A 134,966-nucleotide genomic window follows, 5' to 3' on the forward strand; every position below is an offset into this window, starting at 1 on the left:
TTTTTTTTAAGATTTTATGTATTTACTCATGAGAAACAGAGAGACAGAGAGGTAGAGACACAGGCAGAGGGAGAAGCAGGCTCCATGTAGGGAGCCCAATGTGGGACTCCATCCTGGGTCTCCAGAATCATGCCCTGGGCTAAAGGCAATGCTAAACTGCTGAGCTACCCAGGCTGCCTATGATTAAAACCTCTTTAGACAAAAACAGACCAGCATGGGCAGTGGGGAGAGGCCAGACCCTGCAGGGCCCATCTGGGCTTGTATTTTGGAAGGATCACTCTGGATGTTGGAAGATGGGTTGGAGAAGGGAGCCAGACTCCTAGGGCTGAGTGTTGTAGGGTTCCGTTTTTGTTGTTGTTGTTTTTAATATTTTTATTATTATTATTTATTTATGAGAGAGAGAGAGAGAGAGAGAGAGGCAGAGACACAGGCAGAGGGAGAAGCAGGCTCCATGCCGGGAGCTCGACGTGGGACTCGATCCTGGGACTCCAGGATTGCGCCCTGGGCCAAAGGCAGGCACGAAACTGCTGAGCCACCCAAGGATCCCCTAGGGTTCCGTTTATATGGCTTTCTGAAGGGAGGAAACTATAGAAGTAGAAAGCAGGAGGGAGTGGGGTTGACAATGGAGGTCATGGGGACCTGGGAGAGGTAGTGGGCTACGTGTCCGGGGATGGTAGATGCATAACAGCATGGTTACAGGACTCATCCCAGCAGTTGGGCCAGGACTTGCAGAAGGCCCCTGCTGTGGAACTCAGCTCCTGCTCCCAGGCCTGTTAGAGTTACCTCCATGGCTTTAGGCCCTGTCAGGAGATCTCATCTGGATGACAATCCCTTAAACATGGCATTCATTAAACAAGAAATTACTGGGCAGTCACTATGGGCCAGGCTCCCTGCTGGACACTGGAGACTCTCAGGTGACCAAGACCACCCTGCCTTCAAGAAACATCCAGGCTGGAGGATACATGGCCCTGACCTACCTGACACATTCACCAAGGCCTGGTGCCCTCATCTCCCACTCCCCTTCTCTACCCCAGCTAGCCAGCTCTTGCCAGACAGAACCCATGGGTGTATCAAAAAATAGTCTTTATTGTAACGAGTATAAAACAGAGCAGATCAACTGGCCTCTCAGTCTGTACAAAGTGTGGGGCTTAAGACCACCTGGGCTGCCCCCATTACTCCCATAATGCCCTGCCCCAGAGCAGTGCCCAGGAGCTCCATGGAGGGGAGGGCCACCCCAAGTACTTTTTCTTAAGGAGAGAGATTGGGGGTGGGGGAGCACTTTCTGCCTGAGGGAGGCAAAGGATTGAGTAGAAAACTCTCTGGAGTAGAGTTGCCCTCCAGTTATTCATGGGCCTGTCCGTACCTTCTGTACCCTCCAAGTCCACTTTATGAGCACAGGGACCAGTGGCCAGCCTGGAACGGGCTGAGACACATGCCGTCAGAGGGCCACACGAGTACAGCAGTGGCGTAGCAAACACGGCAGGATGCCCCGGTTCAGCTGGTGGAACTCCACGAGCTGCAACAGGTCCGTGAAGCGAGTCTGGCCATCATCCATGCTGAAGTACAGGCGGCCCTCCTCCTCACTCTGGGGGGAGCCACAGGGGATGGAAGGTCAGGAAGAGGCCGGAGGACTGAGGTCCCCAATGGTCATGCAGGGACAAAAGAGAGAGCAAGAGACCCCAGACACAGTGGGGGCTGGAGAGCTTCTTGATGAGGAGGACAGGGATTACTCACCGGGAGAATAAGATAATGCTTGACCTTCTGCAGGTGGCACAAAGAGAGGACAAAGCCCTGTGGGTTCCTTTGACTCTCTCGGACCAGGAACAGGCTGCCGGGAGACAGGGCAACATTACCCGAGGACACACAGCTGCCACCTTGACACAGGGTGTCTCCTATCTCTGGATCTGTTGGCCTGCTCAGCCCGGCCCCTTACCCGTCCACCAGGCCCTGCTGCCCGATGAGCCGCTGGCTCTCCTCTCGAGAAATGCGTCCATGGAACCAGGGTTGGGTGCGGTGGATGGCTGGAATTGGGGGAGGCAGAAGGGTGGTCACTCTGGGGAGGAGACCCCCCCCCATACTAGCGACCTCTACCAGGAATGCTCAGAGAAGCCATGGCAGCCCCCACCCCTGGAGATGCTGGGTGCTCACCTACCTGCACTAAGGCTCGTACCAGAGCCTGGGGTGGGCAGGCTGAGACGATGGTTCTTCTGTAGAACAATGGGGAACACAGGGGATCAGGACATGACTGGAGGGCTACCTGGCACCTCAAGAATATAGAGCCCCTTTCCACACCTGGGGAACTGCCTTACTCCTCTCTTTCTCCCATACCATGGAAACCCACATCTTGGAGAGGCACACCTGGGGGGCTCAGCAAGTTAAGCATCTGACTCTTGATTTCGGCTCAGGTCATGATCTCAGGGTCATGAGATCGAGCCCCAGGCTGGGAGCCTAAGATTCTCTCTCTCCCTCTTCCTCAGCCCCCACCCCTTCAAAGCACATGGAGAGGAGTTCCCCCGTACAAACATGCAGATGGGTGCAGGCCCCTCACCCTCCAGGCCTGGGCCTCCTCCAGAGCTGCACTCAGAGCTTCCCGGGGGTTCTCAATGACACGCCCAGCATGGCCAGAGAAGTCCATGGCCACCAGGGTGTTATCAGAGACACTCCTCTGTAGATGGCATAGGATGGGGAGGAGTCAGAACAGGGCCCATGTATCCCCAGGATGGGGCCTGGGTGCCCACTCCCAGCTACTGCCCCTGTGCACTTACCAAAGGTGGAGAGCCCACACAGGATGGACGCAGGTGGCGAGACTGTGCCTGCTGATAATTCTTATACAGCTGCGCCCCATACTGCAGGTGGAGGGAGAAAGAGAGCCTGAGGTCGAGCAACTGCTGTGAAACCCCCATATGCCAGAACTTCCCAAGACCAAGACTGTATCTCTGCCTTGGATAAGGAGCTTTCTGGAGCCAAAGTCAGGACTCTGGCCTTGGACCAGGCATACTGAGAGAGCAAGGCTACAATACCCCCTCATTCCTGAGAGGAGACTTATAATTCCTCCTTCATGCCAGAGGGCCCAGGGGGTGGGGCCAGCCCCCCATGCCCCTCCCAGAGTCCCACCTTGAAGAGGCGGAATGCTGCTAACCAGCAGGTGCGGCTCTGCTCATCCTCGCTGCAGAAGACCCGCAGCCCCTTATGGCCGTTTCGAAGCTTGTTCGGCTGTAGGGAGAGGAAACCGGCTGGTCCCATATCTTCCATTAGGACCAGGTGCCTGCCTCTGTGGGGCAGGGCAAGGTGCAGGGAGAGGAGTCTGGGTATCCCAGATGGAGATCAGAAGCCCTAGGTAGGATCCTGGGCCCTGAGTACCTGCCATTCCCTCCCAGGCCCAGCCATGGTCTTTACCTTGATACAGAAGCCGAAGTCTGTGGGCATCCCATAGAGCTTGCGGCCCTCGGTCACCACATACACATTGGACTCATTCACGTCTGCTACATACTGCAGGTGCCTCGGGTCCTATGTGGCACAAGTAGGCAGGACTTGTTACAGGCAGACCCTATTCCCTTACTATTGTCCCCATAAGCCAGGTGAGGAGATTTCAGAGAGGAGCAGATAAGTGCCCCAGGTCACACAGCAAATAGAAGTAGAGCCAGGACTCAGATTCAGTTCCACCTGCCTTTCCCACTACCTTCCTGGGGTAGGTGAGTCAGGAGGGAAAGAGGAGCAGCTGAGGGTCTCAGGTCCCAAGGGGAGAAAGATCCAGGAGTTCCAACAGGGAAGAGACAACAGATAACTCCTAGAAGGACCGGGAAGGGGATATCCTAGGGGCAGAGGCTGTCAACCCTCAAGACCTCACCTTGGAGGTGCCCTTGGTGGAGTAATAGAGGCCAGACCGGCGCAGGAAGCAGAAGAAGCGTTTCCAAAGCTTCCGTCCTGACCCTCGAAGCTGCAGGAAGCCCTGGATCTCTGGGAAGCTGCCTGCATTCAGGAAGTTCTGAGGCCAGAAGAGAGCAGGAAGAGGGTGAGAGGCCAAGAGGGAGACAAGGGAGACACACACACACACACACACACACACACACACACAGCTTCAGAAGAGAAGGTGCTCCACATGCATTTATTGTTCCATTTCACAGACCAAGAAACTGACACTCAGCCAGGAAGGAGGGACTTGTCCAGTCACCTGGGACTGTGCGAGGCTCCCCACCACATAGAGGGAGGCACAATGCTTGAGGACCAAAAAAGCAATAGGCGATCCTGGGGAATCATGAATATGCCATGGAATGGGGGTGTCCCTTTACCTGGATAAGGTCTTCGTGGGATAGGCCTGTGTGTGCGTCCACACAGCTGGAGACCATCTTTTCTGGGAACAGGGAGTGCTGGGGGGAAGAGTCAGGAATCAGGGACGATGGGCCCAGGCTGGGGGCCCGGGTGTCCCAGTGCCCAGACGCCCTTCACACACACTCACCGGAGAGCTCTTGAACAGTTCGTACTTAGCGAAGTTCTTCCGGAAGACAAAGCGGCTGTCTCCCCCAATGGGCCAGGCAGCCTGCACTTCCACCACGGACTCATGGTCCTCCAAGCCCCGCTCTGGAGTCAAGGGCCGAAAGCAGTGGTCAGCGGACACCAGACAGGCCTCCCAGGGGGGCTACCTGCCTAGCCCAAAGTGTGAAGCATTGCCTCCCTGCCCGAGACAGCCCCTGGCACCCCAACTCACCTAGTGCTAGATGGGGGTGGCACTCCACCAGCCCCCAGTTTTCATCACTCAGGGCATGAGCTCTCTGCACCAGCATTTCACACACGTAGCGGGCTGTAGCACCTGCCGCCACCTCCACAGACCGGCAGGCCCCATCTTCACTGTACACCTTTACTACCTGCACCCCAGGAATTGCAGGTGACTTGAGGAAGGGTGAAGGGGGGTTATTTCCCTTCCCCTGCCTGCTATATCCTCAGGGACTCCTGACTGAATTTCCCTCCCCCCTCCAGGGAGGGGGCACCCTACCCGCCTCAGTCCCATAGCACCCCCATATCCCTGCCTTCTCTCTCCCAAGACAACTCACATGGGGGCAGCTGGCATCTCGAGGGAGCAGCCCCCTTGCACCAGAGGACCCCCCAAGAATGGGGGTCTGTGAAGGAGGACTGCAGAGCTCAGGGAAGGGGTTGGGGATGGAAGGCAGAGAGGTTGACCGCAGCTCTTCCTCTCGAAGAAGATTCCTGTGGCCCGAGGTGGGGGATGGGGAGAGAATTTGTTGACTTACCCAACACTGACTGCCCCCCCCCCCCCACCAGCCCCTTCTCAGCTCCATCACCGCATTGTACCTGCTGGTCGGAATGGGCAGAGGCTGGGACCTCTTCACTTCCCCAGGCAGAGGAGCATCGGGAGGTGGGGGAGTCCCAGGAGGGGTCCCAGGAGCCAAGTACAGGTCTTCTGGGGAGCTGCTGAGATGAGGTGGAGACAGACCCAGCTCCATAACATCTAAGGGAGAAGAGGTGACTGAAAGCAGCTGCTCGTGTGCCCTTGTCCTGCAGAGAAGGGCCAAGTGGACCCAGACCTCCAGACTTCACACCGCTGTCAAGGTACCCCTCCGAGTTGACACGGCACCTTACTGCTCCCCCTCTAACTGGAGTTTCCCTGGAACCTTTGGGGAAGGGTAGCATGAGCCCATTTACAAGAAGGGGACATCAAGTCCCTAAGAAGGAAGCATCCTTGCCCCCATCACAGGTGAGTCAATGAGTGGAACTTTGATGGAACTTTGTTGTTTTGACTCCAAATCTAATGCTCTTCTGTTGGCCCCACATTGCTCAGGGGAAGAGCTAAGAGGGTACCCCCGCACACGCCAGCTGGGCAGCAGCAACAGACTCCATGACCCACATACGGTCGAGGCTGACTCTGTCTCTGAGCTTGCCCCGAGCATGGGACACTCACTCCTCTGGGCTTTGCCCCGGGTTTTTCCAGTGCTTTGTTGCCAGATCTAGTTGCCAGAGCCTGTTGTGGCAACGCCTGCCCAAGTGCTGAGTGATGGCCAGAAGGGGAGAAGGAGGTGGAAAAGGACAGGAACCAGGAGGGCAGGAGGCAGACTCAGACAGGACTAGCCTGGGGACCCTTGCCCCAGCAGCCCCTAAACCTTGCGTGCCCTCTCCAGACTCCTCCTCCTGCCCAACTTTCCTGAAGCCCCAATGCCAAAGTCACCTCCTCTGAGCAGCCTTCCTGGATTTTCCGCCTTCAGACTGAAGGGCTCCCTCTCTGCACTGGCCTCTGTGCCAATGAAGCGCACCTGTTTTGTCCACCCACTGGTCTGGAGCCACCCAGCACTCCCGGGCAGGGCCAGAGTCTCACCCACGTCCTAGCACCCACAGGTGCTGCAGAGGAGGGCAAGTGAGGACAGGAGAGCAGAGGCAAAGATGCCCACTGGGGACAGAGGCAGCACAGACCCCTCTGGCAGGGCTAGAACCTGGGAGGACCTGGGAGAACCTGAGACCTAGGCCAGTGCCTTGAGGCAGCCTGCAGCACCTGGCAATGGAGCAGGCCCCTGACCCTTAAGTGAGGGGATCTGGGGGACAGGTGAGTCAGGGTGGGGCGGGACAGCACTGCCTGGGGCTCTCTATTCAACCTTGACTCATCTGCACGACTTCCTGGCTTAGGAGAAACACAAACAGCCCTGCCTCAACCCACCTCCGGCCCCTCCCGCCCCCAACCTTGACAGCCTGGGAGGAATGGGGGAGGCTCAGGGCAGGGACAGGTGGGGGGGGGGGGGTGGAGATGTGGGGCCCGCAGCTCCTCTGACATCATCTTCTCCTCCCCACCCTTGGCCCGCCTCCAGTCTGGGTGGGACCTGCAACCTGCCCTGGGGTCCCTCAGTCTCCACCCAGCCCAGGAGCCCCCTCTCCCAAGGAGAGAAAAAGGCCTGGCTAGGATTCAAAGGCCCATCTGGATTAGAGCCGACCTCCCAGTGATGCCCTCACTCACCCAAAGAAACCGCGCAGTGCTCCCTATCCCGTCTGGGGCCTACCAGGTTTTCATTCTGCTGCTGCGTTGCCCCACCCCTGGCACCCAGGACTCAGGGGGCCCAGAAGACTCATCTATATCAACCCTGGGGGATGAGGGTCCTAACACACTCTGCGGTGTCCTGGCCAGAGGGGTACTACAGGTACAGGAGGAGCAAGACACCTGAGAGGACAGACACAGACAGGCAGACAAGGAAAGGCCAGGAGGGAGTGGCAGGGAGGGCGCTCAGGGTCCTTTGGGGAAGGGCAAGACACATCCACCAGTGAGCGTCAACAGACACCAGAATATCGACAAGCCACAATGTCCCCACTCCCATCCCATCTCTCCTCTGGCAACTAGTCCTGATGACTTCACTCCAGGAAGACTGGGGGTTGGTGGGGGGAGGCTGCAGGGAAGCCAGAGACCAAAGTAGGGTCCCACTCCATCCCAGAAGGAAGAGGAATCGGGGCAGTGTTTGGGCAGGGTGACCGGAGTAGATTTAAATCAGCATTGGATGGGAGTCTGGCCTTAGAGAGCTGGAGGGCCACTGAAGACTTGGGTTTGGCCTCCTGATCCCTCCACCTTGCCCTCCAGACCCTTCTAAGGCAAGAGAATGGGGCGGTCAGCACCAAATAGATGGGATGGGAAGAGAACCAGATCCTAGCTGTCGGGGTCGGGAACCCCCTCCCAAGAGACCTGAACCATTCAAACTGCGGTCCTAGGCCCAGCGGCTTCTGCTGAAGAAACCGACCCCCCAAATCTATCAGCCCCCCCCACTACAACTCCAAACAGAGGCTTCCCCAACGGCCTCTCCTGCCCCGCGGCTGCGGCCCCACCCTCCGGCCCGCCCTCCCAGCCTGCAGTCTCCTTGTTTACTTCCTGAATCCTGCCCCACCTGGCGGGCCCCAAGGGCGGGTGGCAGGGCCCAGTATTAGGGCCCAGAGAAAACAAGGCCACCAGGAGGGGGAGGGGCCAGCGCGGCCGAGGCCTGGGCTGGGGACCAGCAGGTGGCGGGAAGCCCCCGCGTGGCCCAGCACTCCACGCCCCGCCCCCGGCGGGATGTATATGGGGAGGGAGGGCTCAGCCTTCGGGGTTCTGAGGGTGCCGGAGGGCCCAAGCGAGGAGGCGGGAAACCCCCAGGTGACCCGGAGCCGAGGGGAGGGCCCAGGCCCGAGGCCCCGCCCACTCCCTCACTCTGGGGGGAAAAAACACCCAATGGGAAAAGGAGGGGGGGTGAGCTTTCTTAAAGTTTAATTTGGGAAGAATGCTAGATTGTGTCTGCGGAGTTAATCATTACAGGCGCTTGCCTTCACGGAGGGCTCCCCAGCAGGACCGGGGGCGGGAGAGGGGGAGCAGAGTCCAGGACGCGCCCACCCAGAGGGGCCATTCTTGGCGGGGGGGGGGGAGGCCCGCCAAGGGCGGACAGGTGCATTCTCCATCCCCTTCGGGTGTCGGGGAGACCGAGACTCGGGGCTTTCTCCAAACACTGCCCCCCGCCCCCACACGCGCACACACACCTTCCTAGGCCCCCCGGCGCTGCGGCCCCCCAGCCTCCGAGCCTCCGAGCCTCATCCCGACGCCAGGAGGGACCCCCGGGCCTGCCCCGCCCCCACCTTCCCTTCCTAGGGCGGGACCCGGTGCTTTGAGCCGGCAAACAATCCCGAGGCCGAGCTCTAGCAGTTTAGAGGATGGATGCCTCTCCTCTGCTGCCCTCCTCACTGGGGGCGCCCCCTACCCCCACCCTCCCACCCCCGCGGAGACGGCAGTCTTGGGAGCCTTGGGAAACGGGTAACAGGAGGCTGAGCAAGGAATGACTCGGGGCAGCCCTCGGGCTCCGGCCCCCGCTCCTCGCTCTCCTCCCGGGCAGGTGGGGAGGGGCTAATTTCAGCGGGAAAGCGGCGTCTCCCGGAGGAGAGGATCGGATCTTCCCTCCCCATCCCCATCAGCTGCTTTTTGTCCGGGGTCCAGAGGGAGGCCGGCAAAGGGGAGGAAATGAGAACAGGGAATGAAAACAGGGAGAGACAGGCAGATGGTGAGGTAGGGGCGGGATGTGGGAGACTGGAGAAAGGAAGCGAGGCGGCCAGAGTAACACAGCAGGAGGCGGGATCTTTCCATAGTGACTCCGGGACCTGCCGCTGCCCCCCACCCTCAAGATGAAGTGCCCCTCTTGGGTCCTTACCTGGACCCTGGACGTAGGAACACTTGGCTGGGGCCACTGGTTTAGGGAGGGAGACGCCAGGCCCTTAACTACCTGTCCCCCTCCTGCGCCCGCCCTTGGCCTGACATCACTGGGGGGGGGGGGACAGGAGGGGGAGCCAGGCGGCCGCCCGTCCGCCCACCTGGGCGACCTGCCAGCCCCTGGCCCTGACACGGGCACAGCCTGGGGCCCTGTTGCGGCTGGGGGTGGGGGCAGGCTGTCGGCTGGGACCGATCTTGGTCACCTTACCTGGAGGAGCCCCAGGAGGAGTAGCAGGACACGGGGTCCGAAGTCTGGTTCTGTCTAGGGACCCCAGATACCTGGGCTTGATTTCAAATCCACTCCCTCTTCTCTACAGGTGCTAGGAGGGTGTCCCGACTTTGGAGTAGAAGTGAGGGTTGGGGGAGGGAGAGCCCTGTGTGTCCAGGCTCCTGGCCCAAGGAGACTAAAATTATCTTGGGCAGGTGGGGGCGGGGCCTGGGGGAGAAGCTAGGGAGGAGGAACCCTATGAGGAGGGGCGGGGACTCCCTGACACTCGACGCTGGCTGGGATTGTTTTTGCCCTTCTCAGCCCGGTAGCAGGTGCCAGGGGAGAGGCAGGGAAGACAGCGGAGCTGAGAAGCCTCAAGAGCAAAGATCTAGAGCCCTCGTGACGTGGGAGGGAGGGACTGGGAGCTGAAAGGTGAGGGGATAAGGCGCTCACCCTTCCTCATGCTCCTCACCAAATGGGGTCTGCTCGTAGGCCACACGAGGGGGGCTGCTTGCGACTCTAGATCCCACCTGATGGGGCAAGGAACACTCAGCAAAAGAGGGAAGCCAGCCAGAAGGGTGTCCAGCAACAGGGTCTGCCCCTTGACTGCCAGCCACAGTGCTACCACCCAGCTTGCACCCTGGCCCTCAGAGGCACCCAGAGTATGATTGCTGATCTTTGCAAAGTCCAGGGGTCTCAGCTTCATCTGAAATCGAAGGGGTTCGGCAGAGTCTTATGGTGAGAGGAGTGATCTGGGGAAAGATCTGGCCAGGTGCCAGAAGACTCCCCTTTGAGCGATCACTTTAGCTCTCTGCTTCAACATTAGGCAAACCCAAGGGTCAAGCCTGGAAGGCCAGAGATCCAAGGCAGTGGCCACCTCCCAACCTGAAGTGGGTGACAGGTGGGTAAACAAACAGTCTTCAGGGTGATAAGAGGTCTGGGAGTGGCTTTAGCCTCCACTTTCTCCAAATGGGGTTTTCCTCGAAAAAACAGTATGAGTGGACCAAGCAAAGAAGTGGGAGAGGGGGGACAGCTGGGTGGCTCAGCGGTTCAGTGCCTGCCTTCGGCTCAGGGAGTGATCCTGGAGTCCCTGGATCGAGTCCCACATTGGGCTCCCTGCATGGAGTCTGCTTCTCCCTCTGCCTGTGTCTCTGCCTCTGTGTGTGTATGTGTCTCATAATAAATAAATAAAGGGGATCCCTGGGTGGCGCAGCGGTTTGGCGCCTGCCTTTGGCCCAGGGCGCGATCCTGGAGACCAGGGATCGAATCCCACGTCGGGCTCCCGGTGCATGGAGCCTGCTTCTCCCTCTGCCTATGTCTCTGCCTCTCTCTCTCTCTCTCTCTGTGTGACTATCATAAAAAATAAATAAATAAATAAATAAATAAATAAATAAATAAATAAATAAATAAAATCTTAAAAAAAAAAGTGGGAAGGGGGTGAGGTCACTTGGGCCAAGGAGCAGCTTCTACAAAGCACAGGAGACAATACACTCAATTATTCCTTCTTTCATTCGATAATATTTGTTAAGTACCTACTATATGCCAGCCCCATGCTTGGTACTAGAGAAATAGTGAAGAGCAGGAAAAACCGACCCTGCCATTATCCTCATGCAGCCCTGTTGGGGAGACTGATGTTAATCAAAGAATCCCATGAGGAGCACCTGGGAGACTCACTCAGCTAAGTGATGGACTCTTGATTTTGGCTCAGGTCATGATCTCAGGGTTGTGAGATCAAGCCCCGTGTTGGGCTCCCTGCTGGGTGGTGGAGCCTGCTTCAGATTCTCCCATTCTCTCTCCCCTTCTGCCCTTCCTCTCTCTCAAAAGAAAAAAAAAAAAAATCACACAAAAATAAGAAATGACAGGTGACAAGTATCTGGGAGAATGACTCACCCAGAGAGGTGGGAAAGCTTTCTTGGTAGAAGTGAGGAGCAAGCAGAGGAGAAACTGGAATAGGGAGAAAGTAAAGATGGGTGGGTGGGAATGTGGGGAGGAGGGTACCTTTCATGATGAGGAAACAAGTGCCAAAGCCCTTAGCGGGAGGGGACATGGCATGAGGGAGGCAGAGTGGGGTTGAGGAAGGAGAGGAGGCCACACTGGCAAACTCAAGCAGGTGTGGAGAAAGGCAAGTGCTTCGAACTCAGCCATGTTTCTGAGTGTGGCCTATGACCACCTGCTGCCATATCTCCTTAGGCTTGTAGAAAAAACAGATCCCTGGGCCCCTCCCCACCTACTGAATCTCAAGTCTCTGGGGCCCAGACACAGGAATGTGTGGTATTGACAAGCCCTCAGGTGGTTAAACCAGGTTTGAGAGCCATCCATCCTGTCTGTCCAGACAGGCAGGAACTATGGGCTGAGGCCAGACCCTGTGGTGTCTCTCTGGGCTTAAGTAGAGGCGCAGAGAAGCAGGCAGATTTCTATTTTGAAAAGATCGCTCTAGATGTTAAAGGATAGGGTTAGAGAGGGAAGCCAGATTCAGAAGGCTGAGTGCTATAGGATTCTATTTATATGGCTTTCTAAAAGGGGTGGAACTACCCCCCTGAGTGAGGAGTCTGTTTCTTCCTCTCCCTTTGCCCCTCTCCCACCTCCACTCCCTGCTTGTATTCTCTGCTCTCTCTCAAATAAATAAAATATTTTTTCTTTTTCTTTCTTTCTTTCTTTCTTTCTTTCTTTCTTTCTTTCTTTCTTTCTTTCTTTCTTCTTTCTTTTTTTTTTTTTTTTTTTTAATGAAGGGAGTGGAACTATAAAGACAGAAAGCAGGAGCACCTGTGTGGCTCAGTTCATTAAGTATCTGCCTTGGGCTCAGGTCATGATCCCAGGGTCCTGGGATCTAGCCCTGCATGGGGCTCCCTGTTCAGTGGGGAGCCTTCTTCTCCCTCTCCCTCTGGCCCTCACCCCTGCTCATTCTCTCTCTCTCTCTCTTTCAAATAAATAAAATATTAAAAAAAAAAAACAGATCTAGGGGCAGGGAGGAGTATAGGAATTAACAGCAAAGGGCACAGGGACTTGTGAGACGGTAGTAGAGCTGTTCTGTATCTTTGTCATGGTGGTAGATATACAACAGTGTGTTAAGTAGGACTCACAGAAGGGTACACTGAAGAGGGCCAATTCATTTTTTTTTTTTTTTTAATTTATTTATGATAGGCACACAGTGAGAGAGAGAGGCAGAGACACAGGCAGAGGGAGAAGCAGGCTCCATGCACCGGGAGCCCGACATGGGATTCGATCCCGGGTCTCCAGGATCACGCCCTGGGCCAAAGGCAGGCGCTAAACCGCTGCGCCACCCAGGGATCCCAAGAGGGCCAATTCTATTGTCTGTATGTTATATCTGAAATTTTTAAAGAAAACAACAACAACAACAACAAATAGGTTTATAGATCAATGGAATAGATTCAAAAGTCCAAATATAAACCCTGACATTTCTGGTCAATTGATTTTTGACAGAGATACCAAGACAATTCAGTGGCAGAAAGATTAGTCTTTTCAATAAATGGTTCTGAGACAATCAACTATCCACATTCCAGAAGATGAATTTAGATCCTTATCTCACACAATCTACAAAGATTAACTCAAGATAAATCATAGACTTAAATGTAAAGGCTAAAGTAAAACTTCTGAAGAAACCAAGGGGAAAAAAATCTTTGTGACCTAAGTTAGGCAGAGATCTTGGATACAACAGCAAAAGCACAAGTGACAAAAGAAAAAAATTCAGCAAATTAGATGTCATCAAAATTAAAATTTTTTGCACTTTCAAAAGACATCACTAACTTATTAAAGGGGATCCCTGGGTAGCTCAGCGGTTGAGCATCTGCCTTTGGCCCAGGGCTTGATCCTGGAGTCCTGGGATCCAGTCCCACATCGGGCTCCCTGCAGGGAGCCCGCTTCTCCCTCTGTCTGTGTCTCTGCCTCTCTCTCTCTGTGTCTCTCATGAATAGATAAATAAAATCTTAAAAAAAGAAAAAAAAAAAAACTTGGTAAAGATGGGGAGGAAACATTTGGAAATCATATATCTGCTTAGGGACTTTGTATCCAGAATATATAAAGAACTCTTACAAATCAGTAATAAAGAAACAAACCAATTAAGAATGGGCAAAAATGGGGAGCCTGGGAGGCTCAGTCAGTTGAGCGGCTGAGGCTGACTCTTAGCTTCAGTTCAGGTCATGATCCGGGGACGTACAAAGGTCGTGAGATGGAGTCCCAGGTGGGCTCTGTGCTCCGTGGGGAGTCTGCTTGAGATTCTTTCCCTCATCCTTAGCCCCTCCCCCTGTTCACACTCTCACACGTGCCCACACTCTCCCAAATAAATATATAAATCTTTTTTTAAAAATGGGCGAAGAAAAAAATAAAATAATAAAATAAAATAAAAATGGGCAAAGAGGGGTGCCTGGGTGGTTCATTTGGTTAAGCCTCTGCCCTCGACTCAGGTCATGTTCCCAGAGACCTGGGATCAAGCCCGTAGGTGTTCCAGCTTCCGTGCTCAGCGGGGAACCTGCTTTTCCCTCTCCCTCTGTTGCTCCCCCTGCTTGTGTTCTCTAGCTTTCTGTCAAATGAATAAATAAAATCTCCTTTTAAAAAAGGCAAAAGATTTGAATAGATGTTTTTCTAAACAAGAGAGATGGATGGCTAATAAGCATATGAAAAGGTGCTCAACATCAGTAGTCATTAGAGAAATGCAAATTAAAACTATGGTGATGATATACCACCTCACACCCACCAGATAGCTATAATCAGAGACAGACAGTAAATGTTGATAAGGATATGGGTAAACAAATCCTCATATACTGCTGATGGGAATGTAAAATGGTACGGGCATTTTGGAGTAACAGTTTGGTCAGTTCTCAAAAAGTTAAACATAAACTTACCATGCAACCTAGCAATTCTACTCCTAGAGAAATTACAACACAGGTACATACAAAGACACATGAACATTCATAGCAGCCTTATTCAAAATAGCTAAAAACTGGGATCCCTGGGTGGCGCAGCGGTTTGGCGCTTGCCTTTGGCCCAGGGCGCGATCCTGGAGACCCGGGATCGAATCCCGCGTCGGGCTCTCGGTGCATGGAGCCTGCTTCTCCCTCTGCCTGTGTCTCTGCCTCTCTCTCTCACTGCATGCCTATCATAAATAAATTAAAAAAAAAAATTAAAAAAAAAAAAAAAAACAAAATAGCTAAAAACTGTAAACAAATGACCATCAACTAGTATTGACTAGATTAACAAAATGTGGTATATCTATACAATGGGATACTGCTCAGCAACAAAAAGGAGCAAACTACCAGAACATGCTACAGCATGGACGAACCTCAAAAGCTTTATTCTGAATGAAAAAAGCCAGAAGCAAAAGACCATATATCATTTATAAGAAATGCCCAGAAAAGGCAAATTTATAGACAGAAAGCAGATGGATGGTTGTCTAGGGCTAGAGCTGGGAGCTGGGCTGCAAACAAGCAGGAGAGACCTTTAGAAATTCATGGAAAGGTTCTGTAACTGGATTGTAGTGATGGTGGCACATCAATCACTGAATCTGTTTAAAAATGTACCTTTTGGGTTTGTTTTTTGTTTTTTTTTTTAAGATTTATTTATTGGGATGCCTGGATGGCTCAGTGCATGATCCTGGAGTCCTGGGATCCATGGAATCCTGAGTCCTGCATCATGCTCCCTGCATGGAGTCTGCTTCTCCGTCTGCCTGTGTCTCTGTCTCTCTCTCTGTGTCTCTCATGAATAAATAAATAAATAAATAAATAAATAAATAAATAAATAAATAAATAAAACCTTTAAAAAATAAAAATAAAAAATTATTTACTTAAGGTGGGGAGGGGCAGAGGGAGAAAGAGAGTCTTAAGCAGATGCTTAAGCAGATGGCCACCCCTGCTGCAAATTGCCCCTGGCTGACGACAGCTAGCTCCCCGTGGACGTTACACGCCCTCCAGCCTCATAGCCAATGACTGGCTGCTACGGGTTACAGAAGTCTGGTCTTCTCACCTAAAGGGGACAGCCCAGCAGTGCAGTCAGGTTCTAGAGGCCCCTGGATCAGGCAAAAAAAAAAAAAAAAAAAAAAAAAAAAGCCCTGCATCAGGGCTCAATTTCACGACCCTAAGATCACCACCTGAGATGCAAGCGAAAGTCAGTCGCTGAACTGACTGCGCCCCCAAAAAATGCAGGATTCGAAGAAATGGTAACGCAGATGACCTGTTAGGATATGACGGTGTAACTCCAGGGAGGAAAGAGGTAGCGAGCCTCCTTCAGAGTTGGAAAAGATAATAATGCCAGCGCAGGTCAGGATGAGATAGGGGAGGTGCAGGAACAGTGTGATGGGGGTGTAGAGCCTGAGGAGTGGGAGCCCCAAAGCCTAAGGTTCCTGAATGCAGGGGAGAGACAGTCACTGGCCCGTTATGCCTACAGCTTCGGAACCGAAGAGTCAGAAGTACTTGAGTGTTGACCGACGGGGTGGTTTAAAACGCCATCAGCATGTTAGCGAGAAACGGCGACTATTCCACACCATCAGCCAAGCCCAGGCCCTGGATCCGCTTACCCCATCATTTTCGCTTCCTTTTGTAAACTGGAGGGCGCTTTGCAACCTAAAATATTTCACGAGCGTATATAAGGCCGTGACATCCAGCGGACCCGAGGTGCGAGGCAAGCCCGGCGCTCTGAGAACGCAGTCCAGGTAAGGTGGCCCGGACCGCCCTGCTCAGCCTAGAGCCCTCCAACTGGGTAGAGTAAGAAGTGCAGCGGTAGTCGTGGCCTGCAGGGGGCGCCCGGACGTAACGCTCGGCCCGCCCCCTCCCGCGGCCCCGCCCCGTCACGTGCTCGCGGCGTCGCGTCACACCCGGAAGCAGCGGCTGAAGCGGAGTCCGGAGCAATGAGCGGGGAGCCGGGGCCGACGTCTGAAGCGCCCCCTCCCGGGGAGATTGAGCCGGGTAGTGGGGTGCGCATCGTGGTGGAGTACTGGTGAGCGTCTCCAGCCTGTGGGGTGTCTGGACTGAACCGGGTGGGTCCACGGGAGGCCCCTCCCCCGAAACCCAAGCAGACCCCCAAGCATCTTGTTCCTAGTGAACCCTGCGGATTTGAGGCGACCTACCTGGAGCTGGCGAGTGCCGTGAAGGAGCAGTATCCTGGCATTGAGATCGAGTCGCGCCTGGGGGGCACAGGTGAGGCCCGCAGAACACCTGCTGAGTCAGTGTTCAAAAATCTCAACTCTACCACTTTTCTAGCCCTGGAATTGGCGGTCTTATAGTGTCCGGCACATAGTAAAATGTCCAGCCAACTCGAGGCCCCCTTTCCAAAGGTGGGGGGGACGGGGGGCACAGATGAAGCCTGTAGGGAAAGACGGGTCAGACTGCAGAAATGTAGGGTTGGAGGAGACGGATCCCTTGCCGGAGTTAGGAAGCCTGAGTTCAAAGTACACACAGGTAACGCCTCCCTGGGGTTTCTTTAGCCTCGAGTCAGGGTTGAGAAATGGCTCAGAGAACTAGTCTCTGGTGGGGCCGGTGGGGACACGAAGGAGCCTGCGTGAAGTCTGAAGAATAGGAGAGCCTCTCCTGATTCGCCTGTTCTCAGCATACAGTTCACTCACTGATTTATTTATTTAATACCAGGGGCCTTTGAGATCGAAATCAATGGACAGCTGGTGTTCTCCAAGCTGGAGAACGGGGGCTTTCCTTATGAGAAAGATGTAAGTATGTACAATGTCGGGAGGCCCCCGGTTCACCCGGCCCCTGCCAGGGTTGGATCATGCCATTCCACATTATCTGCCCTCTAGCTCATTGAGGCCATCCGAAGAGCCAGTAACGGAGAACCCCTAGAGAAGATCACAAACAGCCGTCCTCCCTGCGTCATCCTGTAACGACATGGGATTCTGGGTTCCTGCTCTGTTCTGGGGCCCAAGCCTTGGTCTCCCCTTTGGTCCTGCTGAGGGCCCCCCACTGCCTTTTTCCCCTCACTTGGGTCCCAGTAAGCTAAGAGACTCTGGCCTCCACTTTGTCCATTTGGGTACCAGGATGGAATAGAAGCTGCTGTGGTCTTGGGGGTGGGAGAGAGAGACCTCCATGGACATTTCCACAGCCGCCTTATACCCCCTTCCCTGGATCAGTGCCCAAGAAAGTCTGCTCCCCGCTCCAGCTGTACTGATCAGATGCCACCAGGGTTCTAACCTCCCTTCCACTAGCCCTGGACAATGTCAGCAATTGGCAATAAAGTGGCACTACAAACACCTGTGCCAAACTAGTATGTATTTTTATGTTCAGTGTGTGTGTGTGGGGGGGGAAGGGTTGGTTGCACAGAGGCCAGCCCAGCCTTTATACCACCAGGGTGGCTATGCTGGGTGGGTGGGCTTTTTCTGGATAGTTATTCTGGTTCAGTCATCTCTTTCAAAGCCAAGGCAAAGAAAATGAGTCACACAGTAGACACTGCCTCTTCTTTCCCCTCCCCCTAAGAGTGGCCTTAGGAATTCATTTTTTCTTAACTAGAATGATCTGGTTGTCAGAGGGCTCTCAGATCAGAATCCCAACTCAAAGATTTCCCCCACAACCCCAAAGCCAGGAAACTGGGAGAATAGGCTCCTCATTCAAGCTTTCTCTATTCTTAACCATCCCTTCCAGGAAAATTTGACTTGACTGTAAGTTAGGAGGTGAGCGGTAAGGTTGGCACAGAGCCACCCCAGACTTAGGCTGGTACCCAGCTGTTTTCCAAAATATATTTGCAAATGGAGAAAGTGGGTGTGTAGAAAGGACACTCTTCCCCCAACACCGGGAGCCCACCCCCCTCCACAGTACCCACTCTCCCCGAATCCTTATTTCATCTTAAAAAAAAAAAGTAAAAACAAAACCAGAAAAGCACTCTGTACAAGGGCTGGATCTGGGTAGCTTTGCTGCTCCCGTCTTCCTGGGTGCAGAGCTAGGTCTCGGGGCCTCAGGGACAGTCTCTGAATGGGTGATCTTGTTCTAAGGCACTCACTCCCTTGGAGCTTCCTCCCCCCAGGGCCCAGCTCCTCTAAGTCCTTCCGTGTCATAGATCTGGAATAAGAAAACCAGGTACAGCTGCTCCCGCAGGTGAGGAGACTGGCGGTGGCATCCGTGGAACCCTGGAGTTGGCTGGGGCAGGGCTCCAAAGTCAGTCAAGACTCCCCAGTGCTGTCCCTTCTACCAACCAGGCTGGGCCCCTCTCGGCCACCTGGATTTTGGAGGGGGAAGGTAGGTTCCGGTGTGGCAGGATCCCCTGGATGTGGGCCAAGGACCCATTTCCTGCCTCATCCGGATACAGGCCAGTAGTCAGGCCTTCCCCACTCCCCGGAGGTTCAGCAGGGCCTCGGCCGACTTGGCCTCTGGGCTCACACTGGCACGTCCAGCCCCAGGTACTCCGGGTTCTCTGCTGTAGGGGTCCCTTCAAAGGTGCTGGGTGGAGAGCCCCGCTCTGATGGATCCTGGTCCCAGTAATACAGGTTGTCAAAGGCTGGGCTGAAGGCTGGAGGAGGGTGGGGCTGAGGGGCAGCTCTGCCCCGGGGTGCCAGGTACTCCGGATTCTCCACAGCACTCCCAAAGGCAAAAACGTCTTTGACAACCCCATTCTTGCCAGGGGAGAGAGTCTTGGGGGACAGAGTCTTGGGCCTTTCCAGAGTGGCACCAGCCGGTCGGGAAGGAGGCAGAGGGCCTTCTAGGGGCGAGGGGGGCTGCGGCCAAACTTCTGGCTGGTTCACATATTCTGAAAGGGCAAGAAGAGGGGCTTGTTAGGGGAATGAATCCATGTGTCCCAACTACTGTCACTGCCCCCACACGCCCAACTCCCCACCCTCCCAATCTTTCAGCATGGGCCTGAATTCCATACCAGGCTGGGGGCTGCAGGTCAGGGGGGCGACGTAGCCATCAGTCTCAGGGGGCAAGGGTACCGTAGGGTCCTCACTGTACCGCTGGAGAGGGCTGGGGTCCTGTGAGGGAAGGCTCTGCAGCCCCTTGGCTGCCCCCATTCCCAAGTCACCATCAAACACGTCAGAGCCAGCGCCCTCTGAGGGTGCCAGTGGAGACTTGGGGGGCTCCTCCTCGGAGGGCTCCAGTCCTAGAGTCAGCTCACCACCGCCACTCTGGAGATGAGAAAAGGTTGTGATGGGGTCTCTCCTGGATCTGGGATAGACTCCATGGGCTCTCCCATGGGATAAAGACTCAGAGGAGATAAACAGGTCATCATTGGGATTTGACACAGTCACCGTGGAAAGAGGTCAAGGGTGAGAATGCAGTAGGAGTCCTCAGGGATAAAGGGGTCTCCATGAGCCATGAGAGGTGATTGCTGAGGGAGGGATGACACAGGAGAAGGACCCTAGTCCCTGGGGCAGGTAACCACATCCACCCACCTCAGTGTGACAGAGGACACTGACCCTGGTGGATGAGCTGCGGTGCCGTCGGTGGGCAGTGCCCCCAGCCCCTGGGGTAGGTTCTGGGCAGAAGAAACCCTGCTGGGGTACCAGGTACTCCTCAGCATCCACCAGGTCCCCCATGTCATCATCTTCCAGTAGTGAACGGTAGAAGGTGCTGTCCAAGGGGCTGGCGGGGCCCAAGTCTTCATTCTGGGGACGAGGGAGACAGTGTGACAGCCTCGCCCCTACCCAGTGCACAGCCTCCCAAGGAACGTTCAGGGAGGACAAGGGATGGGAGCCCAAGGTCTGGGCTGGGAGGCCTGGGACCTGAGTCCTCTCCCTCCACACCCTCTATGGGAGGATGCTCTCTAGTCACGGGCAGGGATGGGGCAGGGAAGGCCCCGTACCTGAATGACCACAAAGCGCTGGGGGTCCCTGGCCATACGTGAGAATTCGGCCACCAACTCCCGGAACCGGGGTCGGCATTCAGAGTCTATCATCCAGCCTGGGGGCAGGAGGGAATCCCAGTATGTCAGTTCTGGCTGCAGCCCACAGGCAGCCCCACTCCTTCCCTTTCCAGTCTGGTCTAGACAACCCCCGTTATTAGAGTCCAAGCCCTTGCTGGTAGAGAAGAGGTATCAGATTCAGGTCCTGAGCTAGATCCTTTGAGAATCATTACTAGTTTCCCCTTTTTATTTTGCATAGAAGTCTTTTCCTAGCTGGTCTTCTGGAGCTCCTCTGGCCTGGTACAGTAAAAGGGAAGCAAAACCCTTCCAAGGCTCCTTTAACCATAGCAGGGACCCTGGGCCCACATACATCCTGCTCTTGGTCCCCTCCCACACCCCTTAGAGGCCCCACCACCCAGAACCTCCCATCCCTCCTCCAGGCAACCGACACAGCTCAGCCACGCACACTTGACCATGATCATGTAGACATCAATGGTGCAGATGGGGGGCTGGGGCAGCCGTTCCCCCTTCTCCAGCAGGTCAGGGATCTCCCGGGCTGGGATCCCATCATAAGGTTTGGCCCCAAAAGTCATCAGTTCCCACACAGTCACACCTGGGGCAGAGATGAGGTTAAGAGGTTGGGGGACAAGAGGGCGCTTTAGTGCACTGAGCCCTAGAGTCTCTGCCCAAGGGCCTGGCACCACGAGGGAAGGGAGGGGTGTGATGTCACAGGGCAGGAGCTACTACCCAGCCTTTCCATAGTCCCAGGGAAGTGCATGGACCCTGGGAGCCCCTTCCTTCCCTCCCACATTCATGCTAAGATCTCTCCATTCATTCTCCCACTCCTGCTCTCTTCCTTCCACCAACATGCCTCCCAAGGCCATGGCTCTGTGTCCACCCCTCCTCCCAATCCCCCTGCCACACACCATAGCTCCACACATCACTCTGGTGGGTGAACCGCCGGCGGAGAATGGACTCCAGCGCCATCCACTTGATGGGCACCTGGGGAGAGCAAAGAATTCCTCAAACTCAGTGTGGTGGGGAGATGGTTGCCCCTAGTTAGAGCTCTCCCAGGGGCCAGACCCGACCCCATCCCACCTTGCCTCACTCTGCTCCCTCCTCTAACCTTGCCCCCATCCGCATGGTACTCTGTCTCGTCGATGTCCAGCAACCGAGCCAGCCCGAAATCTGTAATCTTGACATGGTTGGGACTCTTGACCAGCACATTCCGGGCAGCCAGGTCCCTGTGCACCAGCCGGACATCCTCCAAGTAGCTCATCCCCTGGGATCAGAGACATCGATGTGGACCTCAGTCTGGCCACATTCCCCCAGGAAACCTCCCCAGCCTAGCCCCATGTGGAGACAGCAGCTTGCCCCCAAGGACACCTGCAGACCCCAGGCCCCCGAAGCGCATACCTTGGCAATCTGCACACACCAGTTCAGCAAGTCCTGGGAGCCCAGGCGCCCACGGTGTTCTCGGACATGGTCTAAGAGGCAGCCGTAGGGCATAAGCTGTGTCACCAGCTGCACCGTGGATGTCAGGCAGATGCCCAGGAGGCGGGACACATACGGGGAGCCCACTCCAGCCATCACATATGCTTCCTGGAGGCAAGGGTAGGCACTGAGAGGGTGTGGGGAACCAGAACCACCACACACCCATCCTGAGGGCTGAGGCGCCACTAGGGACCCTCACTCAATCCAGCCCCATCAGTCACAAACCAGAACCATGGCCCACAGGTAGAAGCTTAAGAGTTGAGGCTTGGGGAATCACCAAGTGTCTCCCAAACCCCAGTGAAGAGAGAGACCAGAGCCCAGACCTGTAGCCCAGAGGTCCCTCCCATACTCCAAGCTGGAGACAGTGGAGGGGCTTACGTCCAAGATTTCTTTGTTGGCTTTGGGAGATGTGTTTTCCCTCAACACTTTGATGGCCACTGGGATTTTCACATTTTCCCCATCAGGGATCCAGATGCCCTGGGCAGAGAAGAGGCCATGAGCAGGAAGAGGGGACACCAGATCCAACCTGTAGTCATCTAGGAGGTCCTTACTTGTGCTTTGAATGCCCTCCCCACCTTGGGGGCAACCCCACTATTTAGCACTGGCCTCACTAGGGAGCGGTGCTCTCCACTCCCTTTCCTCTGGTTCCACTCTCCTACCAAACTGACCAGAACCCAACAGCACTACCCCCCCCCACCCCAACAGTACTACCCCCACCCCCGTTCCAGGCTGCCCTCCCCGCAGAAGGCTTGGCCACACCCCATGCATCCTCTGGGACCGCCCACCCCGGATCTTTGGCCCCACACCTAACCTTGTAGACTGTGCCAAAAGCTCCGGATCCAAGCACCTTCACCTTCCTCAGCTCTGTCTCTTTCAGGATCCGCATCTGAGCCTGGTTGGGCATCGCTCCACTAGGCGTCAGCGGCTCCACCAGCTGTGGTGATGGGGTGGTGCCTCAGTAACAGGCTGGGCCACAGGCACCCCCCCACACCCCACCCCAGGCCAACAGGGAGGCCCTCGGACGGCCTCACCTCGGTTTCCTGCAGCAGCCTCCGCATAGTGTACTTCCGGATCTTCTGCCGCCTTCGCTTGATCAGGATGCCGAGGACCAGCCCCACGACCACAGCCAGCAGAATGCCCACCACAGCGGCAATGATGGATGTCACAGGGCTGGGGGTGGGAGCCAGGATTAGGGAGTGGGGGGACCAGGCTGGGCCATGAAGGGATGGAGGGGCCCCATGGATGGATAGGCAGGTCCCTGATGTTTTGTAATTTTATTTTATTTTTAATTTTTATTTACTCATATGAGACACAGAGACAATGAGCAGCGGGGAGAGGCAGAGGGAAAGGGAGAAGCAGATTCCCCGCTGAGCAGGGAGCCCCACGAGGGGCTTGATCTCAAGATCCAGGGATCACTATCCAAGGCGAAGGCAGATGCTTAACTGACTGAGCCACCCAGATGCCCCACAGGTCACTGGTGTTTAGAAAGAAGTTGGCGGGGCTGGGTTGGGGGAGGCGCCTGGGTCATGATCTCAGGGTCCTGGGATGGAGCCCCCTGTCCTGCTCCAAGCTCAGCAGGGAATCTGCTTGCCCCTCTGCCCCTCCCTTGCTCCTTCTCTCTCTCTCAAATAAAAATCTTTTTTTTTTTTTTTTTAAAGAGGGGAAGTTGGAAGGGTTAACCCCTAAGCTCCATCCTCTTTTCCTTACTCAAAAACCTCCCTTGGCTCCAACCACCTACGTGCCTGCCCATGGCTCTAGCCCAGGACTCTGAAACTTCCTGACAAAAATCACCAGGGAGCTGGTTAATGTACACGGGTCTGGAGCCCCACTCCTGGCAACTCTGACTGTTAAGTAGGTTGGGGCCCAAGAATGTGCCCCCTGATGTTTGAGCCAAATTTTTCACCCATGGGTCATGATTTTCCACACCTCCCAGCCTTGGTGCATTCTGCTACTTCTGCCTGGATTGCCATTTCTCCATGGGGTCATCATTCAAGACTCAGCTCATCCTGGGATAGATGAAGCTCCTGTGTGTTGACCCAACATCTCCGTCCTTGCTTGGTCAAAGCCTGGCCCATCACAGATCTCTCATGAATGCTTGTTTCATGGACAGACAATTGCCTAGGACATACTCCAATCTCTTTTTTCCCCCAGAGTCTTTCCCAAAGTTCCCTACTGCCCAGAAAGCAAGTCTAACCCTGCGGCCCAGTGGCGAGGGAGGGCCTATGCCCTAACCTGACTCAAGACTTCACCCCCTTGCTCCCTTCTCTGTGCTCCCTCAGTGGCCCACCACGCCAGAACCATCGAACAAAAACATCCTAGATTTTCCTGATCCATCCCCCATATTGCCACCTGGTTGCTTTCTCCCTAATGCAAGTGACCTACCTGCCCGTTTCAAGGCCTGGCTCAAATGCCACCTCTTCCTTGAAGCTTCCCACCACCCACTTAAAACTTCATCATTCACTCCACTTCAGTGCTGCCCTCTCTTCTCAATCTACCTTTTGTCCCAGGGGATTGAATGTTATCTGTGTCCCTTATGAGACATCTAGCTACTCAAGGGTGGGGAGGCACTGGGGAGTCTTCTTCACCATCTTTTCCTGTTCCCCACCCCCTAAGCATCCTAAGGAGGTCCTCCATCCACTAGTTGAAGGAAATTGAAAGGTGAATCAATAGTGGAAGACTAGGCTGGGCAGGGAGATATGTCATGTCAGGAGACCATCGTCCAGCCCATCCCACAGCAGTGACCACGCAGGGACTAGTAGGAGACAGTGGGGCAGCATAGCGTATGTCCCAGGAATTGGGCTGACCTGGCTCTCTGCTCGGCGGGACAGCCCTTCTCGTCCAGGTCCGCACAGCTGCAGGAAAGAGAGTCCAGTCAGTGAGACTGGGAACCACCTCCTGGGCTCACTCTAGCCTCACAAGCATCTCGGGGTGGGTGTGGCTGGGTTATCACCCCATTTGACAAAGGCAGAAACTGGATTCCAGGCCACCAGTGCTATTTCTACCACCCCACATGGGGATTCCTTCTCCAGCCTTGAACTCGCATTTCCCACTCCCCTCCACCTCCCTGTGGTAGGTAGGACTTGGGGGCCTCCAAAAGGAACATCATATCCAAAAGCATGGCCACTTCCTCTGTAAAAGATTGCCAGGGTAGTAAACTGGCTCAGCTTCTGCAGAGGACAGTTTGGCAATACCTAGTAAATCATGTCTGTGACCCAGCAGTTCCACCTCTCAGGATATACCCTAAAAGTGCCAACATCTGTACACCAGGGAGCATGTACAGATACTCACTTGTACAGGGTGAGCTCAAGTGCAAAAAGCCACAATAGAAAGAGAGAGGAAGGAAGGAAGGAAGGAAGGAAGGAAGGAAGGAAGGAAGGAAGGAAGGGAGGAAGGGAGGGAGGAAGGGGAAAGAAAAAGAAAGAAAGAAAGAAAGAAAGAAAGAAAGAAAGAAAGAAAGAAAGAAAGAAAGAAAGAAAGAAAGAAAGAAAGAAAGAAGAAAGAAAGAAAGAAAGAAAGAAAGAAAGAAAGAAAGAAAGAAAAGAAAAGAAGAAGAAGAAGAAGAAGAAGAAGAAGAAGAAGAAGAAGAAGAAGAAGAAGAAGAAAGGAAGGAAGGAAGGAAGGAAGGAAGGAAGGAAGGAAGGAAGGAAGGAAAAAAGGAAGGAAAAAAGGAAGGAAAAAAGGAAGGAAAAAAGGAAAGAAAGAAACAAAAGGAAGAAATGAAGGAAGAAGATATCCCTCAAACAGGGACATGGTTTAATAATACCACATCTGTGCTGCAGATTGAGTAGTTAAAAAAAATTAGGAGGTAGATTCATGTGCATTCCCAAGAAAGGACCCCAAGATACATAAAGTGGGGGGTGGGAAGCAAAGTGCAGAACAATATGTAGAGTATGATTCCATTTACATTAAAGAATGCATAGACACAAGTCTGACTACATATGAGGTGAACTTGGGGATTTACCACAAAGATACAGATGCAGTTAAAGGCTGAGACACCTGCACCCCAATGTTTAAAGCAGCAATGTCCACAATAGCCAAACTGTGGAAGCCACAGTTTGGAAGGTGTCCATCAAAAGATGACTGGATAAAGGAGATGTGGTCTATGTATGCAATGCAATATTCCTCAGCCATTAGAAACAACGAATACCCACCATTTGCTTCAACGTGGATGGACCTGGAGGGTATTATGCTGAGTGAAATAAGTGAGTCGGAGAAGGACAAACATTATATGGTCTCATTCATTCAGGGAATATAAAAAATAGTGAAAGGGATTATAGGGGAAAGGAGAGAAAATGAGTGGGAAATATCAGAGAGGGAGACAGAACATGAGAAACTCCAAACTCTGGGAAACGAACAAGAGGTAGTGGAAGGGGAGGTGGGGATGGGGTTGGGGTGACTGGGTGATGGGCACTGAGGGGGGCACTTGGTGAGATGTGCACTGGGTGTTATACTATATGTTGGCAAATTGAACTCCAATAAAAAAATACATGAAAAAAAACCATGAGGTGAACTAAACAAAATTGCTGTTTCTCAACCATTTTTGACCTACAAAAACAGCAATCTTACAGTACTCGACCTAATATAAATGTAATATGTGTTTATGTAAATGTGTGGAAAAAGCCTGGAAGGATGCAAATACCAGAGTGAATCTGATAGTTCTCCCTGGGGAGGTGAAACAAAAGGGCACATTTGTTTTGCAATATTTATACTTTTATACTGCTGAAAATGTTCATCCTAAGGTTGTATTCATGTGTCTCACGTGTAATTAAAGACAACTAAATTAAAAATAATAATAATAAAAAGAATATAGTAGATCACCATGTTAGGACATGGAAAAATGTTGCAAGATTCTGTTAAATGAATAAAAAAGCACTTTGCAAACAATAAATAGTCTATGATCCCATTTTAGTTAAAAAATATATATATATATGTTAGAATGTGCACAGATAAAAACAACTAAGAGTAATTATATATATTTAAACCATTTTACATGTTACAATAATAATTACATGTTAGCATGTGCACAGGTAATATCTGGAAGAAAATATTACAAATTATTAAGTGGGGCTAGAACTACTAACGGCATTTATATTTCATGTTTTCATTAAAAAAATTTTAACCACATGTGTTACTTTTAGGATCAGAAAATAAAATAAAAAAAAAAAACCTAAATCCTTATCTTAGGATAAGCAAAGGCAGAGTTATCCCCTTTTTATAATAAAAGCCCCAGAAAGGGTCCTGCGACAAAGCTCTCCCTCCCACAGAAAAGGCCCTCGGACTCACGAGTGGGTGCAGTTGATGGGGCACGGCTGGCAAGTGCCCTCCTCATCTGCGAACTTCCAGATGGGCATGAAGGACAGGTCAGGTTTCACACCACTGGGGCAGCGAGCCACACAGAAGGGAGGGTCCTTGTAGTGGGCGCAGGCCACACACTGGTCAGCCTCCTGAGAGGGGAGGAAGGGTTTGTAGGGCGCTAGACCAACACCCCCAGGGTAGCAGGATCTGGCTCATGTGTCCCCTTCGTGTTCCCATGGCCACTCAACAGCATGTTCATCCTGCTGCTGGGACAGCCCAGACCTACTGGGTCTGCCGCCCCAGGTGAGGGGCTTCAGGTGAACTGGAAGCCTAGCAGGGGAGTGTATTACTTAAGATATAACAGCAAGTAGTAATAGTAACCAAAATGTAGATTTTTCTTTAAAAAAATTTTTTTTTATTTATTTGAGAGAGAGAGAGAATACCAGCAGTGGCAGGAGGGGCAGAGGGAGAGGAAGAAGCAGACTCCCTGCAGAGCACAATGTGGGGCTCGATCCCAGGACCCTGAGATCATGACCTGAGCCAAAGGCAGACGCCCAAACGATTGAGGCACCCAGGTACCCAGTAGCAAGTCTCTTGTGCTTGGGCATTGTTCCAAACCCCATTTGAAGTTCATTCTTAATACATTCCAATGAGGTAAGTAATATAATATTCATTTTACAAATGAGCAAACCAAGGTTGGAAGCAGGACTTGGATTCGAATCCAGATACCCTGATGCCTAAACCCATTGGTCTAACCGTCTTGGCACAGTCACAGCCAAGAACACAGGCCTCCCCAGGACCTTTGCGTAGTCCAAAGGGTCACAGGGTCTATCACACAACTCTTGCAGACCCCAGCCTTCATCTATCCTCCCGCTTTCACACTCTCCTGCCGTCCAGGTCTGAACTCAGAGCCCTCCCCTGGAATATTCTCGGCCTTGCTTCTGTCCACCCAGCTTGACCCAACCAGCAACTCACCGATCCGAAGCAGGTCACTGAGCCATTCTGGGGCTGACACTCTGAGTGGCACGGCAGACAGTACCTGTCCTTCACATACTCTCGGGGCAGCCTGCCAGAGGGAATGGCTGATGAGGGTCTGGAAGGAGCCCCTGTGCCCTCTCCCTGGCCGCCCCCCTGCTCCGCCCCGCATACCCCTGCAGTACTCGGCATTCTTCCACGCACTCCTGGCCCCGAAGGAATTGGCTGCAGTTGACGCACTGGGTGGGCCCTGGACCCCAGCAGTGCCCATGGGCGCACAGCGGGTAGCAGGCCAGGCCCTCGCCCACTGCAGTGAGGAGGAAGGGGTCAGAGGGGACACTCAAGGGAGGTTCCGGGTCCAAGTGACCCAGGGGAGAAGACTGTGGGGGTGGCTGTGGCCCAGAGTGGTGGGGATACCTGCTGGGCAACGCAGGGATAAAACAGCAGAGAGGAGAGGGGAAAGGCAGGGACGCCAAGGCACTGTGGCAGGACCCAGCTGGAAGCCATGCCAAGAGGCCAAGCCAGCCAGAGCGGTGTCAAGATCGCTGCTGCTAGGGACCCTGGGCACTCCTGGGTGCCGGCAGACGGGGAGCGTGTGGTGCTGGGCTCCCTGTCTTACCGCACTCCTCCTCTGGCCGGTTGGCACTATGGAGCAGGGCCTGGTGGGGGTTCCGGAAGAGCTGGTCCCAGGGCACCGTGTGCACGAAGCAAAGGCGGGCGTTGCGGTGGATGAGGGCCAGCCCACTGCCCAGTTCCCGCAGCGAGCGCAGCCCCAGCCAGCTGATGCCCAGCCCTTGCAGGGTCAGCGAGTAGGCACCACTGTGGGAGGAGTGTTTGGCTGCACCATCGAGCCGCTCCCATGGGCAAGGGCCGCCCTCACCTCCCTCCCATCCCCCGTACACTCTGCAAACTCCCACGGATACATTACTGCTGGAGTCCCCAGGGAGCAGGAGTGCCCACCACACCCAAAGCCTGGGAAGTTCCTCGGGCCCCCCCCTTCTCCGTGCTCACTCATGCAGAACTCGTCCCCGGATTACTCGCAGGTTCTGGAAGACACTGAGGTTAGGCAGGCTGTCTGGCCACGCTGAGATGTACAGGTAACCTGCAGGCACAGGGTGAAGCTAGGGGTGTGGGGACAGGATAAGGACCCCAACCTCATCAGAGCAGGATGCAGAGAGGCAAAGCCCACCTGTGATCTCCTCCAGAGCCTCAAACACTCTGAGCTGCTCAGGCTGTAGGGGGGCAGTGTTGGAGGCTGGGTCCCTAGGAGGAGGATTAGGAGAGGAATCAGCAGGGCCGAGAAGCAGGTGGGCACGACCCCCAGAGCTGGCCCAGCCACCTTCCCCTACCCGCCTCTATTAATGACTTCACTTAAACCCTTTGCCCATCAAGCCTGGCTGTTTTCATCCTGAGTTTCAAAGCCCAGGCCCTAGTTTGGCAGGATCTGTCAAAACAATATTTATATCCTTTGATCTAGAAATCCTACTTCTAGGAATGTGGCCTAGAGAAACTTTGGCTCCTGTTCCCAGAGATGTACAGCACAGAAATGTTTGTAAGAGCAAAAATTGAAAACTACCTAAATAGTCATCAGTAAATAGGAGACCTGTTAAATATAATCCCCATGTATCTTGACTGTAGACAAAAACATTTAAGAGCACTTAAAAACAACAAAAAAAGAGCAATTAGTATCTGCCAGGCACTGTTCCAAGAGCGTATGAATATTATTAACTCATTCAAGTGTTCTAGCCACCTTATGAGGTCGGGGCCGTCTTTGCCCCCATTTTACAGATGAAAAACTTAAGGTACAGTAAGCAGGTCACAGGACTAGAAAATGGGCGAGCTGGGTTTCAAACCCAGGCAGCCTGGCTCCTGAGCCTGGGCTCTTGGCCGCTGCTCCTCGCGGCCACCTGCTCCACAGCTGTTGAAAGGACGAGGCAGCCCCCCAGGAAGCGCCACGACCAGCTCTCCGGGGCAAGAGGCAGACAACGCTCACTTAAGCTCCCACTTCAGGTCAATCTCCTCAACAAAATTACTACGGCCAGGTTTCTCAGCGTTGTGTCCACGTATGTACAAATGGTCTAGGAGAACCCACACAAGCTCTTAGCACGGGTTCCCTCTGGAAAGGGGAAGAGAACTACAGGAAACGTTAAAGGAAATTTTCTCTTTTTTTAACACATACTTTTATTGAAGTATAATTCACATACAACAAAATGCACTTTTAATGTACAGTCTGAGGAGTTGTGACAAATGCATTCACTCATGTATCTGCTACCCCAGCTGAGACACAGAACACTGCCATCACCCCAGAAATTTCTTTCGTGTCCCATTCCAGTCCCCCCACCCCTGGGGACAACCACGGTTCTGAACTCTATTACCACAGATTGGTTTTTGCCTATTCCAGAGCCTCATGTAGAGGGACTCGTACCGTGTGGACTCTCTTGCCTGGCTTATTTCACTGAACGTGGGGATATTCTTGAGGCTCATTCATGCTGTATCTATTAGTGAGCTGTTTGTTTCTTTTTATCCCTGGGAATTCCATCGGGGAGATATACCATCATCTATTTACTCGTTCACCTGCTGATATATATTGGCATTATTCCTAGCTGGGGAATATTGTGAATAAAGCCACTATGAACTCAAGGAGAATTTTGCTTTATCTGGATGTTTTGACTCCCATAAAAACATACATTCAGGGGATCCCTGGGTGGCGCAGCGGTTTGGCGCCTGCCTTTGGTCCAGGGCGCGATCCTGGAGACCCAGGATCGAATCCCATGTTGGGCTCCCGGTGCATGGAGCCTGCTTCTCCCTCTGCTTATGTCTCTGCCTCTCTCTCTCTCTCTCTCTCTCTCTCTCTCTCTCTCTCTCTCTCTCTCTCTGTGTGTGACTATCATAAATAAATAAAAATTAAAAAAAAAACCATACATTCGTGGCCAACATGTGATTTATGAAAACAACCGCCCAGTCCCTGAACCCTCTGGTCTCCCACCTGCTTCTTTTGCATTTCTGGCCTCCCACCTCTGTTTCCCATCATCCTCCAGAGACGCTGGCACTTCTAGGCGCTCAGGATTCAGTGACTGCCCTGACGCTGCTCAGATCACTATGCCCATCCTTAACTCCGCATTTCCTTACCCCTCAAAGCTCTCTGGCAAAAATGCCAGGCTTCCAAAGATCTTCTTGCAGCCGGCAAACTCCTGGATGTTCGCACTGGTGACCGCTCTCACCTCCCGCAGGTGCTCCATGCCCAGACCGTAGCACACTGCGGGGAGGGGCAGGTGTGAAGGGGCTGTCTCAGCCCCCACATGGAGCACCAGGACCTCCAACTTCAGGGCTCCATCCCCTCCTGGGGCCACACGTCCCCTCACACAATTACAGGAGACATGGGGGAACGTGTGGGACTGATCCAGGGAGGGCCAAGCTAGAGACAGTGGAAGAAGACTGGGTCCCAGGCGGGTCTGAAGAAGGACAGGACAGGGAGCTAGGCCAAGCTGGGTGTGCAGCCCAGCTCAGGGCATGGCCAACAGTTACCTCGGGCACAGGGCTTGCTGCATTTCTCGCACCGCTGTGTCCCATCCTCAGCCGTCACCTCTTGGTTGTTCAGGGGACAGACCAGGGTGCAGGATCCCACATCCGTAGACAGGTAGTTGTCTGAGGAGATGAAGACCATGTGTCCATGTGCCCTGGCCCTGCACGTGTGCCCCACCATCACCAATGTGACCAGGCCCACAGGGTACAACATTATCAACCTACCCCAACATTATATGCTACCCCAACTGAGACACAGAACACTGCCATTGCCCCAGAAATTTCTTTTGTGTCCCCTTCCAGTCCCCCCCCCACCCCTGGGGACAACCACAATTCTGAACTTTATTACCACAGAATGGTTTTGCCCTGATTGAAATTGCCCATTTCAATCCTGAAATGCCCTTATGACAAGTCTGTGCACTTGACATTCATTTACGCCTCACAACAACCCTATGTAATGGGCAGTTAAGATTCTCATTTTGCCAAGAGGGAATCAAAGCACTTTTTTTTTTTTTAAGATTGTATTTATTTATTCATGAGAGACACATAGAGAGAGAGAGAGAGAGAGAGAGAGAGAGGCAGAGACACAGGCAGAGGGGGAGGCAGGCTCCACTCAGGGAGCCCGATGTGGGACTCGATCCCGGGTCTCCAGGATCACGTCCTGAGCCAAAGACAGACGCTCAACCACTGAGCCATCCAGGCATCCCGGAATCAAAGCAGTTTTATGTAAATTACTCAGGGTCATTGTGCTGTTGGGTGGAGAAGCCAGGATTTGAGCACAGTCTGGCTCTACAGTTTGTTTGTTTGTTTGTTTGTTTGTTTGTTTTTGGCTCTACAGTTTGAACTCTGATGTGCCATGGGGAGGGTTCCATCAGGACCCGAGAACCCAGTCCTGTCGCACATGACAGGAAGAAAGGGGCCCCAGGTCCAAAGTCAGTCCCTAAATGTACATCAATAAGTAGGGGAGTTGTTAAATAAAACTCTGATCAATCTAGTGCTTAGTATGTGCCAAGCACCGTCATAAGAGCTTTACAAATATTAATTCATTCAGGGGCGCCTGGGTGGCTCAGTTGGTGAAGCATCCGACTCTTGATTTCTGCTCAGGTCGTGAGATCAGCCTACATCGAGCTCCACACACAGCAGGTAGTCTGCTTAAGATTCTCCTCTCTTCCTCTGGGTAACCCTGTTAAGACCCTTCTCACTTCTGAGAGCTTTCTCTGTATCTTTACTTAATAAACTTGTGTCCCTTTACTCAAAAAAAAAAAGGATTCTCTCCCTCTGCCCCTCCCCTTGCTGTCTCTCTCTCTCTCTCTCAAAACACAAAAATAAATCTTCAAAATAAGTCATTCAAACGTTTTATAGCCACCTTATGATGTCAGGGCTGTCTTTGCTCCCATTTTACAGATGAAAAACTTAAGGTACAGTAAGCAGGTCACAGGACTAGAAAATGGGCGAGCTGGGTTTCAAACCCAGGCAGCCTGGCTCCTGAGCCTGGGCTCTTAGCCGCTGCTCCTCGCGGCCACCTGCTCCACAGCTGTTGAAAGGATGAGGCAGCCCCCCAGGAAGTGCCACGACCAGCTCTCCGGGGCAAGAGGCAGACAACGCTCACTTAAGCTCCCACCGACATAAACCAACCCGCCACCACCACTCCAGCAAAATGATTAGAACTACATTTCCCCCTGGCACTCACAGGGACAGGAGGTCACACAGCTGGCCCCGAAGGTATATCGGCCCTCAGGGTTGGGCATGGATTCGAAGGTGTCCGTGTTGTAGGTGACCAGGGCTGGGCAGTGCAGCTCACAGATGCCACTGTGGTTGAAGTGAAGGCAGGCCTGGGGGGAGAAGGGGGCAGGACAGGAAGCTGGTGGTCCCTGGGCCGTTCTTCCCTGGTGTGCCAGGGGCAACAGGGCAGTAGCAGGTGGGATGGCCCTCCTCTTGCGCCCACCCCGTGGGGACATACCAGGCAGTCAGAGTGCTTGGGGCCCGTGCAGCCAGCAGCACACTGCTCGTGGCAGCAGTCGGTGGGTTGTGGGCCCTTGCAGCGGGCACAGCCCCCCGCACAGACAGTCCGCGTCACTGTGAGACAAAGGGCAGGATGAGGGCTGGGCAGTAGTAGCCCAGGCACCAGGCCCTCACCAGCGGCATCACTTTCTGTGACTTCCGGCCCCAAGGAAGACACTGAGGCCTGGTCACACCCGCCCCCGCCCCATGTCTCCTTTACTCCACTCAGCCCTCTGCCCCCCACATTCTGGGCCTCCCTAGGACTCACAGCTCTGACAGTCCCCGGAGCTGGCCCCCCAGCAGTGGGCGTCTTTACAAGCTGGAGAACAGGGTGGGCCTGGGGAGAGAAACAGAGAGACCAGAGACCAAGAGACAGAATGCACAATGAGGGGGAGGCTCGGTGGGAAACAGGGGCCCTAGGCACAATCTAGAGGCAGAGGGAGGCAGGACACAGGACCAGAGATGAAGAGACCCAGAGAGAGGGCAGGAGGAATGGGACAGGAAGAGGAAATGGGTAGTGATAGAGCAGGGGTGGGGGTGGGGGGTGGGGAGTGAGCCAGGAGTGCAGGGTCTCAAGAAAGAGAGGAGGCAGCAGGCAGGGAGGAGCATGGCTTACAGGCCCGAGAGCGGTTGGTGTCTATCAGCGTGAGGGCCAGCTGGTTGTTCTTATGGAAGACGTCCTTCCATAAAATCGTGTCCTGGTGGCAGAGCTGCGGGCTCCGCTGAATCAAGACCCCTCCCTTCAGGATCTCTGTGGGGTGGGCAATAATCAGGGCCTTCCTTTCCCGCCTGTCACCTTCTGCCCTCCCATAGGGCCCTCTTGACTTCTCAGTTTTCCCCGGGGATTAGAGAAGACACCAGCATCTCCTCGCTCTATCAGCACCCCACCCCCCACCCCCACCCCCCCACCACTCCTGCACACACATGAACAATCTGAGATCCAGGGAGGGGTGAGTTGTCCATGACCAGGTCCAGAGGTCCGTGCCACTCTCTCCTGTCCTCCCACCTCTTCATTCTGTACATACTGCTTAGCGGTTAAAAGAGACTCTGGAGTCTGAAAACCAGCCTCACCACTAACTAGCTATGTAACTGTGAGCAAGTCACTCAGCCTCTGTAAACCGTTTACGGTTTTCTCATCTGTAAGAAGCGGCTAACGTTGGTGCTTCCTTGCAAGATAATGGCATGACCAAGATAGGCTCATGCATGCGAAGTAACTGGCCACGGAGTCTGGGCTACTGTCAGCTGCAGGCCTGCCACATACAGTTGTACAGGTTGTTCACTGAACATGTGTTGCCAGCCAAGAAGTGGATAAACCCCAGCCTGTATCCTCATCAAACTCTGCAGGCTCGTGCAAGCCGTGACTTCCTGGGAAGAAGGGAAATCTTGTTCTAATCTTTCCTAGCTCCACCTGCATCCATCCTGAATGGATGCCAGTTCTAATTCACACAAAGCCTCCCATGGCTAGCGGTGGCCCTGATCAGCTCCCAAGAACAAGGAGAAGGTTTCGGTGAGTGATGACCACCTGTGAGGCTTCGAAGCTGCAGCTCCCGCAGCCCTCCTGGGGCCGCCCCTGGTGCAGGGATGCCACCCTCCAGCGGGTCTCCATTGTCCAGCACGGCCAGGGCGTAGTTGTCCTCAAAGAGCTGGGTGCCTCGCACAATTCGTAGCCTCTGCAGTGGGATCTGCCTCACTTGGCTGTGAGCAATGAGCACATAGCCCTGCACCTCCTGGATATCCTGGGAGGGAACAGGGTCAGGTGGGGTTGAGGCAGGCCTGGGCCCTGGACCACTCCCATCCCCCTCAGAGTCACCAAGTGCTTGGGGATCTTGGGCAAAACCCCCATGCCCTGAGAAGTCCAGCTTTCTCACACATCAAGAAGAGATCTCCACCTTCCCAAACCAGATTCCTCTATGATCAAGACAGATAACTGGTGGGGGGAGCACTTTGTGAACCATAAGCAAGTGCCCCACCCTGGCTGCATCTCAGCTCCCTCGTCCATAAAAGGAGAGACCCACATGAGAGCACGGCCGTGACTTGACCAGGCATCAGGCATCATGCACGTGGCTCCACCCCAGAGCAGGGTGGACACCATCCAGCAGGCTGGTACCCACTCTCTCCCCTGCTCCTGACCCTTTCACAGATATTCCCTATTTGATATTTTCCCAGAGGGGAGTCAAAGTGTGCTTGTTGCTTCCAAACACAGACAGGGGAACCAAGGGCTGAGACCACATTCACGTGGTTGTCAGTAGCAGAACTGGACCTAGAACTCACAACTCCCAGCTGCCCGTTCACCACTGCCAGCAGGAAGGGACAGCGAGAGGGGATCATGCTGGCAAGAGAGCGAAAAGAGTTAGCAAAGGAATAGGTGCATTCCACCCAGGGATGTCTGTGGGCCGCCACATTATAGGGAGGGAGTCAACTGGTCTTGCAGTAGAACAGACAGGGAGCAGACATCAGAAAGGACTTCGGAGTTGAGGAACCACAGCAAGTGAGGAAACAGCACCCTCTTTTACCACCCATGTATAAGCATAGGGCTCAGCGCAGCTGGAGGCAGGGCCTGGCTGGGTCACCCATGAGCCTCACCTGCAGGAAGGACAGGCTGGCATTGGCAGGCAGGTAAGTGAGCTCCAGGTTCCCCTGTACCACTTGACAGCCCTGGTACAGGTGGCGGAGCATATCCAGGTGGGTCTCGGGACTGGCCGGGAGCCGGAGCTTCATGTCTGTGCCGGTGCACACTGGTAGGAGGGAGACGTGGGTCAGAGGGCACTGGCCGGTGAGCTTCTCCAACCTGACTCCTGCTCTCCACTCACTCCCTAGAGTCATGCCGTCTCAGACGTCTCGGACGGTGAGAAAGCACAAGTGAAGGACCCCTCTCCCCATGTCCCCTGCACTTACAGAAGGCACAACAGCAAAAGAAAGTGTGCAAGTTTGGGAAGAGGAGGGAAATCCAAGGAGAGGCTCCTTCGAACTTGGCTCATCCTGAGCATCCAGAGGGGACCCTGTTGTGCCACCCCTGGGGAGCTTGCCCACCCGATCCCAGGCTATTGGCTGGCAAAGAAAGCCTCTCTTTGTCCCAAAGGAACGACTCATGGCCAAGGGATAAAAATCCCCCGAGAGAGGCCATGATGAATCATGAATCTTCTGGATACCCCCTGCCCCTCTCCCGAGCAAACAAACTCAGGGCATTCTCTCCACCCCATTCCAATACCACCCACGTGCCAACCTCTTGGCAAGGGATATCCACTCCCACAATGCCACCCAGAAAGTAGGGAAGGAGGGTCAGCTAGAGTCATAGCTGGGGCATGAGGACCACTAGGGGCCTGGTCACTGCAGGGACCTCTGGAATTCCCCCAGGCAGAAAAAAGGAGCATCAGACCCCAACAATGGGCATCCGGACCCAGGCTACAGACCCTAGGCCAGAGTGATGACTACTCTGATGGCTCCTGTGCTGGTGCTTCACCCTTGCCACCTCCTCAGGGCAAGACTCCAGAACCAGCTGGTAGAATCTCTGCCACGAAACTCCTGCCACAAGGGCACTACCTCAGCCCTGTGTACGTGCCGGGTGCCAACCATTGGCCAAGGGGCATCAAGATGAACTGCTTCCCCAGCCCACCTGGACCTCAGCGGGGTGTCCCTGAGACCAGAGGGGCCTACTAAGCCCAGGGATATTGACGGGGTAAGCTACCCCTGGTGAGGGGCTGCTGTGGACAACGGCTGGCACCATGCCTGCCAGTAGGGGGGAGATTAAAGTGCCCAGTTGAACTCGTTTTTCTGCTCTGGTGAGAAGATGAATCACCTGGCGCGTCTTGCCCAGGAGGGTGTGCCGGGGGGGGGGTGCAGTGGGGGGGGCAGAGGGCACCCCCAGAGACACAGGCTCACAGGTGCCTGAGTCGCCCCTATTTCCTTTGGGCCGCCACCCCACCTCCCAGAGCCTACGTGCTAAGATTCAGGGGGACAGGAGTGGCTGACTCCAAGGTCTGAAGTCAAATCCTGGGTGGGGGGGATAAGAGGTACGCTCTGCCTCCAGAAAGCTGGGGAAAGGCTGGGAGGGCCAGCCCCTGGGGTTCCTGCCAGGACCAATGAGCCATGTGCTGGCAGCCTCCCAGTGAAAGCCAGAGTGGTCTCTTTTCCCACCCCTTTGGAGAGACAGGGAAGGAAGCGAAGAAGGAGGAAGGGGAGGGCCCAGAAATAGCACTCAAGGGTCCCTCCCCCCCAGACTCCCAAGAGAAACAGGAGCTGGGGGTGGCAGGCCAGGCCCAAAATAACGCCCGCTGCTAGGACCTCCTGCGGCCTCGGCAGCCTCAGCTGCTTTGTAGGCACAGCTGTCTTTAGGCCCAGACCCCAAAGCTCTGGCCCAAGCCTGGGACAGGGACAAGCAGAGCTGGGGCAGAGGCTGTCTCCACCCCCTGTGGCCTACTGCCACCTCTAAGGGACACCAGCTGTGGCAACCAGGCAATGGCAAAAACATCAACAATGGAAACACCAAGAGCAGCCACATTAACTGAGCACCTACTGTGTGCTCACAGCCAGGCACTCTGGGTGGAGCCTCATAACACCCTCCAGAGGTTGGGACTACAACCCTCTATCTTGCAAAGATAGGAAGCTGAGGCCCACAGGGCTTATTCTCCCGAGCCCATAAAGCTTGTGAGCCATGGAGGAGGCAGGATTTGAACTTGAGTTCAACTTTAGATCCTACATTCTCAACTGGACACATACAGATTCCCCCCACGCCTGGTTCAAAGGGAAATAAATACACACCAACTCTAGTGATGCCACTGATAAACACTGCAAGCTCTGGGCAGGTCAGGGTGGCCGGGCTGAGCTGAGGACCAGATAGAGTGGCAGCCCCACCCCACCAGCGAGTTTGTTTGTGGCTGATTTGAGTCTAAGATTCTTTAAGTGTTTGCAACAGGTGGTAAAATTGGTATCTACTCTCCCAGGGAGCTGGAGGCTGGCGGGCAAATTCCCCCAGCAAGCTGACATGAAGCCAATAAAGGCCTCTTGACACCTCCCCTACCTCCACCTCCGTCCCCTTCACCATGTCCCCTTCACCATGTCCCCTTCACCACGAAGCTGGGCCCCTCCCACCTACTACCCCATCTCCTCACTAACCTCCTCCTCCCCAGTCCTCATCACAATCCCCATATCCACCCAGCCCCCATGGATTTCAGTGGGGGGAAGAGGGCAGGAAGTCCAGTTCTACATGGGGGGGCTCGTGTATCCGGGACACCTGGCCTTTGGGAGGCCCAACCTCCAGCTCTCTGGCACAGTACTATGAGACCAGCCCAATACTAAGTAAGAGTTGGATGGATGGATGGATGGATGGATGGATGGATGGATAGATGGAATCAATAAGAAGAACTTCCCAACCAAAAAGGATAATTGAAGTCATGGTGTCCATTCCTCTGCTCAAAGACTGTTCAGCGTTCTTCAGAGTCAGTGTTCAGTCCCAGTTCTGGGGGTGTTCTCAAGAGGGTTCTTTCCTCCCCACTAGATTTCATCCCCACATGCTTCTCTTGCTCACTAGCAGGAGATAGTTCTTTTGGTTTTGATGAACATGACCTGCACCCCCAAAGTCACCTCCCCCAGATCCATAGGGTAAGAGCCCATGCCCATTCTAGTGATGCCCAGAACTCCCCACCCCACACACCTGGTATATCAAGGCCAGTATCAGACCAGGGACTGGGCTCCAGGTCTTAAACCAGAACCCTAGCTGGGCTGCTCAAGTGTGACCTTGAGCACGACCTTGGACCTCTGGGACAGAAGCCATATCACATTCATCTTTATGCCCAGCAGCACCTAGGACTTTGTAGGCACTTAATGAATATTTAGTGACCTGAACTTGACTGTGAGGATGGGAATAATAAAACAATAAGAACTCTTACTCTCTGCAGAGAAGTTAAATGAGAGTTAAATGAGAGAATGAATCAAAAAGCAGTGTGTAAACACGACAAGGCTTTGTAAACAGAGCTGAGGCAAACAAACATTGGCTATAATAATTCTACTCCTGGAGAGCACACACCCCTCGTCCTACATGGGCTCCCTTCCCAGGGGTGGGGAAGGTGGCCCAGCAAGAGATGGAGGTGTTACCACCACAGGCAGAGGCAGGGTGGGGGATCTCTCCAGAGCATTTCAGTACCCAGGGGCAGGCACAAGTACCTGGGCCCTACTCCAGCGCCCCACCCCAGCCCCCTATTGCTTCCTCATGTTTCCACTCTAGCTGTCTCTCTCACCCACAGCCCTGCACGCCCCCCTGCATTGCCCCCCTGCATTGTCCTCCTGCATCCGCCCTATCCCTGTCTTCAATCCCTTGCCTTGCCTGGAGGGTGCAAGAGGAACTCAGGCATGGGCTGGACAGGGAAGGAGAGGCCCTCAGTGGGCCCCAGATCACTCCCCATTCCATAGCCTAGATAAAGAAGGTCACTCACCTGAATAACAGAGTAGCACCTCTACCCCAGTCTACTTACTCGGCTGCCCCGGAGGCTTTGCTCACCCCATTCCTGTCGAATAGGATAAGACTTTGACTAACTCTTAATGCCTCTTCATTAGACATTATTACTGGGTCTAGACATACATATTTGGGTCACTACGAAGCCTTGGAGAAGTCACTTCGCTTCTTTGAACTGTGTGTACCTACTTCACTGGATTATTGCAGAGATGAAATGAAACCATCCATGGAAAAGAACCTGGCACATAGAAAGCATGTTGCACTTTTTTTTTTAAGTTAAGGCAAGAGAAGTTCATATAGCAGGAGTATGGGTAATTCCAAACCAAGAGAAAATACAAGGTGCCTTCGTATTTGGAACGTGATGTACTTATTTTCTCTTTTTGCATTTCATCCTAGCTTTTCAGTTGGGTTTTCTTTTTTTAACTTGAATATTAAAATGAAGTTCCTTTCCCCAAGTATAGTAAAAAGGAAGTTGTTGGAAGAATCGTTTGGGAATTAAAATATGAGCTCTGCAAGATAAGAAGTATGTGTTTGTTAACACTTGACAAAACTTTGACCTCTAAGAACAGATCCTAGGGGTGCCTGGGCAGCTCAGGTGGCTCTGTCGGTGAAGCATCTGAGTCCTGAATTCGGCTCAGGTCATGATCCTGAGATTGAGCCCCCACATGGGGTTTGGCGCTCAGCGGAGAGTCTGCTTAAGATTCTCTCTCTCCCTCTCCCCAACCTCCCACATCCTTTCTCCCTCCCCCTCTTCCCTCAAATAAAAAAATCTTTCAGAATGCATCCTAGCAAAACCCTGATCCTCTGTGCCTTCTCCATCTCCCCCTTCCCCCAAATTCCTGCCCTAGCCTTCAGCCCTGGGATACAATGGGGGTGCTAGAGACAGCTGGGCGGGGTGCTGCCATTGCAACCATTTTCTGCCAGACACGCCCAACATCTGTCTTTGCACCCAGCAGTGCAGATGGAGGGGTGAGGTAGACCTGAGGAGGCCCCAGTTGTCAGTGGGAGAAATGACCCCTGAGGTCCCAGCCCTGCAGCAACCCAAGCCACCCCCACCTGCTCGCGCAGGCCCAGGTGAGGGAGGCAGCAGCTCATTCTGATGTCGCAGCCTGGCCTCACCCACCTCAGCAGAAGGTCAAGGCTGAAGACACCCGCCTGGGAAACAAGGAGAAGGACGGACTCCCAGGAAAGTGGAGCCTCCTTCCACAGAGAGAAGGGGTGAGGCCACCTCCTGCTGTTTACAGCAGATCTGGCCCAGCACCTTGAGGGAGTTCCTTGAGAGGGCAGAGTTCAGCTAAGTCTCGAGGCCAACAGGGAGACTGCTGTTTGGCAACACAAAGCCCAGACACACAAACACACAGACCACACAACTCAGGAACACCCTGGCGTAGACGCCCCTCAGACAGCACAGGGAAGCTCAGACAGAGGCGCCCTCTGGCAACCCACAGACAAGAGGACACCCACCCTTTCTCCAGACTCCCTGACCAATGGAGACCACCCACTACTCCCAGAACGCGCTCATATTGTCTTCCCCACAACCCAGTGATGCAGGGAGAACAGTGTTGACCACTGTTCAAGGTAGATCGATACAGTGATGCAAATGTATGGTTTGGGGGGAGGGGGTTGCACACCGGCAGGGGTCCAGTCTTGCATCCCCTACTTCCTTGATGCTATTTAACCTCTTTAAGCCTAGGTTTTCACCTGGAAATGGGAATGCCAGTAGGACTTCTCTTGTAGGGCTGGTCTGAGGGTTCAAAAGAGGGAATGCATGCAAACCACCACGCACCATGCCTGGTGCAGAGTGGATTTCCAGCAGACGTTTGCTTTCGTTGTTAGTGCAGCTAGATGGGCAAACGGGGCAAACCCCCACTGCCCCCACCAACCCCCTTCCCCACACACCACCTGACAGAAAAGGTAGGACAACCCAGCCCTCTGCTTATCCGCATCTGGTCTTATTTCTTTAGCTTTTCTTCCCCACCCCCATTTCCCCACAACTGCTCAGGACACCCCCACGCTGGTTTCCCACTCTATGTCCCAGACCAGAACACCCAGCACCACCCCTCCGTGGCCCATGCTCTCCAACAAAAGTCACAAAGCACACAGTCCCTGAGCTGGCCCTAAAGAGACTTGCTCAAAACAAACGTCTCCCCCTCCCCCCACCCCAGGCTCCAGCATGAGGCAACTCTGCAGTCCGACCGGCCACCCTCTCCTGCCTGGCTCTGGCCGGACAGGTTGCTTCCCCCCCCCCCCCCCCACACCCCGATCCTGCCTGAAGCTGGAGGAACTAAACCCTATCGGCTGCGGGGAGGGAGAGCGAGGGGGGGCGCAGGGGGAGGGGCAGCCGAAGGGACCCCCGAGGAATCCAGCCCAGTCCAGTCTGGAGGCGGAGGCTGCCAACTGGAAAGGCTTTGAGAAAGTTTGAAGGGGCTCAAGAAAGGGGGGGAAACACACACACACACACCCCATGCAGTGCACCCTTTGAGGGTAAACTTTCTGAGCAATCTCAGAGAACTTTTTCTGACAAGTTCCCAGCGCCGTCGCGGAGTCTGGGAAGCGCCAGCCTCTGGCCGGGGACCCGGAGAGGCGCTCGGGCGTCATCGCCCCTCGGCCCCGGCCCCCGCCCCCGGCCCGCGGCCCCCGCTCCCTCCGGCCCCCTCCCCGCCCAGGCCGGCTGCTCGCGGCGCCGGGACCGTCCGAAACCCCCGATCCCGCGGCTCGTGCGGCCCCCCCCGCCCCCGCCTGCCCCCGGGACCTCGGCGGCGGCCCCAGGCTGCAGGGGCGCGTCCCGCCCGGCGCCCTCCCCGCCCCGGACCCACCTTGGGTGCCCGCGGCTCCGGAGGGCAGGAGGGCGAGAAGGAGCCCCCAGCGGCACCAGGCCGCCAGCTCCATGGTGCTCACTGCGGCTCCGGCCCCATGGCTCGGGCTGGACCCGGCGGCTGCCTGGTGGTGGCGGGGGTGGGGGTGGGGGCTCCGCTCGGCTCTCGGGCGCGACGCAGGGGGACTCTCAGCTCCACAACTTCATTCTTGGACTTCCTCAAGGCAGCCCTCCTCCTCCACCTCCTCCTCCTCCCGTGATTGGGAGCAGCGCGCTCCCGGCTCGCCCCCCCACCCCCTCCACCGCATTCCAGCGAGTCCCTGGGAGTGGCAACTCCCAGCTTCACTTTCTCCCTCGGCGCGCAGGCCTGGGGTGCGCCCCTCCCGGCGCCCGGACGCCGGGCTTGCCTGCGCACTTCTCACGCCTTCCCACGGAGAACCCCTGAAGCCGCGACGGCGATCGCCAGACCCCCTCCCCCAGACACACGCACACACCGGGGGGAGTCTGGGGAGAATGCTTCAGGCTACCGTCCTTAACTTTCCTTTAAGTCACAGGTTCTGCCGTAGAGATTCCCGACAAGTTTGCATCCTACTCCATCCATCCCATAGCTATTTTTAAAAATATCAACCAATGGCTCTCCCACCACATCCTCAAGTCAAACTGATAGTAAAGGAGGTGGGTGTGTTGTGTTGAACTTGTGACTTCCGAGACTCCCTGGCATACCTTCTCGAATCTTTTAGGTATCTTTTCCAGTCTGAAAAGCATGGTTTTAATACGAGGATGGGGGTGTCTACAAGTTTGGAGGAGAGTCGAATCAGAGGTACATCCAACTCAATCTTTGGAAGAACATTCCTCTGTTTGGTTAGGGGGACAGGCAGCATTCAGCTCATCTGAAGTGCCTTTTCTGTCCCTTGCTTTTTACTAGTTGGTTGGATTCCGCCGTCCCACCCTGCATTCCATCTAGAGCCCCAGATGCTTTCTTAAGGCCCAGTGGGGGATGGAGTGGGGGTGTTAGAAGGAAGTTGGGTTTCCCTAGGAAATTTGAAACAAAAAGGCTTGAGACCGACTTAATTAACAAATTATTCATTGTTTATCGGAAATTTAAATTTAACTGGGCATCCTTATTTCCTCCACCTGGCAACTAGTTGGAATCCCTCAGCCAAGAGCCGAGCATGCCTGTGCTGGTCAAGAGGGGATCAGAGGCATCTCCAGAGGATGGGAGAATGAAGGACACTAGCATTTCTTAAACTGCTTTCATATTCCTAGCATGGTTATAGGCAGGCATTTTCACAGTAGGGGGGTTGGAATCAGAGTGACCTGGGTTCAAATCTCAAATCTGGCACAGATTAGCTGTATGACCTTAGGCAAGTGACCAAAACTCTCTGGGTCTCAGTTTTGCTCACTTGTAAAATAGCACCTGGTGTACTGCCCTAGGGATTAAGGAAGATATTGTTCCTGAAGCCCTCAGAATGGTATGTAGCACAAGGTGATTACTCAATAAAGTCTCAAGTTTACTTATACTGCCACAGATCCAGATTTGGTGGTACCTGAAGCTTATGAAATTTGGGGGACTCTCTTCAAGATAAGGAATACAAAGTTATGAGTGCAAAATTAGACACATGAATGCAAATGAGGGGTCTGAGGCTTACCTTCTTTAACATCATGGTAAAAGTCCACCTTTGGCTCTGACTAGCAATGTGCAAACATTCCAAAGAGAAACTAGGTTGTCCTGGAAGGTGGTCGTCAAACCAATTTAGACCATCAAGACAAATCTTTTTTTTTTTTTAAAGTAATAGAATGGAATAGAAATGATCAGTGCTCATCACCTGTTAGTGTGGTTAAGGGTATGTGTGTCCTGGGTGATGATATACAATGGATTTATTCCTTGGATAATAGTCACAAACGTTCAAGAAATACTGCTGGGGTGGGGTGGGGGGAACGCCAGAGCAGTTCCTTGGGATGGGCATCAGTACCCCTATTTTCTCTAGCCTTTGGGTTGGAGTTGATTAGGGTGAGGGCAGGGTCAAGGAAAAGATGCTCAAATGAGTTAACCAATTAACCCAGGAGCATCTGTCTCAGGGCTAATGAGGGAAAAGAACAGCTAGCCAAAGCCAATCCATCACCTTCACCCATCACAAACCCAAACCTAGGGACCTAGTGGAGGTGCCTCTAGGCCCTCAGGGAGAGGAGACACTGAACCTAGCTCCAAGAGTCACTTGCTGATCATGACCTAGAGGCTTTGCTCTTGGAGAGACCATCAGGGTGTTAGGATCAGCGTTAGAGATGTGTTCCTTCTTCCCTAGGTCCTCCCCTCCTCTACGCTGATGTTAAGAGGGTTTGTTCAGCCAGGAAAGCTGCTGTGGAATGTCCTTTACTGGACCCCTCTCAGAAGGGTCCTCTGAGCCCCTGTCTGTCCTAGAGCCAAGCTTATTATCGCTGAGTCCTGGGGTTGTCAGAGAAGGTGGATGTTATCTTTCCACTTTTTGCATAAAAGGAACCCTGGAATTCCAAGGGAATGAAGAGAAACTGAGCCAGAAGGGTTTTAGCTTCATGCGTTCTGCTTCACAGCTGGAAATCAAGGGTACCAGGAACCCACCCTCCCCCAGGATCCCCGTAGGGGAGCCAGAGAAGGGCTCTCCAAGATATCCCGGTAAGTACCAGTCCTTCCCCACCAAAGATCCCATGTCCTCCCATCCCTCATTCCCACCCAGCCAACAAGCGCACCCTCTCGGAATCCCAGATCCCAGGACAAAAGCCCCCAGACTGGATACAATGCTCAGTACCAGTGGGCTACCCAGAGAAGGCGGGGCCCACGGGAGCGGGGATGGGGGAGGAGCAGGGTCAGGACTCACGCCTGGGGAGGAGGCTCGAGAGGGGCCAGTCTTCCAAAGAGAATGAGCCCATTCAGAGCCGGGAAGGAAAGGGAAAAAACCTTGTCTGGTGTTTGACAAGAGGAGAGGAAGGGGGGCAGGGGTGGGCGCTGCTGATTCGCTTCTCCCCTCCACTGCCCCTCCCGCAGAGCCTGGAGCGGGGGTGGGGGGGGTGGGGAGCCAAGGGAAGAGGATGTCTAAGGGACAGAGGTTGAGGGGGGGCCTGCGGAGCGGGGGTAGTGAGGGGGCTGCTTGAGGAGCCTGAGAGTGTGCCAGAAGGGTCCAGTAATGGGCCTGGGGAGAGGGAGCCAGCTTCAGAGGAGAGAGAGAACTGCAGGGCCGAGGAGAGCCAACAGAGTAGCGGAGGGCAGATGCGAGACTTCCCCAGAAGAGGTACAGGGCCTGTCTTCTGGCACCTAAGAGGCAGGAAGGACAGGGCTCTGGTTTAGGGAGATGACCTCTAAGGGTCAACAGGCAGGGGTCTAAAACTAGCAGCCTGTGAAATGCTGGTCAATCATTGACCAGCCATTGAGACTGCAGGACCCAGGAGCACACACATGCATGTGTGTATATGTGTGTGTATGTGTGTGTTGCCACCAGAGTCTCCTCCCTCCTGCCTACCTCACCAGCCAGCCTGGGGTCAGAGGACTGAAAACAAACAGAAAAAGGGAGGAGACGGTCCACAGTCCGAGGTCCAGGCCACAAACTGGGGCCTACCCCACAGAGCCTTGAGTCTGGGGCATGGGTTGCTGGGAAAGCACCTGTGTGAATTAGTTACATGGCAGGAGTCCCCCAAGAGGAGGCACAAGGCCTCCCTGGGGCCACAGGAGAGTGGAATTTGGAAGCTTCTGATAAGAAAATCTGCCCTTCTATAGGTGGCCTTTCAAGAACACTTGCTCCCTAGCCACCAGGGGGCTGCTCCCTGGGCCTAGGGTTAGCCCAAGTCCCTAGGTAGCAAACTGACATACCAGACATGCTGACCCTGGGCCTGCTGATCACATCCCTCAGTCCTTCTCACCCCATCTCAGGAATGCAGGCACAAGGCCTGGGGAGTTTGCCTTTCTTTCTCTCCAGGCTGCTTTGCCAAGACAAAAGCATTCTCGTGCCTTTAGCCTTCCTTGGCTTTAATGAAGGAGGTACACGTGGCTTCCATCCTGGCCCACACAGACAAGACTGTCATGGTTTGTGTTCCTGTCCTGTGCTGTGTGTTTGTGCTGGCTATTATTTAATATGCACCCTCGGCATCTTTCCTCAGAGAGTAGCTGGGCTGTGTGGCCTTGAATAACGCTTCATTTCCACGTCTGAAATATGAGAGAGTTGGACTGAATAATTTCTGGTCACAGTGTTTTAGACTTCAGTGTGGGAGCAGTGACTCCTGCAACCCCATGCTTATTCCTTGAAAGCCCCATTGAGCCATCCCTCTGCCAGATTCCAGATTCCAGATTTTTTGTTTCACAAACACTGAGTTTTCCTGCTCTACTCAGCCCTTCAGGACTCCAAGCTCCCCTGGCTTGCTATTGGAGCTCCAGACTACTGGGGTGTGAATGAGGACGCTCTTGCCTCTGACTTTTAATTTGGGGAAGAAGTGGGGCACTTGAGTGGTTCAGTTGGTTAAGCGCCTGCCTTCCACTCAGGCCTTGATCTCAAGGTCCTGGGATCTCAAGGTCCTGGGTTGGAGCCCCACATAGGGTACTTTGCTTTGTGGCAAATCTGCCTCTCCCTCTGCCCCTCCCTCTGTGATCTCTCTGGCATTCACTCTTTCAAACAAATAAATAAAATCTTTAAAAAAAAAATTGGGGGGGGGGTATCCCTGGGTGGCTCAGTGGTTGAGCACCTGCTTTGGCCCAGGGTGTGATCCTGGGGTCCCGGGATCGAGTCCTACATTGGGCTCCTTGCATGGAGCCTGCTTCTCCCTCTGCCTGTGTCTCTGCTTCTCTCTCTCTCTCTCTCTCTCTCATGAATGGGTAAATAAAATCTTAAAAAAAAAAAAATGGGGGAAGAGGAGGTTAGGAAGCTTCCAGAAGCATAAAATTGGGATAGTCACCAGGTCCTGATTTGGGAAGACAGTTCCATTTTCAGATGATTTCATTCACTGAACCCATGTTAATGATTCTTCTTTTTGCTTTTTTTTTAATTTATTTTTTAAACTTTTTTTTCTTTTTTTTTTTTTAGATTTTTTTTTTTTTTAAAGATTTTATTTATTTATTCAGGAGAGAAACAGAGAGAGAGGCAGAGACACAGGCAGAGGGAGAAACAGGCATCATACAGAGAGCCTGATGTGGGACTCGATCCAGGGTCTCCAGGATCACGCCCTGGGCTGCAGGCGGCGCTAAACCGCTGCGCCACAGGGGCTGCCTTTTTTTTTTTTAGATTTTATTTATTTATTCATGAGAGACACACAGAGAGAGAGGCAGAGATATAGGCAGAGAGAGAAGCAGGCTTCATGCAGGGAGCCTGATGTCGGACTCGATCCTGGGACTCCAGGATTATGCCCTGGGCCAAAGGCAGATGCTCAACCGCTGAGCCACCCAGGCGTCCCCTTCTTTTTGCTTTTACATCAAGTCATTCTCTGAGATCTGTCGATTCTTCTTTCGAAACGTCTGTGTTTTTCCTGCCTCCACCACCAGCTAGTCTAAGCCTCTGTCAGGTCTTCTCTGGGTAAAAGCACTAGCCTATGGGATGCCTGGGTGGCTCCGTGCTTGGGCGGCTGCCTTCAGCTGGGTTCAAGTCCCGCTTCAGGCTCCCTGCATGGAGCCTGCTTCTCCCTCTGCCTGTATCTTTGCCTCTCTGTCTCTGTGTGTCCCTCATGAATAAATAAATAAATCTTTAGAAAATAAAATAAAATAAAAGCACTAGCCTGTGATCTCTTGCATGTTGCTTTTGCCCTCTCTCAATCTTACCCCCACTTTTTTCCCCATGGCAGCCAAAGTGTTTTAAACGTAAGTCTCATTTGTTGGAGTGCTAACACACCTTGCGATGGCTGCCTTGCCTAGACTCTTGACTGACCCAACAGAATCTGGTCTTTGGCTGTCACTTCAATCTCATAACCTTCTAGCCACATGAGCTTCTTTTCTGTTTTCCAAAGATGCCAAACTTGTTCTTGCCTTAGGGCCTTTGCACTGGCTATTCCCTCAGCCTAGAACAGTCTGCCCCCAGGTGTTAGCAGGACTGGTTCCTTCTGGTCACATAGGGTTTCATCTCAAATGTCACATTCTCAAAAAGGCCTTCTTGGGATCCCTGGGTGGCTCAGCGGTTGAGCGCCTGCCTTCGGCCCAGGGCATGGTCCTGGAGACCAGGAATCCCACATCAGGCTTCCTGCATGGAGCCTGCTTCTCCCTCTGCCTGTGTCTCTGTCTCTGTCTCTGTGTGTGTGTGTGTGTGTGTGTGTGTGTGTGTGTGTCTCATGAATAAATAAATAAAATCTTAAAAAAAATAAATCAAAAAGGCCTTCTCTGACCACCCAATCCAAAGTATCCTTCTTCTCCTTCCTCATTCCCTTACCCCCTCTTCCTATTTACATTATCCAATTATATAACTCCACATGTGTGGCTACATGAAATTGTTTTTTATGTTTTCCCTTTGTTTTTAATGTTTGATGTAATATAGGCTTCCAAAATCAGAAACTTAAAGGTTTTAGAAGAGCCTTATCTCTACCTCAGAGTTCTCTCAAAGGGAGAATCCTGCTTTGTTAGGATTTTATCCTATTTTATTTTCTTTTATTCTAAATTTCTTCATCTTTTTTTTTTTCAAAGATTCTATTTTTACGTAATCTCTACACCCAATGTGGAGCTCAAATTTACAACCCCGAGATCAAGTGAGACTCTGAGACTCTTGATCTCAGAGTTGCTGAGTTTAAGCCTGATGTTGGGTATAGAGATTATGTAAAAATAGAATCTTTGGGGGGGAAAAAAGAGTCGCATGTTCTACTGACTGAGCCAGCCAGGCACCCCTGAATTTCCTCATCTTCAAATGAGGATGCTCATTTAAAAAAATGATCCCAGAATTATAGTAAGGACGAAATGAAATAATGTAGTAGAAAGGACTGATCTATCAGATGCAAAGTAGTATTAGCACTAGATTGCTTCTGGTCAGCTTCTAGAGAGCTGAGTGGTTGTTTTGTTCCTTTCAGCTTCCCAATCATTATCAACTGGGTGCTCAACTCCAGGGGATACTATTCATATTATATTTAACTTGAAGAGGCACCGTTCACAGAAAATACAATATGAATGGTGACTCCTGGAGTTCTTTTTTTTTTTTTTTTTGACTCCTGGAGTTCTGCCTTGCCTCACTTGGTGCTAGAACTAAGAACTCCGGAAATGTTTGCTAAATGAGTAAGTAAATGAAATCCAATTTTACTTCTTGTTCATTCCACTTCTTGAAATAAAAAGGAAAAGTTGACCCGGGGTGGAGAGTGGGAGAGGAGAAAAGCTGTCATTAATCTTACACACACTAATTATGCATCCAGCTACAAGGCTTCAATGCATCAATGAGATGGGTATGTGAATGTATCCTGGTGGTGATGTAGGGAGGAGCTGGTGGATATTAGAGCAAGTATCCTATTCCCAAAGGTCCTCCTCTTGATTTTCTTTGAAATATTACACCTCTCCCATCTCAGTGTGGTCTGAATCACACTGGTGATTCCACAGCCCTGGATTTAGTACCCAAATCCTTCCGTTGGATTAACGTTCATTCATTGAAAAGAAAAGAAAAGAAAAATGAGTTCTTAGGGGCACCTGGGTGGCTCAGTGGTTGATCCTAGGTTCTGGGATCGAGTCCTCATTGGGCTCCCCACAGGGAGCCTGCTTCAACCTCTGCCTTTGTCTCTGCCTCTCTTTGTGTGTCTCTCATGAATAAATAAAAATAAAATCTAAAAGAAAAAAAAAAGGGATCCCTGGGTGGCTCAGCGCTTTAGCGCCTGCCTTCAGCTCAGGGCGTGATCCTGGAGTCCCGGGATCGAGTCCCACGTCGGGCTTCCTGCATGGAGCCTGCTTCTCCCTCTGCCTGTGTCTCTGCCTCTCTCTCTCTCTCTCTCTCTGTGTGTGTATCTCATGAATAAATAAATAAAATCTTAAAAAAAAAAAAGAAATGGAGTTTAAATTCAAACTAGAATAAGCAGGTGTGAGAGTACGAATTGTACAGACAAGACTGAGCCAGTAGGGGTGAGAAACATGGCCCCATGGGTCTGGTGCAGGGGCCAGATCATGCAGAGTTTGTGGAATTATGATTTTATCCTGAGGTAATGGGGAGCCCATAAAGAATTTAAGAAGAGGGACAGACACCTGGGTGGCTCAGGGTGTGATCCTCGGTCCTGGGATCGAGTCCTACATCAGGCTCCCTGCGAGGAACCTGCTTCTCCCTCTGCCTGTCTCTGTATCTCTCATGAATAAAATCTTTAAAAAAAAAAATTTTTTTTTTAAGAAGAAAAGTGACACAGTCCAATTTAAATGTTAACGGACTGGATGGGGACAAAAGTAGGGGCAGAGACACACACTCATAAACTGCGAGTGTCTCGGCGACAGATGATGATGTCTTTAACCAGGATTGTGCCAATGGAGATGGAGACAAGTGGGCAGTTCCAGGTATCTTAGGAAGCGAATCTCCAGGGGTCTGGTGACAGAAAAAGAACCTGTACTTCAAATAAAGAGAGCATGGAGAAGAAAGAGGGCGCGTGTTCATACCAGACCAGTTTATTTTCCTCCTTAACCCACCTGGCGTCTCCCTTCCCTTAACCCAGTCGCCTCTATATATGGAGATGATGGTAAGACGAGGGGCGGGGCAGGCGCCCACAGAAATCCGGGCACTTTAATTTAAAGTGGGTGGACGTCACCGGAGATCAGACTAAAGAACACACGGAACTTCCGGTTACTCCGGAAGTGAAGACTCCTAAGCTCCTCCGCCGGCGGAGGGCCAGGTTGAAGGGATGGCCGGGCGGACAGCACGGCTGGTGTTGCTGGCTGGCGCAGCCGCGCTAGCAAGCGCCTCTCAGGGCGACCGGGAGCCGGTGTATCGCGACTGCGTGCACCGGTGCGAGGAGCGGAACTGCTCGGGGGGCGCTCTGAGGCACTTCCGCTCCCGCCAGCCAATCTACATGAGCCTAGCAGGTAAGCCCCACCCCGCGGCAAGCCCCGCCCTTCGGCCTTGGCCCCGCCCCTTGCGCCCCCAAACAACCTCTGAACCTTCGCTTCCCCTGGAGTCCCTTATGACTGTGAACGTAGGCCCAGGGTGGTTAGAGCGGCATCGGCCAGTCTTTTTATTTATTCAGTCAAATAGGTATTTATTTAATGCCCCTGGGTACTGGCCCTAGAATGACACTGAAATCAGATCAGTGCCCAGCCATTTGAGGTCACACTCCTCGCGGGGACATTAGCCTCCAGTGCAAGGTAGAGGATGCTTTGAGCCCTAAAGAACCCTTAGGTCAGGCAACCGGAGCATATGGGGGAGGAAGGAGTCGTTTCTGGCTTTAAAAAGGTGGGGGCAGTGATCATCTTAGAAGGACTTAAGGATGGATACATTAAATTTGGGCCTGTGGCCATTAATGGTCACCTGGTGGGTAACAGGTGTCACGGCAGGTCCGGTAATTTTCACAACCCTCTCAGGCAGTTTCCTTTAACCCAGTTTTACAGTGGGGAAACTCGGAGAGGTTAAGTGCCCTGCCCAAAGTCACACAGTCAGAAAGTGGTAAAGTGGTGTTTCCAGTTCTAGCCCGTCAGACTAGAAGTTTGTTCTCTTGACTATCCCTTTGCATTCCAGAGGGAACAAAGAGAATGGAGGCCCTGGGCAGATGTGCGCATATACAGTAAGCCTGGTTTACTCAGGGAGCAGGGTGCAGGGTACACACAAAAAAGAGTATGGGAAATAAAGTTGGGAAAGCAATTTGGGGCCTCAGAAGTTAGAGTGGAAGAATTTGGGCTTCATTTTCACAGGAGGGGGAGGTCAGAGGGCAAGAGTTCCTCCTTGGCCAGTGAGAGCAAAGCCTAAGTTCATCAAGAGCAAACATAAACCCACCTAGCCGTTGATGAGTTCAGCAGATGCCAAAGTTCCCATCTGGGTGGAAGGAGAAGAGAAGACACGTCTCTGTTTGCTCACTCACTGTACACCCCCATCCCCTAAACACATACACAAACACCTTTCCCTTGTGTGTGTGTCCTTCCATCTCTCATATATCCAAGTGGGAATGTAGACTTTCCTCTGGTTCTCTCCAACCTGCAGACCCTCTTAGTTTGGGTCCCACTTGAGCTCTCTCTCTGTGCCTCCCATGATGGGGAGTTCACCAGGTCATGTTTCTCTGTTTCAGGCTGGACCTGTCAGGACGACTGTAAGTATGAGTGTATGTGGGTCACTGTTGGCCTCTACCTCAAGGAAGGTCACAAAGTGCCTCAGTTCCATGGCAAGGTGAGTTGGAGGGTCAGGGTAGGGATATGGTGACAGCGTGGTAAGATACCCTTTAGGTTAGACCATACTGTCCAGGCAGTCTGAGTTGTGGGGTAATGGATGCGTATTTGGGGCAGGTTCCTATTTTCAAAATCTGCCGGTTTTCATATAATCAGACAGAACCAGTGTGTCCTGGCTCTGGATTTGGAGTAACAAAATCTGGGAAGCTGTGTGATCTCAGAGAGTGGTGGTGGGCTTCTTAGGGTGGTGGCATGTTCACCTTGCTACAAGGATAGATTTCCTGACCCTCCACAGCATGCTTTCTTTTGCTTCTTCAGTAGTGGTCTGGATTAAAATAGTAATACACCCTCAGGTTGCCCAAGTCATGGTTTACTAGTACTTTTTCTTTCTTTCTTTTTTAATTTAAATTCAATTAGCTAATATATAACACATCATGAGTTTCACATGTGGAGTTCAGTTATGCATCAGTTGCATGTAAGACCCAGTGCTCATCACATCACGTGCCCTCCTTAATGCCCATCACCCGGTTACCCCCCCTTCCCTGCTAGTGCTTTCTCATCCAGAATGATCTTGTTCTAGACTATTGAGGTTGACAAGAATTATTCTCCCCAGTTTGTCAGAGTAAGCTGAGGCTCAGAGGTCTGTGGGTAGTAGAGGAGGAGTATATCAGAACCTATTTTCTGGGTGGCAAGTTTATGCTGTTTCCACCAGGCCATATGAGCCATCTACACTGGCCTACCTGGCCTTCCTAGAGACCAGGCTTACCGTGCTGTGAATGCTGGCCAGGACAGAGGGAGGGCCTTTAGCTAGGGACTGGAGGAGGGCTCATGGACCCTAAGAGGGACTGTCCCTGAGGCTTTGGCCAAGGTCCAGAGCGAAGCAACCAGCTGAAGGCCTGTTGATGTGGCATGTCAAGGAGCAGCAGGCTGGGGTAGCTGGGGTTGCCTGCCCCTGAGGCCCTCTCCATGTGCTCCCTTTCCAGTGGCCTTTCTCCCGGTTCCTGTTCTTCCAAGAGCCAGCTTCTGCCATGGCCTCGTTCCTCAACGGTTTGGCCAGCCTGGTGATGCTCTGCCGCTACCACACTTCTGTGCCAGCCTCCTCCCCCATGTATCCCACCTGCGTGGCCTTTGCCTGGGTAGGTAACTCGGCAGGACTCCTGCTCTACACCCTCGTCCAGGAAGGAGGGACTCTTGGATCCCCGTTCTCACCCAACAGGACTTCCCTTCACGTACCTTCCCCTCTGTTCTGCAGATTGGAAACTGCAGCTGTGGGTGGTTAGGCCTAGGGAGAAAACAGAGAAGGGACTGAATCAGATCTTACCTTTCTAGCAGAGTCCTAAGCTGGGTGTTTGGAAGGAAGGGAGGAAGAAGCCACTAAGAGACCCAGGAGGGCAATTTACAAGCACAGAAGGAAGATGAGTGGTAGGGAGCATGCTGGTAGGGACCCCTCTGGATGACTTAAAGCCCCCTCCATCTCAGCCCAGGAGGTATGGCAGCTGTAGCACTCCAGGCAGAGCTCAGCCTGGTCTTCGACCATCCCTAAGAAGCTGAAAGAATGTTCCATGTGGGTATCCAGAGAGGGCTCTGAGCTTCACAGTGTGACCGGTCAGTGGAGCCAGTATCGAGGGCCTGAGATTGTGTGAGAAGCATGGGCCAGGGGACAGCTCTGAGCTGTGACAACCTTGGGGAGGGTGTGAGAGTAAGAAGTTGCAACCAGAGCTCCCTCTGTAAGCCTTAGGGAAATGGTCTGTGCTCACTCACCTGCCTGCCACCAAAGCAGTAATTCATGTATTGAGCACCTACAGTGTGCCAGGCACTTTGCTGAGTGCTGGAGATCCAAAAGGATGTAAAAACAGACAAGAGGCACCTGGCTGGCTCAGTTCATAGAGTGTGCAACTCTTGATCTCAGGGTCATGAATTCAATACCCACGTTGGGTGTAGCGCTTACTTAACAAGGACCAAAGCCAAAAACCAGGTTCCTGCCCTCTGGTAGTAACCACACAAGCACACGATTGAATGTAAAAGCACAACTCTTGAAAAGTGCAGTGGAAGAGATGTGCTGCAGGGTGTGTGATGGGGCACTAGACCAGACCAGTGCCAGGCAATCGGGGATGCTTCCCTGAGGAGGGAGCCTTTGAAGTAAGATTGGAATGATGAATGAACCTTAGCTCCATGAGTTCAGGGAGAGTAGGGGGAGCCATCCACACAGGAGACTCAGAATATGCACAGACAGAAGAGAGTGAGAACTAGGGGCTCCTGGGTGGCTTAGTCAGGTGAGCATCTGCCTTCAGCTCAGGTCACGATGGAACCGCATCCGACTCCCTGCTTGTCCCCTTCCCTCTGCCTGCCGCTCCCCCTGCTTGTGCCTGCTCTTTCATTTGCACTCTCTCTCTCTCTCTCAAATAAATAAATAATAAATAAATAAATCTTTAAAAGATAAATAAAAGAGAGAGTGAGAACCTGAAAGGCCAGGAAGCCTGCCATACAGGAAGCCAGGGAGTGGGTGAGAAGACAGATGCGCAGGTGGGCAGTGAATGGGGCCAGGCCCTGGAGAGCTTGGGGGCACATTAACACTTTCCACCTGGATTTTCAAAGTGTCAGGAAGAAACGAGGGTCAAAGGGAAGAGGTTTCCTGAATAGATATGCTTGGAAAACTCATCCTGGCTACTGTGTAGCAGACAAATTGGAGGAGTAGGAGTGGATGCAGGGGGCTAGTGGGTTTTAGTACAGGGCACAGTAGCTAGACAGGGCGGGAGTATGGGTCTTGGGAAGGGGGTTGTTAAAAACTATGTTTGAGCTATGTTTTGAGGTGATTAACATTTTTAAAAATTTATTTCTTTAACACATGCATAGCTCTTTCTGTATGTCAGGTACAATTCTAAGTATTTTATAACCTCATTAATCCCATCACAAGCTATGAGATTAGCAGTATTATCATCCCGAGGTTATAGATGGAAACCAAGGACTGAAAAGGTTAAGTAAAACCTGTCCTAGGAGCCAGGGTTTGAACCCAAGCGCCTGGCTCCAGAGTCTGCATTCTTGCCACCTTGACTGTGCTGGCACGCCGCAGCAGTAGGTTTGGTGAGGAAGGAGCAATCCAGGACAACCCAGTGTTCCCACTCATGAGAGATAGAAGCTGTGCACGTGCATGAGATCACCAGGAGTTGCTGAGGGGGTCTAGGATGGAGCCCTGAAGGGCCCGTAAAACATGAAGGTTAGATAGAGGAGAATGAGCCAGCAGCAGACACAGGAGTGGCTGGAGGGCTCAGTGGAAAACTAGGATATTGTATACTTGGGGAGCCCTGGGACAGGAACAGGGAGGAGTGTGGAAGCTGTTCTCTGGAACTCTGCTGGACAGTCAAGAGAACTGAAGGACACCCCAGGGTCTGGCTACACCAGTTTCTGAGGACCTTAGGAAAACTGGTAATAGGGGGGCTGCTGAGAAGTCCAGGCCGAGCCTCAGACTTAAGAGATGGGCATCATCAGGAGGGCAGTGGGGGAGGCCATTCAGCCTCTGGAAAATGTTGATTCTAATTTTTTTCTATTTAACAAATATTAATAATAAGTGTTAGGAATTACATAATAGGCATGTCCTAAGTACCTTACATGTATTTTTTTTTTTATTTTTATTTATTTATGATAGTCACAGAGAGAGAGAGAGAGAGAGGCAGAGACACAGGCAGAGGGAGAAGCAGGCTCCATGCACCGGGAGCCTGACGTGGGATTCGATCCCGGGTCTCCAGGATCGCGCCCTGGGCCAAAGGCAGGCGCCAAACCGCTGTGCCACCCAGGGATCCCACCTTACATGTATTTTCTCATTCAATCCTCATTATACCACTGTGAACTCTAAGCAAGGCTCAGAGACGGAAAGCCTTGTCCAAAGTCAACAGCTCACAAGTCAGTGACTGGTGGAGACAGGTTGGCATCCAGGACTGACTCCAGGGCTGTAAGAGCACTTGGCTCCTCCTCTGGGCTGTCTCCGTATACTGATAAACGTCTGTTGAGCATATGCTGTGGGGAGAGACAGAGGTTAGTCCTTGTGGAAACTGAGGTCCTGGCCCCAAGGAGCTAAGTCTAGGGGGAGGGGTGGGTCCAGCTGGTCTGGGAGGCAGAGTAGGCAGAGCCCTGGGAGTAGCAGGTTTGGGAGGGGAGACCATGTCCTCTAGTGGAGAAGTCTGCTGGGGAAGCCCAGAGACGGGGAGAGACTCCATCAGGGACTTGCAGGCCTCATAAGGTTTAGATGCAATACAGATGAGGGGAGAAGAGATCGGATTTCTGCATTTCCGGCTGGTAGCACAGCAGGAGCAAAGGGGTGGAAGGTGGAGGATATGGGACCTACATGGACAGCCTTGGATAGGTCAGCCTGGCCACAATGTGGCTGAGTGAAGAGGAGTAGAAGGAGGTAAGATAGCACAGAGAGGGCCCTGAGTGCTGAGGGGCAGGTGCTCTTGTGTAGGCGGGGGCCTGGCATCTGCATACCCTGTCCTAAGCATGGATGCGATATTTAGTCTTGGCCAAGAAAGCAGAGAAATTGAGGAGGGTACACCTGTCCCCTTTCCCTTGGGGGTTCTTCCAGGATCACTGCTTTCTGGGCCCATGGCCTTCACCCCCTGCCCCCACCCCTGCTAGCGAGCACTGGGCAGCCCCTGTCTAAACTGCCTGAACAAAGCTTAGCGCCTCCTTGGACAGACCCATGGGTCTGAGGGGACCCCAGGGGGTCCCAGCCTTTGCCAGTTATCATGCCACAGCTCTCGTCTTGATCTCCCTGATTCTTGGGTCTTTCGTCTCACTGGTCGGCCACTCAGCTTCCTTCTTTGTGAGGGTCGGGCCTCCCAGTACCCTGCAATCTAGTCTACTGAGGACCCTTTGGGACAGAGCAGGAGATGTTTGATTGAGAGAAGGTGGATACCTGGAGGCTGTGTCTTAGGACATCCTATGGGATATGGGGTTTGGGAACACGGAATCCTCTCATGCTGGCACAAAGTCCTGGAGGGAGAGAGTCTTGGTGCCCACACTTTGTTTCATGACCAGTTTGGATTTTATACTTGATCTTTAGTCCTGTGTGCCTGTGTTTGCAGGAGGGAGGGCTCCTGAGCTGAATGAAGGGTGTGGCAGTGGACTTTGTATTGGGCTGGGTCTTCTGGAGCCAGTGGGGCTCCTGATTTCTGTTGGGATAGGTTAGGAAGGCATTTTCCAGGCTAAGTCTTGAGAGGGTTGGCTCAGTCTTTTCCCCTGGGAAACAAAGAGACCCTGCCCCAGCAAGGCTAATGAAGCTTTGGCACAAGAAGGCAGCCTCCGCCTTGACATTTGGACCTGGGCTGGGCATCTGCCAGGCTTTGGGGGAGCCTGCCAAAGCTCTGCACACCATAGACCTTTGACTTCTGGCACATGGGGGCCCCTGCCCTCTGCAAAGCCAGGAGGCCAAACCAGTTCCCTGCCCCTTCATCCAGTAAGGAAAGGTCCTCAGAAGTAGAGGTGAGAGAGTGAGGGTGCCAGGAAAGCCCAGACTGTCCCCACAGGATGATTGATGGAGGTGGGGACTGATTGTGCTCTACCACTGCTGTGGAAACCACGAGAAGAGACAGGCCAAGCCTGCAGCAGAATGATGGTGAGACTTCAGAAAGGACTTCCCGCTGGTCAGACGAGAGCCAGTGGAACAGACAATGGCAGGAAATCAAGGGATCCTTTTGGATGGTAGAAAAAGCCATCTTCCTCCCATGTCCATCTGCCTCTTCCCCTCTTCTGTCTCAGGAGTGAAGTGGGGCAGGGTTGCCCTGCCCAAGGCAGGGGGTAAGACACTGTGGCCTGGGGGGGGGGGGGGGGCGGGCAGGATGGCAGCAGGCGTCATATTTAACATTCTGCCTCCCCCACTTCTGAGACACTGAGCTATTTAAAGCCCCACATGTCCCCACCACCACGGTGTCAATGACAGCCCCGAGCACTGGGGCTTAGCACTGGGGTCGAATTCCTGACAGATCTGGCTCATTTGGCATCCAACCAGTTTCACGGCTGTGATATTTTTGTCTCAATTTTCTTATTTTCCAACAGACTGAAACAGCCTCCTGCTCTCCCTCACCCAGCCTTCCCCCGTCCCCCTCCGTTTCCACCCTTGTTGGCATCCTGCCCCTGGCCTCCCCGCTTCCTCTGTGTTTACACAAAGCCCAGCGCCCTCCTGGCCTGCCTGATTGGCCAGTTACCATTGGCCCCCCCATTCTACTCAAGCTTGGCTGAAGAGTCCCGGAGCAGCCATACTCTTGTGCCTGGGAACCTTTCCCTTCCTTCCACTTCTGTGTGTCCCCTTTGCTTGAGTCTTGATTACAAACTCCCGGGGAAGAGAAATAGTATCTCTCCAGTGAATCCTGGGGAAAAACTGGCATTTATGGGATACCTACTGTGTGCCAGGCGGCCGTAGCAGCAACCATTTACTGAGTGGCTTCTTTTTGCTAGGCATTCTGCAGACCTCATCTTAGGACCCTCTGATGCAGTGGGTATTATTCTTAACTCAATTTGGTAGATGAGACAGCTGAGACTCAGAGATTTCTTTTGGTTTAAGATCACACAGCTATTTAGGGACTAAGAACTTGAACCCAGGGTCCATCTTCTTATGAAGGCTGTGGAAGTTCTGCCCCCAGCATGAACAGTGGGGTGGGCCTGGGCAGCGGTGGGGAGACTACCTCTTCTCTGCCTGGACTTCCTTGGCCTTTGGAGACAGTGGGAGGCACACTTGGCCTCTTTGGCCTTGGGTCTGTGGAGAGATGTGAGGGTCCCATTCTGGTCAACAAATTGGGAAGAAACAGCACCTAATGTTTTGCCCTGTCCTGGGCGCTGTGCTACACACTGCACTTGTATTGCTCGTTAAATCTTTGTGAGTACTATGATTATTTCTATTTCACAGATGAGAAAACTGAGGCGCAGCAAGGCTAAATAACTTGCCCAAGGACACACAGGAAATGCAGAGCTGAGTTTGAACCCTGGCAATCTAACCCTAGGGCGTGCATACTTAATGACACTGTCTTCCAAGTCTGCAGAGAGGGTCAGAAGAGGAGTCCCTCATAATGGGACACTGCCTGGGGTAGAGGGGGCTTTTTAGGGGTGCAGAGTCCAGGCTGCAGGTGGGTCACTGTAAGTGGAAGGTACCTCAGGGAGGCCATTGAACAGAGGACCCCGCAGCTCCCACTCTGCCCCCTAGAGCTGAGCCCTGGTCCCATGCTTCTTCCCACCCCTGCTTTCAGGGCCAGAGCCACCACTTAGCTCAGGTCTCTTGTCACCTCTCCCTTCCTGCTGTGGGTGACAAGGAGGCCTGGTTGGCTGCCAGTCCCTGCTGCCTTCCCCTCCAACTCCCTCTCATGCTGGCTCCAGGGCCACTCTCTTCCCCGAGGGTGTCCCTATTCCTGGCCTCCTGGGCCCTGCCTCCAACCCTGAGTCTGCTCTGCTCCCCATGCTGACCCAGAGCATCACAGGCTTTATATGGGAGCAATGTCTGAGAAGCCACCCATCTTCCAGCCTCCAGACCAAGCCCCCTAGGCCATCTTTGAGAAAGGGGCAGCGCCTGGGACAGGACTGGATGGCCGTCTTCAAGAGAGCAAGTAGCCTGACCTAGAATAATCGTCTGATGTCAGGGTTGGAAAGGGAGGAAGGATCACTTAGGCTAGCCCCTGATTGATTAGTCGATTAGTCACAAGGGGAAAAAAAAAGGTAACAGGAGGAGGCAAAGACCCACAGGGCAGGGTCTTTGTCCAGAGGAGCAAAGCCAAGAGATGCAGCCTAGGACCCAGGCCAGACAGGCTTGCATGGGGCCACCTGAGCCTCCAGAGACTTCTAATGCTGACTGCCTTTGCACAGAGCCTTGCCTGTCTACACACCTTTGCTTTTCCCATTCTCTCATAAGCCCTTTGGGGCCTGCAATGAGGAACCCATCCTGCTGTCTGGCCTTCCTGCTGCAGTACTGGATGGAGAGGCTTCTTCCCTGCTTCCTCTGGCCCGTGCCTGGCCAGGTTTCCTGCTGTCCTGGACCCAAACGAGCAGCTCCTGGCCTTGACCCATCCCAGGCTGACTTGTTCCCCCCACCCTCCCTAGAGCAGCCCTCCCTATCTCCAGTGCATTCCAGGCCAGACCTCTGGCTGCCTGTTTTTTCCTTTGACTGGTTGTCACTGGTTTTCCAGCCCAGTGAAGGAACCTCCACCCTTGCCCACCATCTTTCTTTTTTTTATTTTTATTTTTATTTATTTATTTTTTTTTGTCCACCATCTTTCAGTGATCTGGGCCTCTGCCATGAACACAGCACCAACTCCCACAAGATCTAGAATTCATTTACAAGATGTTTTGTACTGTCCCTTTGCAGTTAATTTCCAGAGAAAAGGCCTCAAACATGCTCCTGGGCCCTGACCCGCCACAGCCCCTTCTGCCTTCTGCTCCTCCCAGAGCTCTGGAGCAGCAGACACTGGTCTGGCGGGTTGGGCCGGCCCACCCAGGAGGAAGCTGGGCTCAGTTGGCCAGGCTTCTCCTTAGAGACTTGGCCCCAATGGGATCTGCTCGAGATCTCCCTCGCTTGCTTTGCTTGGGACACACCCCAAGCTGGCTCGAGCCCCTCCACTCCACCCACTTCATTCCCGCCCCCAGAGGCTGAGGTCACCAGCTCCCCTGGCCCGGGTGGGGCTGTCATCACCTGCCAGTTGGGGGAGGAGGCGAGGCCCCCTGGGGGCTGTTGTCTTAGAGATTGAGTAAGCAGGGAACTTGGCTCTGCCGGAACTGGTTCCCAGGCCAGGCCGGAACCTGTGGAGGCTGCAGCCCCCGTGGCCTGGGGGGCTCAGGGTTTCGGGGAAGCTGGGGGCATGGGTTTGTTCTGCGGGCTCCAGGGCCAAAGGTAAAAGTGTTTCACTACTCCAAAGAGCCCCTTCCCCAAAGTGAGACTCCTCTGAGAGCTCTAGGGCTCTTCCCCACCTCCCCACCTCGGGACCCTATGCTTACCAGCCCCTCCCTACAGGTTTCCCTCAATGCTTGGTTCTGGTCCACAGTCTTCCACACCAAGGACACCGACCTCACAGAGGTGAGCGGCCCTCTGACTCCATCTCCTGTTTGGGACAGTCCCAGAGGAGCCCAGAAAGGGTGGGGGCCCCTCTAGGGTTTCCTAGGGACTCCATTTACCCAGCACTTGCTCTGTGCTAAGCATCTTTAACCTATTCGTGCACTTGAGCCCCACCTGACCCTTATGAGGTAGATGTGATTATTGGCTCTTAACCGATGAGACAGCTGAACCTTGGAATGGCAAAATCGCTTGCCTGGGTCACCCGGCCAGTAAGGGCGATGCCTGGACTTGGGCCCACAGCTGTGGACTCGAGGCTGTGCTCTGAGTCCTGCGGCACTCGTGCATCCTGGAGCCCTAGTGTCCTAGCAGGCACCTCCACCATGCCTCCAACACCTCGCTGCTGAATACATTTTAAAAAGTTGTATGATGTGAATACAAGAGTCAGATTGTTAAATTCAGGAGTGAAACAGCAATAGGCACAAGGAGCAAGAGACCTAGACACCCCTACTCCCACCTCCACTCTGCCGCCCGTAGCCCGGGGACTCCCATGTCACAGTATAGCTGTGCCTCCAACGCCCCTCCTGGCCCCATCCCAGGGTCGTCTCAGCGCCCTGCCCACACAAAATTCTGTCCCCTTCCCCCTCCCTTCACACTGGCCCCTCATCCAGCTCTCCCTGTCCTCAGAAAATGGATTACTTCTGTGCCTCCACCGTCATCCTACACTCAATCTATCTGTGCTGTGTCAGGTGAGCCCATTTTGGCCCTGCAGGGGCAAAATCAGGCACTGGGGGCAGAAATGATCACCTCGCCCACCCCTGGGGGTGTTGTCCCTGGGGCCTTGCACCGCACACAGGCACACACACACACACCCTCTGGGCTGTTCTGGATGGGGACTTTGGGGTAGAGCTAGGGGGCCCTGGCTCTTTCCAAGGAGCAGCAGCACTTGGTCCCAGGCCCCTGGGGGGATTGGAGGCCTGCTTGGCTGGCCAGTTTGGGTAGGGGAGGAGGGCAGTGGCCCCCACATACTGACGTCAGGATGAAGGGATACTTAGGGAATGCTGTTCTGGGCATGGGCCACCCTCCATCTGAGCGGCTCTGGTTGGCGAGGCAGGACCGTGGGGCTGCAGCACCCGGCTGTGGCCAGTGCCTTCCGGGCCCTCCTGCTGCTAATGCTGACTGCGCATGTCTCCTACCTGAGCCTCGTCCATTTCGACTATGGCTACAACCTGGCAGCCAATGTGGCTATTGGTGAGGCATGAGGGGGGAACTGAGGACCAGGGCGGGGGTGCGGGGAAGGGGAGGGACCTGGACCATGTGTAGAACTGCTGGCCTGGGGTGGAGGTAGGGATTTGATGGTATTCCTGGAGAAGGTTCTAGAGAGGCCCTTGGGGTGGGAGAGGGGAGGCTGGGAGGAGAGTCTGAAGATGGTCGTGGGGTCAAAGAGCATGAGGATAGGGGAGGCTTGGGGGGAGTGGCGGGGGACGAGGTCCCAGGAGTGAGCCTCTCCCCACCCCCACCCCTACCCCCACCCAGGCCTGGTGAACGTGGTGTGGTGGCTGGCCTGGTGCCTGCGAAACCTGCGGCGGCTGCCTCATGTGCGCAAGTGCATGGTAGTGGTCCTGCTGCTACAGGGGCTGTCCCTGCTTGAGCTGCTCGACTTCCCACCTTTCTTCTGGGTCCTGGATGCCCATGCCATCTGGCACATCAGCACCATCCCGGTCCACGTCCTCTTCTTCAGGTGGGTGCTACTCCCTGTCCTGTGTGCACCTTCTTTGTGTCCATCCTCACCTGCTCCTTGAGGAAACCAAGGCCTCTGTGCGGCTCACCCCCTGCTAGCTTGGTTCACCCCCTGCTAGCTTGCCTACACTTGCCCCCACGGGGTGCTTTCAGAGCCATACCTCAGTGGGCTCCTCCCTCTGCCCACAGCTTCCTGGAAGATGACAGCCTGTATCTGCTGAAGGAATCAGAGGCCAAGTTCAAGCTGGATTGAAGGGCCTGGGGGTGGGTCTGCCCCACTGGGGATCCTGCCCTCTCCCAGCTGGTTCCCCTCCTCCCCATGATCCTTGAGATGATTTTCTTCCTTTTAGCATCTTGAACTTGGACATAAAGGGTATGGGCCCAGAATCATGTCACCGCCCATCCTCTTGCTTGCCCCCACCTGGCCCTCACAAGCCTTGGAGTCTGTTCAGACTTGGCTTTCTCAGCATCTGGAGTTGGGAGGATGGACAGCCCCTCTGGTTCCTGGAGCAGAACTGGAGTAGAACTGTGTTCTTAGCTCCACCAAGAGGAGAGCTGCCTCTGCCTCTCCATTAGCCCCTTCCCCACGTCCCCTCAATGCCAAGGTGGTTCCTACAGCTGTCTGTATAGCTGGGAGACCAGGTATACAGGCTTTTGGGGGCACAGTGGGGTCCCCTTCTGTTACCCCTTGCCCTCCTCCATGGCACCACTAGGTGGCACTAGACTCTTGCTCTTTGGCAGCCCAGGTCCCAAGGCAGGTCTCCTCCCAGTGGGATCTTGAGGGACCCAGCTGCTAGGGTTGGGGGTTGCCTCAGCCAGAATCCCTGGAGGCCTCATGGCATTCCCTCTCTGGGGCCAGAACCCCAGAGAGCCCAGGACGGGAATCCCTCTGGCTCCTCTGCTGCGGTTCTGGTTAAGACCCTGCCCATGAGTGTGGAAGGAAGTGTGAGCTAGACAGTGCATAGGTGACAGGGTGGTGGGTGTGGGCCTGCATGTATGAGATGCTGGGGGGGACAATGTATGTGAGCATGTGGGGAGAGTGGGGTGGGTGTGAGTGGTTTTAAAGTGTGTGTTGCAGGACAGGTGGGTAAGTGTGGGTTAGGGCAATATGCATAGACTGGGTAAGGTGAGTGTGAGTGTCACATCATGAGGGGAGGTTGGAGAGAAATGGAGGATCAGGTTACTACCAAAAAGTATCTGTTAAGCACCAGCTCTGCACAAGGCCCCAGGTGGGCAGAGAGCCAGGATATCTGAGCCAGCGGGGTACGAGGATCCAGGCCGCATGGGTGTGTTCCTGTCCATTGCCCCCACTTTACAATACTTCTCTAAATGTCAGAGCGTCCATACACAGCTCAAACCACCCTCAGGAACCAGCCTCTCTAGAGCAGAGGAAGGAAGGGACACGGGGATCGCCTGGGCCTCTCCTGCCTTCCTGTCTGTCTCCTCACCTAGACTTGGTTGGCCTCCCTCTTCTCTAGGCTCTACCTGCTAAGCCCCTTTGTCCCGGTCTGGACCCTAGGGGTGGGGGACAATGTGAGGGAGTAGAGGAGAAAGCCTGTGGCTGGTTCTGGTTTCCTGCCTTCCCAGAGCACGTGGGGGCCGCGCTGTATCTGCACCCTGGTAAAGGTGACCCCTGCAAGTCGCCAGCAGCCCCAGCACATTCCTGTTCCACAAGGATAGGATGAGGAGCTCCAGAAACTTTCCATTCAAAGGCACTCTCTGTGATCGGAGCCTGGGTTCTTGTTCTTTCCCTGCGCCCTTGTCCCTCCCTGGGGAGTAGGAGTGCTATGCTAGGACTTCAACCTCAGACTTGGGTGGCCTGTGTTTCTTTTGATATTGAGAACTATTTTAAGGTAGGAGGGTAGCAAGGGACATTTTTAATAAACCAATTCTGAGCCTCACCTACCCTTGTTCAGCTTGTTTGTGTGAATGGTGTGGGCTGGAGGGAAGGAGACAGCTGGCTGGGGGCAGTAGGCAGGTGGGGGTGAGGATGGCAGGGAGCAGGTGCAGAGCTGGGTGGAGCTCCAGTCCAGCTGTGGGGGGCCAATGAGGGGTCTCTGGGGGAGGGAACTGGTGCCTGGATTGTAACCCCTTCTCCCTGCACTGTCTACTCCAGTCTCCCGATTATCCTCTCCTCCGCTTCTGGTCTAAAGTAGGCTCTCCTACTATTACTTAACCTTTCTTAGCTTCACCTGCAAATAGGACAACAGGACCTGCTGAGTGTGAGGACCCAGCAGGCCTGGCACATAGCAGATGCTGAATGAGCTCCCTCTAGCCTTGACTTTCTTTAGTTTGGGAAACGAGTGGTAAAGAAACCTGCCTTCATGGAAGCTTCTGGGAAAAAAAAAAAAAAAGGCTAGAGTTGGTGGCTTCCACACCCCCACAACCCAAACAGAGCTCTGGGCCCTTGTTTCCCAGGAAAGCCACAGACAAAGCTGACGCCCAGCAAGAGGAACTTATTTATTAGGTGCCACCTCTCATAACAGGGAATCTGTGTGTATGTTAGCTGTCGGCAATGGGTGCCCTGGGCCATCACACCCCCTCCTTCTTCTGGGCCCAGGCGAAGAAGATGCCCTTGACGTCGTCTACACCTGTCTGAAGGCAGGCAGGCATGATGTAAGTGCGCAGGTCCCGCACCTCGTAGCCACTACGAACCAAGGCCTCCATCACCTCCTCCTTACACACGGGTACCACTACCAGCCTGGCCTCCCCAGCCAGGTACCATGACTCCTCCAGGGCCCCGATGAGGAGGAGGTGGCCCCCAGGTCTCAGCAGGGTGGTGATGTGGTCCAGAGCCCTCTGGAAGCTGGGAAGGTCTGGGCTTACAGCCTCCAGGCAGAAGGCAGAGACCAGGGCATCGGCAGGCAGGGGTGCCAGGTTCCCAGCACCCAGGGGCTGGGGCTGGTGCACATCGATGTGCAAGACCCGCTTCACCCTGGCTCGCAGCTGGCGCTCCTTCTCCCGCCAGGACTCACTGTGCAGGGGCAGGACCGGGGCTCAGGGTCACTCCACGCTTAGTTCTCTGTTGCCCGCCCCCCCACCCCCCGCCACTCCATGGGAAGCCCCCTTACCCCTTGCCCTCGATGAGGCAGACGTGCTGGCTGTACATGCTCCAGTCGAAGGCCCCGGGTTCCTCCCGCAGCCAGAGCCCCAGCTCCTGGCGGTTCACCTCCAGAAAATCTGTCATGGTGATGTCCTCAAAGTGAGTGCAGGCGCTGAGCAGCTGGTATATGGTGGGGCCTGAACCAATGTCGATGAGGGTGCGTCCAGACACCTCACCTGGGGGGGCGGGGAGAAGAGGAAGGCCCTGGTGCCAGCCCTGTCCATCACTCCCTCCCTTACCTGCTTCTGGCAGCCTCTCTCCCTTCTTCCTGGGTACGTGTGACTCCACTGGAGAAAGCCTCAGCCAACCTGGGTCAGAGTCCTGGCTCGACCGTGCACTGACGGGCCTTGGGAGAGGGACTTAACCCCTCTGAGATTCACGGGCCACACCTGCGGGGCCATTCCTGCCGGTAGGTGCGGCGTAGGTGGGGCTGCCCGGGTCTCCCTTCACCCGGGTCTCCTTCCCGCACTCCCCACTTCACTTCCCCACGCCCTCCCCGCGGGTGCCTCCCCTCCGCCCTGCACCTAAGGGACAGCGCTTCTCCTCTCCTGTTTTCACCTCCTCGCTACCCCTCTCTGCTGCTCGGTCCCCAGGTCCCCATCGGGGTCTCGCGTGTGCCCGCTTAGCTCCCCGATGGCTTCTCGTCCTCCCGCCCGTTTCCCCGCGCTCACCGGTAGCGAAGGTCTGCGCCAAGCAGCGCAGCTTCCAGGGCCCGACGCCGTCGGGGCTGCTCAGGTCCCCCCGGGGGGGCGCGTAGTTGTTGCGGAGGTAGGCGCGCGGCTCGAAGCGCTGGTAGGCGGAGGCGACAGCCTCCCGGCCCCGGGCCGCGTCGGGGGCCGCGTCGGGGGCCGCGTCGGGGGCCGCGCCCGCAGCGGGACTCGGGGCTGCCGCGCTCATGCCGCCGCCGCCCGCGCTGTCCCCGCGCCTCGCCGCCCCTTTATGTGCCGCGGGTCCCCCGCCCGCCCCTCCGCTGCGGGGGCGGCGGCCGCGCCTGGGGCCGCCCGGGGCTCCGCGCTCTGTGCGCCCCACGCCATCCATCTCCCTTAGTGTCCGAGCGGCAGGCACTCGGGGCGCGTGCGGGCGGCCCGGGCACGCCTGCCACCCTCCCCCCAGCCCTCCGCAGCCCCCCCGCAGCTGCTCCAGCAGCCCTCCATCCTTTGCCTCACCCTGCCTGGTCCAAGCCAGCTTCCTGCCCCCGCGGCCCTCAGATGCTTGCCCCCCAGTCCCCGGCCCTTCCCGTCGCTCTCCTCCAGCCTCCCGGCGCCCCAGCCATCCCTGTTCTCTGGCCAGGGGTCCAGTCAGCGCTCGGCCAGCGCCCCATCCCCGACCCCGGGCCCAGCCCATCCGGCTCTCCTCCTCCCAGACACCCCGTCCAACATCCCCCCTTCCCTTGGTCAGGTCACCCCAGCTGCCCCCCCGCCCCTCCTCCAGCCCTTTTCCGTCCTTTCCTATCAACCCCCGGCCCCCAGCACCCCCCACCCCCACCCCGGAAAGGACAGTCCGTTCCGGCCTCCGCGGCGGTCGCCCGGGGCCCCCGCGGCAGAGCTCGGCCCCGCCCGGCCGATGGCAGCAGCGATAGGGGACGCGAGCGGGGCTAATGCACTTAGCCAGCCCAGCAGCAGGGCCTCCCCGCGGGCCCCGCGGGCTCCGAGAGCCGCCTATCTGGGGGTTCTGAGCAGAAGGCTCCGGACGTTCTGGCCATGGCCGGGTGGGGGCCGCGGGCTGTGGTGAGGGCTGGAGGGCTGAAGCCTTCTCCCGGCTGCCCCGGTCCCCCGAGGCGCGGGCTGGGCCTTCTTCAGCGCCAAGGGAATTGGGGTTTACCAATCTGGGGTTTCTGACCCCTCTCCTCCCCCAGCCCACACTACATTCCCCTCTTGGGTGAGCGTGCCAGGCCCAGCCTGCAGGTCCTGCTTGGCACTCCAGGTCAAGATGCCAGCGTCTCCCCTCCTGTTCCCCTAAATGGGAAGTGGATTCCATGGGCCCATCTCTGGTCTCCCTGGAGTTGGATCCCTCTGGGCCAGTCCCTGTCCCTCAGACCCTGACCAGAGGGGGCCCTAGCCTCCTCTGTGCCCTTCCTGGCTTCCTGGCCCCCACCTTGTCCTAAGGAGAACATGTCTCCTTGTTGGACCAGGCAACCAGGTTGAGACAGGCGTCACAGACAAGCACCTGACCCTCTGCTTCCCACAACCCACCCTGGGCTCCCTGGGTGGTGTGGGTCAAGTGCCTGACTCCAGCCAAGGATTGATTCTGTCTGGATTCAGAACTCAGGTCAGCCTTGGGGCCAGTGACCCCGCTCACACCCTTAGGTACAGCCAAGGACAGTCCTGCTGCCAGCCCCCTCCCAATACTCCATGAGATCATTTAAACAAACCCTGGGTGCCAGCTGGCCCGCCGGGGACTGCCCAGTGCCAGGGCACGGAAAGGGGACTGGAGAGCCAGCCACCCTGTTTACAGCTCCGTCCCTGTCTCCCCTGCCCCCACCACCTAGCATGGAGTGTACCCACCAGCTCTGCCATATTTAGCTCAGATGCAAGGCCTATTCCCAGAAGTGAGCACCGAGGGCCGGACACGGTGGGGTTGGCCCCCATAAGGAAAGAGACAGAAAGTCTGGAACACAATTGAGCGTTTATTGCAGCGCTAACAGAGGATGCTGGGGGCTCCACTCTCCCCTCTGCCCTCTTCACGTCCCCCTCACTCCCGTCTCCTCCAATTCTTCCTAGAGCATTCCAGATCCCCTTACACTCATCCTCATCTTCTCTGAAGCCGGGGCCCGGACCAGGGTCACTCCCCTCAGGGACCACTTGTCCTCCCCGGCATCTTCTGTCCCTTCTCCTAGGGCTGGGGGGCACTTGGCTGTGCTGGTCCCCAGCTCCCTACCCTTCGTGGCCACTGTCTTTGCTCCCCTCCCTTTGGGAACTCAGGGGACCCAGGCATCCTGGCCTCTGGCTCCCTCCTCCCCTAGCCCCCAACTCTGGGCAAACTACAAAGCATCCATGGCCAGCAGCTCCCCTCCATGGTCCTAGCCAGGAAGGGCCCAGCCCGCGGCGGGCGCAGTGGAGCCCAGGTCACCGTCCCTCTCAGCCTCTCTGTGCTTCCTGGGACATGGAGCGGGACAGGGAGCGACGAGGGGCACCGGGCTTGCTGACAGGCACCACAGGGGGCAGCTGCTTGGTGATCTCGGCCACATCCTGGCGCTCCATACACTGGCCACCCAGGGCCGTCTCCAGGGCCAGCAACTCCCGCAGCTGGATGGGGGTGTCCTCGCGCTCCTCCTTGGCGGCTCCCATCTTGGTGGGGGTGAAGATGGGCAGTGGCAGCACCCGCTGGTAGGGCAGCAGGTACTCCTGCAGCCCGCGGCCGAGGATGCCCATACGCATCACCAACCAGGGGGAACGCTGCACCAGCGCCTGGCACTGGCCCTGCCGGTGGTAGGTCTCATGCCGCTGAGAATCCTCCTCGTGCAGAGAGCAACTGGGGAGGAGACGGGAGGGGACACTGAGCTCCTGAAATCTGCTACCCTCTACTAATGAGCTGGGCAGGGGGCTCCCTGGGACTTCCAGGACCTGGGGTACAGAAGGGGTACCCTCTCCTTGTCCCTACCCCCAGAAACTTCTGCAGGGCTTTGTGCTCTGGCCTCCTGAGGCTCAGGAGGGGTGTTCTGGGGGAGAGGGACTCCCAGCCGGCTGGCACTCACCCCTCCTCAGGCCGTGTGGACAGCGTCAGATCCTTCCATTCAGCCCAGAAGGCTTCTCGGCGCTCGCGGTCCTCCTCGGACACCTGGCAGCTCAGCTCTGTAGTGGCCATGATCGGTGCTCACTCCCTCCCGGCTCTGCTCCTCCCAGGCCCTTTAAATAGCCCCCTCCTCCACCTCCTCCAGGGGCTATTTTCAGCCCCTCTGGCGTCAGATGCTATAAGCAGAGCCAAGGCTCACTGATGGGGGACTCTGGGTCCAGGGTGGGGGGTTGGGGTACCTGGACTCCAGCTGCCGCCTGGGGTCAGCGGTCAGCTTCTAAAGAGATCAAGATGCTCCAGTGGGGGCAGAGGTCCTCAGAGTGACACCTCCAGGTGTTTGACACTCCTTAGACACTGTCTGAGGCCAGGCACATGCCCAGCCTCGTGCCACCTTGGCACTAGCTCTCTGCCCCGCCCCTTTCCTCTTGCCCAGGGAGGGCAGGGGCCTGTCTGAAAACAGAGCAGACAGTGGCAGGAATCGAGGCCCACTCTGGGCTCTGTACCAGGCCATCGGGTCCTGCCCCCACTGCTCTCCTCTGCCTGGGAACAAGGGCAGAGCCCCTAGCCATGCCCTGCGACAGGAAGGGACAGTATAACCACTCTCAGGTATCTGCAGCGAGACCTGGTCCTCGACTGCCACCACCACACTGGCATGAAATAATGTGGTTAACTCTGCACCGGGACCCTGCACATGAGCCTTTGTCAGCCTTCCCACGGCCAGTGGTCAGAAAAGTGGCTTCCCAGGTCAGGCCAGTCAGGGTGCAAACAGCAAGTGTGGGAGGAGGCCCCCAGCTCTATCCCCAACTCCACCCCAAGGCAGGTGAGATGGGAATCCAGGGGCTCCAAGAAGTGGCGGGGTCAGATCTGGCTCTCGCCCCAAACCAGCTGTAAATAGTCTGGTGACCAAGAAGCCACCTCTGCCTCTCTCTGGGCCTCATTTTCTGCTCACAACAGCCTGAGCGGCTCCACTGTGCCACCTGGGAGGGGCCTGGCTCTTACTCGGGGGAGCAGGGGAGCTTCTGGGAAAGCCCAGCATTCAAGGGAAGCAGCTCATGGTGCAGGGAACTGGCGCACAGGGCGCTGGGCATGGGGGGAGGACAAGTAAGGGCATCACTGAGTGGACACAGCAAAGGGCACCGGAAGAGGCTGTGCAAGAGCTGAGAAGAGGATCCTGCAGAAACAGCAGAGCACCCAGCAGCTGGTAAGCCCCGTGGGTGCTCGCCTGGAGCAGAACTACGTCCTCTTGATTCCTGAAGCACTAGGCCTGATTCTGGTTTTAATCTTCCGACAGCCCTACAACATAACGAGTCTCATTTTTACAAAGCAGGAAACGGAGGCCCAGAGAGGTCGATCCGCCCAGGGTCACATATCTGGGCGGGACCAAGACAGGACCCCTGCCCCACCTTGGCTCTATGCAAGTCTTCCCCCCAGAAGCCGGCTGGCAGGGAGGGGGGCGGGGTAGGGAGGGTGGTGGCCCCTGCCCGCAATCTGACTCTGTGCTGCCCCTAGCGAGTGTGGTGGGGCAGGTGAGGAGCCAGAGAGACGGAGATCCCAGCGTGGCCTCAGTGACCCAGAAGTCCAGCCCTACCCCCAGGCCGACTGTGGGACCCCAAGAACGGTCAGAGCCTGCCAGGTCTCTCCTGCCTCCCCCCCAATTCCTGGGCAAGAGACCTTCCACCGACCTTCCCTCACAAGAGGCTGGGCTGGGGGGTGGGGTGTTGTTCTCTGACCAATCATCTGTCCAGCTGGACCAGCCAGGAAAGTAGGGGGTTCCAGAAACAGGGTCCCGCTGGCTCCGCCCTCCCGCTGGCTCTGGGAGGGTATGACAGGGTGTGGGATATGTCTCACCTGCCCGGTCCCCACCTCCACAATGCTGCCCCTCCTCTTCCCTCAAGAGGCTAGACAGGAGGGGCTTTGTTTTTTTATGGTTTTTTTTTAGTTTGTTTTTAATAATTGGCTCAAATTACAAAGGTCCCCAAGGAACCCTGAGGAGGGGAGAAAATCTGGGAGTGGCAGAGGTTCACTGCCAGCACCCACCACCCCCACCTACCACCCGCTCCCCTACAAGTGCATGTGGAAAAAGGTCCCAGACCCTTTAAATAATCCTAAAAATCCACAATGAGAGCAGGCAGGCGAAGGGGCTCCTACACCTTAAGGCTGATGCCAAGGCCACCCTGATCCCTGTCCAGCTCAGGGATCTGGCCCTCCCCAACCAAGTCTGACGCTCCCATTCCAGATCCTGCCCCTGGCTACGGAGGGGCCAGTGGATCTCTTCCCCCACGAGGCAGGGCCAGTCCTTGTGTAAACAGCGGCCGAGCCCTGAAGTCCAGATGCCTGACCTCACGACCTGCTCACAGCCGCGGCTCCCAGGCACAGCGAAGCACAGTGGGGGTGGCAGCTTGGGGCCAAGGTGCTGCCACAGGAGGGCACTTCTTCCTCCCCACTGCATGAGGCCAGGTCCTCTGTGGGCCTCGGGAAGCCCCACTGGCCCCCGCTCAGGCTCTGAAGGCTGTGGTGACAGGACCCCGGCCTGCAGGGTGGCGAGGGGGCATGGTTACACCCGGGCCCCCAGCTCTGTGATGCGCTGCCGCAGGTGAAAGGCAAACTCGAACATGGTGGCCGCGAGGCTCTGGTGGATGAGGTACCGGGGCAGGCGGCCCTACGGGAAGGGGAGAAGCGGTTTCCGGATGGCCTGCCCTCAGAAGCAGGGGTGGGGGGTGGGGGTATGTACCCTGGGCCAGAGCAGCAGGTGCAGGTGCGGCTCTGGAACGTAGCCTGAGTCACCCCTCTCCCCCTCAGCCCTGGCAGAAAAGAACACGCTGTGCCGGCTCTTGGCACCGTCACACAAACAGACCTAGGAGGGGCTGGCTTGGCAGTCGGCCACGGCTCCTGGGGCCTCGAGAGTCGGAGGTAAGTGGATGTACAGGCCCTCCAGCCACTCAGGAGACCATCTTGACCCAACCCTAAATTTTAGCCTAAGGTAGGAGGCAGAGTAGGTGAGGTCCTAAGCCTGACAGGAGACCCTACCCCAAGGTCCCCCAGCAAGTCCCCTCTACTGTACTGAGCCAGCCTTGCTGCCCCAGCACCCGCACCTTGAGATCTGTATTAAGGATCCAGACGAAGGTGCAGACTCGGGGATTACTGGCTGACTTGAGCACGACGAAGCCCCCAGGGCCATTCTCTCCCCTAAGAGAAAAGCATCATTAACGGGTACCTTGGAGCCAGGCAAGGCCTCCAACCTGACCCCACACCCCATTTTTGGCTCATCCTAGCCTGGGGTGAAATTGGGAAAGGAGCTACTGGTCTAGCAGCTGCCAGTCGGCCTGAGCAGGGGCCAGAACAGGTGTCCCAGATACAGCGGGGGGGGGAGGGGGGGATATAGCCCCCCACCTGTACCATGGGATGCCCAACTGCCCCTTCTACAGCCTGCCGATGTCTGTGCACCACCAGTGGCAGCCAGCATCCTCTGTCCAGGGAGGGGTGGGTTGTGCATGCATTTCTCACCCCTGCCTAACTCGGGGAATAGTGCAGTGCTGGGGGTGCCTTCCCAGGAGGCAGGGAGGGCACATCCCATCACCAGTCAGCTCCCCCACAGTTCCATCAGACACCCTCAAGCCCACTCCACAGATAAGGAAGTTGGCACCCAGAAAGAGGCCTGCTTGCTCGTCACCCAGGGATCTGGTATATCAAATCTCAAACTCAATGCACACTGCTCCTTGTGGAACCTCAGGAAGGATGGGGAGCATGGGCAATCAGGGAGGAAGCCATCTACAGCACTGAGATCTAAGGTTAGACATCAGGAGAACCTGAAGATGCCCTGGGACAAGCAAGGTGGCGGGGACCAATGCTCCTCAGGCAGGGAAGTAAAGCTCCAGAACACGGAGCCTTCTGCTCAGGTCGCCTGGAGCAGCACTGCCGCATGGCTCCCAGCCTCCTTCCCTATCTTCAGGCTATTCGTAGGGCTGCCCTCCAGCCTGGGCAGTGTGGTTCCAGCCCTTAATCCCACGGTCTCCAGGAGGGAGAGCAGATTAGCAGGGCAAGGGGCTGAGAGGGGCAGAGGCCAGCAGGACAGGGGACAGGCAGGCAGTCTCAGCAGGAGAAAGTGCCCAGCCATCCACGCCGTACCCTACCCTGCCCTCACAGCCACCAGAGAAGGGGCCAGCTGGGATGCCCCCAGGCAAGGTGAGGCTCACCTGACATATTTGTGTGTTGGGGGCTTGGCGCAGTGGGTGGTGGCGATGCCCGATGACACATACCGGTCTCTGCGCCGCTCAATGCGCCGCACGTTCACGAAGTCCCTAGGGGGTGGAAGGGTTAGAGGGGAGCAGGGAGCCAAGCCCGTGATCCAAGGGCAGGAGGCCTGCCTGTGAGGAGGGGCTTGGTGGCACTCACCTGGGGGAGACCACCCCGCCCGCGGCCCCCGAAGAGACATCGTAGGAGATGAGGGTGTTGTCCTCTACTCGCTGCAGGATCTAAGGCATCAGGGGAGATGTGAGGGGACAGCCCAGCCCAGGAACACCCCAGGGACAGGGTCCCAGCATCTCAGGGAGCCCCCAGACCAGCCTTTCTCTGCCCAGGTCCCTTTACTGAGAGCCACTCCCAGGCCCGGGGCTGGGCTGTGCATGCTCCCTCTCCATCTCCTGACCCTCTCCAGCAGGCGCCATTATCACCATCTCCATTTTACAGACAGGGAAGCTGAGGCACAGAGCAGTTCAATGATATGACCCAGCTTCCCAGGGGTAACTGGTCCTGCTGGGGTGCAACTGCATCCTGATCTGCTGTGTTGCTCTGCCTCTGCCCTGAGATGTGGCCAGGACAGGCCCCCGGTTCGGCTCACCTGGCAGGCAGTCACCGTCTTGTTCCACAGCACCATCCTCTCGGGCTGCAGGATCACCTCCTGGTACACTAGCTCCGCAGGGCAGGGCAGGAAGGTCTGGGGCAGGGTGGGCAGAGGCCTGGGTGGTCTCACAAGTGCTTGGGCATACAAGCCCTTCCCTCTTGGTGGGGAGAAACTTGCCAGGAGGACCCTTAGCCCCTTCTTGGAATCTCAGACAGAGCAGGAGGCTTCAGGACACCTGCTTCCCTCACTCACCTTTAGGATGAATGTCTTGCCATGGAAGGGGACCTCGATGGTGTACACAGTGTCCCCATATTCCTGTGGCAGGGAAAGAAGGGTGACGGGGAGGTGGGCAGAGGGCAAGGGGAGGCTGGGGGCGGGGTGGGCCGGTAGAGGAGGAATGGGTGCCCCAACAGGGCAGCTTTTTCACAGCTCAGGGTAGAAAACTTCAGGAGTTTGGCGATACTCAGGCAGCCGTTAAAAAAGAGTGGTCTGACAAACGTCCAGCAACGAGAGAAAGGCTTTCGATATCAAGTTAGAGGACAGAAGCACTGCCGTACCACAAGGCAAGCTAGAGCTCCCAGAGGGACCGCCACAGAGGGACAGGACACGTCCGCATTCCCCAAGCTCACTGCCATCTCTTTAGATAATGTTGTTTTGATTATGAAACAAAATACCGGACACAGGGCAGAAGCCTGGCTTCCCCTTCAAAGCCAAGCTGAGTGAGGAGAACAGCAGGGGGCGGAGGATGGGTTGGGCATGGGGCAGGGAGGCAGGGAAACATCCAATCCAGCATCCAGCCCCACCTCTTGCCAAGTGATGACCCCAGGGCCCAGCCCCCTCTCCTGGCACAGGAATATGGTTCCAACCCTTGAAATCCTTGGGCTTCTCAGGCCTCAGAAAAGCCAGCAAAAACTCCCATCACATGTGGGCAGGGCAGGTGGGAGAGGGATTTCTTACATTGTTCTTCTCAAACTTCCAGTTCTCCTCCTGGGCCAAGATCTGGTCCACCACTGCCATGGCCTCCTTTCCCTGATGGATGTACTCCCGTTCCTGGCCAGGGAGGAGAGGCAGGAAGGGATCAGCCTAGGGCCCGCCCACCCACCACCGTGTTCATGGCCAGTTCTTTCTCTACATACTCCACATACATGGAGTCTGGGTTGGTCTCTTCGGCCCGTCGGGTCCCCAGGGGCCATGGCCGTGATTGCTCCCCTCTGGAGCCCAGGTATGAGGCAGCCTGGTGGGCCGGACCGACGGTGGGGCAGACACTCAGGTGCACACTGCCTGGCCTTCAGGCCGCCTGAGATCCACCCTCTGCGAGGAAGCCCCTGCCCACTCTGCTGAGCCCAGCACCGACACCTTCTCTGGGGTGCCCACTCCAAAGGTCGGGTGGGGGTGGGCTGCCAAATACCTGGGCAGAGAAGCTTTTCTTCCCAACGTCTTCATCTGATTCATTGTCAGACCCTGCAGAAAACAAGCACAGATGACAATAGGAAGGCATGGGAACAGACTGTGGGGAGGTAGTGGGGTTCACGTACAAGATTGCGGGGGGATAGACAGGGAGAGGGTTGTCCACTTTCCCCAGGGAGCTGAAAGAAGGAATAGAACAAACAGACACAGCCAACCTACTCCTCATAATGACCCTTCCTGAAGGAGTTCCCCACCTGCCAGCCCTCACCTGCAAAGGATTCTGGGGGTGAATAGAACTGGCCTTCAGACAGAGCACCAGAGAAGAGCAGAGGTCCACGGGCGACAGCAGCCTGGGCAGCAAGATACCCTGGGGGAGTCGACATGGACAGCCACTGTCCCAGAGCAAGGGCAGTCAAGCCTTAGCAGCCTAGGGTCTCCCCACTCCAAGCTCACCCTTGGAGGGGGCTCTTGGAGACTGTTCAAAGTTGGCAAGAGAGCTCAGAAGTTGCTCTCATGCCTGAAACTCTCCTCTTCTGGGGCTGTGATGACCCTCACCACCCCCTTCCCCGGCACTCACATCTCTCCTCTTCCGCTTCCTGTGGTAGGACTTTGAAGTCAAGGAACCAGGTCTCCAACCAGGCAAGGACAAAGGAAACGATGGGGAGCAGGTAGCCGAAGGCCCCTTTGCTGAGCAGCTGTGGAGGGAGGGGGCTAAGCTCCACAGTAGAGGGACATCCCAAACACAGAGTCCCCTCTTCAGGACTACTGACCCTGCCACACACCCCCCTCCTGCTCCTGGGACCAGCTGGAGGGACCTCCTGTGGCAGTGGTCTGAGATGGGGTTAATTTTCAAGCAGGAAAAATTGAGGTGAGGCTAGCAGAACAACTTTTTGTTCTTGGGGTTGCAGAAGGGCACGAAGACGAAGCCGGTGAAGAGGATTCCTTGGAGATATCAAAGGACAGGATTCCCCCCTCACCCCAATCAGAGAAAGGGCCCCTTGTTAGGAGAAGCCCATCCCTTGGTCCCTTGTGCTAGAGGCTGGCCAGACCAGCCAGACCCTGAGCCACTGACCTCAGAGAGGATGACCTTGACAATGAGGAATGCACTGGACACCAGTGTGGTGACCTGCCCAGGGGAGAGGAGAGGGAAAATGGGCTGGGGAGTGAGTCCTCTTCCACACCCTCCGTGGCACCAGCCCCACCAGGGCTCACCCCTGCCCCCAGGCCTCTGCTGCCGGCAGAGGGGTGTCTTACCGCAATCACCCACCAGTGCCGGAGCCGCAGCACAGCATAGCCCAGGAGCAGTCCCGAGAAGCGGAAAAAGGCCAAGACCTGGTGGGGGTGGGGGGAGCACACACAAGCCATCACAGGCAAGCCAATGCCCCCTACTCCTGCTGAAGGCTGACCCCCCACACCCCTGTCCTGTTCCCCTAGGTTCCCTCCATATGGGAGTGCATGCCTCAGGAGAGAAGGGCTGAGTCAGTGTTTCCTTGGGGATGATTCAGATGTGACCGTCATGGACCAGGGTCTATTCTTTCCCCCTCGTACTTGGGGCTTTCTGAAGGGAGGTCCTTGTTTCGGAACTTTCTGAATACTGAGGGCTCCCCAAGGATGGAAACAAGTCTCCATGATCAGACTAGGATGTATGATGCAGAAAGAAGAGAATCCAGCCAGAGAGTCACGTCCCTGCACCATCTCTGCCCCAGAGGACCCAGTCCCGAAGGCCACTCACAAAGATGTCAAAGAAGGAAGTTTTAAAGTTGTAGTGGATGATCTCCTGCTCCAGGTTCTTCTGGATGCCTGTGTTGGTCTGGAAGAGGGAGATACAAACAGTTCTGCAGGTAGAACCAAGTCCCCAGGGGTGCCTTCACCTTTGGGAATGGGGACGAGGTGGGGGCATGTGGAACCTGGAGAGGATGAGCCACTGCCCAAGGAGGCTCCCCCAAACACCAAGAGAGCTCAGCCAAAGGCCTGAGGCCCCAGCATCTATCATTCCTCCAAGCACCCAGGCAACCCAGATGGGCAGGGCCTGCCTCTAGCACTGACACTCATGGGCACACTGCCCAGGGAAGGGGGAGGCTTGGAGGGCCTCGGGGCCGTGCAGGGGAGGTGAAAGGCCCTGTGCAGGCAGGTAGGCCTGGCAGACTGGGTACCGGGAGCCTGTGTCTCACATAATCTCATCTCCCTCTCTCCATTATGGCGCTCCATCTTCCCAGCCAACCATCCATCTGGGGTGATGGGGACCGGGGATGGGCAGTGGTATCAGACGGAGCCCCAGGTGGCAAATCAATTGATTAGGTTTGTGCTTAATGGGCAAAATCCATCATGCTGCTAGAGAGAATGGCTAGCAACAGAGACAGACTGAGCAGACTTGTCCTCACCCCTGTCCCTGCCCCAGCCACCCATACATTTTCCATGGGACTCCTGACACCTTGGCTGGGGAAAGAGAGGATCTGGATGGATACCGAGAGCCAGAATGCAGCCTGACTTCTCAGGAGGAATGGGATGGCAGGCCTCAGCTTCTGCAGATGGGGGCGCCAGGCCCCTGGAGAAGGGAGGACACAAGGGGACTCCAAGGAATGGAGCCCAGGAGCCTAGAAAGTTAAGACCCTTCACGACCACCTAGACTAGAGCTTCTAATCTCTGGTAGGTGATCCAAATTGAGGTGGTGTGGCTTATTAAGATACAGATGTTCAGACCACTGAGTCCAAATCTCAGGAGCATCTGGAATTTTTATCAAGTTCCCAGGAGTCAGCAGTCTGGGCAGCCCCCTCATCGATGCTTGAATGCCCCTGCCCCTGTGCCTCAACCTCAGGACCACCCTGAGTCCCGTGGAGTCTCATGAGCCACCCCCCACCCCAGTTTGGTCCTCCTCTGACTCTTCAGACTGCTCCCTTTTGGGCTCCACAACCTCTCTGACCCTTAACAGTTGCTGTCCCACAGAGGTATCCCTCTGCCTGGGCATGTACAGCTGCTGACAGTGTCCTGATCCAGGGGAGCCAAGTTCTAGCCCCTGCCAGCCTCTGGCTGCAAGACCCTGTGTCGCTCTTGTAACCCTGCTGGGGCCCTTATATCCACTGAGCAACACCCAGCCTATTCAAGAACTAAAAACATATATGCTCCAAAATATGAAAATAACATCACGAGACGCCTGGGTGGCTCAGTGGTTGAGCATCTGCCTTTGGCTCAGGGCATGATCCCAGGGTCCTGGGATCGAGTCCTGCATTGGGTTCTGCACAGGGAGCCTGCTTCTCCCTCTGCCTATGTCTCTGCCTCTCTGTGTCTCTCATGAATAAGTAAAATCTTAAAAAAAAAAAAAAAAAGAAAAAGAAAGAAAGAAAGAAAAGAAAATCACAAAACTGAAAATTGATCACATATTAATTGTCTACCAAGTGAAACATTATGGCTACCTCCACTAGTGGTTAAGTCCAGCATTCTAAACTTTTCATTACACTTGAAAACAATATGGAGGGACAACTGGGTGGCTCGGTCGGTTAAGCATCTGCTTTCAGCTCAGGTCATGATCCCAGGATCCAGCCTCGGAGTTAGGCTCCCTGCTCACAGGGGAGTCTGCTTCTCCCTCTCCCTCTGCAGTACCTTCCCTTGCTCTGCTCTCTCTCTCCTACTTGCTCTCAAATAAATAATAAAATTTAAAAAAAGAAAAGAAAACAATCTGGAGATTAGACTTTTTCCGATTTGCAAGAATTCCCAAGTATGATGACTACTGAGCTATTACAGCCAGTGCATCCAGATAATTTCAGAAATAAAATTACCAGTTTTTCCAGCTGTTTGCTGGCAAGAAAATATATATTGAATGAGAGCTGTGGGTGAATTTTAGTGCTTGCTTTGATGCTGGATGGGACTCTTCAAAAGGAAATTATTAACTCAGGGGTGGGGGGATAGGGACTGGGTGGTACAGTCAGTTGAGTGTCTGTTTGGTTTGGGCTCTGGTCGTGATCTCAGGGTCATGAGATCGAGCCATGCATTGGGCTCCACGCTCAGCGTGGAGTCTATTTGAGATTTTCTCTGCCCCTCCCCCCGTCTCTGTGTGTGTATCTCTCTCTAAAATAAATACACAAATCTTAAAAAAAAATTTGTTGTTAAAAAAGAATGCCTAAGACATCAGAAGCACTTCAAACAGCCCTGGACCTTGTGGAGCCGTAGCTTTTTCATTGGTAAAAATGGCCTCGAAGGTCCCCCATGGCTCAATCTAGTGCGAGGTGCCAGTTCATCTCTGCACAAAGGACAGTCACCCCCAGAGCCCTCCAGCTCAGCCTGTCTAGAATCAAACTTGTCCTCTTCATCCCTAAACCAGCCCTTCCCCCAAACTCCTCAGTTCTATCCACAAAGTCATCGTTTTCCTGTCACCCAAGCTTGAGACTGAGACTCGCAGGAAGGGCACCTGCTATCCTGAACTCTGACCCATTCTGCAGAAGGAAAACAGGGGGAGGCTCAGAGAAGCCAAGTTCCCTGCTGTGATCTCACAGTGAATACAGACTAGAAGCTGGGCTTGACGAGCCTGGAATGCTCTGTTCTCATGGCTCCTGCCTCTGTGGTCAGGTCCTGCTCTAGCCTGTCAATGCCTGGAGATCAGGTCCCATCACCAGCTGGCCAAGCACTGCACAGGGGGAGCAGGGTGCTGACCCAGCACTGAGAGGGTGTTCGATCTCCAGGCTGCTAAGCAGCATCTCACCAAGACTGTTGAGGCCAAACTGCGGGGGGCACTGGATGATTGTCCAAAATGGGGAGGGAGAGAGCTAGGCACCACCAGGACCTGGGAGGTTTTTTTTTACTGGTTCCCTCCCACCATATCTTCTGCTTTTAGCATGGTGCTTGGGATACAGCAGGGATTCGAAAACTGCTGAGTGAATGGGTGAATGAATGAATGAATGAATGAAACCAGAGAGCAACATCGGCCAGAAAGAAGGCAAAGGTTTCAACAGTCCAGCCATAGTCCACTGGGCTCTCTCCTCCTTCCTCAGGAGTGTCCACTAGAGGGCAGTTTGGCGCAGAGGTCAGGAGTGTGAACTCTGCAGCCTGAGGGTCTAGGTTCAAATTCTACCCTTCTTCACATACTTGCTAGACAAATGACTCCAGCCCTCTGAGCTCCACTTTCTTTGGAAGATGAGAACAGCTAATTGTATCTTCCCATTCTCCCTTTTACTGGGAAAGCCACCCTGCCCATGTGGCACCCCCCCCAGGGGGCAGTTAGAGTAGGTGAGGCCCCGGTGACTCCCCCACCCCACCCATCCCACCCCTTCCCACCCCAGTCTTGGGCCCACTCACGTTCAGTTCAATGATCCAGAGCAGGGAGATGAAAAGCAGGTCGAAGGTGACAAAGAGACAGAAGGTGCGGCGGACATCAGAGATGGCTCGGCGCTTCTCTGGAGGTGGTGGGAGGAAGTGTGACGAGAGGCCCTGGCTGTGGGACAGCGATGAGCCCAGGGAGGCCACGGCTGGCAGGCTGCGCTCCAAGTCGCGGGCCAGCTCCCCAGACAGTTTGTTCATCCTGCTGGGCCCCCACCTCCAGGCGGGGAAGGCGGGGCCTCAGCTGCAAGGCTGGGGGGAGGCGGGGCAGTGGGGTCAGGTCTCTGGGGTTGAAGGCTTGGAGGTCCCGTTAACCTCTATCCCCCAGGACCCTGTTTGCTCCTAAACACATCTGCCTTCTCTCCCATCCCAACCCCAGGGTAGCCTGGGGTCCTATAAGCCCAAATTCTCTCCAGCAGCCCCATTTCTAAGCTGGAGGGGTTTGAGAATCCCTCTTCCTCATCCCCCCTCACCACCACCACCTGCAAAGCTCAGCGACCCCACAATTCACCCTTGGAGGGGTCTGGGGTCCTCCCCGCTGCTCGAGGGCACCGCCTGTTCCTGCCAAGCCCAGCCCCGTGGTTCAGCCTCTGGCCCTGTCAACAGCCTCTCCGGCCTGCCCCCACCCCCAGGAGAAGAGGGCCCCAAGCTCTGTTCTTTGTTTGCCAAGCACAAAGCCACATTCCCTCCCAGCAGCCAGCCCTACCCTCCCACCCCCTAATCCATGGCAACTGGGAGGGACTTCCTAGAGCAGCGTCTCTGAGTGCTCCGCCTGGGACAGCTACAGGGGAAGGACATCTCAATCCCTTCTACCTCCACCCCCACCACCCCCATGATGGGCCCAGCCACCTTCCTCTCCCTGGCGTTACAACCAGCCTAACGGGTTAGTCTCCAGGCTGCCTCTCTCACCCTGCAATGCAACAACACCTCTCCCAACAGCCAGAGAAAGGTTTTCCAAACACTGTCCTAACCATGCGTGAGCCCTCCAGTCCAGGCCCTGCCAGCTCTTCTGACGGCTTCTCTCACAAGACAGGCGGGGTCACCAGCACAGCCACCCTGGTCTCTCGATATGGCAGCCTGGTCCTGCCTCCAGGCCTCGCCCCTAGCTCTCCCCTCCTCAGTCCTTCCAAAAATCAGCTCCAAAGTCCTCCCTTTCTCAGAGCCCCCACCCTCCTGCAGTAGTCCTGCTCTATTAGGGGCTTTCCTGAGCTTGTCACTCTCTGCAGTGGTCTTACTCCTTGTTCTGCAAACTGCAGATGTGGGGCTTTCACTAGACAGTCACTGCTGTCTCCTAGCGCCCAGCACAATACCTAACACCTAGTAGGTGCTGAATAATTGCCTGCTGAGTAAATAGGTGCTCCAGAGGCTCTCCTGGTCCTCAGCTCCAGGCTATGCAGCTGAGAGATGGGGCAAACCTTGAAGAGAACTAGCCACTGCCTGAGGCTAGGCCAGAGCTCCACTGCCCACAGAATCCTGTACCCATGCCCACAAAGGGCAGGATGGCTTTTCCTTTCCCTTTTCCTTTTTCCTTTCCTTTTCTTCCTTTCTTTCCTTCCTTCCTTCCTTCCTTCCTTCCTTCCTTCCTTCCTTCCTTCCTTCCTTCCTCCCTCCCTCCCTCCCTCCCTCCCTCCCTCCCTTCCTTCAAGATTTTATTTATTTATTCATGAGAGAGACACACACACACACACACAGAGGTAGAGACACAGGCAAAGGGAGAAGCAGGCTCCATGCAGGGAGCCCGATGCAGGACTCGATCCCAGAAAACCGGGATCACACCCTGAGCCGAAGGCAGACACTCAACCGCTGAGCCACCCAGGTGTCCCAGGATGGCTCCTTCTATTTCACAGATAAGGTAGCAAAGACTGAAGGGGGAGCAGACTGAACCATTCCTTGCCTGTGCAACCATGGGGTCAAAACTCTTAGGAACTCTAGAGGCAAGTGGCCCAGAGGACTCCCTCCCTGCCATGTGGCCCCAGGCCCAAGGTCTCTGCTCCACCAATGTGCTGGCAAGGAGCCTGAAGAGGCCCTGTCCCCTGGGTGGGGGAAGAAAAGGTTCAGCCTACAACCAGAGGGGAGCTGGCTCAGTGTGGTGGTGCCTGTGCTTCTGGGGCTTCCTTGGAGTCTTCCTGAAACTTCTTTCATGCCATCACCAGGAGGCAGGTTTGGGGGCCAGTGGGAGGGAAATCCTGGATGTTGGTTTCTGATCCCAGGAAGGTAAGACCTAATCCATCTCTACCCCCCCCACCCATCTCCTATCCCCTCATACCTTTTTTAGGTCTACCACCTTCTGGGGCCCCTCCATCTATCAGGTCCCAAACAAGCTCCCCATTTGTGACTGGCAGGGGATTCTGAGCAAGCCAGTTTGTCAATCCCTCTGCCTCTGTGCAAGCCCCAACAGACAGGTGCTGATTGTTCTCAGTAGAGGCATCAGCACAAGGCCACCCCCACAAAGCACGCTCTTGGGGTCGCCATGCCTAGCTCATCTGGCGGATACTGAAGGAAAGCTGAGCCCAGTTCTGGAAGGAGGCAGTCAGAAAGCAGATGTGACAGGCTGCCGACAACAGGACCTCCCCAACATCCATCAGCTGGACCTAGTGCCAGATAGTACACTCAGCGCATCTCTCACTGTGACAGGGCCACAGCTCCAGGGCGGGTGACATTTCCCTGTCTCTAATAGCCCTCTTGTCTGCAGCCAGACCTGTCTCCATTTCTCTCCCTCCTTCCTGTCTCTCTCACAAACCACCTTTCCACCTTCGTGTCTCTTTGCCCCCCTCCCGTGTCCATCTCTATGGGTCTTCTCCAAGCCTCTCCCATCTGTGAGTCTGTCTCCAGTGCCACCAGCTCAGTCTCAAGTCTCACCTTCCCTTCCTCCAGTGTGTGTCTGTCTCTCTCTCTCTTTTTCTCTCTCTCCCCCTCCGCTTCTCTCCCTCTTCTCGCTTCTCTCCCTCTTCTCTCTTTCTCCCCCTCTGCTTCTCTCCTTCTTCTCTCTCTCCCCCTCTGCTTCTCTCCCTCTTCTTCTCTCCCTCTTCTCTATCTCACTGCAGGATGCCTGCAAGATGCCGTGGCTTCCCTACTTCCCAGGCTGCTCCCAAGTCTGCCTGGCATTTCCCTTAGCTTTCTCCCTCCCTCCCTGGGGACAGGACTCTGCTGGCAGGAGCCTGGTGTGAGATGCCCCTGGAGCAGCAATAGCACTGACACTCACACATGCCGACATCCTTGCTGAAGTGACAGACACAGATGGGGGCTGAGAGCAAAGGTGCTGGGGGAGCCGGGGAGAGCTGCAGACAGAGGAGTGTGTGGGAGCCAGGAACTGGGCCTCTGAAGCAGGGTTGGGAGCAGCTGGCCAAGCGGCAGCGGGGTGGCAGTTCTCTATCACCCTCCACCACAAAAACTGCTCAGAATCCAAAGAAGCAAGAGCTTGTAGAGTAGAAGGAGCACCAGTGGAAATGAAGACCTGAGCCCCAGTCTTGGGGCAGCCATAACCCTGAGTAACTGGGCAAATCCTTACCAAGTCCCTGTTTCTTTATCTGGGGGAAAATGTCAGTGTTTTTTTCCAACCCCCTTATCAAACAAGAGAAACTTAAAAAAAAAAAAAAATAGAGAAAGAGAAGAACACCTTACTTAGAACCTTAATATAGAAAAAAGATAAAAGGCCCGTCAGGGCCCCTGAATGGCTCAGTCAGTTAAGCATCTGCCTTCAGTTCAGGTCATGATCCCAGGGTTCTAGGATTGAGCCCTGCATCAGGTTCCCTGCCCACCGGAGAGCCTGCTTCTCTCTCTCCCTCTGCTGCTCCCCCTGCTTGTGCTCTCTCTCTCTCTGTTAAATAAATAAATAAATAAATAAATAAATAAATAAATAAATCTTAAAAAAAAAAAACAAAAACAAAAACAAAAAACCACAGGACTGCTATAGGTCCTGCCACAGAAGGAAGCCACAGACAGCCCCACTGGGCAGCCATTCCTCAAACCCCAGGGTCACCCCGGAAGCACCTCCTTGGGCCTCATTTGAAAACTCTGCTTAAATGACTTCAAAAGGTCTCTGAGCTCCATCAGACCGCCTGCCGGTCTAAGAGGTGGAAATCATCTGTTTGGAACTGCCCTTAGCAGTCCCCAAAGCACCCGTTCTCTGGTTCCCTGGCCGTGACAGAGGAAGGTGGTAGCTGCTAGCAGAACAGTGAGGCCTGGCCTCCACCCCACCATGCCAACCATCCTGAGAAGGAGGCAGGAATGAGTGTCATGGGCTGGAGACAGCAGGGCCACCCCCGGTGCCCTGGGAGCAGCACCTCATACAGAGCCTAGCCCCTGCTGTCACCTGCCCCACCTAAGCACCTTCACAGGTGTCGGGAGTGGAACAGCAAGAGTGGGGTGAAGGAGTCCACGTGGGATTGGCCGCGGACTTGATACTCACTTGACGTGTGGTATAGGAGAAGCAGAGCTGCTAAGGTTTGGGGAAGGGAGTGAGACAATTGGAGGTTTTATCATTCCAGGTTGCAAGGGAAAGAGAGGTGAGGAGGAGGCAGCAGTCCACTCTGGGCACAGTGGATTACACCTGTTCTCTCAGCTCCTGAAGCAAAGGGGAGTGGTGGGCATGGGCCCCCAGGCCTGCCAGGCCTTCTCTTACCCCAGGAAATGCCAGTATTGGCCAGACTGCAGGAGGAGCTCTCGGGTAGGTCCCAGACTCAAGGCAGACAACAGTAGGCAGTTGGCATCATGGCAAGAGTGCTGGACTCTGAGGTCAGGGTTCAAATCTCAGTCTGCCCTTATGAGTTGAGCAATCTGGAGCAAACATAACCATTCTGAGACTTAGTTTCCTCAGATGCATTAAATAAAGGCAACGTTAATATACTTAATGCCTTGGAACTATGCTCTTAAAAATAATTAAAATGGGAGTGGAGGGGGAAGCCCGGATGGCTCAGTCAGTTAAGCGCCTGCCTTTGGCTCAGGTCATGATCTCAGGGTCCCTGTTCAGTGGGGAGTCTGCTTCTCCTTCTCCCTCTCCCCTACCCCTGCCCCACTACTCCCCGCTCATGCTTTCTCAGGCTCTCTCAAATAAATAAAATCCTTAAAAAAAAAAAAGGTTAAAATGATAAATTGTATGTTCTGTATATTTTACCACAATAAAAAAAAAAAAAAAAAAAAAAAAAAAGCAACAACCGCTACCTCCCAGGGCTGGCATTTATGTAAGTGTCAAGAATTACGGTAGGTACTTGGTGAGTGGTAGTTGAGATGGAACAAGTAGCTGGTAAAGCCATTCAGGTAAGGGAGACATTGTGCCTGTGTGTATGTGTGTGTGTGTGTGTGTGTGTGTGTATGTTGGGGGGCTTACACACTACAGTGACATATAATGAAATCATCAAAGGCCTGAGTTCAAATGTGAGTTCTACAATTCCCTCTCCAGGTGACCAGCAAGCTCTCTCAAGTCTAGCATCCGGGCTCCCTGTCTGTGGATAGAATGGACCAAGTCATTCTAGGTCCAGGCACAGGTGAGTTCCCAGGCTGCAGGAGGAGTTGGGGGGTGGGGCGGGGAACAGGATTGTAGGGGCCCATCCTGGCTCCCTGCACAGGCTTTCAGGGGAAACACCAGGGCCGACCTCCAACACTACTGCTTCCTACTAGTGCCGGGCCCCACTGCAGTCACCCTCCATTCCCCACTTCCCCAGCTCATAAGGGACAGGTACACAGATGGGGTCCGTGCCAGCTCTGTCACAGCCCAGACCAGAAGCTCAAGCCACCTCTATGGCTCAACACCTTGCCTGCCTGCAGTTCATACCTGGCCATGGCAAGCCTACAATATGAACTATGCCATGTACTCACCATACAAGCTGCAGAGGCTACATCTGGAAACTGGGAATACCAGTCTTGAGCCCGCTATCTGGGGCATTGAAGGACATAGCGATGCATCTGTTTGTTTTTTTTTTAATTTATTTATTTATTCATGAGAGACACAGAAAGAGAGAGAAAGGCAGAGACACAGGCAGAGGGAGAAGCAGGCCCCATGCAGGGAGCCTGACATGGGACTCGATCCCGGGTCCCCAGGATCATGGCCTGGGCTGAAGGCAGCACCAAACCGCTGAGCTACCCGGGATGCCCCATAGCGATGCATCTGAAATGTCTAGAATGGGGCCTGGCACCACAGAGTAAAGGCTTAGCAGATGTTAGCCACTGCTACCACTGTCGCCTCTGAGGCTCCTTGCCCTTTCCCATCCCCTGACCTCCAGAAGGCAGGCCAAACCATACCAGGTCCAGCAAGGGCTTATTCTGCAAAGTTAGGCTGTGACCCCAGGGTAGGGAGACCAAGTCTCATCTGTATCCACAAATGACCCACATTTCTGGGCAGTGTGGCTTCTCCAAACCTTCTCTCGAGGCCAATGGGACAGTGGACACAGGCTCTCAACATCTCCCTCACTCTGTATTCCTCAAAAATGTGAGCAACTAGCCCCCTACTGGCCAGGGAGGCTTCCCAGTGGGGTCTCTATCTCCGTACAAATCAGGAGAAATCAGTAAAGCTGAGAAAGAACTGGACTCCAAGCCCAGAGAAACTTCAAACCCTGGATTCCCGCTGTACTTTCACTGAACCCCTCTGTGTCTAGTTTTCTCCTCTGTAAAGTGGGGGTGACAATGGCACCCGCTTCTTCCAGACATTATAAAGATTAAATAACTTAGTAAATACAATAGCCTTGAACAGTTCCTGACACAGAGTGATCACTGCATAAGGATCGGCTAGTGTGACATTCCTTTCTCTTCTTTAGAGGAAGACATAGTCTTGAGCTCTGACTGCCTCCAGGACATGGCTTCAGGCCAGGACTGGGACAGTTCTGGGTCAAGCCATCCCTTCAATGTCCAGGTGAGTGGAGAATCCACAGATGGGCAGGAGGACGAGGCTCTGGGTGTGGAAGATGGTGGCTTTGGTCTGTGTCCTGCCACTGATCAGCATGGGAGGGAGCTGATCAGGGAGGGTAGGATAGCAGATCAAAAAGGACTGTGGGTCATCCTGAGGAGCCAGCACACAAGATGCAAATCTGGTCTAGCAGTAGCCTGCGTTGGCACCCTGCAGACACCTCTCTTTTACTCCTCACAACCCCCACCAGGAGCTGTGGAGATGAGGATGGGGCGGAGGAGACAGAAAGTTGGAAGAGGCCTGTCCACAGTTCCCCAAGCAGGATGGGGCAGAGTTGACCCCAGGGCCTCTGCTGGCCAAGGAGCCAGATGTCAAAAGATCCCAAAGAGCTTTCTGGCCACCCAGTGAGAAACTGCAGAGAGTCCAGTACCCAGCCCTCCAAAGCCAAACCATCACCAAATTCTACTGGCTCTTCCTTCAAAATCCAGCCAGTATATCTGCCCAATGCTCACCACCATTACTGCCGTCACTGTGTCCAAATCATCACCTCTTACCTGCTACAGCTTCCTGACCACCTCCTTGCCCTCGTCAAGTCTGCTCTCAACACAGCAGCCAGAGGGATCCTGGTAGGTCAGACCACAGCTCCCCAGTACCGCAAACCCCCAATGGCTTCCAATTCACCCTGAGTAAAGGCCGAGTCTCCATCATAGCCTACAAGCCCCCTCTTCCCAGGCCTCTTCCCCTGGAACCTTCTGCTCCACCCACACTGGTCCTTTTCTGCGCATTGGACACATCAAGCAGCCTCCCACCCCATGACCCTTGCACCCACTGTCCTGTCTGAAGCTCCTCCCTCAGGTCTCTGCAGTGCTCCCTCTATTCTGGTCTCTGTAAATGTCCCTTTAGATAAGCCTTCCCTGGGCAGCCCCGGTGGCTCAGTGGTTTAGCGCCGCCTGCAGCCCAGGGCGTGATCCTGGGGACCTGGGATGGAGTCCCTCGTCGGGCTCCCTGCATGGAGCCTGCTTCTCCCTCTGCCTGTGTCTCTGCCTCTCTCTCTCTCCCTGCATCTCTATGAATAAATAAATAAATAAAATCTTTAAAAATAGATAAGCCTTCCCTGAACTTATTTGGCTCCCACTCTTCATCCCCTCACCCTGCTTTTTTTTTTTAAAGATTTTATTTATTTATTCATGACAGACACACAGAGAGGGAGAGAGAGAGAGAATGAGGAATGAGGGAAAAGGCACAGAGAGAGGCAGAGACACAGGCAGAGAGAGAAGCACTGTGCCTGTGCTCATGCTGCTTTAGGGAAGGGTGTGATTAGTTCGACACATTACCTGAGTATCTTCTGTGAGCCTGGTACCGCTCTGGGTGCTGGACACACAGCATGGAGCAAAGCAAGAGTGTTCCTGCCCTCGTGAAGTTTGTGTTATAGAAGGAGAAGACAGGCAGTAAATGCAGACTAGTAAACGTATACTATGTCTGGGGTGATAAGCTCTGTAAAAGAGAGTAAAGCAGGGTGAGGGGGGCAGCCCGGGTGGCTCAGCGGTTTAGCGCCGCCTTCAGCCCAGGGCCGGATCCTGGATACCCAGGATCGAGTCCCATGTCGGGCTCCCTGCATGGGACCTGCTTCTCCCTCTGCCTGTGTCTCTGCCCCTCTCTCTCTGGGTCTCTCATGAATGAATGAATAAATAAATAAAATCAAGAAAAGAAAGAAAGAAAGAAAGAAAGAAAGAAAGAAAGAAAGAAAGAAAGAAAGAAAGAAAGAAAGAAAGAAAGAAAGAAAAGAAAAGAAAGAAAAGGAAAAGAAAAGAAAAGAAAAGAAAAGAAAAGAAAAGAAAAGAAAAGAAAAGAAAAGAAAGGAAAGAAAGAAAGAAAGAAAAGAAAGAAAGAAAGAAAGAAAGAAAGAAAGAAAGAAAGAAAGAAAGAAAGAAAGAAAGAAAGAAAGAATACATGCAAAGTGTCTATGCTCAATTAACAGCAGCTATGGGACTACTATTAGGGGCTATGGGTACAGTGTTCGAGGCAGGGCCTGGGCCAGGCGTGTGTAACACGGCACTCTGCCCAAACCAAGGGTCCCACGTACACTGCTGGATAGAAGAATGGGCCCTGGCCTCAGAGAGCTGACCCAGGGCAGCACAGAGCAGGCTCTAGTGTACTTCCGGGCTCAGTGGCCCATGCCATCAGCCCTGGCACAGCTGACTTATTGGCCCCTACCCTAACCCACTGACAGAGAGTTTGGGAAGTTCCCTGAAGAAGGAGGAGTTTAAGGAGAGGATGACACAAGACAGGCTTCATTTCTCCCTTCCTTCTGGAGGAGTGGAAAGGGGAAGAGTCAAGCCAAAATGGAAACTACATTCATCACTGTACAGTGCCCCCACCAGCCCAGACTTTCTGGCAGCACAGTTTACTGAAAAATCCTAACAGACTAAGATCTCCTCAGCCCTCCAGCCCCCTCCACATGCCAGGCCCTGCTAAATGTCGGGGGTGCCTCATCGCTGGGATGACAAGACCCCTCCCCCCACTTCCTGCCTACTCAGGGACTGGTGAGTCAGGCCCCACCCGCCCATAGTGCTACTGCAAAAAAATTGGGAGTTAAGGAGGTCAAGTGTTCAAGGTCAGTCTGGAAAGGGTCAGTAATCTTCCAGGAGAGATCTCAGTCCTGTCAGCCCACTCAAGGGAAGGCTCCATGGGCAGAAGGGAGTTCAGCACAGACCCCTCCCAGCACCAGATCTGACCACACAAATGCCAGGATCAGCCTCTCCCCGGCCAGAAAAAGTTCATGAGGATACACTGGTCAGATGGGATGCCCCATTTGTCCCTTGTCTTACAGAGGTCAGAGCCGCCCCTTGGGGGGCTGGGAGACCGAGGCAGTTTCTCAGAGACAGCTGTGGACCTGGAGTCAAGAGACAGTTCCTGAACTTCATGCTGAGTGACACTGACCTTACTTGAGTCTCAGCTTCCTCATCTGTAAATGGAGCCAACAATCTCTACCACTCAAGGAAGCAAGTATGAGCTGACAAATGAGGTCTCCCCTACACTTCCTCCCTGTTCTAGGTACACAAGAGCTCAGTTTCATGCAGCATATGAACTGAGAGCCTACAGCATGCCAGACACTTGCTAGTCCCTGGGGGCCATTCAGAGGCTCTCGGTCTGGTGAGGGAAGCTCACATATAAATAAAACAAAGTGCCTCACTGTAATCAGCGCTTTCAAGGAGGAACAAACAATGGACCGTGGGCTCTCAGAGAAGGGAGCCTCTGACCCAGGCTGCAGTGGGTGAGGGTGGGAAAGCCACAGAGAGGAGGAGCCATCTGACCCAGGCCTTGAAGAATCCATATCAACCACAGGCAAGGAAGTCAAGCATTCCGGGCAGGCAAAATAGCCTGAGCAAAGGCCCAGATTCTGGTCTAAAGCACAGGCCTGCTAGCTGGCTATCTATCCCAGGGCCTTGACCCCAAACACCAGGCACCACGCCTTCAGACCTCCCCTGGGCATGGTCTCCACAGGCTCTGAAAACAAGGGGACACCTCCTCATGGCCAAGTGAGGAAAGGAACCCCTAACCTGGGCAGAAGAGGCTGCCTCTGCCCTCCCACCCACTTTAGCCCTCCTCCTGCAAGAACTCTGTCCAGAGGACCCAGCTGCCCATTCTCCGAGTCCACCCTGGTCTCTATCTCCCTCTGGTAACTTCATTCTCTTGCCCTGAGATCCCTCACTGACTGTCAGCTCCTCTGGGAAGCCATTCTTGGCCCTTCTCTCCCCTGGATTCCCAGAGCTCTGTGTACATTTCCATAGAATTGATGCTTGCCATGTAACATTCATTCATTTCCAGAGTCATTTCCTGAGCAGACTAACATCAGGTCTGAGTCTTTTTCGTTCTTGAATCCTCACTCAAGAAATCCAGATCCTGCCCCCCATGCTCTCCAACGCATCATTTTATTTACTGACAAAAAGCCAGGTTTTGGAGCTCTGGCACAGAATGAGAAGCCAGACACATCAACTGTCCTCAAGCAATTTACAAAATTAAAAATTACAATTGCTGCTCTATAACGTTCTTACACAAGCAATAACCACTAACATTTATTTTTGAGCATTCACACGCTCAGTGATTTAAGCCCTATGCATACATTATTTCATTTGATTCTCACAGTAACTCTCTGAGGTAGGGATGTTGCTACCTCCTTTTACAAATGAGGAAACCGAGGCCCTTTATTCATCAGGGTCATAAAACAGTATCAGAACCCACAAAGTTTGAATCAGGAGTCTGTACTCTCAACCACTGCTCTATTATGGATAGTGTTGCAGGGGCACAGGGGGCAGTAGTAAGTCTTGGAGGGGGTGAAGGAGTGAGAGTCGGGGGATGGGGTGAACAAGGAATTCAACCCAGAGGTGGTACTGCCTGAGCTGAGCACTGAAAAGTAGAAGGTAGCCTGGCAGATAAAGAGCAGAAGGGTCTTCCCAGACAGAGGTGCTGGTGGGCAATGGTATGGAGACACAAAATTGCAAGCTGTGGGCAAGCATAGCCTTCCGTGCCATGTTACTGGACTTTAGGGTGCACTTAGGCAACTGGCAGGAGAGAGATCAGAACACAGAGCTCTGTAAATTGTGCTAAAGATTCAGCCTTTTTCCACAAGCAATGGGACTCCAACAAAGGGTTTTAAGTGAGGAAGTAACACTATGAGATCTGAGTTTTAAAAGGGTAAGAAGGGCACCTGGCTGGCTCAGTCAGGAGTTTACTTAAAAAAAAAAAAAAAAAAAAAAAAAGGATCAGGGATCCCTGGGTGGCTCAGCGGTTTAGTGCCTGCCTTTGTCCCAGGGCTCGATCCTGGAGACCCAGGATGGAGTCCCCTGTCGGGTTCCCAGCATGGAGCCTGCTTCTTCCTCTGCCTGTGTCTCTGCCTCTCTCTCTGTGTCTATCATGAATAAATAAATAAACCTTAAAAAAAAAAAAAAAGGATCACAAGAGGTAGTTTGGAGACTGGGTTGCAGGCAGTCATGACTGGAAGTTGCTGGGAAGCCACTGCAGTTGATCCTGGTGAGAAACACATCAAGATGGTACCAGAAGAGGTGGAGGCATAGGACCAGGTTTGCAGCACGTTCAGGAAGTCAGCTGGATCGGTCACCTCACAGATGGGGGAATTGAGGGAGAAGAGGAAATGTAATTTCCCGGTCTCACGCTGGGATGGGATGGCAGAGGGAGAAGGCGTTTGCGCGGGGGTGAGGTGTGTGTGGGGGGTGTTGGCCAGTTTCAAGTGAGCTGCAGCTGAGGTGCTGTCCACTGGGAGCTGGCTGGCCAAGTCTGGGGCTCCAGGGAGGGACTGCGCTGAAGGAAGAGGTGGATCTGGGCGCCTTTCGGGTATTTGGGTGATGTAAAGCTGAAGCCATGAGAGGGGACGAGACCATCACAATTCAGTGTATGGAGTGGGAGCCGGGCAGGAGCCGAGAGCGTGAAGCGGTACCTCTACGGTCAGAACAGGTGGAAGAAAACACAAGGAGACGCAGACGCCCAGGTGCGCGGTGGCGGTGGGGGCGCGGGCCAACTATGTCAACCAGGAACCAGTGTCACTGGTGTTGCGCCCCTCTAAAAACTCGGGAAAGACTCCTTAAAGGGTCCTTTTGATGTCAGTTAGGAAAGTCATCCACTGCCGTTTTCAAAGGAAGCTGGGGGAGACAGGGTGACCGTGAGACGCAGAGCTCCCGGACCGCGTCGATGGGCTTCCTCGTCGTTCACAGACCCTGACCCCGGCCCAACGCCAACTCCTGCCCCCTAACACTCAGATCTCGTGCCTCGCCTCTCCCCTAAGAGCGAAGAGCGAGGCTCGGGGGGGGGCGCGATCCCGGCCTCCCGGCCCCGGCGCTCCCGGGGGGAGGGCGCGGAGGGTCAGCGCGGGAGCGCCCCCCCCCCCCCCAACTCCGCGCGGGGCGGAGCGAGGCCGAGACGAGGAAGGGGGCGGAACCTGGGACGCGGCGGGTGCGGGAAGGGTCGGACGGAACCAACAACGGACACCGGGCAGGGAGCCGGAATCTGCTGCCAAGACACAGCCCTCGTACCACCCGGCCCAGGGACCCCCCGGACCCACCTGTCCCATGTCAGCCACCGCCCGGGGTCTTCCTGCCCCAGCCGCAGGCCGGCTCAGCAGCCCCGGCCGAGCCTCCGAGCGGAACAGGATCTCCCCGCGGCGCCACTTCCGCCGCTGGGCCCGCCCCCGAGAGCGAACGGGGTGTGCTTAGCGCGCAGCCCCGCCCCTTCGCCTCAGTCCCCGCCCCCAAGTCCTTGGGCCCCACCGGGGGCGGGGCGTGGGGACCGCTTGAGAGGGTCTTAAGGAGGGGGAAATGGGAAGGAAGCCCAGGGGCATCCTCATTGTTGGGTCACCGAGGCCTGTCACTGTAGGGGAGAAAAAGAACGTGCCGAGGGGAGGCCTTTGGGGCTGGAGGAGGGGTCCCTTTGGAGAAATCCAATTACTCCTGAGAGTTCTTTTCTGGGGCACCTGGGAGCCTCAGTGGTTGAGCATCTGCCTTCGGCTCAGGTCGTGATTTGGGGGTTCTGAGATCGAGTCCCACATCGGGCTCCCTGCAGGGAGCCTGCTTCTCCTCCCTCTACCTCTGTCTCTCTGCGTCTCTCATGAATGAATGAATAAATAAATAAAATCTTTAAAAAGAAAGTTCTTTTCCTTCCCTGCCTCTTTCAGCCATCCCTAGCAGGATCTACTACTCCTGTGGTCTTTCCAAGTTGTGCTCTGAACTCGTCTGCAGGAAAGACCCAGGCTAGAGGACCAGACACTAGGGTTGAGGTAGCCACCAACCAGGTCTTCCACACAGGGGGACCCATTTTCCCTTTCCTCTCCTCCCCCCTGAAAGAGAAGTGTCAGCACAGTTATTTACAAAGATTTATTTATTACGGCACAGGAGTGGTTCAAGGCCTGGAATCAGGGAAGAGAGGAAGGGGGCAGAGCAGCTGGAGGACAGGGAGAACCTGGCTTCCCCACCGTGTGCCCCCCTAAGGACGTATACTAGGCAGCATTCCTGGCATCAAAGCACAAACAAAACGCAACAAAGCAGCCTCTGCTAGTCCCCTCTTCCAGGCACCCAGGCTGGGGCATAGGGGCGATAAGGGGAAGATTTCCAAAATGTTGAGGTTGAGGAGAAGGATGCCTGAATCCTGGGCCCTGGTAGAAGCCAGAGAGAGGGGTGGTAACTTGGAATCCCCCGTTGGAGAGGGGATGGAGAAGGATCTAAGGGCACATACAGGTTCTCAGTACCCTCCTTCCCCAGATCTTAGGGTCCTGCCCTGTGGGTTTCTTGTGCCCAGGAGAAGGGGCTGGGGAGTAGAATTGTGACGGATAAACCTTTGCCCCTCCCCCTTATTGGATTATCCAATGCAAACTCTCTCACATCTCTCCTCCCTCTGGGTAAATGGGGGAATGACTGGCAGGGGTAGGCATCAGGCAGCAAGTGCCCAGGGAGTCTGGGCATCAGCCAAAGGTGGGCAACAAGCGAACACAGACCAGCCTTAAGTCTTCTAGAAGTCAGAAGCCACAGCCCTAGCGAATGAGGGGGAAGGGTACAAAAGAGGGTGGGGGCAGAGTGGGTTTCTGGGGAACAGCAATGCCCCCTCCACTTCCTTCTGAGATGCAAGGCCGGGTGCCTATGTGCCAGGCTCGGGGTGGGTGGGGCGCTGTGGCCCCTCCCCAGGCTCTGCAAGGCAAGGAGAGGGACTCAGGGCTTGGCCACGCCCACAGAATCCCAGCCCCGCCTCCCCATCCTTCGCTACCTAGCCTCACCATTTAGTGCCAGGTCTTCCACTTGTTCTTTGGAACTTCCATCTCTCTGGGGCTCATCCAGAGGGGGTGGGCGCTCCCAGGGGCTTTCCAAACCCTGGCCACAAGTTGTCTTCTGCCCAGCTGGGGATGGGGATGAAGGGATTAAAACATAGCCTCTGAGTAACCATTCAGGCGTCCTGGAGTAAGAGCTGAGGCTCCCTGCTGGCCGAGGCTAAGTTTTCTGAGGGCATCATGGTATAATGGAGAGAACACTGGACCAAGATAGCGCTCCCAGTGACTAGCTATATGAGTTAGATTATTATAGATTATTATTAGATTATTATAAGTTATTGCCTCTCTGAAGGGGACGGTAAGGAGGAAACGTGTAGATTGCCTTTTTTTTTTTTTTTTTGTAGATTGCCTTAAATAAGGTAATAGTTAATATGCTGACCAGCCCAGAGGCGGCACTCCAGGAGTGGTGGCAACCGTCATTGCTCCTTGGTAGTCTTGTCATTTGATTCTCTGCCCTGATGCTTTTTCAGAGGGAAGAGTCTCCTCTTGCTTCCTCTTTACCTGTCTTAAGAGTCTCAGTGGGAGCTGACTCAACTTCCAACAGGAGCTTTTGCTCCAGGGTTGACACTCTACTGCCAGAGATGCAGAGAGGAGGTCCAAGGCATTTTGTTTGGATGCAGGGGCTGAAGTCTACAGGCAGGGGTGGTCGACTGTTTTTCGTCCCCATAAATAGTGAGACCAAAAAGTTTTATGTGCATCAGAAGGGATAGATATGGTGACAGCCTTCCATAGCTAAAAAATAGCCGTGGGAAGAGCAGAGATCTTTTGCCTAGGAATTCTCTGGGCCTTGGGACCCTGTGTGGAGATTTCTGGATCTGGGGTCTTCTGTAGCGGTCTTAGGCCCTCTCTTTGGCCCCTCTCTTCCCAGGCAGTTGGGGTTGGAAGTGCAGAGGACCAGGTTGGTTCTTGAATCCTGGATTCTCCATCTAGACACTAGAGGGCACCCTCTCACCTCCAGCCAAGGAAATAAACTGGGGAGAACCAGCCACAGGGTCCTGGGGAGGACTTAGCAACCAGCTCTTTGCCTCCCAGCAGTATCCACATCCTACGTTTAAAAACACAGGTAACAGGGCATTGGGGCCTCTTAGTTCTCTATCTCTGCACCTCCTCATACCCCCTTCACAGCCATAGATGGGAAGTCTTCTCTTCGGTCTAGCCTCAAACCTCATGTGGCCTTGCCAGAATTCTTAGGGAGGAGAGGAATTACTAGGGACACCCTGACTGGGATAGGGGCAGCCCTGGTATCATCAGGTAAGGCACCTGTGGGTGGGAGGATGGGGAGGCCCTTACCGTGTGATGGTAGTTTACATGTGTGAAGAACGACCTGGGAGGGGTGCCCCAGGACTCTCAAGGAGGACCCCGCCAAGCCCATGCTGGTATCACCCAGGCTCCTCCGCCCCTTCAGCTTACCAGACCCCCTGCTGCCCTTCAGGACCTCAGCCTGGCTGTCCTCCTCCTCCTCTTCATCGTCGTCATCCTCCTCCTCCTCCTCTTCATCTTCCTCTCTTGGGTAGCCCAGTTCCCGCAGCTCCCCCAGCTCATCCTCCTCCTCTGAGGCCTGGTTCTCACTCAGGTTGCTGATGGACTGCAGATGAGACTCAGCAATACGCTGCACGGCTGGCACAGGGGGACCCCGGAAGGCAAGGGTGAGCAAGGCCAAGAAGCAGCCCATGGAGTTGGAGAGGCATGTGGCCCAGCCCCAACCTCCTTGTAGCCTGGGCCATGGCTCACCCCCTCAGAGGTCTAATTCAAAAGCTAAAGGTCACAGAACAGGGGCACCTGGGTGGCTCAGTTGGCTAACCATCTGCCTTCGGCTCAGGTCATGGTCCCAGGGTCCTGGGACAGAGCCCCACATCTGGCTCCCTGCTCAGCAGAGAGTCTGCTTCCCCCTCTCTTTCTCCCTCTCCCTCTGCCGCCCCTCTGCTTGTGCTTGCTCTCTAGTAAATAAATAAAATCTAAAATAAAATAAAATAAATAAAATAAAATAAAATAAAATAAAATAAATAAAATAAAATAAAATAAAATAAAATAAAATGTCACAGGCCAGTCTGCTGGGGGCCATACCAGGGCAGAAGCAGCAGGGGTTAGATCCTTAATCACGTTTGGCTCCTAGGTTGTCCGGTGATGCAGACCTCCTCAGAGGCTGGCACCAGGCAGCTCCCTCGAACCATAGGGTGCCAAACAAGACAAGACCAGGCAGGTACAGCAGCAGCAGCTTAACATTCCATGACTGGGGAGCTTGCTTCGCCAAGGACCCGGCACTGGAGACAGTGTCCACCAGCTACAGCCCCAGTAGAAGGCACAGTACCCATGGGGCCAGGGCCTATGGGTTTAGTTTCTAGCAGGGTGCTCAGACCGCCCAGGGCTCATTGCTTACCCTGATCCTGTCCCCCTCTCTGTGCCGGGCTCGGTACCCACTCCCTGGCTCTGCCCCTGTCAGAGATGCCACTCCACACATTTTTGCCCCAGGTTCTGAGGCAGGAACAATTCAGAGACAGAGAATATAACGGTCTCCAGCCAGTGAAGTTGTGCCTGAGGATGTGCCGTGCTCAGACGCAGCCCCCACAATCTTGACCCACATCCCCAAGCTTCCAGCTCCCTCTGTGGTGACCTAGAAAGCAGCAAACACCACCCACCCCCCCAACACCACCAAGGCCTGCTGGGATAGGGCCCAGGAAAGGAACAGTGTGGGCAGCTGGGGAGAAGTCTCCAAGAGATGGAAAGGCCCAGGGAGTTAGGAGAAAGGGGCCAGGGCTGGGGGATTCTGGGGGAATGGCAGGGGTAGAGGGGATGCTCTGAGGAGTGGCTGGGGCAGAGGCAGCAGGGGCACCAGGAGCTGGTGGGATTTAAGAGCATTTGGGCAGCAGAACTCACAGCTCACAGATAGGAAGCTGACAAGCAAGGGGCTGGGGTTGCTCCTGCTCCTGCTCCTGCTCCTGCTCCTACTTCTGCTCCTGCTCCTTCTCAGTAGGCAGGCACCCCCACTCCCCCCCCACCCCCGCCTCAGAAAGCCCAGAGGGGTAGATCCAGGCTGGAAACCTCTGGTGCAATGAACAGGGCACCACGCTCCTGCCAACTTGGGACAGGGACAGAGGGTGCATTGTGTGTGCCCACCGCCCCGCCCTGCCCCAGGCTCCCAGCCCAGTGCCTCCCGCTGGCTTTGGGTAAGCTAGCCAGGCAATAAAAATGCAATAAACCGCCCTGCCCTGGCCTTGGGGACGCGGCAGAGCTTCACCTTGAGCCAAGTGTGAGAGAGCTCGGCCTCAGAGAGTCCCCCCAGCTCAAGCTCAGTGTTGTCCACCTTTCCCCTGGAGGCCATTAGCTGTTCCCCTTACAAAGCCCCAACCCTAACAGGAGCTGTCCCTTGCCCAGAAAGGGGCCGAAGCCTGCAAAACAGTGCCCTCCAGGGACAGAAGGGTCCTCTGAGGGTTGGGGGGAAGGGAAGAGAGGAGGTGGCAGCTAGAGCACCCGCCCTCCCCCTGGTTGGGGGAGGAGAGTTTAATTTCTGAGGATTATGACAATAGATATGCTGGTGCCCTTGAGTGCCTGTGCCCGGCGCCTCCCCTCATGCCTCTCTGGGCTCTCTGGGGTCTCTCCCTGGCCCTCCCAGCTGTCTTCTTCTCTATCTGTCCCCATTTCTGGGGCCCTGGACTTCCCCAGTACAAGTCTCTCTTTTGAAGCCAGAAGGCCCAGACTGCCCCACCTCTCCCAACATAGACTGGGCTACGGTGCGGCCCAAAGGGGCAATGGCAGTGGGAGCAAACTTCTAGCCCTTGCAGGATGCCCAGGAAGCACCTTGGCCCTAACCTCTTCACCCCAGCCTTCGGCCCCAGGCTCGTGACCAAGAGTTCGAGGGACTGTTCTCGCTCCTCACCACCACTCCTGCCCTCCCCAGACCAGAGTAGGGGGGAGGGAGATCTTCTGTTCTCTCAGAGAAGATGCCACCACCCCCCTGTGCCTCCTTTGGGGGCTGGCCTTACCCCACATCCCCACAGGTGGGGAGTCCTTCTACATGCCATACCCGCTGCCCACAGACTGTCCCTTCCTCTTTCTCTCCTGGGGCGAGACAGGATGCCCTTGGCCTTCTCTCTTCTCCTCCCAGCCTCTCCTCTCTGCTCCTAACCCTGGCAGGCAGGCTGACAGGTAGGCTGACAGGTGTGCCTGTTGACCTTGGCTCATGCCGAGAACTCATTAAACCCAGCCCATTGGGAGCTCACAGCAGCCCTTCCCATCTCCTCCCACCCTGGGCAGGAAGAGCCTCAGGCCAGAGCTGAGGTTGGGGGTGTGTGTGGAAGGCTTCCTTTGGCTTAGTTAGTTAGAGATCCTTCCCATACCCCATCTCCACTGCCTGCCTCCCCGCCGGAAGCCAAGTCTCCGGGCTGACTCAAGAGACTCTGTGATTTCATACCTCCTCTCCCTGTGCCCAGGGCCTTTCCTCTTCCTGGAATGTCCTTCCATGCCTTGCCTGCCTGTTGAATCCCTCCTCATCCTTCAAATCCAGGCTTAACCAGCCTCTCCTCTGTAACTCACCGAGGACCCTCTGAAGCAAAAGGCCCCAAGAGGGTCTGGGCTAAATCTTACTCCAATTTGTGCTCACCTTGGCAGCACATAAACTCACTCCTCCGATTTTGCCCAATGCCACCAGTGAGGCCTGGCACACAAAGCAAATGAGTACTATAGGAAAGACTTGTATTTTAATGTAGAAAGAAGCAGGACTCGAGAAGTGTCCAGTTTGCTGACCTGTGCAAATATATGCCAGTGGGAGAGGGGAGCCAGTGCTGCACCTGGGGAAAGTGCTCCCGCTGGGGAGGGACGGTGGGTGGGGAAAGTGGTCTGGCACACACTTACAAAGAGGAGGAACAGAGCTGAATGTCTTTGCATTGATGATACTTGCCACTTAGGGCAGCCATTTCTTTTCTTTCAACCCTGCAACCTGATTATAAGGCCCAGGGCCACCCCTTTCAGCCTCTAGGCCCCTTCTCTACAAGGATGAATTTAAAAAGAGCTGGTCCCTAACTAGTGGTTGGAGTACAGAAGCCAATCTTTCCCCACTGACAAATGCTCCACACTTCACCTCCCTCCCCCACTGTCAGCCCAGTTCCAGGGGTCAAGGGGCCAGCCAGACTAATGGCGGGGTAGGGGTAGGGGGAATAGTACCTTTCAGCGAGGGGGGTGTGTAGGCACATGGGTTGGGTCTCTTCGACTTGAGGTGGTGCCCCTCTCCTGAAGCTCTCTGCCAGGGTAAGTGCTAGGTTAAATAGGCTCACCAGAGGCCCCTCCCTTCACCCTTCCTTCATTCCACCCCAGCCCTGGCAACCCAAGCCAACCACTCTAGCCTCCGCTGACACTGATGGGTCCAGGCACTGCCACCCCTCAGGTCCTGCTCTAGGAGGGTCCCCCAGAAGCTGTGGCCTGGCTCAGGCCAGAATCCAGAGGCCCAGCCAGAGTCCAAGCGGAGGAAAGACAAGGGCAGAGGCGTAGGTATTGGTGGAACCCTGGCACCAGACACTCTTACCAAGGTGCCAGTTGATATGCTAATGTGTCCTCAGGGGTGGCCCCCTGTGCCAGTGGGGAATAATCCTGTCCAGCCTACCACAAAGGGCCCTCAGCATCCCTCCTTCCAGCTAGCTGCCCCTGGAAACTCACCTGGTGAGGGGAGGCCTCCTCCTCTGAGAGAGGCCACCAATGAACCAAGGGAAACCGAGAGAAGAAGAGAGAGGACGGGGAGGAGAGGGAAGAGAGAAAGAGAATCTGAATTACTTTCCCCAAAGGCTCAAGCTCTGGGGAAAGGGAAAGTGTGCCCTTTCCTTCTGGGTGTTGGAAGGTGCCTGGTTAATACATGAACCCAGCAGAGTTGGCCTCCCAGACCTTACCCACCCTCCTCATCTTCCACTCAGTCTCCTACTCATGGGACTTTGGCAAGGGCCCCAAGAAGACATGGGAGTTAGGGTGGGGCCAGGGCTGGGATGGCAGGGAAGGGCCCACCTGGAGAGGAGTGCTCTGAAAGCCGGAAGAGCATGGCAGGGGTTGGTCTCCTGCGACGGATCTAAGGAGATGGAGAAAGAAGTGGAGGGAGGGGGAGAGCAGGAGAGACACCTGCACCCCCATCCCCCAGGCAGCAGGGAACAAACAGTGCTTTGAAATCCTCAGGGAACCTTTAAATCAAAGACTGTCAGAGCTGAAAGGAACTCCATAGATCACCCAACCCCCTCATTTTACAGAGGTGAAAACCCAGGGTTCAAAGAGGTTCAGCCAAGAGCTCAATGCCACACAGCTCATCACAGCAGAGAAAGGAGGAGAAAAGCCCATCACTGACTTCTAGCCCATGCCTATCCCATTCCATGGCTCCTCCAGAATGGGCATCTCCATTTCTATCTTTCCCTATCAAGGAGGCCCATCCTCTCCTGCTTTTGTAGATATCAGACCTCAGGAGCAGAAGCTGGCTGTGGAAGATGCCCCACAGGCCATGGGACCCACGTGGCCCTGCCCACCTAAGGTCAGCTCAAGGGCTCCAAAGAAACTGGATCCCACTGCAGAGGGAGGCTGAGCCAGGGCTCTGCAGACACCTGCAACCTCACATGGAGGCTCAGGTGTGCGCCCGAGCCCCAGACCCACCAGGTCCTGGAGGTGTCCCTGGAAGGCTATGTTTCACTAGCAGTTTCTCTCAGGCTGTAAAACTCTTGGCCCAGTGCTCATAAAAAAAAAACAAAAAAGTTGCCCTCCTTGGTCCATGAGCCAAACTGAATAGTGAGAGGGTGGGGCAGGGGAGGCACTGAGCACTCCCAGTAGCTGCCCCCCCACCCCCCCCAACCCACCCCCGCTTGGGGCTTGGCAATCAGACCAACTGTCAGTTAATTAGGTCCCCTCTGAGCTCCAGGGAAATGCACAAAGAGAATCAGGTGAATGAAGCTGAAACTGCCACCCGCCCCCCCCCCCCCCCCCCCCCCCCCCCGCCAAGCTCTCCAAACTGCCCTCCAGACCCAAAGCTGCTTAGGCCCAGGACCCAACCTCCCCCTCCCCATAACCCCCCCATCTCTCCCCCAGGTGACTTGGCCCCACTCTCACTGCTCTGCTGGGTGTCAGCTGCAGCCCAGCAACAAGTGAACGTGCTACTTGGGGGGGTGGGGGGGCGGGCCCTCTTCTTTCCCTCCGTCCAGTCCCACCACCTTTGGAGGCCTCTCGACCCCCAGGAAGGCTCTGCAGAGAACTCGGGACTCTGTGAAGAGGTCTGGCTTCGGCGAGGACCGGTCGCCCCCACCCCGATGTTGCGGCTCCACGGAGGGCCTGGCAGCAGGAGGAGGTGGGAACGAGCCCCTGGCGGCCCGGTCCCGGCGCACACGCGGGACCCGAGGGGGGCAGAGCGCGGGGCGGCGGGGCGGGGGTCGGTTCCGTGCAGCGGGTCAGTGCACCGGGTCTCACCTCCTCCGGCTCCGGCCGGGCCGGGGCGCCGCGGTCGCGGTGGGCGCCCGGGGCAGGAGGCCAGCCGCCGTGCAGGGGCCGGGGCACCGTCCCCCCGCCCTGGGGTTGGCCCGGGACGGCCCTGCCCTGCCGCGACGCTCTCCGCCCGGCTTCCTGCGGCCCCGGGAAAAAGTTGCCCGAGCGCGCAGCTAACTTCACGCGCGGCCCCGCGCCCCCGCGTGTCCGAGGTGGCCCGAGACGCCGCGTCTCCCCCCACCCCCGGGCCGGGCCGGCCCCGGCAGCGCCCCGCCGCGGGAGGAGCCCGGGGGGCCGGTGTTGGGAGGGGCGCTGCGGGGGGCGCGGGGGGAGGCGCGGCCCCTTACCATCTCCACCTGGCGGGGGTCGAGCTGGCTGGGGGGCGCGGGCACCGAGAACTGGATCTTCTTGCGGTCCTTAGGGTCCATGGCGGGCGGGGTGGCCGGCGGGGCTGGGGCGCGCGCAGGGGTCCCGGGCGGCGGTCGCGGCTCGGCTCCCCGGCGCTGCTCGGGCGCGGCGGCGAGCGCGGGCTGTGCGCGGCGAGGGGGAGGCGAGCGGCTCACGCTCAGATAAAAATACCGCGCGCTGCGAGGGGAGGGCGGCGAGCGGGAGGGGGTCGCGCCGGCTCGCAGCGCCCCCGGCTCGCGGCTCCCGGCTCCCGGCCCTCGGGCTCCCGCCGCGCCCCCTGCGCGGGTCCCCGGGCGCCTGCAGCCTGGGCTCCCGCTCGCGGGCTCGCTCCCTCGCCCGGAGTCTCGCCTCTCGCTCCTTCCCTCGCTCGCTCTCCCGGAGGGTCTCTGGGGTGTCTCCGCCTCCCTGCCCCTCCCTCCCTCTCGCCGCGATTCGGTCTGTGTCAGCCGCTCGCCGTGCCCCCAGGTCTCACCCTCTGGCCCCAGCCTCGGGGTCCCCCGGCCCGTCCCCTCCGCCTGGGACTGGCGCCCGGGGGCTCGGTGGGAGGGCCCAGAGGGAAGTGGCCAATGAGCACCGAGAACCGTGTTCTCCCGGGGCCGGGAGGAGGGTGCGGAGTGTGAGCCAGGACCCGGGGAGCCGGCTGGGGGCCCCCTGCCGTCTCCCGAGAACTTGAAGCTGCATTATTGATGGAGTCCAGCAGGGAGGATAATGGGGGGAGGCCGAGGGGGTGGGGGGGAGAGGGGCCGCGGCGAGACGGGACTCTGGCTTTAACCCTTCGTGGCCTGGGTCCTTGGAGTTTCACGAGGAGGCCTGGAAGGTCCTCGAGAGAAACTACCACCAGCATGTCACGCTGTGAATGGGGGTGTCCTGGAGAGTCAGCGAGTGTGAAAGAGCGGGTGTGTGTGGGAGGACACGTGTCAGTCATCATGGCAGGGAGTGTGTGTGAGTGCCAGGGTCCTGTGGTGCCTGTAGCTAGGGAGTGTGTGTGTGTGGGGGGGTTCCGTGTGGCATGAGTGTGTGTGAGTCTATGTGAGTAAGTGTGTCAGAGTGTCAAAGATGCGGGTGTGAGTGGCAGGGTGTGGGAAGACTGTGTGCTGGGGGAGGGTGTGGGTGTGGGGGAGGATGTCAGAGGCTGTCAAGGTGATGGGCTGGTGTGTGGCAGCTTGCAGGGGGTGGAGGGGCTGTATCCACAGCTCTAGCCTGTGCAGAAGAGGAGGATGAGGTTGTGATCCTGGGGGGCAGGGGGGGGGGTGATGTGTCCCTGCCCTGATGTACCCTGGGCTCACGTGTCTCCTGTCTTTTCTCCCAGGATCTAAAGCGGGGGAGACAGAGCCAGCCCGGGGGGACAGAGTTGGGGGGCTGCCTGTACCAGTACACGTGCCATCACGTGTGTGTGAGTTTGGTGCATTCAGGAGCAGAGCTAGGGGGAGAGGTGTGTGTGCTCATTTCTGAGGTGTGAGCCTCTCTTTCTGCAGAGGCGTTTGTGTGTCTCTGGAAGGGAAAAGGGAGGAGCTGGCCCTATGGGTTAGAGTGTCCCTGTTTATCTGTCCAGGCCCTGAGTATCGTCGTTGCAGGCCTCTGGGTGAGCATCTGAATACTTCTCTGTAGCGCCGAGAGGGTGCATGTGTAGTAGACGTGTACATAAGCGTGTGTCTTCCTGGGGCTCTGTTTGTGTTGGCTGCCTTTTCTCCTGGTCACACTCAGACCTGGAACAGGCAGGACCACTCCCCCGCCCCGCCCCCTCCAGCAACTTTTCCACTTCTAGCCCTGGCATGCTGGGTCCTTGGCAGAAGGGAGCAAGAGACCAGAGGAGTCTTGTGAAAATGGGGTCAAGGGCGTGATGTGTCACCCAGAGGGGGGCAGGAGAACCAAGCTTTGCTTCTAGCAGCTGGGAGTCCTGGCCACTCAGATCCATTCCCCCGATCCCAGGCCTGGTTCAAAACCCACCGTGTTTGTTGACTTAGATGCTTGTCAGGCAAACAGCCAGATGCCAGGTTGTGACCCCAGGGTGTGGGCATCTGTGGCAGCCCCTGGCGTGGCCTAGACCCCTTTTCCAGGTGGAGCGTGCTGGGGAGTGGCAAAGAGCAACTTTGATAGTGCCTTGAGGGGGTAAATAAGGAGGTCCTGGAAGTCAGAAGTGGCACCGGAAAGGTACAGCCCCGAGCCAAGCTGCTCAGCCAAGGTGAGGGGGAATGGCCTGTGGTTTCCAGTGCCCGGGGAAGCAGGAAAGTCCTGGAGCGGGGTGAAGGGGACAGAGGACAGCTGAGTGGGTGACAAGAGGCCAGGGACAGAGAGGCATCACCACCAGCCACAACTCCGAGCCCCTCAGGGTGAAAAGGCCCTCGACTAGGCTCATGTGACCAGGGAGGACTCCTCTATGCTGCCAAAAGGATTGGCACTCACTCTGGGAGGCCATGAGGGAAAAGTTCCCCTGATCCAGGCTCTCCCTCAGAGTAGGCCTGGACGATGGGGATGATCTTGGAGTGAAGGGGAGGGTCTGTACCCTCTTTCCCCAGCCTTTGTCCAGGTCTGCACAGCTCTGGCTGCAAAACCTGGGCCAGGAGGGGTGGGGAAGCCTGGCTGACAGAGGAACAAGCATAGGGGACAGACAGGAAGGAGGAGGAAGGGAAGAAGGATGGCAGAGAAGAGAGGTGAGAGAGAGAAGGTGGGGAGGCAGGAAAAAGTGAAAAGAGACAGAGAAAACACATGGGAGAGAGATGGAGAGACAAAGGGAGAAAGAAAGCCTCACCATGGAGAGAGGCAGGAGACAGAGATGGAAAGAGAGTAAAAATAGCTCAGCATTAAGATAATTGCAGCTCACAGCTCTGCCCTCCGTGAGGAATTAAATGAGGTTTTATTACTTTGATTTTTCTCTCCTGGATCCTACGCGACTTCTCAAGAACTTGGGGAAAAGTTTTTCAGGTGGGCGGCCAGGTGGCGGGGGCTGCGTGGGTGACAGAGGAGGAAGGGAATGGGACTTCTGGGAGCTGGGGGGATGTGGTCAGGGGCAAGGGGAGGGGGGTAGGACTAGTGAGAGTGGGGGAGCCCCGTGGGATCTGGAAGCTGTGGCCAGGGTCTGGCGCATGGTGGAGGGGGCGCTGAGAAGCAAGGGGCCAGGGTGACCTCCATTCTCTTTGACTTAGAATTAATCATATGCAAATGAGATGTAAAAATAATGTGCCACTCCTCGGTTATTATTCTTGAGTTAGAAGCACAGGCAGTTGGGTCCAAGAAACAAAATCAAGACCTTGTTTGACTTAACTCTGATTGAACTACGGGTCTTTCTGCTTGGACAGACAGAAATAAAAATTGTAGTGTAGGGCAGCCCCGGTGGTGCAGCGGTTTAGTGCTGCCTGCAGCCCGGGGTGTGATCCTGGAGACCGGGGATCGAGTCCCAAGTCGGGCTCCCTGCATGGAGCCTGCTTCTCTCTCTGCCTGTGTCTCTGCCTCTCTTTCGCTCTCTCTGAATAAAGAGATAAATAAATCTTTAAGAAAAAATTGTAGTGTGTCTATTAATGTGTCATAGGTCTAAACACACTATTTTGAGACATGTCCTTCTCATGGAGTCTCTTCACATCATTGCCTGGTTGCTGCCACGGTGCCCCGCATACAAGGGATACAAGAGGCACTACATTCCCCTTTTCTGGAAGGTGAATCTGGAAGGGAAGTGTGAGGCCTTTGCCTCCCTTCTGGGAGTTGGGGAGAGCGGATGATCAAGAATATTCCCTCCCTTCCCCCAAGCAAGACACTGTCAGGTGGACAAAACATACACTGGGAGTTGGACAGACCTGGGTAGGAAACTTGCATCTATAATTTGCTGTGTGACCTTAGATAAAATTCTTACCCTCTCTGTGCCTTAGCTTCCTCGTGTTTCAAAGCCCACCTCACGTGGTAGCTGTGACGATTGGATAAGATAAACCGAGTAAAGCCCCCAGTCCGGCGCTGTACTCCTGGTAGGTCTGCAGGCCGTTCCAGCTTCCCTGAAGTTCAGGGGTGCGGTTCCATAAAGGGCCAGCAGGTGGCGGAGTCGGCCAGGGTTTGGGCAGCTGAGCGGCTGGCACTGTGGGTCTGTAGCTGGGCATCACACCCGTGACCTTGGCACCACGGAGCTGAGCAGAGCTGGCCGGGTTGGCATGTGGCAGCTGGAAGGGAGGTCCCGGAAGCCCTGGGAACCAACCTTCGAGCAGCCGGGGAGCCCTAGCTGGGCACACTGGGGCATCTTTTCCTGCCCAAGCTGGTAGTGGGGAAACAGGAGAGGGAGGAGGGACGAATTCCAAGGCCCGCCTCTGGAGAAACCCTTGGACACGAAGAGGAGAGGGCAAGGGCACCGTCTCAGCCAGAACAGCAGTGGTATCAGGACAGGTGGGCAATCATCTGAGACAGTCATTCACACATATTCACACATGCGTTCATTCATTCATCCATCACCCATCCCTTTGCCCACTGAATAAACTCACATAGGGTGCTTTTTAAAAAATTCAATTGTATTGGATTAGAGTTTTTATACAATAAAGTGTAGCATTTCAAAATATACATTTAGGGGCGCCTGGGGGTGCAGTTGGTTAAGCCTCAGGCTTCTGGTTTCAGCTCAGGCCGTGATCTCAGGATTGTGGGATCAAGCTCTAGTTCCCACCCCATGCTCACTGCGGAGTCTTCTGGGGTTTCTCTTTCCCCTCTCTCTTCTTTCTTTTTCTTTCTTAAGTTGGCTCCACTCCCAGCACAGAGCCCAACATAGGGTTTGAACTAGGACCTTGAGACAAGACCTGAGGCCATATCAAGAGTCGGCTACTTAACCAACTGAGCCACCCAGGAGCCCCTAAAATATACATTTCTATGAGTTTTTGAAATTTCTTTTTTTTTTGTTTGTTTGTTTTTGAAATTTCTAAACAACATAACCACTGTCACAACACAGATAACATTTTCATCACCCCAAAACATTCTCTTTTGCATAACTCTTAACACACTATTTTGAGAAGTGTCCCTCCCACCATCTGTCTTTGCATCATCACCTGCCTGCCATAGCACCCAGAATACAGGAGGCATTACGTGCTGTAGGGGGATGGACTGAGGAATGGATGGGTGAATACAAAGTCATAGAGATTGTCAATGGGTGACATATATGGAGCATTTACTCTGTGTTGGGCACTGATATAGGCCTTTTATATGTATTATCTCATTTAATCCTCATTAGTATCATTCCATTTTACAGATTAGGCAACTGAGACTCAGAACTTTTGCCCAGAGGGTTCACAGGATTCACAGGAGACAGTCTGACTCCAGAGTTCTCGCTCTGTACTGCCGCCTTTATAGCAAGCCGGATAGGCGAGTAGAAGAGTGCTTGCATGCATTGGACCAGCTTCTCTCTTGCTCAGCGTTGGACCGGTTTGGACCCACACTGCGGCGGGGGGGAGTGTGGGGGGCGGGAGGGGGACGGGATAGGATTGGGGAGCAGAAATCAACGTGTGGAGGCTGCTGCCCTCTGGTGGCAGACCTGAGTACAGCGGTGTCCCTGCCCTCCGGCGCCCGCAGGTAGGCTGCCGCTGAGGAGTGAGCGAGCGGACAGCCCACAGTGGGGGCAGCCTCCGCCCTGGGCACCTGGAGACCCCCTGCTCTGGCCACTGCCTGGTGCCCCCCGAGGTGCCAGCTGAGGCTGCCCCCGAAGAATGCCAGCTGCCGGAGCCCGCCGCCCCCTCCACCAGCCCTCACACACACTCCGATCCCGGTCCAGTCGGCTGCTTCCATTCCCTGAAGAAGAGGCCCTAAAGTTAAAACAGCTGTTAATTTATAAACCAATTTTTCCGTGACTGCTTAATAAATCGCCAGCAGCTGCTCTGCCCCCTCCTCCTGCCCAGGCACCCGGCCCTGAGGGCTGCGTGGAGAAGCTCAGAGCCGCCAGCCTGCCCCTCCTGCCTCCTTCCCTCAATTCCCCGACTTGCCCCCCATTCTCCTAGGAACTGAGCGTGTGTGTGGGAAACCCTGATGAACCCAGCTTCTCTGGGCTTTGGTGGAGTAAAGAGGTGAGGATGCATCTTTTTTCCTGGTGGGTGGCAGCAATGCCCTCCTCCCTCCTCCCCTAGGACTCCTGGGCTCAGAAGGTAGGTGTCAAAGGTCTTCTTAGGGCTGGGGAGTGAGGGTGTCAAGATTCCCTAAGGGAATTCCCCTGAGACACTGGGAGGCGAAAGGACCCTGGGCTTATCCCTGAGAGCACTGGAATCTCAATTCCCTGGATCAGGGTGGTCCCCCTGACAGCAGCTAACTGACTCCCTGACCCTGCTGTTCTGTCAAGGGTGGGTTCAAAGGGGAATGCTGGGAAAGCATCCCACTCTGGGGGGATGCCCATCCTCAGGATAATGAGAGGAGGGTTTCAGCCTCCTGAACATTCACTTTACCCAACTTCTACTAGCATGTAAAGGGCATGAAAATCCAGGCAGGGTGAGGACCATATAAGTGATTAGCGCAAGGCTTGTTCTTTATCTTTGTATCTGCCAGTTCTAAAGGCACCCACCCAAAGGCCTACTGCTACAGTGATCCCTGACTCCACTGGGCAAAGGGGTCAATCTGGCCATGCCCCTGAAGCCACAGAAGCTGAGCAGGGAAGAGGGAGCAGAGTGGTAAAGCACACAAGGTCTGGAGTTCAAGTCCCACTCTCCCATTTACTAGCTGTGTGACCTTGAGCAAGTAGTTTTTAACCTCTCTTTTCTTCCTCCCTGTCTCCACTAATAAAATTAGGAATACCAATCATAGAATTGTGAAAATTAAACAAGTTGATGCACATCAAGTGCCTGGCACTTAGTGCTTCTGAAGTGACAGTACTATATTCCCCTCCCCCTGCTGGAAAGAGCAGAGAGACCAGATTTCTTGGGTCCCCTCAAACAGCAAATCTTGGAGTGGAGGTGTTCAGATTTCCAGAGTGGGGAGGTGGGGACAGGTAGGAGTGCTAGGGCTAACATTAAGAAAAAAACAACCACTAGGATTCTGGAGTAATATGGTTGTGACTGGGCTTTCTCATTCTGTTCTCCCATCCCTCTACCCTTCACCTCCTCCTGACACCTCCAGTAGCCAGAGCCCTTCCCCAGCTTGCTTTTTGGGAAAGAAGGAACCTCCACCCCACCCTACTCCAACTCCAGAGCCCCCACCTCTCTGGAAGAAAGTCCTCCCCACAGTCAGAGATCCCTTCCATTTCTTCTCTTGTCTCTACTCAGCAGGGACTGCCATGACCCTTTCCTGCCTCACCCCCAGCGGAATGGAGGGGTGCATCAGAGAGCTGCTCAACTGCTGTCACACAGGCTGGGTGTAAACCAGGCCTTGCTACATCCTCCCTGTGTGTCCAGAGCAACTTAGTCAACCTCTCTGAGCCATGGGTTCCCCGGCTCTAAAATGGGGAAAATCCCAGAACCTACCTCCTGGGTGGTTGTGAGGGTTGGATATGACACTGTTTATGAAGTTCTCAGCACAGGGCCCAGGTGTGACGGCCCATCCCTCTACCCTTCACCTCCTCCTGACACCTCCAGTAGCCAGAGCCCTTCCCCAGCTTGCTTTTTGGGAAAGAAGGAACCTCCACCCCACCCCAGCAGGTGCTGAGGACATGGCAGTAGAGAGAGGTGCCAGAGTATAGTGGAAAGAACCTAGATGCCATTGCTGGGCTGTCTGGATTCAAATTCCACTCCGGGGGACGCCTGGGTGGGTCAGTGGTTGTGTGTCTGCCTTCAGCTCAGGCTGTGATCCCAGGCTCCCGGGATCGAGTCCCGCATCGGGCTCTCTGCATGGAGCCTGCTTCTCCCTCTGCTTATGTCTCTGCCTCTCTCTCTCTGTGTCTCTCATGAATAAATAAATAAATAAAATCTTTAAAAAAAAATTCCACTTTGCTACTCGTGACCAAGTGACCTTGGGCAGGTCGCTTGACCTTTTGGTGCCTCTGTTTGTCCATCCATAAAATGGGGACTGTAACAGAAGCTGTGTCACTGGGTGGTTTGTGAGACATCTAGAGCTCTCAGAAAGTTCTCCATCTCAATAAATGTTCGCCTGAATTCATAGCTTTGTCAGATGCCGTTATTATTAGCGCCCCCACCAGAGCACTGACCCCCTTGGGTCTTGGCCTCACCGGGGGGGCTGTTGACAGCAGAAGGTTGGAAGGTGAGCAGAACCAGACGAAAGGCCCTGGTACCCGGGACCCCAACTCAGGGCAGGCCTGCAGCCCCCACTTCAGTGTTCCCTCTTCTGGCATTCCCTGGCTTGGGCACAATCCCGAGGCACAACCCGCTGCATCCCGGAGTCAATGGTCCTGCAGAGCATCCAGAACCCTCCCTGTGCCCAGGTCCTGACTACCTCCTGGAAATAAAGCAGGATCCCGGGGGCCCACTCAAGCTCAGGACTGCTCTGCCAGGGTGCCAGCTGGTGCCCACGGGGGCGGGGCAGCAGTTAGATCATGTGGAAAGGGAAAGCTGGAGGCTTTCCTGGGTGGCCCCCTCTCCTGTGTGGCCCCCACCAGAGATATGGAAAGACTGGGGCACCCAGGCCTTCCTAGTAGCTCCCTTCCCCTGGGGACAGGCAGAGGTGAGAGCTAACCTTGGCCTTTCCAGTGCCTCAGTTTCCTCAGCCATCCTGGGGATGGAGTCTGCATTTCTGTCTCTCTGGGGCCCCCCCGGAGGCCTTGGCATTGGTCTCTCACAGCTCCTTGCCCTCTTTCCTTCCTTAAAGAAAACGAGCTCAGCCTCCTCCTTCCCCGTCTGGATTTTCTCCTTAGAGGCCCCCCGGGAGGACCCTCAGCCCGGGAGGGGAGGGGAAAAGCCGAGCCGCGGCTGGACGCCTCTGCAGGGCGCGGGCCGCCTCTCCAGGACCGCCCTGGGCACGGGCCCCGCCCGGGTCGCCCCGCGCTCCCCGCCCCTGCCCCTTCCCGCCGCCACTGGCCCTTTAAGAGCCTCTCCGCGCGCTGCCGTCCCGGATCAGCCAGAGAGACCATTAAAATTTTATGCAGAATGAAAATGGGCCAGGTCTCCAGCTTCCTCGCTCCCATCCAATGATTTATTACTCGCAAATACCACAGAACTAATTAGTATAGTAATTAATTAATACGCATTTGCATATTTGCATGTGCAATTAGTGCAGTGGAGTGATTACTGGGAGAATGAGGGGCCCCGGATTGTCAGATGTGAGGGGGAAGTGGCCTGGAAAAGAGTTAGTGGGAATGAACTTTGTAGGGAGCGCGAAGGCGGGGAGGGAGGGGGAGGCGGGCGGGGGCGGGCGGGGGCGAGGCGGGGGGGCGGGGGGGCGCAGGGCGGCGGCGCGGGAGAGCGCCAGGCCTGGGCCCGCCCGCGGTCGCAGGGCGCCGGTCGGGGGTCGCGACCCGAGCGCCCCCGCCCCGCCCGCGGCCCCGCCCGCCCCCGCCCGCCCCCGCCGCGTGGCCCGGCTCCAAGCGCGCGCCTGATTGTTATGCATTGTGTTTCTTGTAGCGAGCGGAGCCGGGCGGAATGGGGCTGGCACAAGCTGTTTCCCTGCCACGCGGCGGTGGCACCTTAAAGGGGCAGCGTCGCCTTCCCGCCGCCGCCGCCGCCGCCGCCCCCGCCGGCCCGCCTCCGCCCTCCCGACCCCACCGGCGAGCTGCCCCGCGGACCCCCTTCCGGGAGGTGACCCGCGGCCGGAGCCCGGCGGAGACGCCAGGGCGCGCACGCGCGGGGCCTCTCAGGAGGTGGCGCTTCCCGGGGGGTGGGGGCGCGGGGCACGTGCCGAGGGAGCCCGGCGGGCAGGAAGTCAGGCTGCGAGCGGGATTGGGCGGCTGGGGCGCGCCGGGCCCCGTGCCAGGCGCCGGGCGGGGGCGGTGCGCAGAGAACCGGGAGAAAGCCGGGAGGAGCAGGGCAAGGAGGAGGAGGAGCGAGTGGCAGGGTCCCTCTGGGGGCCAGGGGCTTCCTCATAGAATGCCGCTTCGCTTCTCCTCTCGCAGATTCTGGGAGGTAGGGGCCTTATTCCCATTTTACAGGCCAGAACAGAATGGTGTGGCAGGTGGCCGGGGACCAAGAGCAAAGCCCATCCAGCTGGTCGGTCCATCCCCACGCGCGCAACGTGGGGCCAAGGGCCAGAAGAGGGAGCGACACGACATCAGGGAGGGCTTCCTGGAGGAAGAAGCATCTCACTGAACCTGCAAGGGCAAGGAGGGCGGCTTCTGCAGCAGCTGAGGGTAGAGGGAAGCCTATTTGATGTGACAGCCCCTCCCTGTGTGTGGAAGGAGCCCCCACCTACTCATGAGCAGACTGTGGAGACACCGCCCATGGCACTGGCTTCCTGTGACGTGGGGGCCTGGACGACGGGTGAACCCCAGACACCAGTCCTTCCCAGGGTACCCTCTTTTCCCCTTTCTGTCACAGAGACTGCTGGTCCCACAGTGTGGCAATAGTGGGGCTTTCAGAGAAAGCAGGGCAGTTTGTAATAGTGAAAGAGCACAGATTGAGAGTCAGAGCTGGGTTCAAATCCCACATCTGCAACATGCTAGCTGTGTGATGTTGGCACAGCAGCCTCGACCCCAACCTTTCTGTGCTTCAGCGTCCCTGTCTTTAAGTGGGGTTAATAGTAATTCTGTCTCCGAGGTCCTGGTGAGAATGAAGCAGGATGATGCACGCGAAGCCCAGTGTCTGGTACAGATGACGCTCAGCGTTGTCATTATTACACTATTCTGGTTTATGTATTACATTATTACAGAGAGCTCTGAGCCCCCAGGGATAGTAGGACCCCAAAACAGGAACTGGGGTCCTAGTTTCTAGCTCCTGTTCTGCCACTCATTTATTTTGTGACATCAGGCAAGTTACTCTTCCTGTCTGTGCTATGGTTTCCTTATCTGTCAAATGTCAATTGGTCCCTGAGGCCTCTACCCCCAGAGTCTTCCGTTCCTTCCTTGTGCTCACCCTGCAGGGTAGTGAAGTAGGAATGCAAAGGGTAAGTCTCATTCACACTCTCCTGGGCTCCAGTCTCCCAGGGGCTGAGCCACAAGGTATCTGGTTAAATAGAAACCTCCTGGAACTTTCCTTAATGTATACCCCCCCCCCACCATGGCCCCTTGGGGCTGTCCTCCTGTGAGCACCAGCACCTTTGCAGGTGTGAGTCACTTGTGCCCGCTGCCCGCCTCTGGTGCCCCTTCCACACATGCTAGGCTCAAGAGAGGCATCAGAGAACTATCCAGTATCAGGTCCCCAAAAGTCCCCAACCCAGATGTCTGGCTCTGATTTCCAGGGGGAGGAAACCAAGAGATGCCCAGGTCACAAGGAAGTTCACAGCAGAGCCAGCCTGGGGGAAAGGCACACACTCTGTCCTCTGCCTTTACCAATACCCTTCACTACCCTATGGGGGACTGCCATCCACCATCAATCAGGACCTAACCACTCCCAAGTGCACTTCATAACTGGCTGTCTTTTCTGTCCTCCCATTAGTCCTGAGGGAGGTAAGCACGTGGTCAGGTGGCACGAGTCCCATTTTACAGATGGGGAAGCAGAGAGTTGTGGGATTTGACCAAGATCAAGACCCTGCTAAGCCCAGTGTTCTTTTAGCCACCTTTAGCTCCCTCTGCCTTCCTGGACGGACCCTTGGAGTAGTCAGGACCTCCTGACTCCTCACTCGGAGCACTGATAGGTAGAACAAAGATGTGGTGAGGAACAGAGCTCCAGAAACAAAGATTTTAAAAACAAAGCATATCAGGGGCTTGAGGCAGAATCAGCCATATCTGGGCAGGGCCGTGGGCTGAGGCAGCATCGTCACACTGGTTAGCCTATTTGACATGACGGTCCCAGCAGGCTGGCTTTATAGTAAGTATCATGCCCATTTTACAGAGAGGAAGGTGGACATGCTAAGTCAATTCCAGGATTGGTGGGGAGGCTGAGGGCAAAGGAGGGAGGGTGTGTGAAAGGGTGGTGTGGGTGGGTATTTTGCCCCTGCTGCAAGCCTTCAATTTCTAGGCTACAACTGGCACCTGCTCCAACAGTGGCAGAGAGGCCTTTGGTGCTATAACCACTTATTAAGGGCATTCTGGGTGCCAGGCTCTGGGCCAACTTCCTGTCTTCAAGGAACGTGCTCTCTGATGGGACAGACCCATAAGGCCAAGGTCAATACCTATGTCAAGGTAGAAGTGTGCAGAAAGCATTAGAGGAGCACTGGTGCTCAATGAATGGGAGTCAGCCATTCCCAGGCTCAGCCTCACCCTCCAGGCCCTCTCTTAGGGCCACTTTGGTGGAAATCTGTGACCCCCGCCCCCATCTCAAGTCCAGCTCCCCAGACTGAAATTTGTGCAAAAGGCAAGAGGAGGGGCCTGGGAGTTCTGAGCTTCACCAGGGACCCTGGGCCTTACTGCTTTAGGAGATTTTCCAGAGAAAGGCTTCAGTGCCCCCAGACTGATTGAGCGCCAGATCAGTACAGCCTGTGTGAAGCACTAGAATATTGAGATATAAAACAAGTAGACACTACAGTCAAGTCAAGGAGACAGATGGGCAAATGGGTCCTCCCAACAGAGGGTGGTGGTAAGTATTGAAGCTGCCCTGCCTGGGGAGTTTCCAGGAAGGCTCCCAGGAGGAGGTGTCCATCCAGGAACCATCCTTGTGAGGAATGAGGACAAGTTTGATGAAAGGGAGACTCAGAGACCAGCACCTATCAAGGAAGCAGCACTTAGAAAAATAGGGCTCAGAAGCCAGAAGTCAAAGGTGATGGGGCAAAAGGCCACTCTGGTGTTGGAGCAAGAGAAGGGTCCTGAGGGGGCTGGCTTTTCAGAAGGATGAGAAGGTCTCCCTCCATCACCCTTTGTCCTGGGTTGGGGGCAGGGCGGGGAGGGGGCAGGGTGTGGCAGGGTTCTGCCCCAGGACTCTCAGCATCGCCTGGCCCCGTGGGTGTGTGCCCGCCCAGCTCTGGGTGGGGCCTAGGTCCTGAATGGGAGCCCAGGGCTCGGGCAAAGGAGAATCCTGGTCAAGAGCTAGAGGTCAGGACAGGAGGTCAGCACGGAGGAGGGGGGCTACACCTCACTGGTCCTCCCCCTCCCCCTCCCCCGTGGCACCACAAGGCACGCAGCCGCATATCACCCGTGCCAGCCCTCACCTCCCGGCAACGTCGCCGCATTCTCAGCCACGCCATCTGGCGTGCCCGCCGCTCCCCAGAACACTGCGGCGGGCGGGGGAGGGGGCAGCGGGGCAGGTGCCCACCCCAGAGCCAGGAAGAAGCGGCAGGTCCCCCTCCCCCCAAAGCCCTTTTGGACTTGAGGTGGGGCAGGGAGCTGGGGAAGGGGGTGGCAGGTGCTCTTATGCTTCAGGAGGAAGCTTCAAGCATCCTGAACTGATGGAACAGGCGCCGTCTGGGCAGTGCCAGCCTGCCCCCTCCCCTCCCTCCTCCCCCCACAGCACAGCTAATGCCAGCAGCACGGGCCCTCAGAGGATCTCCAAATTCCTGTCCTTCCCCTCCAATCGGAGGTGGGGGGGAGAAGAACAGGCTGCCCCTCCTTACCACGCTCCCACCCTCATTCTTCACCTGCCTGCCCACCTCAGCAGGGGGAGGCCCTAGGACATGGCCTTAGATGGCTTCGGCCAGAGAAGGGACACCTGGGTTCTAATCCACCTGCTCCCCGTGGCTTGGCGCTTTGGTGGGAAATCAAGTCTCCTCTCCAGCACGCTTGCCCCCACCAGTCTTATTTGGGGCACAGCAGTGGTGGTGGCGGCGGCTGGCTAGGTGTCCTTCTGGGTGTCAGAATGGAGTGGAGCCTTTACAGATTTATGTGTCTGTCTTTACCTTGGTGGAGCAGGGGGTGTAACGAGAGCAGTTTTAAAGAACATCCGTCCTGTCCCCTGAGCAAGATTCCCCTAGACTGCTCAGGAATGACCTGTCCCCTCCCTCCCTCTCTCTCTCTCTGCCTGCCTCCCCCTGCACCCCATCAGGACCTAAGCCTGCACAAAATGGCCGCCACCCCTCTGAGGCAGCCATTTTAGGTGCCCAGACTGTGGCCTCCCTTGGGATGGGGCTATGTCTCCATGGGAACCTCAGACCCTTGGCTCCCAGCTCCCTCCACCGGGGTGGACAGCAGAATGGGAGTCTTCCAGGCCTGGCTGAGGTGCCTACCATTCCCCCTTTCCCTTTCAGAGACCCAGAGGGGACTAGGCCCCTCACCAACTCCCTTCCCCCAATGCCAGGGGGAGGAACAGATGGCATCTCTGGGTGTCCTTCTCCTTCCGTCTCCTTCCTTCCATTTCTGGCTCTTTCTGTCTCTCTGTCCCTGCATCTCCGCATCTCTGGGTGAACAGAGAGGAGCATGTATGTCCCTGTATGTTCGTGCTTGTTCGTGTGGATGTGGACACGTGTGTGTTGTACCTCTTCCAAGCCTATGTCTGAGGCTGGCCCATCCCACACCTCCCTCTGTTCCAATTTTCCCCTGTTTTTTATTGTATCTTCTAAAAAAAAAGTTGAAACGTGTCGAGTGAGAAAAACTTGTTCCATTTTTCTGAAGGAAGAAAAGACAGGGGCAGGAAACAGACTGAGAGGGATGAAGTTGCCCAGACCCTCCGGTGTGCCCACCCCCACCCCCAGGCCTCCTCCTATGGCAGGGGCAGGGCGGGGGGGGGGTTTTGAGGGGCTTCTCAGACCCAGAGGGCGAAGGTCGTTCTTGACAGGAGATCAGGAGGGATGGAGAGACTTCCCAAGGGCTCCCTTATCCTGAGCAAGGTATTGCTTCCTGCCCTGAGCAGAAAGCAAAGCTGGTAGGGGCTTATGAGACCCCTGGTGGCTTAACCCATCCCTCAGTGTCCAGAGGAGAAGGCAGAGGGTGTCTCTCTCCCACAGGGAAGTGTTCATTCACTTACTCATCCATTCATTCACCCATTAATTCAACAAAAACTCAATTCCTATATAGACAAAGCATTCTGAATGTGTGTGTGTGTGGGTATGTGCAAGAAATTAATATGGTGGAGTAGGTTAGTTTACAAAGTGCTTTAATAAAAATGAGAGATGGCATTTACTGAGTGCTCGGTATTATCGCTGGCCCTGTGCTACCTCATTATGGGTATTATCCAATTTAGTCCCAATGGCAGCTCTATGAGGTATAGCATAATTATCCCCATTTGCCAGATGGGGAAGTCAAGACTGAGAGATAGTATGTAACTTGCTCAAGGTAGTTAGCATTCTTTGGTGCTAGTAGGTAGGGTTGGGCAGTAATCAGAGCCCAAAACATGTGAATGTAACCAAAATATCACATGGCTGGGGGCTTTGAGAAGAAGGGTTCCATGTCAGGATTGAAGGCCCCAACCTCAGTAAAGGGACCGTAAAGCCTTTGAGCCTGTGTGCAAACTTGGTGACAGGATGGCGGGCTGGCTGGTATTCCTGAGTCTCTGCTCCGCCAGAGGCCTATCCCTTAGTCTCTCCTTCTGGCCATGCCCGGAGCACCGTAGACCATCTGTCCAAGGTGGGACTCTACCTTCTCAGACCTAAGATCCATGCACAAAAGGTGGAAAACCAAGCACTGGCTTCTCATCCTTGGAGACCACTGAGGCAGACTGTGGGGTTATGGAAGGAGCACTTGGCTGGGAGTCAAGCCCCTCGGTTCTAGGCCTGGTTCTGCCCTCCAATGGTGTGTTCCTGGACAAGACAGCCCCCCTCCATGGGCCTCAGGAAAAGAACAAATTGGGGCTATTCATTTTGAGGCTCTTTCATTTCCTGGCCAACTATCCCTGAGAGCCTCAGAGGGCACCAGCCTGCCTTCTCCAAGGCCTCCTTAGCCCATTGTATGTGCCTCTAGCTGAAACCTAATTCATTCTACCAAGCATCAGATCAGTGTCTTACCAGCCCAAAGTCCCTTTCGGAGGCTTCCTGAAGGAGAAAACAGTATCTGTCTAGATTGAGAGCAAAGCCCCTGCCCTGCTCATCATTGTGCCATCGCAGTGCTTGGCACATGGTTGACATCAAAATGTGTGTGCTTAAGATATAACTGAAGCTGTCTGTGTAAGCTGGAGGACGGGGAGGGACTGGAGTGTGGATCTGAAACATACAAATGCTGAATCAGGGTGTGGGCAAGGGTTCTTCTCACCTGGTTGTGAGTGCGTGCTCACACACATGTATCTGAGTCAGGATGTCTCTCCACTTTCTGCATCGCAGGGTAAGGAACAGGGGTGTGTGTGTGTGTGTGTGTGTGTGTGTGTGTGTGTGTGTGTGTGTCTAAAGCTACCGCCCTCAACTCGCCCTCAACTCGTGCCATTGGCATCTGTGTCTGGCCCAGAGAGAGAGTTGAAAGGTGAGCTGTAAGAGAAAACAGCAATTTCCTACCTTCTTTATCAAGACACCTGTCTGACCCTCCTCCCCTTTGTCACTCTCAAGACTGCTGGAGTTGGCTTCAGTATTTTCAGTATTTTTTTTGTAGGGGGAGGAGAATGCTGAGTCTTCTCCAGGAACTTCAGGCAATTTCTAGCCCCCCCCCTCCCTTAAATAAGTCAGAGGGCCAGGAGAGAGAGCCACTGGTGGGATGGTTGCTTGTCTAGGAGGGGGAGGAGGTGGGGGTGGTGGGATGAGTGAGAGATTTCTGGGTTAGAAATCCGGACTGAGACCCTCTCCCTCACTCCCAGAGGTGGGTGCATAGGCCGATCCCAGAGGTTCTTCTCCACCCCCACCCCAACACACATATGCCCCCAAACACCCAAGGAAATCTCTCTCATAGGCTGACTCCACAGATATACACACATGTCCCCACAGACACACACACACGCCCATGCAGACGCACAGACATCCAGGCAAGTCTTTCCTTTTCTCTGTCTTTCCCTTGGTTTGAATTTCGTTCAGCCACATATGTTGTGTGTGCGTGAGGGTGGGTGGGGGAGGGGTAGACAGGGATGAGGGATGGCATGGTGCCAACATCTACCTATGGGGCTGGGCCAGGGAGCCCCCCACGCCCACCCTGGGAGGGGGCCTCAGCTGTCCCTTTGTGGCTGAGAGGATCCTCCTGGGGGAGTGGGGGCAAGCCTAGAGGTCTCTTCTCCAGACCTGAGGATTTGGTCCCTGACCCACCTTTGGGGGCCTGGAAGGGAGGAAATGGACAGAGCAGGACCCTGGAGGGAGCACAGAATTGGGGGCCACTACCCCCCAATTTCCAGCCTTGCCACCCCATTGTTCTCATGTGGGGGGCTCTCCACCCGAGGGGGGCAACTCCTCCCACCTCCCTCTCAATCCCTGCTTTCCCTGCGTTGGGCGGGGAGGGGAGGGCGGCAGAGATATTTATTTATTTCCTTTATTTATTTAATTTTTTTTTTTTTTTTTTTTTTTTTTTTTTTTGGAGTAGAGAGTGACAGATGGCGGCGGGTCCCGGGGGAGCCGGCTCTCCCCCAATGCAGACGCATGCCAATCACCGTCTCTCATGTGATAGCTGCTGCCCGTGACGTGCCAAGCCCATATGGCCTGGCATAGAGGCTGGTACCCCGCCTGGTAGAGATGCCACACTCGCTCCGCGGTTCGCATGGCGCTCTGAAGACGCCGGCGCCCGCCGCCTTGAGGAGCCGCTGCCCCCGCTCCCTGAAGATGGGGGAACAATGAAATAAGCGAGAAGATTCCTCTTCTCCCCCCTCTCTCTCTTGCCCCCCTCCCCCCCCTCCCCTCCCCTCTCCCCTTGACTCCTCTCCGAGGTAAGTTGTCCGAAAGGGAGCTAGATCTGACCCGCCGGGTGGGGGGGTGGGGGGAGGGCGGCTGCTTTGGCCGACCACAGGGTCCCCAAATCCCCCCTTCCTGGGACGATGCCCCCTCATCGGGTGGGCATCAGAGGTGCCCTGGGTTCCCTCTCCCCTAGGGGCTGCAGCTCAGGGGGCTGCGGAGGGAGGCGTCTCTGCCTCCGATGGGTTTGGGGAGAAAAGCAGGATCATGGAGGGGGGGAGTGAAGGGGCTGAGATGAGGGACCCCCGCCATGGTTGTCCCGGAGGAACCTGCGACCTTTCCTCTACACCAAAAAAAAAAAGAAAAAAAAAAAGAAAAAGAAAAGAAAAAGAAAAAAAGAAAAGCAAACAAATTTGATTCCCCCCCGCATCAACCCCGAAATACAACGAGATCCGAAGAGTGGCGAAGGAGGGAGGCAGTTCGAAGGGGGCAAAGGGGTCCCTGACCGCAGGGGAGACGGTCGGGGCTCGCTCCTCTCGACCTCCTCCCCACGCCCGGGTTCCTCGGTCCTCGCCGCCCCGCGCTGGCTCCGGGAGCTGGGGACGCCACGGCTAGAAGAGACTATCCTCCCGCCTCTGGAATTGGGGCTGCGGGGGTGGGGGCCGAGCCGAGGGCGGCGCGCGGCCAAGTTGCAAATTGGATTAGGGAGCGTGGGGGTGAGAGCCGCGGGAGGGGTGGGGGGGCCGGGCCGAGGGGCCCGGGCCGCCGGAGCCGCCGAGCGGGGCTGCGGTCCCCACCCGAGGCCGCCCTGCCTTCCTCCACCGCCAGGATAGAGCCGGCGTTCAGGGCGAGCGCGCCGCCTCCCCCCGGCGAGGATGTCGGCTCCGAACGCCCCGACTCGGCCCCCGGCCTGACCGGGAGAAGCCCGGGGCGCGGGCAGCGGCCCCTCATTCCGGCGAGGGGCGGAGCCGGGGCCCAGCGCTGGGGAGAGGGCCCGGGCCGGGATCCCGGGCGGGCGGCCGGGGCTGGGCTGGGCCGGCTCTGGGCGGGGCAGGCGGAGGAGGTGGGCGTCCCGAGTCCCTGGGGCAGGAACCCACCCCGGACTTGGGGGTGGCGGTGGGGGGGGCGGCGTGACCCCGGCGCGCCCCTCACTCAGTGCTGTCTGTCTCCCCTTCCCGCCCACGGGGCGCCCTCAGGCACCATGCTGACCCGCCTGTTCAGCGAGCCCGGTCTCCTCTCGGACGTGCCCAAGTTCGCCAGCTGGGGCGACGGCGACGACGACGAGCCGAGGAGCGACAAGGGCGACGCGCCGCCGCCGCCGCCGCCGCCTCCGCCGGGGCCCGGGGCTCCGGGGCCCGCCCGGGCCGCCAAGCCAGTCCCTCTCCGTGCAGACGAGGTGCCGGAGGCCGCGCTGGCCGAGGTGAAGGAGGAAGGCGAGCTGGGGGGCGAGGAGGAAGAGGAAGAGGAGGAGGAGGAAGGGCTGGACGAGGCAGAGGGCGAGCGGCCCAAGAAGCGCGGGCCCAAGAAGCGCAAGATGACCAAGGCGCGCCTGGAGCGCTCCAAGCTGCGGCGGCAGAAGGCTAACGCGCGGGAGCGCAACCGCATGCACGACCTGAACGCGGCGCTGGACAACCTGCGGAAGGTGGTGCCCTGCTACTCCAAGACACAGAAGCTGTCCAAGATCGAGACGCTGCGCCTAGCCAAGAACTACATCTGGGCGCTCTCGGAGATCCTGCGCTCCGGCAAGCGGCCCGACCTGGTGTCCTACGTGCAGACGCTGTGCAAGGGTCTGTCGCAGCCCACCACCAACCTGGTGGCCGGCTGCCTGCAGCTCAACTCGCGCAACTTCCTCACGGAGCAGGGCGCCGACGGCACGGGCCGCTTCCACGGCTCGGGGGGCCCGTTTGCCATGCATCCCTACCCGTACCCGTGCTCGCGCCTGGCGGGCGCACAGTGCCAGGCGGCGGGCGGCCTGGGCGGCGGCGCGGCGCACGCCCTGCGGACCCACGGCTACTGCGCCGCCTACGAGACGCTGTATGCTGCGGCGGGCGGCGGCGGCGCGAGCCCGGACTACAACAGCTCCGAGTACGAGGGCCCGCTCAGCCCCCCGCTCTGTCTCAATGGCAACTTCTCACTCAAGCAGGACTCGTCGCCCGACCACGAGAAGAGCTACCATTATTCTATGCACTACTCGGCGCTGCCCGGCTCGCGGCCCACGGGCCACGGGCTGGTCTTCGGCTCGTCGGCTGTGCGCGGGGGCGTCCACTCGGAGAATCTCTTGTCTTACGATATGCACCTTCACCACGACCGGGGCCCCATGTACGAGGAGCTCAATGCGTTTTTCCATAACTGAGACCTCGAGCCGGCCCCTTTCTTTTTCTTTTGCCTTTGCCCGCACCCCTGCTCCCAGCCCCCCGAGCGCAAGGGGACCCCCACCTATCCTGGCGCCGGGCGCGGGGAGCGGGCCGCCGGTACTGACCCTCTCTTGGGCAGTGCAGTCCTCTTACCTGTGGGTGGCCCGTCCCAGGGGCCTCGCTTCCCCCAGGGGACTCGCCTTCTCTCTCCCCAAGGGGTTTCCTCCTCTTTCCCATGGGCAGTTCTCCAGGGACTCCTCTTAGGGCATTCCCTGGAGATCACCCCCCATTTCCCAATCCCTACACTTAGGTTTCCTCTGCCCCTCCCCCCTGCAAGCCCAAAGGCTTTGGCAAGGGGGCAGCTGAGCTGTGGGATACCATTTTCCCTCTATTGTTGTTGTTGTTGTTATTATTATCATTATTATTATTATTATTATTATTATTATTATTATTATTATTATAACAGACACCAAGCTGCCGAGGCAGAAAGGAGCCGGGCGCCCCCTCTTTCTTGAAGAGGGCAAAAGTCAGGGCGCCGGAGCCTGGACCTGGAACGCCCTCTCCCAACCCCTAGTCTCAGCGTTTTGTGATTTTAATTTTGGCGGGAGGAAGTGTGGATTGAGAGGAAAGAGAGAGGCCAAGACAATTTGTAACTAGAATCCGTTTTTCCCTTTTCCTTTTTTTAAACAAACAAACAAACGTACAAAAAAAAAAAAAAAAAAAGCTAAGAGGCGACGGAGGCCGAACGCAGAGTCCGGATCGGAGAGAAAACGCAGTAAGAACTTTTAGAAGCAATAAAAGGCAAAAAATACTACTACCAATAATAAAAAGACACAAATATCTATGCAAGGAGGTTCTGACAGAGCCTAGCGGCCCGGCCCGGCCCCGGGATGCCCCTCCCGGCCCGCGGGTCGCGCCGCCCAAGCGCGGATCTGTGCACTTTGGTGAAGTGGGGGCCGGTGCCGCCCCCTCCCCTCCCCAGGTTCTTACAATCAGTGACTCGGAGATTTGGGGCCCCAGTGCCACTGCCCTCCCCCCGCCCCGTCCCCATTGTGCGTCATGCTGTTTTTTAAAAACCTGTTTCCAAATTTGTATGGAATGGCAAACTGTTGGGGGGGTCGGTTTGGGGAGGGAGGGTTTGCATGAGAGACACACACGCACACCACACCGCACGCACACGCAGGCCCGGCGCGGGCGTCGAGGGGCAGAGGGAGGAGAGTTCTTGGAACCCTCGCTCCCCGCAGGCAATCCTCATCCCGGGTTGAGGGTGGAGACCAAGACCTAGGGACAGCCCCGCCCCTGCCCGAATGTGCCTCGGTGGGCGCCAGGCGCCCGGCAATTTCCGGTGGCTGGAGAGGTTTTTTTGTCTGAGGCATCCTCTTGGCTCAGGCTAGCAGGTGGGCAGGGAGAGGGCTGAGGGCTCCTTCTGGAAGTTTCCCAGAAAATGGGGCAAAAGGAGAACCTCTCCCCACCGGAGGCAGATCAGGCATCCAAACACACGATGCAAAAATGCAAACCCACAGGCAACACACCCACACACTTACCTACACACTCACACGCAATTTTACCTTCCTCTTGTAGCCAAGATGAAACTCCCGTCGGACACCCGAAGTGCATTGCGTGTTTCTGTTCAGTTTAATGACGATTAATAAATATTTATGTAAATGAGATGCAAAGCCGGACCGGTTTCTCACGGTGGCCTCATTTCATTTGGGGGATTGAGCTGGGGCTCTGGGGGATGGAGACACAGAGTCAAGTGACTGTACAGAGGCCAGGTACAGTGACCCTGGACCTTCCTACGTGGGATTTCCACCCTGCAACCTTGCTCCCACCCATCCACTGGGCACCAAAACAGCTACACGCACTGCCCCTCCCAGACCTTACACAAACTCATACACACTCCTAGCACAAAGCATTGCACTAATCTCCCTACACTCCTTCAGTTCCCAAACATGCACCTGTACCTCCTTTGAGAACAAAATATTTTTGCATCACTAAGAAATGACCCAGTTGGGAACAGCCGGTCATTTTACAACCCTCTGCCCACTCTTGCAAAAAACAAACAAACAAACAAACAAAACAAGTGCATAGAGATAAAGAGACAACCATTTGAGCCAGAGAGGGATATTTTTAAATTAAAAAAAATTCTAAGGTCATGAGGATGAAATATTAATGTAGGAAGTCTTTTTAGTATAAAATTTATGTTTCCGTGGACTCAGGGGAATCAGCCATTTTTAGTTTCAGGAATGTTGAAATTTGTAGTACTATTGATGAGGTTGCAGGTGTTCCCTGAGCTGTATGAGGGGTCTGAATCTAGATCCTCATCTGGAAGAATGGAGCTTGAGGTCACCATGAGTTTCCCCTGACAGGACAGCAGGAAACCCCTGGTCTACACCTGGACAGTCTCCTTCCGGCCTGGTGCAGCTCCAGACAGAGGGAACCCTCAGTCTAGGGAGGTGAAAGAAGAGCATCGCAGAAGAGCTTGTTCTGCCCAGGCTGCTTCCCCATCTCACAAGACAGCCTCACAATTCTCTTTCTCTGAGCCTCACGGGCACAAGCATCTCTGAACTGACTTCCCTGAAAGGACCCTCTCCAGTGGGCACTGGACTCCTGGAATATTTGGAGGAGGGGGTGTGTGTCTAAATCCCAAAAAACACCACCCCGAAGTCTGAACATGGTTAGGAAGACCGAGACTGGGTTGCTTCTGACGCTGCTTACTAAAATTATTTAAAACACACACACAAACACTGTTGCTTGTTTTAGGGCTGAAATGGGGAGGGGGCGTGCTGTTAGGGCTGGAGCTAGTGGTCAGGCATGCTAAAGGGTTTTTAAAGATTGGATCCAAGAGCCCCAAAAGAGAGCGCCCTGACACAATCAGGAAAAGAGAAGGTAGTTGAAGAAGGAAGCCTTAAATGTGAAAGGGTCGATCGGATTATACTGTCTGGCCTTCAGTTTGGCGTCTCCCTTAAGTGACCACTTCCAAACACTGTCTCATCAGTGGAGACGATGCCCTCTCTCCTCCAACGGAGGACCGCTGCGGGGGCACCAAGGCCCGGGGCTGGGAGCTGTCCGCCCCCGGGTGCTGACTCTCGTCCAGTCTCGAGCCTTCCAGACACAGAGGGAGGCCGACTGTGCCCGGCCCCACGGAGGGGTGGAGGTGGGGGTGGGGGGAGCGCGGCACAGCCAGAGGCCCTTTTCGACGCGCGGCAGGAATTCTGGGCAGAATTCTGCAGTAGTTTTCGGAGAATTTCACTGGAATCTTCTCAAAATTTCATCTAGAATTCTTACAGGATCATTTTCTCTAAACTGAGATTAAGAATTGAGCCCTTCCACCAAGGATTCACCTCTCTCAGTGGTCTAAGGGAATTTAATAAGCCTTGGAGCCATCCCTCTTCTGGGAGAAAGGACTTGACCCACCTTTCTCCCCCACGTCTTGCCTGGTGTATGAAGCTAGGCATAAATTCCAGACTTAAATCTGGAGTCTGGGATGCTCATGGCATGGGACAGGCCTGGCAAGGACAACTAGAGAGAGGGAACTCGGCACCTATCCCGAGGCCTGAATCTTATCCTGCCCTGGAAACAAGGTTAATTGGGCTTCTCTCCCATTCAGCCTGTTTCCCAGAACCCGCTCTGAAATCCCGGGCTGGGTAGCATCCAGGTGGCTTGGGGCCGGAAGCAAAAGACCCCTCCACGTGGCTTCCCTGGCCAGACCACAGACTCCTACTCCGCTTCACTCTTCCGGCTACTCCACGCAGCATCATTCGGCTTTTGAAGATGGATTCTAGCTCCTTCTGAAAGATGTTGAGGACTCTCAGGCCATTGCATCAGTGGTCACCTTGGTGTGGGGGGGTGCCTGGCCCCCTTTTGGGGTGGGAATCCTGCGTGCGCCTTCGCTTCCTGTGAATTCCACTGCTGACAAGAGCTACCCCTTTCCCAATTCCTGACCCTTCCCCCACATTTCCTGCACTCTGTCTGTGCTCTATCCTCCCATCACCCCCCCCCCCCCAGCACTCAACTTCCCTGGTGAGATGGCAAGATGAGCAGGAGAAGAAGATGCGCGAGGACACGCGGCCCCAAACTCCCCCTCGCAGGTTGTTTCCTCTCGCTGGCTCTCCCGCTTGCATGTACACACAGAGAAGCTCCAGGAACAGAAGGAGGTGTGTGTGTATGTGTGTGTGTGGGGGGGAGGTAGAGAAAGCTAAAAGGGGCCAGAGCAGTAGGAGGGAGGGGGCAAGGGGAGAAGTCATGGAGAGGATGCCCTCCTTGCCCTAGCTGGAACAGCGGGATCTCCAAGCAGGCACTAGCAGGCTCAGCTCAACCCCTGGACTATAGAACCTGAAGGGTGCAGCCCGGATCAATCAGGAGGGCATCTCCTCTTGATTTTCTCACCCCCATCCAAAGTCAAGCATGTGGAAATGACAGGGAAATTGAGATATTTCTGAGTCCAGGCCATTTGTCCATCGGGGGGAAAGAGAGGATAAGCCTTGCTGCTTTTCTCCTCACTATTTAACCAGACACATTCTGGACCATGAGCCCCTGATGGCCAGTGAACCCCCAGCTCTGATTTTATCACCTAGTAGGACAATCCAATAAACCACTGAGTACAGTACAGGAAAACTAACCCCATGGGAGTCAGCAACAGGGAACCCCTGACACTCCCCAGACCCCATCGGGTAGTGTATGCTTCTCTTTCTCTCTTTTATGGGAAAGTCAGTCCATGAATGCAAGGATCTCCCACAGAGGGCAGAGATTTCATTCCCTCTTGGATGACCTTTGCTTTCTCCTCTTCCCCAGAGTACTTAAACTTGAAGTTGCCTGCTCCTTAGAGAAATCTGTTGATTTAAGCAGACGTTGAGACTGAGGGATAATTCTAGATTCCACAGTTCAGTTCTCAAGGAAGGTGGGAAGAAAGGGACAACATGGGCCAGGCTTGACCAGCACTGGCCTCCAGCTCCATTCCCAGGATCTTCATATTACAGCAGGGGTCAGACCAGGACTCTGCACTTGACCTGCTCCTACGTGCTCAAAGGAGAAAGTTGCTTTTTATGAGATGTGGAAGGGGGCAGACCGGCCTCAGCTGTCACAACAGACTTCCCACCTCACAGTCCAAGACGTTGTCACCTTTTTTTTCTTTAGGGCTGAGGCATGAAAAGCACTGGCCACAGAACCAGAGGGGAGGGGAGGACCTGGACTTTGAGAAACCTGGAAAGTCTGCTCCCCTCTTAAATACTGAATCAGCCTCTTGCCTCTCTGTCCTTCATCTTTAAAAATTCTGGACAAAGTTGTCCTGGGTGAAAAGTGGTAAGAAAGGGCACCAGACACCTGCAAAGGGCTGGTCTGCCTTTTGAAACTTTCTCCATCGTAGAGCACTGAGGTAGGAGCAGCCTGCCCAGGGAGTGCCAGCGGGAGAAGGCTGAGAGGAAGGCTGGGCTCACAGGCAGGAAGGCAATCAATTTCTTAGAGGGAGATGCCAGGGACTGGGGGAACCTTAGCCCCCCACTTCTGTGTGAGGAGAAGCTGGGGCGCTCACGGAGGAGGAAAGGACCAGGGAACCCCTAGACACTGGCTGTGCCAAGAAAGCTGGGGTATGCGTTGGGTGGAGATACTGCCCAGATGTGCACCAGGGTGTGGCTCTGGCACTGCAAACTCGGGCCGCCTGTTCCAGCGCAGGAGCGCAGCATCGACTCCCCAAGCCGGCTGGGGCTGCAGGTTTCCATACACGGAGTGTGTGCCTGGTGTTCGGTTATTCAAACCTTTCTCTCTGCTTGTCTCCACCTCGGTATTCATCTCAATCCTCTTTTTGGAATTAATTGAATTAGGACCGGTCTTTCCCGGGCTCTTCCGCCTCTCGCCCCGAGGCTGCGCTGGCCAGGAGGCCAGGGCTGGCAGGTCAGGTCCCGCCGGGCCCAAGGAACCCCAAGCCCCTTTGGGGACCTGCGTGCCAGTTCCTACCCTCAGCCAAGTCTTCGCCAAGGGCACAGCTGGGCGGGGTCTGGGCAGTCCGCCCGGCTTGGGACATCTGTTCTCGCCAGAGTCGCATTAAAGGCAAGGGGTGGGGGTGGGGGCTCCGAACCAACCTCTCAACCCCAAGCCGAAGCCTGCTTTCTGGACCGCAGGCGGAGGCAGTGGGGGACACTGGACTCGCACAGTTTTCTCTTTCCCCTTGGGAAAGCCCGAGAATTGGTGTGGGGTAAGTGGGGCTTTCTCTCTTGCCTCCGTCTCTGCCTCTGGACAGTCGGATGCCACATCGGGCCTCACTCCTGGAGGGCAACAGGGTACTCCAGTCCCGCGGGAGCTGCCCCGGAGCCTCCGGAGGCTATGGAGCCTAGGATACTTCGGAGGCTTCGGCCGGCGGGAAGCCGCACGGATCCCGCTTGCAGCGAACTCGCGCTCGGCTCAGCTCCGAGGCCGAGGCGGGGGCGCTGCGCAGGGGAAGGGTTAAACACAACTCAATTAAAACTTCGAAAACATTTGGATTTATATTGGGGGGAGGGCGGTGCCTTTTTAAAAACCTGAGAAGGACTACAAAACCCCCCAGGAAAACCAAACTAAAACCTTTAACTACTGATCATTTTGTAGAAAAAAAAAAAAATCCCTCAGACACTTCTCCTTTGGTACCACCACGGAAAAGCTCCCGCCTGGCCAAGTCCAGCGCCTGGACACCCCTTCACCACCCCAGTGCCCTGGCGCTGAGCCCAGGTCGCCCCCTGCCCACCCTTCGCTCCCGTGTTGGTGCCAGTCTGTGCCACTCAACCGGTGCCCGGTGCCCGGTGCCAGGCGCGGGGGGAAGGCGGGGAGGAGCCGAGGCTCCAGCTTAAATTCCATGGCATCTGTTCATTATTATACAGTGAGGATTTTTATATGGACAGCTAAATTAAAGACAGATTTTTGCCAGAATTGCAGATCCCATAAAAATGATGACACAGGATGGGGGCTTTTTCTTTAAAAAAAAAAAAAAAGAAAGAAAGAAAGATTTAAAAAACATAACCCGACAAACCACAACCCAAATCCCTCTGTGCCCCTCTCCTCTGATGTCAGTGAGTTACTTTGGCCCCTTTGCCTTCCCCTTCTTCCACCAGCATGAGCTGCCCAGGGAGAACCAAACCCCAGAGGCTCTTCATGCCCTGCCTGCTCACAGATGCCCAGTGACCAACCAGCATTCTCCCACAGCTGCTGGGGCGGGCAGAGGCAGAATGGCCAGGTCAGGTGTGGAGGGTCAGGATGGGAACTGGAGCTGGCAGGCAGTACCAGGAAGGGGTGGGAGTCAGGGGGCTTGACCTTTCTGCATTCCTCATTCAAAGGGCAGACTGCATTTTTGGCTGGTTGCCAAGGCTGGGGGTGGCTTGTGAGGACCAGGCATGTGGGGCCCTCCATCCCCGTGCTTGGGACAGCACCCACTTCCCCCTCTCTAATAGAGAGAGTACTACAATTATGGGGCACTGGGCACAATTTGCCCAGGAGCAGGAGTTCTGGAATGTCTACTTTCAGGAGATTCTAGAATACTGGAACCTCCCCCAGGTTGGTGGCATTCTAGAATTTTCAGGGATCCGGAAATTCTGGGTCCTGTACGAGACCTCCCAGACTTCTGGGGTTCTGGTTGCAACGACTCAAATTTGAAGTTCAGGGATGGTTTCTGGGGTCTGGGGGTTGAGGGGGGCCAGATGGAGACTGGAAAAGTGTGGGCATGCAACCGGGGGGAGTATTGATAACGTGAGGGCCCCTCTCAGGAGCTCAGATGGGGCCCCCCAAACCAGTGAGGGTCTTTCTTAATTTTCTTTCATAAATCTTTCTCAGAGAAGAAAAAAAAAATATCTGTGGGGTTCTGCGTCCTCCAGACAATTGCTCTGTGTGTCTGTAGCTCTGTCTGTGGGGCTGTCTGCTCGTCTCCCTCAGATTTGAAGCTGACAGAATTCATATCAGAAGAGCGAGCGCAGGGACATCTGTGTGCGGAATGACTGTGCCTACTCGAACCTGCCAATCGCTCCTGGCACGAGCTGGGTAACAAATGCCTGTTACCTCGGAATGCTGGCGGGTGGGGGGAGGGTGGGGGAGGGTGCCTGGCACCACCCCCGGCTGCCAAGCCCTGCCAAGGCCCCCTCCTGCCCTCCGCGGGCCCCGCCCCCTTCCCCGAGTTGGGGGTCCGCGGAATTGGATTGTTCCTTAATTAGCAGTGATTAGAAAATTTGGGTGTCTCTCAAACCCGGCCAGCCCGGGTATCCTTGGCCTCCCTGATCTCGATCCTCGCGCCCCTCCTGCCCTCCCTCCATGTTCCCCGGATTAACTCTGGGTTTCCACAGAGGGCAGGCAGGCGGCCAGTTGGGGGTGGGGTGGCTCACGGAATGCAGAGAAAGGGGTCTCTGGAGGGAAGAATGCCGCGGCCGAAGTTGCCAGGAGGAGTTTCTGTTGCGAAGTGTGAGGCTCTGTGTGCAGGGTTTGCATAGACGCGGCTGGCGCGGGATGATGGGTTGTGAGGTGGGGCAGAGAGCAAGAGGGGCAGAGAGACGCGGGATCGCGGGCGGAGAGAGAGCGCAGAGGAGATGCGGAAGACAGGAAGGAACGAGAGGAAGAGGCAAGAGGCGGGGGCAGCGCCCACAGGGTTCTCTCCGCGCCGGGAGCCTCCGGGATTCGGGCCAGCCGGTGGCCGCGACCCCGCTGGCCTGCCCCGCCTCTCGGCCCGGGGCTCCGGCCGCGCTCCCCGATCCATCAGCCGGGTCTGCTATCGGAGGTGGGGGAGGGGAGGGCGCTACGCCACAGCCAGTGCCAGCTGGGGGTGGGGGTAGTTATTGCGAGGAGGGGCGGAGAGCACATCTAAAATTCCGAGACATCTGTTCACCCAGGGAGGAGACACTGGGCGCAAGAAGGCTGGGCGCCCCCACCCCGCCCGCTCTGCCCGCGGTTCCAGGGGCGGGACTCCCGCACTCCCCAGGCCCCTGCCCCCAACCACCAATGCTGGCCGGCTGCAGGGGGTGCTAAGCCAGGGATCCGGCTGGGGGGAGTGGAATTCGGGAGCTGCTGTCTTACTGGCGGGTCCTCAGAAGGGGAGAATCAGGGCTCAGGGGAAGGCCGAAAGGGAGGGTGTGGAGGGATGTCTGTCAGAGTAAATCTCCTCAGAGCACCCACAGAACACCCCTCCCTCCCCAGATATACACATGCACATAGACCTGGCCATCATACACACTCAGATATGAATCCCCCCATTCCTTTGAACACACATAACTGGCCCCCTTTGCACTTCATCACTTATTCATTCAAGCAATCAGGGGTCTGCTGGGCTTGGGCTAGATATTGGGGAGATGCCTTCCTACCCATCCGGAGCAGTGAGCACATTCAGATACCCAAGTGTACAAGCCCACACACTGTCCTCACACTCACACACTCTATTCTAAATGGGAGGGGGATGTGGAGGGAGGAAGTTCCAGTAACAACACCATCCTCCCTGTCTGTAGGCAGTTTCCCCAGGGGAAACCAGGGCAGGGTCTAAGAACCTCAACAGGGAGCTCTCAACTGGCTGCCAGCCACTGGTCACCTTCTTACCTACTCCCTGTTGGCAGGAGACCCTCCCCCCAGACTTTGCCTGAACAAGCTCCACCCCACTTCCCACCAAGCCTTGATGACCATCTCTCTCTTTTCCATGCCCTGACCTGGCACCTGCCCCTCCACCGAGGCTGCCCTAGCTGGGCCGACAGAGGCCAGGCCTCTCAGCTGGGAAATGTCCATGTGGTTGCTACTTAAAAACTGATTTATGAGGCCGTGGCGGCTGCGGAGGCTTGGCCTGCGGTCCTGGTAGTAATCAAGGGCATATGCCCATCTCGCCTGGCACTGCCCAGCTTGTGAGCCCAGCCCTGGCCTCTGCTCTCCTGCTGGGAAGAGAGAGGCATAAAAGGTATCAAGTCCCTCTCTCTTCAAGCTATCTCTCTTCTCCTCCACTCTCTTCCTTTTCCTCCTCCTTCTCTTCTTCCCTTTCCTCTCTCCCTCCTCCCTTCATTCCTCCTCCTTCCCTCCCTCCCTTTCTCTTCCTTCTCTCCCAAGTGGCACGGACCAGCCTGTGTGCCGGGCTGGCGCTCACAGCTGCAGCCCATCTGCTATGATTGAATGGTGACAGTGATGAGACAGGAGCTGGGGGGAATGGGAGGACATGGGGGCTGCCCTGCCACCCCTCACCCTTCCTTGTGCCAGTCCCCACATGCTTCCTTGACCTCCAGAATGAGAGCATCTATTTTGCCTGTGCAGGGTGGGGAAATCCCACCCTTCAAGTAGTAAGGGAATTTCTTTCCTCCAACCTAGATTCCTTAGAAGAAAGGGGTAGAAGGGTAGGTGAAAAGGGGGGAAGGGATTGGGATTGGAAGAGCAATCTGGAAGAA

At 55.3% G+C, this 134,966-nt stretch overlaps 9 protein-coding genes and 2 long non-coding RNA genes across 24 annotated transcripts; 5 read left to right on the plus strand and 6 right to left on the minus strand.

Annotated features, from left to right (window-relative positions):
- Nucleotides 1-1,066: 1,066 nt before the first annotated feature.
- Nucleotides 1,067-9,690, minus strand: GRB7 (growth factor receptor bound protein 7). Of its 6 annotated transcripts, none has more exons than XM_025440342.3 (15): nt 9,420-9,690; nt 5,308-5,464; nt 5,049-5,202; nt 4,706-4,862; nt 4,457-4,578; nt 4,290-4,367; nt 3,848-3,985; nt 3,397-3,507; nt 3,115-3,213; nt 2,766-2,846; nt 2,549-2,665; nt 2,153-2,207; nt 1,934-2,021; nt 1,735-1,828; nt 1,067-1,585 (listed from the first exon to the last, which is right to left on the minus strand). In XM_025440342.3, the coding sequence occupies exons 2-15, from the start codon at nt 5,457-5,459 to the stop codon at nt 1,439-1,441; spliced, it is 1,593 nt and encodes a 530-aa protein (XP_025296127.1). In that variant the 5' UTR covers nt 5,460-5,464; nt 9,420-9,690; the 3' UTR covers nt 1,067-1,438. The 6 variants fall into 6 exon arrangements, with proteins under 6 accessions (XP_025296127.1, XP_025296126.1, XP_025296130.1 ...); XM_025440341.3 differs by lacking the exon at nt 9,420-9,690 and adding an exon at nt 9,153-9,272; XM_025440345.3 differs by lacking the exon at nt 9,420-9,690 and adding an exon at nt 9,153-9,272 and having other exon boundaries at nt 2,520-2,665.
- Nucleotides 9,691-16,168: 6,478 nt separating this feature from the next.
- Nucleotides 16,169-17,625, plus strand: MIEN1 (migration and invasion enhancer 1). Its single transcript, XM_025439881.2, has 4 exons — nt 16,169-16,364; nt 16,467-16,564; nt 17,012-17,088; nt 17,176-17,625. Exons 1-4 carry the CDS (start codon nt 16,276-16,278, stop codon nt 17,257-17,259), a joined length of 348 nt encoding a protein of 115 aa, XP_025295666.1. The 5' UTR covers nt 16,169-16,275; the 3' UTR covers nt 17,260-17,625.
- On the minus strand, nt 17,625-43,060 carry ERBB2 (erb-b2 receptor tyrosine kinase 2). 2 transcript variants are annotated; one of them, XM_025439880.3, is made up of 27 exons: nt 42,756-43,060; nt 36,075-36,226; nt 35,014-35,227; nt 34,108-34,242; nt 33,760-33,828; nt 33,451-33,566; nt 33,181-33,322; nt 31,494-31,613; nt 31,098-31,224; nt 29,158-29,231; nt 28,980-29,070; nt 28,588-28,787; nt 28,143-28,275; nt 27,969-28,059; nt 26,982-27,142; nt 24,503-24,550; nt 22,730-22,868; nt 22,510-22,632; nt 22,077-22,175; nt 21,621-21,806; nt 21,331-21,486; nt 21,131-21,206; nt 20,671-20,817; nt 20,166-20,263; nt 19,780-19,968; nt 19,236-19,488; nt 17,625-19,112 (listed from the first exon to the last, which is right to left on the minus strand). In XM_025439880.3, exons 1-27 carry the CDS (start codon nt 42,826-42,828, stop codon nt 18,742-18,744), a joined length of 3,783 nt encoding a protein of 1,260 aa, XP_025295665.1. In that variant the 5' UTR covers nt 42,829-43,060; the 3' UTR covers nt 17,625-18,741. The 2 variants fall into 2 exon arrangements, with proteins under 2 accessions (XP_025295665.1, XP_025295664.1); XM_025439879.3 differs by having other exon boundaries at nt 19,756-19,968.
- An 8,401-nt stretch (nt 43,061-51,461) lies between these two features.
- PGAP3 (post-GPI attachment to proteins phospholipase 3) lies at nt 51,462-65,678 on the plus strand. Of its 3 annotated transcripts, none has more exons than XR_003133550.3 (8): nt 51,463-51,725; nt 52,919-53,016; nt 53,999-54,151; nt 61,999-62,061; nt 62,709-62,786; nt 63,152-63,288; nt 63,574-63,778; nt 63,967-64,167. XR_003133550.3 is itself a non-coding variant. In XM_025440063.3 (8 exons), exons 1-8 carry the CDS (start codon nt 51,545-51,547, stop codon nt 64,028-64,030), a joined length of 963 nt encoding a protein of 320 aa, XP_025295848.1. In that variant the 5' UTR covers nt 51,465-51,544; the 3' UTR covers nt 64,031-65,678. The 3 variants fall into 3 exon arrangements, 2 of the variants coding, with proteins under 2 accessions (XP_048970671.1, XP_025295848.1); XM_025440063.3 differs by having other exon boundaries at nt 51,465-51,725; nt 62,725-62,786; nt 63,967-65,678; XM_049114714.1 differs by lacking the exon at nt 53,999-54,151 and having other exon boundaries at nt 51,462-51,725; nt 62,725-62,786; nt 63,967-65,678.
- A 535-nt stretch (nt 65,679-66,213) lies between these two features.
- PNMT (phenylethanolamine N-methyltransferase) lies at nt 66,214-67,789 on the minus strand. Its single transcript, XM_025440533.3, has 3 exons — nt 67,552-67,789; nt 66,849-67,056; nt 66,214-66,751 (listed from the first exon to the last, which is right to left on the minus strand). Exons 1-3 carry the CDS (start codon nt 67,775-67,777, stop codon nt 66,310-66,312), a joined length of 876 nt encoding a protein of 291 aa, XP_025296318.1. The 5' UTR covers nt 67,778-67,789; the 3' UTR covers nt 66,214-66,309.
- A 1,697-nt stretch (nt 67,790-69,486) lies between these two features.
- LOC112655039 (titin-cap) lies at nt 69,487-71,018 on the minus strand. The gene is made up of 2 exons (XM_025439775.3): nt 70,575-71,018; nt 69,487-70,351 (listed from the first exon to the last, which is right to left on the minus strand). The coding sequence occupies exons 1-2, from the start codon at nt 70,682-70,684 to the stop codon at nt 69,958-69,960; spliced, it is 504 nt and encodes a 167-aa protein (XP_025295560.1). The 5' UTR covers nt 70,685-71,018; the 3' UTR covers nt 69,487-69,957.
- A 654-nt stretch (nt 71,019-71,672) lies between these two features.
- Nucleotides 71,673-90,101, plus strand: LOC112655040 (uncharacterized). Its single transcript, XR_003133524.3, has 5 exons — nt 71,673-71,813; nt 73,412-73,522; nt 87,565-87,649; nt 88,916-89,010; nt 89,255-90,101. It is a non-coding gene; the product is annotated as an uncharacterized LOC112655040 (long non-coding RNA).
- STARD3 (StAR related lipid transfer domain containing 3) lies at nt 72,526-95,237 on the minus strand. Of its 6 annotated transcripts, none has more exons than XM_025439769.3 (17): nt 95,081-95,237; nt 90,339-90,498; nt 86,788-86,942; nt 82,146-82,418; nt 78,592-78,669; nt 78,114-78,191; nt 77,932-77,985; nt 77,437-77,554; nt 77,128-77,226; nt 76,861-76,913; nt 76,410-76,502; nt 75,705-75,767; nt 75,450-75,545; nt 75,005-75,084; nt 74,806-74,910; nt 73,705-73,798; nt 72,526-73,271 (listed from the first exon to the last, which is right to left on the minus strand). In XM_025439769.3, exons 4-17 carry the CDS (start codon nt 82,365-82,367, stop codon nt 73,167-73,169), a joined length of 1,338 nt encoding a protein of 445 aa, XP_025295554.1. In that variant the 5' UTR covers nt 82,368-82,418; nt 86,788-86,942; nt 90,339-90,498; nt 95,081-95,237; the 3' UTR covers nt 72,526-73,166. The 6 variants fall into 6 exon arrangements, with proteins under 6 accessions (XP_025295554.1, XP_048970672.1, XP_025295557.1 ...); XM_049114715.1 differs by lacking the exon at nt 95,081-95,237 and adding an exon at nt 94,460-94,600; XM_025439772.3 differs by lacking the exon at nt 86,788-86,942.
- On the plus strand, nt 94,373-95,662 carry LOC125755825 (uncharacterized). The gene is made up of 2 exons (XR_007413195.1): nt 94,373-94,510; nt 94,627-95,662. It is a non-coding gene; the product is annotated as an uncharacterized LOC125755825 (long non-coding RNA).
- Nucleotides 95,663-95,874: 212 nt separating this feature from the next.
- On the minus strand, nt 95,875-104,787 carry PPP1R1B (protein phosphatase 1 regulatory inhibitor subunit 1B). Its single transcript, XM_025440152.3, has 7 exons — nt 104,614-104,787; nt 102,818-102,878; nt 102,479-102,501; nt 101,990-102,065; nt 98,243-98,449; nt 96,782-96,901; nt 95,875-96,695 (listed from the first exon to the last, which is right to left on the minus strand). The coding sequence occupies exons 1-7, from the start codon at nt 104,692-104,694 to the stop codon at nt 96,646-96,648; spliced, it is 618 nt and encodes a 205-aa protein (XP_025295937.1). The 5' UTR covers nt 104,695-104,787; the 3' UTR covers nt 95,875-96,645.
- Nucleotides 104,788-121,930: 17,143 nt separating this feature from the next.
- On the plus strand, nt 121,931-126,287 carry NEUROD2 (neuronal differentiation 2). Its single transcript, XM_025440481.3, has 2 exons — nt 121,931-122,286; nt 123,448-126,287. Exon 2 carries the CDS (start codon nt 123,453-123,455, stop codon nt 124,602-124,604), a length of 1,152 nt encoding a protein of 383 aa, XP_025296266.1. The 5' UTR covers nt 121,931-122,286; nt 123,448-123,452; the 3' UTR covers nt 124,605-126,287.
- The last annotated feature ends 8,679 nt before the right edge of the window (nt 126,288-134,966 follow it).

The sequence above is a fragment of the Canis lupus genome, chromosome 9 (genome assembly GCF_003254725.2).
Source record: "Canis lupus dingo isolate Sandy chromosome 9, ASM325472v2, whole genome shotgun sequence".
NCBI classification, from domain to species: Eukaryota; Metazoa; Chordata; class Mammalia; order Carnivora; family Canidae; genus Canis; species Canis lupus.

Bases quoted from the DNA above. Each gene is read 5' to 3' on its own strand.
- GRB7 (XM_025440342.3), bottom strand. From the start codon at position 5,459: ATGGAGCTGGGTCTGTCTCCACCTCATCTCAGCAGCTCCCCAGAAGAC. The intron at 3,508-3,847 runs GTGAGGTCTTGA...TGTGCCACATAG, and splicing joins CCACCAAGGGCACCTCCAAG to GACCCGAGGCACCTGCAGTA. The intron at 2,022-2,152 runs GTAGGTGAGCAC...CCCCAATTCCAG, and splicing joins TGGTACGAGCCTTAGTGCAG to CCATCCACCGCACCCAACCC.
- MIEN1 (XM_025439881.2), top strand. From the start codon at position 16,276: ATGAGCGGGGAGCCGGGGCCGACGTCTGAAGCGCCCCCTCCCGGGGAG. The intron at 16,365-16,466 runs GTGAGCGTCTCC...TCTTGTTCCTAG, and splicing joins CGCATCGTGGTGGAGTACTG to TGAACCCTGCGGATTTGAGG. The intron at 17,089-17,175 runs GTAAGTATGTAC...TCTGCCCTCTAG, and splicing joins GCTTTCCTTATGAGAAAGAT to CTCATTGAGGCCATCCGAAG.
- ERBB2 (XM_025439879.3), bottom strand. From the start codon at position 42,828: ATGGAGCTGGCGGCCTGGTGCCGCTGGGGGCTCCTTCTCGCCCTCCTG. The intron at 28,788-28,979 runs GTGAGCACGGAG...CTCCTCCCACAG, and splicing joins CGGGGACGAGTTCTGCATGA to TGGTGCCTACTCGCTGACCC. The intron at 20,264-20,670 runs GTGCGTGGCTGA...TCCTGCCCCCAG, and splicing joins CTACATGATCATGGTCAAGT to GCTGGATGATAGACTCTGAA.
- PGAP3 (XM_025440063.3), top strand. From the start codon at position 51,545: ATGGCCGGGCGGACAGCACGGCTGGTGTTGCTGGCTGGCGCAGCCGCG. The intron at 51,726-52,918 runs GTAAGCCCCACC...TCTCTGTTTCAG, and splicing joins AATCTACATGAGCCTAGCAG to GCTGGACCTGTCAGGACGAC. The intron at 62,787-63,151 runs GTGAGCCCATTT...TTGGCGAGGCAG, and splicing joins ATCTATCTGTGCTGTGTCAG to GACCGTGGGGCTGCAGCACC.
- PNMT (XM_025440533.3), bottom strand. From the start codon at position 67,777: ATGAGCGCGGCAGCCCCGAGTCCCGCTGCGGGCGCGGCCCCCGACGCG. The intron at 67,057-67,551 runs GTGAGCGCGGGG...CCGCCCCCCCAG, and splicing joins GGCGCAGACCTTCGCTACCG to GTGAGGTGTCTGGACGCACC. The intron at 66,752-66,848 runs GTAAGGGGGCTT...GCCCCTGCACAG, and splicing joins TGCCTCATCGAGGGCAAGGG to TGAGTCCTGGCGGGAGAAGG.
- LOC112655039 (XM_025439775.3), bottom strand. From the start codon at position 70,684: ATGGCCACTACAGAGCTGAGCTGCCAGGTGTCCGAGGAGGACCGCGAG. The intron at 70,352-70,574 runs GTGAGTGCCAGC...TCTCCTCCCCAG, and splicing joins TCCACACGGCCTGAGGAGGG to TTGCTCTCTGCACGAGGAGG.
- STARD3 (XM_025439772.3), bottom strand. From the start codon at position 82,367: ATGAACAAACTGTCTGGGGAGCTGGCCCGCGACTTGGAGCGCAGCCTG. The intron at 75,085-75,449 runs GTGAGCCGAACC...CTGATGCCTTAG, and splicing joins AGACGGTGACTGCCTGCCAG to ATCCTGCAGCGAGTAGAGGA. The intron at 73,799-74,805 runs GTGAGCCTCACC...CTTTTCTCTTAG, and splicing joins CCAACACACAAATATGTCAG to GGGAGAGAATGGCCCTGGGG.
- PPP1R1B (XM_025440152.3), bottom strand. From the start codon at position 104,694: ATGGACCCTAAGGACCGCAAGAAGATCCAGTTCTCGGTGCCCGCGCCC. The intron at 102,879-104,613 runs GTAAGGGGCCGC...CCATCTCCTTAG, and splicing joins ACCCCCGCCAGGTGGAGATG to ATCCGTCGCAGGAGACCAAC. The intron at 98,450-101,989 runs GTACTATTCCCC...CCCCTGTGCCAG, and splicing joins CACACCCCCCTCGCTGAAAG to CCGTGCAGCGTATTGCTGAG.
- NEUROD2 (XM_025440481.3), top strand. From the start codon at position 123,453: ATGCTGACCCGCCTGTTCAGCGAGCCCGGTCTCCTCTCGGACGTGCCC.